The 121,896-nt window shown below is 39.8% G+C and overlaps 2 protein-coding genes across 11 annotated transcripts; one reads left to right on the forward strand and one right to left on the reverse strand.

Annotated features, from left to right (window-relative positions):
• Nucleotides 1-5,149: 5,149 nt before the first annotated feature.
• ID2 (inhibitor of DNA binding 2) lies at nucleotides 5,150-7,557 on the forward strand. Its single transcript, XM_065928548.1, has 3 exons — nucleotides 5,150-5,639; nucleotides 5,945-6,008; nucleotides 6,792-7,557. The coding sequence occupies exons 1-2, from the start codon at nucleotides 5,292-5,294 to the stop codon at nucleotides 5,999-6,001; spliced, it is 405 nt and encodes a 134-aa protein (XP_065784620.1). The 5' UTR covers nucleotides 5,150-5,291; the 3' UTR covers nucleotides 6,002-6,008; nucleotides 6,792-7,557.
• A 23,854-nt stretch (nucleotides 7,558-31,411) lies between these two features.
• On the reverse strand, nucleotides 31,412-121,127 carry KIDINS220 (kinase D interacting substrate 220). Of its 10 annotated transcripts, none has more exons than XM_065928550.1 (32): nucleotides 120,975-121,127; nucleotides 120,214-120,309; nucleotides 115,480-115,623; nucleotides 106,720-106,818; nucleotides 105,469-105,567; nucleotides 102,248-102,346; nucleotides 101,250-101,351; nucleotides 98,553-98,651; nucleotides 96,670-96,867; nucleotides 94,905-95,003; nucleotides 92,909-93,007; nucleotides 91,699-91,797; nucleotides 90,399-90,576; nucleotides 87,091-87,255; nucleotides 85,973-86,152; nucleotides 84,751-84,916; nucleotides 82,997-83,148; nucleotides 82,551-82,840; nucleotides 81,276-81,416; nucleotides 80,219-80,462; nucleotides 79,961-80,049; nucleotides 78,344-78,488; nucleotides 77,486-77,648; nucleotides 58,291-58,469; nucleotides 56,671-56,897; nucleotides 54,360-54,473; nucleotides 53,567-53,623; nucleotides 46,953-46,985; nucleotides 42,726-42,854; nucleotides 38,191-38,289; nucleotides 36,453-36,686; nucleotides 31,412-34,106 (listed from the first exon to the last, which is right to left on the reverse strand). In XM_065928550.1, exons 3-32 carry the CDS (start codon nucleotides 115,585-115,587, stop codon nucleotides 32,844-32,846), a joined length of 5,349 nt encoding a protein of 1,782 aa, XP_065784622.1. In that variant the 5' UTR covers nucleotides 115,588-115,623; nucleotides 120,214-120,309; nucleotides 120,975-121,127; the 3' UTR covers nucleotides 31,412-32,843. The 10 variants fall into 10 exon arrangements, with proteins under 10 accessions (XP_065784622.1, XP_065784623.1, XP_065784621.1 ...); XM_065928558.1 differs by lacking the exon at nucleotides 120,214-120,309 and adding an exon at nucleotides 34,529-34,581 and having other exon boundaries at nucleotides 33,972-34,106; XM_065928551.1 differs by lacking the exon at nucleotides 120,214-120,309 and having other exon boundaries at nucleotides 101,250-101,348.
• Nucleotides 121,128-121,896: the final 769 nt, after the last annotated feature.

A 121,896-nucleotide genomic window follows, 5' to 3' on the forward strand; every position in this document is an offset into this window, starting at 1 on the left:
GAAAAGGCGCACAATGTGTTTCTTGTTAGAGACTCGCAAGCGGGGCCTCGAGTTTTGCTTTGGGGGCCGTATTATATTAAGATACAGCCTGATTCCGGACAAGCCCGCCCCTGTCGCTGGCTGGAGAAGGTTACCGCGGTTTCCCACGGACGCCGGCGGGCAGCCCGGCGACCGGGGCGCTGCGTGCCGCGAGGGGGGCGCACGGTGGGCGGCGGTCCGGGGTCAGAGCGATGACCCGGGCTCCCCGCGGGGGCCGGACCCCCGCAACGCGCGCCTCTGGGCGGCGCAGACTCGGCGACGCCAGCCCCGCGCCCGCCAGCGCGCGGGCGGCCGAGGGTTGTTTTCCAAGCTCTTATCTCTCGCTCAAGTTAATTTTCTTTTTTAATTTGGTGACCGGAACAAAAGTCACAGGAAAATCCTTTGTGAAAGCCAAACGCGGCCACAAATCGGGGCACTTCACAGCGTTTGTAACTAAATATTTGCCGTGCTGGTAGTTAAATCGGCCCCTCCGCCAAACTTTCCAAACTTTGCTTTCTTTGAACGGGGCTGAAAGGTGATCTCCCTACAAGGAGATCAGACGGTTGAAGGCAATTGGATTTAGCACGCCGTTTTTCCTGGTGCTCTTGAGATCTCTGGGCAAACAGGACCGCGCGCGAATCCTAGAAGGAATTAGGGCCGGGGTGGGGGCGGCGCGGGGGAGGGATGCCCGCTAAGCCACGGTAGTAGCTGAAGCGCTTTGTTAATGCAATTTATTAGCTGTGAGCGACGAGAAATAAGAGGTTAGGCAGGTCTTCAAAACTACCCAAAGGGAGAAAAATAAACATCCCCTTGTTTGCTTTTTGTGGTTTGGTTCATTTTCTTCCCCTCTCGTTGCCCCTCATCTAAGGCTGTTTTAAACCCAAATTCGGTTATCTGGTTTCAGAGTAAGGGTTCCCTCTTGCCAAGGTATTAAATAAACAAGCAAAGCAAAAACTTGAATCCTTATGTAACCCAGATGCTGTTTCCTCGAAAACCACAACAAACTTTGCTTAAAACAGATAACTGGATCGGCGGGAACAGTCGTGTGTCCCCACCCCACCCCCACCCCCAGGGTCCGCCGAGGACAGCCGTGTTCAGGACCTCCTCTCCAGGGCAGACGATAAATAATTGCTGCTAACACTCTAAGCCGCGGATGCGCACCCCGAGGGATCCGGATACCATAAACTGTCCGGGAATGTTGGCATCTGGTTCTTAAAATGGAACTTTCCCTAGAGATAAAGCCAGGACCGAGGCGGCGTCTGCGTCCTCAGGCCCACTTGGAACTTTTCTGGTCTCTTGATGTTCGCAGCTGAAAGCGCAGCTCTGGAAAGAGGCGACGTCTGCCCGGCTTTGTAGTGGTAATGAGGACGCAGACGCGGGTCGGCGGCGCGCAGAGGCTGGGAGCCGCGAGACCCGGCTGCCCAAACTCCAGCCTCCCGGAGGGCGAGGGGAGGAGGCCGTTTAGGGCAACTTCCCAAGGTTCCGAGGAGGGGCAGTATGGGGGGGGGGGGGCGGGAAGGAGGGGGCCCTGCAAAGGTATTTTGGGGAGTCCAGAATCAAAGTCCTCTTCTCGAGGATCCCAAGGAATAAATCACTCTCGCCCTCCACGGAGACACTTTCTCCCCATCGGCCCTCCCCTCGCGCCGGCCCCACCCTGGGCGCCTCGGTTGCAAAAACAAAATAAAATAAAGCAAAACCTTTTGCTTTGGCAACCTCTAAGCCACATGACGCCTCCTCTGCACAAGGAAGATTTCTTTCTTCTCCCTCTCCTGGCTTTTCGTGTGTGTGTGTGTTTTTGTTTTTGTTTTCTTCTCTCCCAACCAGCCCCCCTTTTCTTTTCTTCTCGGTCCTCCTTCCTTGCCCCAAATCGCTGGAAACTTAAGACGCGCGGCGGCTGCAGGTGCGCGCGGGCCGGGCGGCGGGGCCGGGGCGCGCCGGGGCCGGCCGGGCCTCACAGGCATTGATCAGCTGGGCGCGCGCGCTGAGTGACGGCGCGGTTGCCATGGCAGCCGCCTGAGCGGCGCCGCGAGGACAAGGCGGCCGGGCGGCGTGAATGGGCGGCGTCACGCGCCTGGCGCCAGAGAGTCTGCTCCCGGGCTCCGGCCCCGGCCCCGCCGCGGCCCGGCCCGCGCGCCGCCGCCGCCGCCGCCGCGCATTCATCACCTGTCAGGGCTCACTCGGGGGGTCACGGGCGGGATGGACGCAGCTGGGAGAACAAAACCGGGGGGAAGAGAGGCAAGCGCTCCCCAGCGCGCCAGATGTGCCAGGAGGACCTTGAGACCCCCCCTCCTCCGCACCCCACCCCACCCCCGCCTTCCCGCAGGCTCCTCCCGCCCCCAGTTGCATCACGCGGGGCGGGGGGTGGGGGGAGGAATTGCAAAGGCTGTCCGGCCAGCCTGGCGCGCCCGGCCCGGAGCTGCTTCTCATTACCGCGAGGGGCCAGTCGCCCTGGGAGCCGGCGACCGGGCCCAGATTGGAGACCGAGGGAGTGAAGCCCTAGAACCAGGTTAGGCGACCTTCTCGGGCCGGCGTGTGACTTTAAGTAGAGAGGTGGGGGGGCATGCATCTCCACCCTCCCCCCCCCACCGGAAACCATTCACACCTTCCCACCACCCACGGATCTAGCAGATCCAGGGCCCATCTGCAGCTTTAGAGGCCTCAAATTCAAGCCCACGGAGACGCCAATGGACAGATTTTTTTTTTGTAACCCACCTCGAAAATGCTCCAACACCGTTTTCCCGATGAAAACAATTTTAGAGGTAATGTCGTATTGGGCTTGCTGAGACAACGTACTAGGAACTCAAGCCTTTAAAAAAGAAAAATCATGAACTTAGCCTCATAGTCCCCTTAAGTTGACCTTTAAATTAATATAGAACTGGTTGGCCTGCCAGTCGAATCGAATTCCACTCATCCAGGCTGAGTGGACTCTGACATGGCCGATAGAGGAAGAAACACCAGAAAACTTTAACCATATTTAGCAACTTTACTGCATCAGGGTACACAGATGAGCCTGGGAGAAGGCAGTGCCTTAATCAACTTTACGAGTGTGTAAAGTAATCCCGCACAACGCTCATTAGGAAGCAGCCCGGAGCCCGGCTGGAGGGATAATGAGGCTGGCACGGATGTTAACATACGGTGTCCTTGGAAAAAGCTAGGAATGCGTCAGTATCTCAGAGCTGCAATGTCCAAGAATCACAAGTAATAATTTGAGAATCCCAAAGATGTTTGTTTACATTGGCTATTATTGTAAAATAGTCAAAGTATAACATCATGAACCAAAATAGTGTCAAAACAAAATCTGTTCCACTGTGGCACGTATGTGACAGAAACACATGCACACAAAGTACATCAAAAGGTTCGAACTGTGGGGGCTCGGGGATGAAATCATTTCCAGACTTAATATCAGAGGAGAGGTGGGGACTCCACTGCTGTTCGCAAAGAAGTCGCAGACAGCATTTGCTGGGCAGGCCCTGAGCAGATGTCCCTGCTGGTCAGGAAACCATCAGCTCCATCCTCCCACCTGAGATGGCTGGATTTTTGGAAGGTGATATCTACCCTAGCGCCACCAACTTTTCCTCCCTTGAGAGCAGCTGTAGTGCAGGCACATGGCTGTAGCTGGTGTCCAGGACCAGACCGGCTGGCCCACCAGCTGAGGAATTAATCATTAGTTGAAAGAAAATACACTGTTTCCCCATTATTAAGCTTTACTTTTTCTCCAGTTCTGCCCTCTTTCTCCTTCTTAAAGGCCGAGGAGATGCAGATTGAGATAAAAAAGTAAACAAGATACTTAAAAATAGAATGCTTTTTCAGACCTTCTAGTTTATTGTATTCTAGAAAAATGATTTTCAAAACACACAAGTAATTTACTGTAGTCTTCCCTTAAGCTAGAATTACGTGTAAATTCACTGAAAAGGATTTGAGTAAATAACTGCAAACCGTTTTGTATTTAGACCTCAGGAATGAGTTCTTAAAAGATTTATAGAAAGAAAACAAAAGGTGGGGGCGGGAGACACAACCTGAAGCTGCCTCCAGTACTAGTGCTGAGAAGATTCCCAACCTGGTACCTGATTTTCTTTTTAACAGTGTGAAGATAGTGACCGTGGCTGGGGCCACCTACCTGTACAAAACTTTAAAAATACAGCAGGCGCTGAAATGTGACACCAGAAATCACTCTGTGCATAGCTAGTCACTTTCCTTTGCCACCTACACTGCAGAGCGGACCGGCAGCCTCTCAAGGGTAGTGTATGTAAATACAGCTTCAATATGCAAATACTCCTAATGATTTCCGATTGATAGCTTTACTACAATAGCTCTTCCCAGTGCTAGAGAGGTAACCCAGGAAGGGTCCCGCGTCTCGAGCTCCTTAGCGATCAGCACGGTTATTCAGTAAGTACTCATTTCACAGAGTTTACAATACTGCCTCCTGCGTTGCTCCGGGTTGCACGATCCCACACTTAGACCTGTCGTTGAAATGCGCGCGCGTGGGTGTTTTGGGGTTTGTTTTTGTTTTTACAAAGCTTTTCCTGATCTTAAGAGGCCGATCTCACTCTACAAACAGCTGTTGTCGATGGCAAACTTATTTGCGTTTTCCCCTTTTTCGGAAATGCTTTCTATAACGTCTTGATGACTTTCCGGGAGGCGCGGGGAACCGTGGTGGCTTTCCCCCTCTGCCGTGCAGACTCCGCCGGTGGTGCTGTGATATTAGTGATGCTGATGAAAGCTTGGGGGTGTAGCAGCCTCCATCGGGGGGCACCTTTAGGAAGAGGGTCCCGCCTAGTGATCGGGATTGGAATTGGGGTGCACGCTTACGTTCCCGGGGTGTCCCCGCCCCCACCGCGTCCGCGTCCCCCTGCTCCCGGTGCTCGGCCTTCAACCGGCCCCTGCCCACCCCCAAGTCCCCCTGGGCCCCGCGCTCACTGTACTCTATTTACCACCGCAGCTGGTCTGGCGCCCGTCCCGCCCACCCCCACGGCGATTGGCTGCGAACGCGGAAGGACCGAGCGCTCCCCTCGCGCCTGCTCCTGCCAATGGGCGCGCCCGCCTGGCCTGATGGACGCGCCGCCTTCCACCAATGGGAGCTCGGGGAAGCCAGGTCGTGTGGCCCCGGCGAGCGCGTATAAAAGCCGCCGGGCCGGGCTCCCCGCTTCATTCTGAGCCGAGCGCGGTGCCGAGCGCAGCGAGCTCTGTAGGCGGCGGCGGCAGCGGCGGCCTGAGCTTCGGGGCAACCCGCTTCCCTCCTCCCAATCGCTTCGCTTCCCTTCCCCGCGGTCAGTATGAAAGCCTTCAGTCCAGTGAGGTCCGTTAGGAAAAACAGCCTTTCGGACCACGGCCTGGGCATCTCCCGGAGCAAAACCCCGGTGGACGACCCGATGAGCCTGCTGTACAACATGAACGACTGCTACTCCAAGCTCAAGGAGCTGGTGCCCAGCATCCCGCAAAATAAGAAGGTGAGCAAGATGGAAATCCTGCAGCATGTCATCGACTACATCTTGGACTTGCAGATCGCGCTGGATTCGCACCCCACCATCGTCAGCCTGCACCACCAGCGACCCGGACAGAGCCAGGCGTCCAGGACGCCGCTCACCACCCTCAACACCGACATCAGCATCCTGTCCTTGCAGGTAAGACCCGCTCCCCCCAGCGATGCTCTGGGAGAGCCGTTGTCAGGCGGCGGGCCCTAGTCGCGGACTTACAGATGGGCTAATAACTTTATCATCACTATCCCCGTTACTGTCATTTAAAAAAAAAAATCTGCTGTGGAAGGAGTCGTGTTCGTGAAATTGTTAAGTTATGACATGTTAATGCCTCAGAGTCTGAATTCAGCATAAACGTGGGTTATTGGAACTTGCTGTTCAAAATAAAACTATTTTTTTTAAAGGTTCTTTCTCCTTAAGGTTGTCTAACGTCTCGTGCCTTTCTCTCGCAGGCTTCTGAATTCCCTTCTGAGTTAATGTCAAATGACAGCAAAGCGCTCTGTGGCTGAATAAATGGTGAGTGTCTGCTTCTGTCCCCCGCTGATGAACTGGCGCTTGGAGTGTGTGTGCGCGCGCGTGGGTACTTGCGTGTCTGTAAAATTTGGGGGGTTGGTAAGTGAACGTGTACTTCGTTGTGTTGCATGCAGTACATTGTTTACACGTACTAGACATGAAGGGCCATGTAATTCTGTTACTCAAAATCCCAGAACGTTTTTCTTTAAAAAAAAAAAAAATCAATGCCTGTAACTTACTCCCAAGGTGGTGAAGGAGAATACGTACTGGCTTCTTGTGCGCCTGTAACATGCCCCGGCTGTTTTCTGCTATTGCTCTGGTACTATGAAGTACTAACCTCCATATAATTAATCTTATCACCGCAAATTCCATAGGGTTCCTCCTTCCCCAAAACTCCAGCCCCCTGGGATTCGGCTAGCTGAGCATTGCTACCCTGTGTCTCAGACCCTGTGATGTGGGATTCCGACTTCCCTATCTGTTAACTAAAGGGCTGTTTTCAATCAAATAATTGTTACAAGAAGCAGACTGGCGCCTGTAAGCACTGCCGTTGGAGATCCAAATAGGAGATTGCGTTGGGAAGTTTTCCCCTGAGCCTCTGCTATTTTAATGTTTAATTTGCGCTGTCCAGGCCGAGTGTGTGAGCTGCATCTGGACGCCAGGGTTTGCCCAATGTTTGAGTGTTTGGTTAAATGTTCAAACTGCGGCTTCCTCCAGGCGCCAGTCTGCCTGCCTCTGCCCTTAGGTTAAAACCTCCTAAACAGTCCTTTCTCTCCCGATCTCTTGCAGGTGTTCATGACTTTTTTTTTTCCCCTTTGCACAACAACAACAACAACAAATCCACAGGCTCTTTTAAGGCGCTGAACTTATTTTTCAACCATTTCACAAGGAGGACAACAAGTCAAATGGACCTTTAAAAAAAAAATGGAAGGAAAACTTAAGAATGATCAACTTCCCCAGGGTGTTTTCTGACCTGGACTGTGATATTAGTTATTTATGAAAAAGACTTTTAAATGCCCTTTCTGCAGTTGGAAGGTTTTCTTTATATACTATTCCCACCATGGGGAGCGAAAACGTTAAAATCACAAGGAATTGCCCAATTTAAGCAGACTTTGCCTTTTTTCAAAGGTGGAGCGTGAATACCAGAAGGATCCAGTATTCAGTTACTTAAATGAAGTCTTTTGGTCAGAAGTTACCTTTTTGACGCAAGCCTACTGAATGCTGTGTATATATTTATATATAAATATATATATATTGAGTGAAACCTTGTGAACTCTTTAATTAGAGTTTTCTTGTATAGTGGCAGAAATGTACATTTCTGCATATAAAGTGTAATGATGTACTTATTCATGCTAAACTTTTTATAAAAGTTTAGTTGTAAACTTAACCCTTTTATACAAAATAAATCAAGTGTGTTTATTGAATGGTGATTGCCTGCTTTATTTCAGAGGACCAGTGCTTTGATTTTTATTATGCTATGTTATAACTGAACCCAAATACAAGTTCAAATTTATGTAGACTGTATAAGATTATAATAAAACATGTCTGAAGTCAATGCCTGAATTCTGAATGATTTTTAAGATTCTGTCTCTATCTCGCCATTTTATTTAATCCCTCCTCCTTCATCGCTTCTACCACCCCTAAGTCTTGGAATCTGCAGTGCGGAGAAGGCCCTTATCAAATAGATGTGTAGTCAGGGCTAGCACTCTGGGGCAAAGGGCTGTTGCTGCTTTTCAGGGGAGCTGATCATGCTGGGGAATCTGTAAACCCAGAAGTTTCTCTTAGTCTGTCAAGGAAAAAGTACTTCTGTGCCTTAGGGTGGGGTTTCCAACCCAAGAGTTACTGTGGTGGGGACTCCTAGCACTTTAGATGACCGTTCAAATAAATGACGACTTGCCTGAGTGGATAAGACACTTCTGCAGCAGATGAAACTGCTGTTAATCAGGAAAGAAAAGAATCTACAGAATTTCCGAACCTGATTTTAAGATTTAGAGGGGGGACAAAAAAAAAAAAAACCCTCCATGCTACTGGTTGCTCCTAAGGCCCCTTTGCCCTGGGGATGAAGCTGTAACATGGCCGCGAGCTCCCTCCTGCACCTGTAGCTCACCCAGCCTGGGGAGGAGGCTTGGGCCCTGCCCGGGCTCCGAGACAGGTTTCTGTTTAAATCTTTAAATCGCCCTTCATCCTTGGCTGCGCTTGGACTGCGCAGGGAAGGAGAGAGAGAGAACCACAGGGAAGGATCTGAGTGCTGCGTCCACCGCATCCCTCACGTGGCAACGTTGGGACCTGGCTTTAAAATGCAGAGCTAGTGTAGGTACGTGTTTACAATTCATCTCTATCCCCGTATATTGATACTATCTTCTCATGTTGGAAGACACTTCCGCCGGGGCGTGTGGCTTGAGGGTGGGGGTGGGATGCTCGGAAGGCCGGTTCGGGGTGGAAGGGACCTGGAGAAGGAGCTGGGAGGATGGGCCGGTGAGGATGGGGCGCGGGGCTGGGGGTGGTCTCACCTGGGGCCACCGTCTCAGGCCCAGCCAAACAGGTGTTCGGGTGGCGCCGGCGAGTCTGCCCCGGGCGACTGCGGCGTTTCCGGGCCCGACACGAAATCCATCGCGGCCAGAGCGCGGGGCGGGGGCGGGGCCCCCGGCAGTCCCAGCTTCGCCGGACTCCTGCACCCGTCCAGGGCGGGGGGGTTGGGGTGGGCGTGCAGCCGCCCGGGTCAGCTCTGCTCCTCACCCGCGCTCTGCGCATCGTCCCCGCCCCCGGACCGCATCCTCGTCCGCAGGTGGGCAGGTCCTTGGATCCGGGGGCCGTCGCCGTTGTCGTGGATCCTCACAGCCCCGGGCTCCGGTGGCGGGCCCCTTGCGGAGCCGGTCATCCCCACCGTGGCCGCCTTTCAGGACTGGACCCGGCTGTCGGTCCACCCGTCCTCTGCCCCTCCAGCGCCCGGCACGACGGGCCACCCCGCGTGAGGCTGCACCCGGGAGCGGCGAGGGGGGGAAGCGCCAGGCCAGGTTGCTGCTCACCCGCGTCCTTTCCTTCTGGGGGGCCGAGTAGCGCAGACCCCAGGTTCGGTACCCCGCCCGCGGTCGGCTCGGACCGAGACCGTGTCTGACCCGGACGGAGGGGTCCCCCGCGCGAGGACTCCCTGGTCTTGCGGGGGAAGCGTGTGGTGGGCCGGGCCCGCACCGTCGGTAGGAGTTGCGGGCCGTTCGCGCCTTTCGATCGACGACCTAAGGGAGCAGCCGCGTCCGGGAAACGGGCGCCCTTCCGAGGGGACTTGGGGCGCCGGAGCCCGGCGGGCCTTTCCGGGTCCGGCCGGTGGAGGCCGGGCGCCACCTGCTGGCCACCGCGAGGAGGGCAGTTCGCGAGCGGTGGCTCCTCTCGGGCAAGGGGTTTTGAGGCTTAGATGCGGAGTTAGCATCAGGGAGATGTAGCCTTTTGAAAATGAAGGATGGTGTCCTGCAAGCTTACTTCTTTAGCACATGTACAGTGGTTTCCACATGCGACTCATTTCATCTTTACTACTTCATAATTTGGATAAGATCCCTTTTGCAAACTAGTATCTACCACCAACTCGACACCAGGATTTTTTTTTAAAGTATCAGATGTGATCCTTGGCCTCAAGTAGATGATAAGGGGATTGTGGAGAAAAATGAATTGTGAAGTCCAACGAAAGCCCGAACATTCTCCCTTCTCTTACCTTAAGCTTCTGTTTAACTGATTTTTTTTTTTTTCCTTTCTTTCTGAATTATTTAAGCACTTTAGCCAGAATCTTCAATGCTGTGTTAAAGGAATAGGGCTAAGTGGAAGTGGGTATTCTGTCATATCCTGGCCCTTGGAGCACAGGTCACCCTCCATCCCTTATGGATGACCTGGCTCTATGTTGTAATACATAATCTTTATCCATTTTAGGAAGAACCCTTCCATTGTTATGGATTTCTTGAGAATTTTAAATCATAATTTGGGGGTTGAATTTGGTAAAAATACTTTTACCATATTTATTGATATTATTTCTCTAGTACATGATACCGATTTTTCTGATGCAAACTACCCTTTCATTTCTGCAATTAATCTTACCTGAACATGTATTGTTCTTTTTATAGACACTATTGCATTCTAACAGCCAATATTTTGCTTGGAATTTTTGAGAATGAAATAGAGCTGTGGTATCTTGTGCAGACCTTATCTAATTTTGGAATCAAGGTCACACTAACCTCAAACAATAAATGTCAGTTTACATTTACTCTTAGTCCTCAAAGCCATGGATAAATCCTCAGAGGTTGGCAGACATAAATCCTCCATCCTGTGGAAACTGGGTTCAGAGAGGTGACTTGAGTGAGGTAGGACACACAGCTGTTCGCAGACAGGGTGACTTGGCCCCGTGTCCTACTGGAGTGGAGAAGGGGCTTCTAAATTTAAAAGGAAACAGCATTCTTGTCCATAAAAAGTTGTACCATGGAGCTTTTCTTTAAAAAAATATTTCAGTGTTAATTATTTATGGGGCTTGCTCTCCAGTGTGGGCACGCGGCTCCAGGACCACTTGGGGAGTCAGTAGCCTGACTCACCACCCACCCTCCCCTTCTGTCCTGGTGGGAAGGCGCCTCCAGGCTCTGAGTGTCTTTGTTCTGGTTGATGACGCTGCCGAGACTTTGGATGTCTTTCCAGTTCATCATAAAGATCATCTGAGACAGAGGCCGTGAGATGGGTTGAGAAGCTCAGGGGCAGGTACTGAGTTCAGTGCCAACCGCGAATACAGGCACTCTGAGTGGCACCAGCCCAAGGTCACAAGAAAGCCTTCACAGGGAAGGCTGCAGAGGACACGTGCAGACAGAGCTGAAGCGGAGTAGGGGCAGGAGGGGCGTGCCCACCACTGGGCCCTCCTGGCTGGGAGTGCCGGACTCGGCAACGTAGGGGCACTGGCCCGATAGGGATGGGGGTCAAGGTTTGGAAACCATGTGGGAGCAGGACACTGCAGCTGAGACCACTATGCAGAACCCTTGAAGGCCCCCAATCTCAGCTGAAGTATAGACTAAAAAAATATATTGCTCACTAGATCATAAGAAAGTCCATCTGTCAGCCTGAGCTCAGGCTGGGAAAGAAATAGCTCCCTTGAAAATTCATATCAGTAGATCTGCCCTCATGAGGAATGGAGGTTCAAATATATACCACTCAGTTAGTTTCAGACATTCTAATGCCTGTGTGTGTGCTCAGTCATTCAGCTGTGTCTGACTCTTGGCGAACCCGTGGACTGTAGCCCTCCAGGCTCCTCTGTCTATGGGATTCTTCAGGTAAGAATACTGGAGCGAGTTGCCCTCCTCCAGGGGATCTTCCCGACCCAGGGATCAAACCTGTGTCTCTTGCACCTCCTGCGTTGGCAGGCAGTTTCTTTACCACTGCACTAATGCCAATAAATTAATATAAAGTGGGGTCCCGGCTAGTGATGCTTCTGGGGTGTTTGGCAATAGCAAGTGCAAAGCTTCTCTGGATAGAAAAGCCCTCCATACAGACCGCATAAAATTCTCATATTCAATGGCTTGCTGAAAGTAAGTTTAAAGTAAAAATTTTCAAAAACCACTGGAAAACAATTTACTATGAGAGAAAGAGTCAATAGATACAATGAAGAGAAAGATTAGGAACCAAAGAACTATAAAGAATGAGAATGACTAAAATGATTAAAGAAATCAAAGAACTAATTGAAAACATAAGACAATCCCAAGATATAGTTATTGAAATTGAAAACTTGATGCAAAAGTTAAAAGCCAGATGAAAAACCACTAGAGCGTTTCTACACACTAACAACAGACAATCTGAAAAGGAAATTAAGAAAACAATTCCATTTACAATAACATCAAAAAAGAATAAAATACTTAGGAATTAACCAAGGAGGCAAAAGCCATGTACAATTAAAAATATAAAACATTGTTGAAAAAATTAAAGAAGACATTTAGAAACGGAAAGATTTCCCATGCTCATGAATTAGAGAACTTAATATTGTTAAAATGACAATGCCATCTAAAGCAGTCTATTAGATTCAAGGCAATCCATGTCAAATCAAAATGATGTTTTTTGCAGAAATAGAAAAATCCATCCTAAAGTTCATACAGGCTCTCAAGGGATCCTTAAGCTAAAACAATCTTGAAAAAGAACAAAATTGGAGAGTTAATGGTTCCTGATTTCAAAACTTACTATAAAGCTCCAGTCATCAAAGCAGTGTGCTGTTGGCATGCCCACAGGCATGGTGATCAGTGGAACAGACTAGAGAACCCAGAAATAAACCCTCACATATGTGGTCAAATGATCAACAAGAATACCAAGACCATTCGATAGGAAAGGACAGGCTTTACAACAAAAGGTACTTGAGAAATTGGATAGTCACGTGCAAAAGAATGACATTGGACCCTTACCTAATACCATATACAAAAATTAACTCAAAATGCACTAAAGGCAATAAACATAAGACCTAAAACTATAAGACTCATATGGCACAAGCTTCACAACCCTTGATGTAGCAATGACTTCTCAGACATGACACCAAAGGCACAGGCAAAATAGACAAATAAATAAAAATAGACAAATTGGACTTCATGAACACTTAAAACTTTGTGCATTCATTGATGCATTATCAACAGAGTGAAAAAGCAAGCTATGGAATGGGAGGAAATATTTGCAAGTCATATAACTGATATAGGATTAATATCCAAAATATGTAAAGGACTTTTAAAACTCAACAACAGCCACCAAAAAAGTAAAAACCCAGCCCAATTCAAAACTGGGCAAAGGCAGATTTTCTTCACACTTAGATAATGGGCTTAGGGCTGCCAGGGAAGGAAAGGGGGGAGAGTGGGATAGATAGGGAATTTAGGATTGGCACGTTCACACTGCTGTGTTTAAAATTAGATGACCAACAAGGACCTCCTGTATAGTACCAGGAATAGTGCTTAATATTCTGCAATAACCTAAGTAGAAAAAGAGTTTGAAAAAGGATACCGTCATGTATATGTAGAACTGAATCATTTTGCTGCATACCTGAAATTCACTCAACATTATTAATCAACTATATTCCAATATAAAATAAAACTAAATAAATAGCAAAACAGCAAAATAGAATTTTACTGCTATACTGACCTGATATTGCTGGGTGAGTGAGCTTTCTGAAACCTAGCAGCTTGGACGTCCCTGGTGGTCCAGTGGCTAACAATCCACCTGGCAATGCAGGAGACATGGGTTCAGTGCCCGGTCAGGGAACATTCCTCATGTCAAGGGGCAACGAAGCCTTGCCCCACAACTCCTGAGACCGGGCTCTACAGCTGGTGCTCCGCAACAAGAGAAGCCACCGAAGTGAGAACCTGCCCAGCACAACCAGGAAAAGCCACAGTGAAGGACCCAGTGCTGCCGAAAATAGCTAAATAAAACTTAGCAGCTTGAAAACCATAGCTTTGACTAGACAGACCTTTGTTGGCAAAATAATGCCTCTGCTTTTTAATATGCTGTCTAAATGGGTCATAGCTTTTCTTCCAAGGAGCAAGCATCTTTTAATTTCATGGCTGCAGTCACCATCTGCGGTGATTTATGTGGATGTGAGAGTTGAACTATATAGAAAGCTGAGCACCAAAGAATTGATACTTTTGAACTGTGGTGTTGGAGAAGATTCTTGAGAGTCCCTTGGACTGCAAGGAGATCCACCCAGTCCATCCTACAGGAAATCAGTCCTGAATATTCATTGGAAGGGCTGATGCTGAAGCTGAAGTTCCAATCCTTTGGCCACCTGATGCGAAGAGCTGACTCATTGGAAAGGACCCTGATGCTGGGAAAGACTGACGGCGGGAGGAGAAGGGGACGACAGAGGATGAGATGGTTGGATGGCATCACCGACTCAACAGACGTGAGTTTAAGCAAACTCCAGGAGTTGGTGAAGGACACGGAGGCCTGGCGTGCTGCAGTCCATGGGGTTGGACACAACTGAGCGACTGAACTGAACTAGCAGCTTAAGGCAGTGAATATTTCTTACTTTGCTCGGTTTCTGAGGGTTGGGAAGCTGGAGTGGCTTTGTTGGGTGACTCTGGATCAAGTCTCTGTTCTCTCACCTCAAGCCTGATGACTTTGGAGAATCAGCTTCCAGATTCCATCTTGTGGTCACCTCTGTTTGTCCCCAGCTGTCGGCCAGAGACCCCGGGGCCTCTCTTACGGGCCACTCACAGCAGGGCAGGGCAGCTGGTGTCCCCCGGAGCGAGGCAGGGAGAGAATGTACAGGACAGAAGCTGCAGCCTCGACTCACCAGATCTCGGGGATGACAGACCTCCACCATCGGCCACGCAGACCAACCTGCGTACAAGGCGGGGGTCACCAGGGTGCGGGTGCACACGGCAGGGACAGGTCTCTGGGGCCACCTTGGAGGGTGGCTACACCCGGTCTTTTTATTAAGAATCTCGACTGAGGGGATCGGGGCCTGCCTGGGGGTCTTGATGCCTTTGCTGCTGGTGACAGTGGAAGGACCCCACAGTCTGAGCAGGGACCCAGAGGGCCTGCAAGGAGGAAAGGGCCAACTTTCTACCGTAGGCACCATTTTAGAAGCTCCTTGGGAACATTTGGTGGAAATGGCAGTGATAAATTTGGCTGTGTGACTCCTCCAGGCGTGTCTTGCTGTATCACTAAACTCTCAGTTTAGGAGTTCTGCCGGCATTTCCTCCAGCTGATACGATGTCTAGATGTCACAGGTTTACATGTGTCTTTTTTTAGTCGTAGCCAGTGCATTTTAAACTTATTAATAAGACCACAGTTAATTTAGCTTTTTGAACTCAAGAAAAAGTACCATAGTTAGTAACCTCAGATCATAGAACATCATCACTCATTCAACCATTTTACCTTTACTTTTTACATTTTACTTTTTCTAAATATTACTTTCACCTTAGATATTAATTAGATATTAATTCAATATCTAGTTCTGGCTCTACGCAGAGCCTCAAACTGGCGTAAATAATATTTTCACTTCTACAATGTGAGGGATAATTTTGGCATATCCCAAAGACTAGATAGATAGATAGATATGAAATCATACTATTAAATAATTTGGACTTGAAATGATCATTCTATTAAAGAATGGAATGGCAAAGTATAATAACCAAGGGTAAAATTCATTTATTTTTCCTTACTCAGCTATCATATGTATGCAGCTTGTCTGGGGGGAAATATTTTAATTACTGGAAACATACTATACAGCATTGATAGTGTTCTTCAATCTCACTATTGAAAATGACATCCTTCAAGTTCAAGTGATCCACTGAAGTAGATAAAAGGACCAAAGTTCTGGAAATGTTGGGCTATTTCTATGCCTTTACTCACAAGAAAGGGATCGCTTTTGCGTAGCATCTACTAATAGATAAAGACAAGGGACTTGAATTCTAACTCTTATGTTGATATGCAATCTAAAAATAGTAAGTATCGATTTCTATACACTTCAACATTTTCTGTATCAGGACTTTGCTTTCTTAGTTATAGGCAAGAGCCCAAGTTTTCTGAGATTCCATAGCCAAACCATCAGTGAAGTAGGAGAAGAAGAAAAAAAAAAAAACTCTTACTGGAAGCCATATGCAAGAGAGAGATAGTGACAGTGTCTGAAAAGAAAGCCATTTCTATTTTTTACATCTTTTTCACTACAGTAAGGGTGTAAATTTTAACTGACATTTCCCAATGAAGAAAATCATCCTGCAGGGGAAAAAATGGAGGCAATCACATACCAGAAGTATGTGGAAGGCTTCAGCGTTGAGGGAAAAGATCTGCTTGACTTCAAATGTTTTCAGCCAAGACAGAGCTTCTGTGCAGCCCCTGGAAGGAGGGAGGTCGCAAGCATTTGCCCTCGGGAGGTGTGGACAAGCACGTGCCCCAGCCAGCTCTCAATCTCACTAGAAGCTCAGCAAGAGATCCTTTGAGCTCCATCATGCTGTCTGTGATTCTGCCCTGGAGATGAACAGCTCTCTAAAATCAGTCTGGGTGCATCTAGCATGTAGCAGAGCTACGTTTTCATCCATTTTTCTGCCATGATAGCATCCTAGGAGACTGTTTATTTGTCTTCCTTACCCTGTAGATCCTAAAGGAAATCAACTCTGAATATTCATTGGAAGGACTGAGGCTTGAAGTTGAAGCTCCAATACTTTGGCCACCTAATGCAAAGAGCCGACTCATTGGAAGAGACCCTGATGCTGGGAAAGATTGAGGGCAGGAGGAGAAGGGGACGACAGAGGATGAGATGGTTGGATGGCATCACTGACTCAATGAACACCAGCTTGAGCAAACTCCGGGAGGTAGTAAAGGACAGGGAAGCCTAGCATGCTGAGTCCATGGGGTTCCAAAGGGTCGGACACAACTCAGTCACTCAACAACAATGGCAACAATCCCTGTAGTGATCTGTGACAGTTTGTATGTTCCAAAAATAACTGCAAAAATATTTCTGGTCTCACATAGTTTTCTAGAACCTAGCTGCTCCAGCAACAAGAGCTGAAGGCTGTCCCCTGCCCTTGAGACAGGGCTGAACCTTGTGAATGCGATGGAGAGGGTGCTCTGTGAATTCCACGGCTAGGTCATAAGAGGCGATTTAATGACTGCCTGGTTCTCGCTCTCCATCTCAGGACATTCACCCTGGGAATGTAACTGCCATTTTGTTAGGAAGCCTAAGCTGCAGAGAGAAAACATGTGTGGGCGTCGACACCTACAGCCGCCACCAGGTCACACATCAAATGCTTGAGAGGCCTCCAGCCCCGCCACTGTCTGACCGACCACTCCTGCATGGAGACCCTAAGTGGGAACACCTGGCTGAGCCAGGTCAACCCCGAGACTGTTGGAATAATACCTATAAGCCAGGACTCTAAGATAAATATAAGAATATTTATGAAATATTTAATAAAATATTTTAAAAATCTTTATAAATAACAACTTATAAAATTGTTTTGCCAGTCAGTTTTGGGGGACTCCTTACATAGTTAAAGCATCTGCCCGCAATGTGGGAGACCTGGGTTTGATCCTTGGGTTGGGAAGATCCCCTGGAGAAGGAAATGGCAACCCACTCTAGTATTCTTGGCTGGAGAATACGGTGGACGGAGGAGACTGGTGGGCTACAGTCCACGGGGTCGCAAAGAGTCAGACACAACTGAGCGACTTCACTTTCACTTTCACTTCCACTTCACACAGTATTTGATAACCTGAACATCATCAGAAAAGCTAAGACATCACATCATTTAAGAGTTATAACCTTTTATTTGGCTCATGGCATGTTATGATCATGTACCTTTGAAATAAGGGGAAATAGTATCTTTAAAATTAATGTCTAGCCAAGAGTTTGGTTAACAAAGAATTAAACTGCACTGTTGATTGGTTCTTTGTATAAATACATCTTAACATTTGGGTTAAGAGGGACCTTACGAAGGACAGTTTGTTGTAGGAAAGCAATTCTGTACATGAGTTTAAGCATACTTGTTGCATTGTCTCTACAGATTCTATTTTTTTTTACAATCTTAAAACGTATGTTAGCAAAAATGGGTGGATTTTCAAATAAAATGCAGCTTCCACACACAAAAAAAGAATTATAATCTCCAAATACTTTTTGGTGTAACTTCCTTAAAGGATTTTGAAAAACCATCTATCTACTCACATAGTTTTCAGTTGCCATCTAAAATTTTTGTTATAAGTTTAAATGTCTGCAAAATACATTTGCACACAAACTCATTACATTATTCTCTTTAGTGTATCAGCACAATTTGATAGCAGTGATCACCCATATTTAAAGTACAGGAGCCTTCTTTAGAAGTCAAGAATTTCATATGGTTTCTTTTTCTCCCTTAACTACTGTTACTATCCCACTTCAACCCCAAAATTTTATTCTACTGTAATGTGTGTTTGCATTCGAAAATCATTTACTTAGTATCCTACTATGCCTTTCTGCAAAAGAACAGATATATATATATATACATATATATATATATATATACGCACATATGTATATTGAAGTTATAAACACTTTTGTTTCCAGTTATCACAAATCATTCAACATTTAAACATTTTTATAAGCATTAAGATAATATTTTATAGGAAACACTTTTATTCCATTTATTTTTATTAGTTGGAGGGTAATTACTTTACAATATTGTAGTGGTTTTTGCCATACATTGACATGAATCAGCCATGGGTTTACATGTGTTCCCCATCCCGATCCCCCCTCCCGCCTCCCTCTCCATCCCATCCCTCTGGGTCTTCCCAGTGCACCAGCCCCAAGCACTTGTCTCGTGCATCCAACCTGGGCTGGTGATCTGTTTCACCCTTGATAATATACATGTTTCGATGCTGTTCTCTCAGATCACCCCACCCTCGCCTTCTTCTATAGAGTCCAAAAGTCTGTTATATACATCTGTGTCTCTTTTTCTGTCTTGCATATAGGGTTATTGTTACCATCTTTCTAAATTCCATATATATGCGTTAGTATACTGTATTGGTGTTTATCTTTCTGGCTTACTTCACTCTGTATAATGGGCTCCAGTTTTATCCATCTCATTAGAACTGATTCAAATGTATTCTTTTTAATGGCTGAGTAATATTCCATTGTGTATATGTACCACAGCTTTCTTATCCATTCATCTGCTGATGGGCATCTAGGTTGCTTCCATGTCTTGGCTATTATAAACAGTGCTGCGATGAACATTGGGGTACACGTGTCTCTTTCAGACCTGGAGGAAACACTTTTTTTTTTTTTTGGAAACACATTTTTTAATGATACAGGTAAGACTGTTTTTCAGTTATTTTGAGACTCCATGGATGAAAGTTACTTTTGTATAGAATGAACCAGAGTTCAGCATGAATTTTAATACTGGTGTTTTTACTGGAATAGATTTAAGTGCCAAGAAACCTCACATAAAGAAGCGATGAAATTGGGTGCTCTTTTGATAGAACATCAACTTCTTCCAAGTTATATGCTAGAAATTATGTAGCAATTCACTCTCAAACCTTATTTTTAGCGTTCTATCCCATGACAATTCGATTACATCTAGCTTCCATCCTATTGGTAGAAAAGAACTGGAAATCACCAGCTACATACGGTCCATTTTTCTTCCCATTTCAGCTTGGCCTCTAGGGGGCGACCCCGTGCCCCCAGAGCCTTCAAGGGCCTTTTCGAGCCCCGCACAAGTCTCTTCTCTTTAGGGGCCTGTTGGCAGGCACCCGGGATGTAACTCACTTCTCTAAGTCACTTCACGCCTCCCCAGGTTTTCTAGATAACAGTGTCTCCCTTCCTGAGCTCTCTGACCTTGCAGGTCGATTCATCAGGATGGAGAAGAGAGATGCATGTGTTCATTCTTCGTGACCTGATGGGTATGAAGTCGGTAACTAGTTAACAGAAGGCCTGAGGACTTAGACTTGGCCACATGAGCATCCTACACTCTGAGGACCAGCCTCAGATGGCTCTCCTCCTGGGATCATTTAAACAGGAACATCATTGCTTTTTGAGTGTGCTCAGTGGCCGTTTTGCTTTACTGATATTTCCAGAAGTCCTCTGGAGGAAAGGCTTTAATGAAGCATGGCCCTTTACAGGCTGTTGCATGGAATAGTGTCCTACATATTGCTCAGGGGACAAGAGGCCGGGTGGGATATATTTGGAAGGGTCTTCCCTGGTGGCTCAGCAGCAAAGAATCTGCCTGTCAACGCAGGAGACACAAGAGATGTGGGTTCGATCCCTGGATCGGGAAGATCCCCTGGAGAAGGAATGGCAACCCACTCCAGTATTTTAGCCTGGAGAATCCCATAGACAGAAGAGCCTGGCAGGCTACAGTCTGTGGGGAAGTGAAGAGTCAGACATGACTGAGCAACTAAATGACAATATTTGGAAGCGACTGTACATCATTTTCGATCTTGGAGTTTCAGAACACACATTGAAAGGTCTAAGACATTATGTAACAAAAACCTGTTTAATTGGACTTTCAAGACTAATGAGACCACAAATCCAATTTTTTGTGTAACACCTGCTAGGGCCCTCACCTAAAGAGCCTCCCACAGAACCTCCTCAGAGAAAGGCTGAACTAACTGATAAATCTGGTAATAGCTTTTGGGGAGAAGCTGTTTCTCTGAAAGCCCCTTTCAGCTGGTCCTGATGTGGTGAGGCCTCAGGCTCTGTGCAGCTCTGCTGAGCATCCTGTGGGCCGTCAGCACGTGTGTGTGTGTGTGTGTGTGTGTGTGTGTGAGATGAGCTGGATGGGCTTGACCGTGACACTCTGCTGAGCATCCTGTGGGCCATCAGCACGTGTGTGTGTGTGTGTGTGTGTGTGTGTGTGTGTGTGTGTGTGTGTGTATGCGCTGAGCTGGATGGGCTTGACCGTGACACTCTGCTAAGCATCCTCAACTCTGCTGAGCATCCTGTGGGCCATCAGCACGTGTGTGTGTGTGGTGTGTGTGTGTGTGTGTGCGCGCTGAGCTGGATGGGCTCAACTGTGCAACTCTGCTGAGCATCCTGTGGACCATCAGCACGTGTGTGTGTATGTGTGTGTGTGTGTGTGTGTGTGTGCGCGCGCACACTGAGCTGGATGGGCTCAACTGTGCAACTCTGCTGAGCATCCTGTGGGCCATCAGCACGTGTGTGTGTATGCATGTGCGTGGATGCATGTGATGAGCTGGATGGACTCTTGACCTCCACATCTGAACGTCCTGCAGATGGCAGACAGGCAAAGCAACAGGCCTGCTATTTGCGATTTTGACATGTGTGCTTTGGGGGATGTTGGTAATGTTGTAATTTTCCAGTGCAAAGTTTGACGCTTTGTTTTTGGGTCACGGAGAAAACACCACCTTTCATCTCCAATTACTGTTTTCCTCAAATCCACGCTATTTTCATCCAGTTTCCTTTGAAAGACCAGAACAAATGCTAAGCCTTTGATTTCTCCACTTGTCATTCAGAGTCGTGGTACAGATTTTAAAGTCTTACCTTGTGTTCAGTTTGTCCTTCAGGACACGTGACTTGCTCCCAGTGTTACCTCTTTTCCCAGCCCTTGTCACAATGTTGGAGTCACAGCACTCACCTTTATCATGATCATGTAAATGACCAACACTAATCATCAATATCATCTGTACCTTGTTTAATTTTCAAGGCCACATGCTCACTTTTGATGTCACTTCATTCCAATCAAATCACTCTTTATATATTTATATTTCACATGAAAAATTGACTTCACATAACCTTTGCTATTCTTTGCTCTGAATAATGATAATTCCTTTTAAGTCAATGCATAATAATACATTCTTCTATTTTTCAAGGCTGCTAGAACAAGATTAATTTAGACAATGTCGAGATTAATGCTGCTGCAAGTCAAAACAAGTTGCAACATGTTGGAAAACATTCCGAATCTCATTTTTAATTTACAAATTAAGGGCACTTGAATCTTTCAAGGTCTCTCTGGAGACCTTTATGCTCTGAATGTTGTTAAGCACCAAACTCTTGTGCTCCCATAAGTTATACAATAACCATCTTAATCACTTATCACTCATTAAATTTTTCTAAAATATTTGAGAGCCAGTTATTTTTCAACTTATGGCAACTCACAGTCATAAATTCCGTTAACTTGCTACACAACAAGTTCAAGTTTGACCTTTGGCCCATTGCCTTGCATATGGCAGTGACAAATGGGCACTCCCTTGGGTTGTGATAAGCTTTAATGGATACCCCAGACAATTACATTTCAGGAGAAGATGTTGTGCCAAGAAGGAACAGCAAGCATGTGAGGAAGAAAAGAGCACGCACCTGGGCATGGGAGAAAATAAGAATAAACTCACAAAAATTAGGACCATCTATGAATTTAGTTTCCTGAAGACATTTGTAATTTTCAGGAAAAACTAGGGAAATGAACAACTTTAGCTTAGAAATCAATTTGCACAGGAATAAACTCCAAATGACTCAAATTGGGTATGCTGAGTGACAGGGGGGTCATCACCACCAAGGAGCAGGAAATGAACTCTGTGGTTTAGGAGGCTCCATCAGCAGTGTGTGCAGTCTGGAGTGAAGGGGGGAGAGGGAGAGGCAGGTGATGGAGGTGGCTGGATTCAAGGTGGAGGGACCCTAGTGGGGTGGTCTGGAGAGACACTGCAGAGACCTGAGAGCCTGGTGATGGATGCGATAAGGGGGTGGCAGAGAGCGGAGGCAAAGACAACTCCAGTTCTGAGCCTGAGTAGCAGAGATAATTACGGCACCCATGACAAGGAGGAAAACCCAGTGGGGAGAGTTGGTCTGGCGGATGGTCTTGAGCTTTGTGTTAGACAAGCGGCACGTGAAGTGATGGCTGACATCTGAGGGGATACATTCACCTGGTGAGAGAGGAACGGGAGGTCGGAATTCTAGGGCGTGCTGGGCACACACACGTTCTCTCCATCACACCACAGCGTCAAGGCCTCCATCACAGCTGTCTTCTCCTTACATCATCTCAAAATACAAGGCCCCTTGTATTCATTATCAGTCTCTTGTGTTCACTCACTCCCAGCCCCTGAGACCTCAGTTAAGGCCTCATGATTGTCACAGCAATCCCGATTAGACCTGTGTCTGGGGAGGTTTAGCGACTCAGTAAACCAAGAGAGTCTTTTCTTCCTGTGATTTTCTTGTGATCACAAAAGTACAAGTTTTAAAAAATAACTCAAATCCAGAAATCTGTCAGAAAAAGTCCCAACTCTTGCACAAGTTCAACAGGAGACATATAATGCACAGTCATACAAACCTTGCAATGAAAATTGGGAACAACCCAATATCCAATAAGGTAAATAGATAAGTTATACATATTCATATAATAGAATACTATTCTGCAATGAAAAGTAATGACTTATAGCTGTGTACATTACCAGGGACAGACTTCACAGATAGTGTTTCCATCAGCTGTCACTGTCTTATTACTTTTAGAAAACACTGAAGGAAAAATACTTCCGTTGATACTATGGGGTTTCAGTGATGGGCTTAATCAAGTCAGCTGTCTGGCAAGGTCACATCTAAATACACAATTGCACAGGCACACTCTGACACACTCCCCACCCCGCCCCCCAGCACCAGTTTAGGAGATCCGGTCAATGAGGACAGTGGAACCAGACAGAGGGTTCGTTTCGAGATATGCAAGGATTTAAAGGCCCAGGTATCCTACAGAGGTGGGCTCCTTTACTGCTGGCTATGAGGCTACCGGGCTCAGGGGGAGAGGACCGAGAAAGGAAAAGAGCTTCCTGGGAAAACCAGGACTCGTCCTGCAAAAGTGTAAAGATGGGCGTGTTTAATACTCTCCACTAACATTTTCTGCAGCAATGGAATATGGGAAACAGAAGCACCACAGATCCATGGAGGTCAGAGTGATGGCTACTGGCGGAAATGGAGTGGGCTGGAAGAATCATCAGATTTGAAGTCAGAAAACCAGGGCTGGTGTCTTTGTCCTGTTTACTAGCTGAGTGACCTTGGGGGCAGGGGCATGGAAGGATCTCAAACTGCCAAGGCTTTGGTTTTCTCAAAGTTAAGATAATGATGTCAGTAGCTTAGGAAACAGCTATAAAAATCTAATGCATTGTTGTCATGTAAAAGTTAAACATCTGTGTTTCAGTCTCCTTATCTCTATACTGAGGACAATGACAGCATATACTTGTTAGGATTTAATGAGTTAATCCATGTGAAATGCCTATAACAGTATCTGGCTTGAATAAGCACTCAAATTATTAGGCAAGTAATTATATAAAACTAAATTGTCACCCACCACCACCTCAACCCACAATTATTGATGTGTCTATTGGTTTCTTGCCTTTAGTGACTGACATTAAGAAGGACAGAAAGTCTCATTTTGCCTATTTTCTTTTCTTCTTAGGAGACAGTGACCAGAATCATTTAAAAAAAAAAAAAACTGCTGCAGTAATGATTTTTTAGATAGGCAATATATACATTATTTATCTATTAACATTTATTAGGTATTAGTACTTTTAGTAATAGAATATAAAGAAAAATACATATAGTGGTATTTAAGATTGCAATCTAACACAGAATACTGACAATAGGCATATAGAAGGGCAACTATATGAAAGTCATATAACAAGACTGAAAATAAAGTTAATATATCCAGCACTACGTACAACTTTAATGTGATGGTCTAATCCATGAATAATGGGATAAAGCATGTTAAAAAAGAAAAGTTAAAGATTTTTAAACCAAAAATTAAACATTTTCCAAAATAACTAGTAGGAATAAAGATGTTTGATGTTAAAAAAAAAAATTCTCCCTATATATGTAATTTACATGGCTATAGATTTTTTTTTAAAGACTTTCTTAAACCTCAAACCCTATTTTAAAACAAGTAGACAATGGTAATGGTACAGCAAATTAAGTTATAGTTGAAGTGTTATCTTGAAAGAAGTATAAAAATTGACTCATCCCCGATTAGCTAAAGAACAATGCAGATAAATGTAATATAAGAATGGGCCTTCTGAAGTCCACTGCCTGGGCTTGAACCCTAGTTCTGCCACTTAGAAGCTGTATGACCTTGGGAAATTACTCAGTTTTTCAATTTGTCAATTGAGGATAATAGTAATTAATTCATGAAGTTATGGAGATTAGTTAATATATAGAGAGATTATAGAGCAATATGAGGCATATGTGTTCAATAAATGTAAACTTTTAAATTATAATAAATGTATAACATTATCCAAAATGAATACAGAACTAATAACTTATAAAACAAATATTCAACATCAAATGTTCAATTTGGGGGATCAGTTGACTATAAACCATCACTAGTCCATTACTATTGCTAAAGATACAATTCACCGTGACCATAGCATAAAATAATATCATGTCTCATCAATCCAAACAAGACCCCATCAACTGTGGGATGTGTCACTAGTTTAGGAAACACTGAAGGCAAATGGGAACATTAATGGAGAAGGAAATGGCAACCCACTCCAGTATTCTTGCCTGGAAAATTCCATAGGTAGAGGAGCCTGGAAGGCTACAGTCCATGGGGTCACAAAAGAGTCAGACACAACTGAGCGACTAAACAGCAATAGCAGCAAGCATTCCCAGATATTTTACAAGAACAGTGTTACCCTGGTACCAAAGCCAGACAAGGATGCTACAAGAGAAGAAAACTACAGTCAACTATCCCTGATGATCATAGATGCAAAAATCCTTAACAAAATACTAGCAAACCTAATCAGTAGCACATTAAAGGGGTCATACACCATGATCAAGTGGGATTTATCCCTGAGATGCAGGGGTGATTCAACATATGCAAATCAATAAATGTGATGCACCACATTAACAGAATGAAGGATAAAAATCATATAATCATCTCAATAGAGGCAGGCAAAGCATTTGATAAAATTCAACATCTTTTGATGATAAAAATCTCGATAAATTAGGTATAAAGGAGTGTATCTGAACAAAATAAAGGCTATACAGGCTTGTCATATATACAATCCAACAGCTAACATCATACTTAGCTGAAAGCTTTTCCTCTAAAATTAGGAAGAGAAGGACGCTCACTCTCATCACTTCTATTTAACATGGTACTGGAAGTCCTGGTCAGAGCAGTTAAACAAGAAAAAGAAGTAAAAACCATCCAAATCAGATGGGAAGAAGTAAAATTATCTCTTTGAAGATGACATGATCTATTATATAGAAAACTCTAAAGACTAATAAGAAGCAAATTCAGTAAAGTTTCAGGGTACAAAATCAACATACAAAAATCAGTTTCATTTTTATACACTAGCAATATGCTATCTAAAAAAGAATTAAGAAAGCAATCCTATTTATAATAGTATCAAAAAAAATAAAATAAAATACTTAGGAATAAGTGTAACCAACAAGGAGAAAGATCTGTACATTGAAAACTATAAAATGTTGATGAAAGAAATTGAAGAAGGCACAAATAAATGGGAAGACATTAAAAAAAAAACTGGAACACTAATGTTCCCATTGGTGTTATGGAAGATATTTCAGAAAAGTCAAGGTGTGAAAAACTGCACCTTGAAATTGATGAAATACCAATAGGAAAAAAAAAAAAAAACTGGAAAGTGGTCAACAGAGTTAGATTGCAGATCATTTTTTTAAAAAACAAAATGGTAAACATAAAGTCTTATTTTCGCACCGCTTTCTGAGTGTGGGAGCTGCATTTCCCAGATGGGAGTGCCCACTAACAGAAGTTCAGCTTCTGTTTAACTCCCAGTCCCTGTGCTGAGAGCAGGGGCCTCCCAGGACCACGTCCTGCCACGTCTGCCTGGTACAAGAAGCAGACCAGGTCCAGCTGCCGCTCTTCCAGGAGGAAGCATGTTGAAAGGATAGATTCTTGCAACAGAGTCTTGCTCTGTAATCAAATTTTAAGAATCAGGAAGATTATGAATGGTCTGAGTCTTTGGATAAAAAAGGATTCTAGAGAAATTGTGAAACTTGATTCTTTTAGTTCTTAACCTTGCTTATTTCTCCTTGCAGCCTGCTCAATATTAGAAACTTGCAAAGTTCCTCAGATGTATGGAAATAACCAGCTGAAAATTACCTTAAAATCCTAAAATCTTCCAGGTTAGGTGTTACAATTTTAATAGACTTCCTTACCAGCATGAAAACTGCATACAAAGCAAAAATTAAGAGATGCCTTAAAAAAAAAAAAATACTGTGACTAAAGTTGAGAACAAGATGCAACACAGTGTTGAATCCGGAACATCCATGTCAGGAATCTACGTGGGAAGATGCCCATGAGCTACCAAAACACTCGCTCCTCCTCCAGGGCATACAGTTCACCTAATTCCGCAGCCACCCTTGCAGCTCAGCACAACCAGGGGCCTAGGAAGGCCAGTGAAATGGGCAAACACTATTTCCATACCTGGATGATATAAACGTCCCTTGTATGGGCCTCGCCCCTCTCTCCTCCCCTTGTATCAACAGAACACAGAAGATGGGGCAAAGGACCCTGGATTCAGCCTTGGAAGCTGGTGGAGCCACAAAGTGAAGAAGCCTGGGCTCCTGAATCTTTGTCAACTTAAGGTTAACACTGATAACACTGAACTGTTACAGGAACAATTAACAAACCTCAAATGTATTAAGTCCACGAGATTTTGAGGTGGTTGCAACAGTGGTTAGCCTACCTTAATAAAGAAATTTTCAATCCACACAAAATGGCCCACTCAAATATAAAACATTCAGCACAGAATCCCAGTATAATTTATGTATTCTAGTTCAAATTTATCAGAGTGGTGAGCCTGAGATAAGGAATGAGAGACAGCAATGAGCAGTAGTCAATGAAAATAATAACTGTCCCTACCAGGGGGAAACAAAAGCATTGAAAATTTGAGCTGGAGGAAAGGGTAAACCTAGGTATCAGATTTGGTGGGGGGGATGGTCTTGATGTTATCTACCCCCACTGTAATAACAACATGGGCAACTTGGGCTCAGGGAAAACATGCTCATTGTTGCAAAGATATACGTAAAAATATCTTCAGTATCCTGAAGTAAAATGTCAAACTGAACCATTTTGATTCTGTAATTAATTTATAAGACGGGCATCTCCACAAAGGACTAGACAAAAGGCTAAGGCACACGGAGGCTAAAATACATCCACACAGAGCAGACAGCCTGGCACTTTACCATGACAGCATTCATCAAGATGGGCCGTGGGTCTTCTTCCCTGAGAGTTTCTAGCAATGCATGATATCATGTCCTGAAAAATTCCCAGTCATAAACAGAAAAGTTTATACAGTCAGACAGGTAGCAGGTGGGTATAAGGGGATAGGGAAGTGGGGGAGAACTTAATATTAAAATAATACCATTCATTGTATTGAATGGAGGGGAGGGCAAGATCTGTAAGGAACTACAGCATAAACATACTGTCTGAAGGCATTCAAATTCAGTCTTTTTAGGATTTGTGGGCAAACTCTCCTAGTTCAGGTATTTCTTATTCACTCCCTTATGAAGTACTGTGTGTCCCCTGGCCACCTGAAATCCAGGCATTCTTGAGGTTCTTTCCCATTCTAATACTCTAAGGAGTGTTTTATGGTAAAATGGATGAACACATGACAACCAAAAAAAAAAAAAAAAAAACTTAAGACACAAAAAGTGAACTCAGGTAAAACGGGAAAAACACAAAGAACTCAAAAAGAAAATAAATTCTTTAAAAATAAAAAGTTTAATTTGCATTAAGTATAACAATATATAGTCTATAAATTCTCTGAAGCACAACTAAAGAGTGCAAGTGTCAGGAACTATGGTAATTTTGAAAGTAACAGTCTAACTTTTTATTAGACACTTGACCAAGAAGATGACATAAGAAATGCAAAGTTATATAGGAGTTTATTTACATGCATTTTGCTATACATTCAGGCTTTTACCTAAAATTTTCTAAAAGAAACACTTCATTAAAATGAATTCAAATTTTACAACTATGTAGAACAAAGAAAACTGGCAGAAGTGACAAATCTCTCTTCTCCAACCAACCGGAAGCAGGATCACTGAGTAGTAGGTGGTCTCTTCTTTACCCCCTTGTATTTGGTGAGGAGCCAACAACTGTGAGAAGGTAACCGAATTGTCAGAAGGAATGGTCTATGAGCAGGGTACTAAGATCTAGAGCCCCTGTTGCCTTGAAAGAAAACGAGGTAAATAAGTATAAAACACATGTTAAAATTAAGAGAACGATGGTGGGTAATCAAGATGATCTTATTTCAAGCAACTCAATTTGAATAACAGGGAGCATGGAGTTCAATGTTTTTTTTTTAAGTAAAATTTTATTCAAGTTCTAATAATCATTTGATAAGATTGCTTTGTGTTTTGTTAAATCTGGGCAAAACTAAGAAAGGGCTCATATTATATGTCACTGGTGTAAAGAACACTGTACATGCTAAATCACTTCAGTCATGTCCAACTCTTTGCAACCCTATGGGCTGTAGCCCACCAGGCTCCTCTGTCATTGGGATTCTCCAGGCAAGAATACTGGAATGGTTGCCTTGCCCTTCTCCAGAAGATCTTCCTGACCTAGGGGTCAAACCCGCATCTCTTACATCTCCTGCATAGGCAGGCGGGAAGTAACATTACACAAAGCATATTAACCTCAGGAAACTAAGGACCTAACCGTAGTCTCTATAAACAAGCTGATCACCATGTATAAACATTGTCAGAACATTCTGTGGACCTCAAGACAGTCCCACTGCTTTTCTTATACAGTATCATTGTAATTCACAGTTCTGGCCAGTTTGGGTTGGTTCTCACTTCAGGGACGTCAAACCACAGTTTTACTGACTTTGAGTTGCTGTTCTACTAATAGTCTGGAAATCATTGTTTGCCTTTCTTGATGGATCCACTTATGCCTATAAATTCCTTCTTTTCTAATGCCTCACTAACTGGAGAGTCAGAGCTCACCACAGAGTCAGCCAGACCTGGTCAAAGAGCTCTTGCTCTTTTAAGACCTCTCACCCCCAGAGCAGGGCACAGCAGCATGGCGTTAACCAAGGCTGTGCTTTACCATTCTACTTAAAAGTCTCTGACCATGTCGGTGACAGTGGTTGTTGATTTCTACCAACTGTTTTAGCTATTTCTTACTTTTAACCCTAATTCTTTTTAAAGTGGTAAGAATATTAATTCTCTTCTTGGTAAGAACTGTTTCAGTGGTGGTTTAAAACTGATGACCTTGAAAACTAATTTTTTACATACCTTAGCTTAAACCGGATCCCTCGGAAGATCTATCTATCTCAAAGGCAGCATTTTCTTCCTAGGCATGAAAGGGTTTAAGATATGTAAGATTTTAAATTCGCCTTCTAGTTAATCAGTCTCAACCAAGGATTCTCAACCTCTCTGAAGTGATGAGCCATTAAAAGACCATCCAAGGGGAGGCTCTCAATTTAGAGTAATTTATGTTTCCCAATTCATTTACAAAATTATGGCCTATGCTTAGAATTCTGAGTTAGGGAAGGATTAGGGGCACCAGAAACTGGAAATCAAAAATGCAATCATTTCAGGTAGCCCACCCAGGCTGGTCAACCCCCCCACCCCTACCCCAAGCAAAAAAGTCCCATCGGCTGTTCCTTCCCTTCTGCCAGGTGTCAGTATAATTCCAGAAGGGCAAGCAGTGACGGAGCCTAGATATATTCAGTCTCAAGTATAAAGAAGTTAATTTCATTGCTCCTTTCTTTTACCAGCTTATTTTCTCAATGTCACTCCATAAAGTTGAGGGGACAGTGCCCTCTGGTTCTCCTTTCCTGGTAGCTGTGTTGATTTTACTCAAGTTAACCAGGAATTCAGGGATTTTTAACCTAGGATACTTCTAAACAGGCTGAGAATTCCTGGTATAGCCAAAAATTATGTAATCTTAAAACCTTTTAAATTTAGTATTTTAGCCAGAAGGATAAGGGATTTAATTTCATTCACAAATATTTTCTAATACTTAGTATTTGTAAGGGAAAAAAAATTCATGATTACAAATATATTTCACTCAGAACTATAGCATGCAGGTGATCTAAAGAGTTCTCAATTTAAGAATTTTAACAAATAAGTTTCTAAAATTATTTGACTAGGCAATTAAACTTATTCTGACTGCTGTGAAAAACTTGCATAAATAAAATACAAGACAAAAACAAGTTTTCATGTTAATATTGACAATGGTTGTTAGGAATTTTAAGTTTCCCCAAATTTGAGAGCTGATCCTTAAACACCCAGCATCATGGAAGCTGTATCAACTGAGAGAATATCAGTTCTTTTCCAGTCTCTCCGACAGAAAGGCCATTCTCACAGGTACCACCCCACACGTCTGTGGTCAATGAATCTGCCTTAACATTAGCTATGTGAACAAAACTATCTGTGGCTTAAAGTAAAGGTAAAACAATTTACAAAACATGGCAAGACGCTAACTGAGGCAGACTCTTAAGGGACTGGCAAATTTAGAGCACTGATTCTTTTCTGTCATTTTTCACCCAGTTTACAGCAAAGTTTTGCATATGTGAGAGTCAGGCTGGGCTACAGGTTATAAATAGATACACACACACACACACACACTCGAAGAGATGATGGTGCAACTCAATAACACATCTGGTTTGTCAATTTCCCAAAGCACTGTGAAAAAGCAAATTTTTCCAGGATGCTCATGCAACAAATTAAACTGACATCCTCCCAGGATCTGGAAAACCCACTTCTTGTGGTTACAGAAACGCACAGTACAGAGCTGAGCTTGGGCGCTATGCTTCACAAAAGCACCATTCAGACGCTGGACCTAACAGCCATGCACTCCAAAAGACCAGGGAGAGTCACTCAGGACACTCCTGCCAGCTGCGTGACTGCTACGTGAACCTGAACGTCTTCAACGAACTTTAGACCTCTGACAAAACAAACACACAAATTACTTTTTTATTTTTAATCAAAATGTGAATCATCACTGCAGTGAATAAAAATTCATGACTCAGAATAGCATGCAATTTTTTTATTGTGTTCTAAATCTATTTGTACACTTAATACTCTTGTATTAACTTCACAAACAGAATAAAGAATACACTACAATGATATTAAGCTGTATCTACTCACCTGAAAAGGAACAAAATATTGCCCCTGAAGTAACTGCTGATTACACAATATTGCAAACTAATAAACACTATAAATACTAAAATGTTAACATTTCAACACAGAACGTCAACAACATTCTGCCTTCTTTTTTAATTGATTAAAACATTTGTTAAGGTCATGCAAAATAAACGCTTCATGGAAATGTTAGATTACACTCAAACAGCAATGCAACGAAACCCACAAGAGGCAACTTTTTAATGCAACAACTGGTGAAATAAACCATTCAGCATGTCAATAAAAATCCGGTTAAGTGGAAAATGTCAAAAATGTAACACCACATTTAGGTAACTGCTCATCTAGGATCTCAACATCTACAATCCTATTTGTGACAGAAGATTACTGTGCTACATGGATACGTTATGTTAAAAAGGCCAAAAAGATGTCAACACATGATGGCAGGGGGCATCTCCAGTCCACACCACACTTCAATAGGACCATTCTCTTAACTCCACTATCAGTAAATGAAAAGTCACACGAGAGTCATCTTTTTACCCTTGCTTTGTTACATGTCTTTAAACTTTTTTCTAGAAGTATTTCTTATGATCCTCCCCCAGAATTCACATGCTGATTTAAATACAGGTCTGCTGATTTAGAAAGAAGGGCATCTAGGTCATAGGGAGGTGATGCCCCCCGCCCCACGGCCAACCTACTAGCAGCTCACAAGGGCCCAGTTTCTGGGGCTCTACTCTGGACACTGTTGACTCACTCTTTTATCAACTTTTAAAGCCCTCTTTATATTTTCTACTTACAATTTTTAAACTCTTTGATAAGCAATCTGTTATACAGAACACAGTTCTCAACTTACAGAGCATTAACTTTTAGTCTCTAGAGGCTATTCCATGACTTATCACCCCTTAAGAGCAAAATGTGCTTCTGGTTCACTCAGCATCATGTCTTCCCTCAAATATTTAGTGAATGAATGTTCCTCAAAAGGAATCTCCAGCTTGTTACTTCTGTTGGCAAATTCAGTTTATATTTAATAAACTCTCTGACCTATCTGTACACTCAGATCTTGTCTTGCAGCTGTATGCCGATGAAAGGTGTCATAACAATAGTGGGATTTTATACTTCTAAGTACAAAGACAATGGGGCTGATGGATGAGCCAGGCTTTCTCATACTTCCCTCTGCTTTGTCTCTTTTACCCAAGATCGTCTCATCCGTGAAGGTTTTGTGAGTGAAATGGACAAAAATAACATGCACAGATGGAGTCACTAAAAACTCAGGTCAGTCCTGTCACAGTGGCACAGTAATACTATTCTACTTGTGCTTGTTCTTCTTAAAGAATGCTCTCTCTTTCTTCTCCAAAGCCTGTGCTATCAGAGGAGGCTACTGCATGGAGCTCTGAAGAGTCCTTTGAGAGCCTCGTGTAGCTCGAACGCTGGCCTCGCTTGTGCGCCATGCTCTTCAGGTTCTCATTCTGCAGAGCGGTGGAGTGGGAACTGGAGCCTGACCTCAGGAGGACTTGGGGCATCTCCCTCAGCCCCTCCGTCTCATCGGAATTCTGGTTGGCTCTGTTAGCTGGGGCACTGTTGTTGTTTAGGGTCATGGTGCTGGGGGTGCGATTCAGGTTGTAGGCTTTGTGGCATGCTGGCCAGTTTTCCTCGGGGCTGCTGGCTATCAAGCTGCATTCGGAAGGGCTCTTCTTGTCCTCAGAGCAAATGGACATCCGGGCTACGAGGGGATCTGGCAGGCCACTCAGGCTGTGCGGGACTCCCCGTCTTCCGCTGTGGGGGTCATCTTCAAGCTCTATGAGGTTGGCCTTTTCAAGCTGGGAGTCATCCGCCGCCTCGTTGTGAAGGGAGTGGTTGGGCGAGCTCTCACTGGACCTCACTCCCGAGTCAGAGGAGTCCTTTTTGTCAAGGAGGGCATCTGACAAGTACTCTTTGGCCTTGATGAAGGTTCGAATGGGCTCTGCACTATGCTCTGGAGACTTCAACGCTCTCTCTGATTTCCCTTCAGCTTTCTTGTCTTTGTCGTCTTTGAGCAGCGGAGTGTTGTCTGACTCTTCTGTCCCGGACTCGTCTTCATCACTCGGGAGTTTCTGATAGCGCAGTCCACCTCCCTTCAGCTTCAGGTCTGTCTGGAAGAGACTTGACCTTTCTGAGGACTTCTTGCCTGGGAGAAGCTTACTGCCTGACTGATCGGATTTTTCATCTTCTTCAGTAATAGGATCCAGGGGTGAGGCATCATTGGTGGAAACTCCTGATGAGGAATAATCTATAACATCTCCCCTCTTCATCAGAAATGACTTCCGTGTATCATCTTGCTTTGGTTCACTATCCTTCCCTTTCTCGGGTTCTAGACTAGAGTGAATGGAACCCCCGGATGAACTCTGACCCATGTAATACGTGCTGTGTGGAGAAGACCTGCCACTCATGGTTGTGGAACCTGTACCCCCTTCTAACTGAGACATCTGAGCAATGTACTCTCTATAAGCGTCTCTATACTCAGCCTGCACCTTATCAGTAAGCTTTGAAATTTCAATACTGGAATCCTGGGAAGTGAGACTGGAAAGACTTGGGGTTCTGCGAGTTTGTGACTGTGAAGACAAAAAAAAATAATAATAATAATTTAAGAATTCAAACAAACCAAAAAAAGGCAAAATAAACATGAGCTTAGGAAATATATATATATGGACAGTAAGAATTGTTAAAGTCGTTAAAAATACGAAATTCTTTTAAAAGAATTCTGTATAACACAGTTTAACAAAGCTGTGAACTTATGAGTAATTTTAGTGTTATTAGAAAGCTTTATATAAATTTTAATAAAATTAGTTTACTGTTAATATTTAAAAGTATAACTTAAGGTTATATTAACCACCTTAGGACTTGTTTTTATAATTTCAAACTTTTAAATTTATTTAAGGCAAAAGTCACCTTCATTGATAAAATATAAAAGTGCCTCTTAGAAAAGAGAAAGAAAATGACAGTTAAGATAGGATCTCAAAAACAAAATACTCACATCTTCAACGTATGTTAAAAAGAACCTTTCTCAACTTGCACAACATGAAGTTTCTGTCAAATTCCAATTCAGAGAGAGTAAATGTACTCAAAATGCAAAAAAAAAAAACAAAAACAAAAAATTTTAGAGCAAAAGTATAGAGTGCAATGGAGAAGATGAATATTGGATCCAAATGAATAGAAATGGAAGCCATGAGGTCAACAGTCAAGTCCAAGTAAACAGAGAAATAAAATAGTTTTAGACGTTTGATCTCCAATGTGAAGTTTTAGGATGAGAATTGCTTTATATCCCAGAGAAGGTAATACATAAGGAGTAAGAGGTAAAGATTGGGGGAAAAAGGAAGGAAATGGAGAGAAAAGAATCAAGGAAGTTTGAGAAAGGAAAGAGCCAAGGCTGAAACAAAGCAGAAATAAGGCAGAGTCTTCCTTGCATAGGTGGGAACTAACCCAGCTCCAAGAAGCTTCCCTGAGACACAGCGAGCACTGAGCGGACAAGGCCGCTCCCTCACGCCGAGTACAGTTCTGTACCCCTCCCCGGGATCCACAAGGGCCAAACTGTTTTCGTAAGCATATGAAGATGACCTTTGCCTTTCCACTTGCATTCTAACAATAATGCACAGTGGAGTCCCCAGAGGTTCCCTCATGTATGACCTCCCAAGAGACTGAATGCCAAAGCAGCTAAGGGAATCTAGCTGACTACTATTAAGCCAGGCATGAAAGATTGGTAACACAATTATCATTTTCAGTAAATATGCTTTGTTCTAAAAAAATAGTCATTTTTCATAAAAGTATCATCTATGTTGGTTTACATTAGTTTAAAAGATACTTGGTTTACTTTTAAGTTTCTCAGTTTTTATTTCTAATATGGCAAATACTGAAAGATAAAACTTACATAAACAAAAGCTCTTTAGGGGTCCTTCAATAATTTTTAAGAGTGTAAAAGGGTTCTAAGATTTGAAATAAGTTTGAGAGTGGCAGTACTGAAGGGAGGCTGGGAGAGCTGCCAGGGCATGGCAGGAACACCAAGTATGGAGGATGAGGATTTCTCAGGAAATGTTCAAAGAAATTCCAGGGAAAATAAAGGGATCGCTGTTGTTCAAACAGAGACATAAAAGGGTCAAGTGTGGACTTAATTTACTGAAAAATATAGAAATTTTTATCTTAGTTAATGCACAGTAATAAAATGCTTTCCCAACTTAAAGAAATAAGATTTATAGTAGGTAAGAAAAGGTAACAACAACAAAATATTTTTACAACCAAACCAAACACAACATCCTTACAAACAGCAGGCCTAATAAGGCACTGCTTTTTCTAAATACAGTTCCCTTTCCATAGAGTTCCTTGTAACTACTTCCTGTTTTTCCTCCCTTGCTTGTCTTCCCTCTGTTCTGTGCCCTGCTCTGATCTTTTCCTAGTGTTTTTTCTTCTTGTCCTCCCCTTTCTCCTTCTCACGTTCTCTCAGTTTTGTTTTTAATCCTGATCCTTGCCTGTCCTCCCTCTTCTAAGAACATCCAAAGAAAGAGCCCCTCCATGTCTAACATCAGATAATAAAAAGGAAATGAATATCTGTGAAGATGTATCTTAAGCCAGTGCTTACTGAATTGAACAAGAAAATAGCAAGTGAAGGATGAATTCAGCTAACCACCTAGAGAGCCCAGTTCCTATCTACCTCAATGCCATTACTCTGTTTTACTGTTTTCACAATTCTTATCTTCAGAAATAATGTTATTGTCTCTGTTTTGTTGACTGTCCTCTCCAGAAGAACACAGCTCCTGGAGAACAGGGCCGCCTCCCTCTACCCTGTTCACCTGGGGACTCACTGAAGAGTTTCTAAATGACTATCTGAATGCACCAACAGATTCCCGGCTAATTCAACCCCGTCCTTCCTCTTTGGCTCATGTAAATAATGGCATCCCAGTAAATACCTGCCAACTTAGGTTGCTGTGGCGAGGAGCCCCTTCGTCCAGGCCAAGCGTGTTCAGCTCTTCAAAACTGAAGTTCAGGGTGTAGGGAGCCTGACTGGAGAGCTCGGTGTGGGGCAGCTCGCTATGTGCAGAGCGACGAGCAGGTTCACCGTGAGGAACAGAGCTGCTGTTTTCACTCAGTAAACGCGGGTCTTCAGGGACCACCTGGTTTTCGGCATTTCGCATTTCTAATATCTTAACAGTAAACAAAGTCATCAATATCCACGCGGACAAATCACATTTTAGAAGCTTTAGAAATTATTTTAAAAATTAAACACAAAGTTACTATGATGGAAATGAGAAAGCAAACTTCCTGTAAGTGAATTTCAAATAAATTTGTCCTATATCTGCTTATCTTTCATATTAACAATACAACTGACCCTTGAATGACACAGGTGTGAACTGTGCAGGTCCGCGTACTTGCAGATGTTTTTTGATAGTGGAGATGGCAGTTTTTACTACGTGGTCCAAGGCTGCCTGAATCCACGGATGTGGAGAAGCCCTGGATATAAACGGCTGACTCCAAGTTGTCAGTGGATTAACCTCCAAATTGTTCAAGGATCATCTGTACTAAAGGTAGTACAACTGGCCCTCGGAATCCAGTGGTTTTGCATTTGCAGAATCAACCAATCACAGATTGAAAATATTCAGAAAAAAAGATTTCATAAAGTTCCAAAAATCAACACTTGAATTTGCCATGCACTGAAAACTATTTGCACAGCATTTACACTGTATGAGGTATTGTAAGTAATCTGTAGTTTATTTAAAGTATACAAGAGGATGTGTGTAGTGTGAAAATACCATGCCATTTTATAGAAAAGACTTGTGCATACAAAGACTTTGGAATCACAGGGACCCCAGAACCACTCCCCCACCAGATACTAAAGGATGACTAGAATGACAACAATCATCATACGTGCAGTACACTCTAATTTGGCCACTGCGTTACTAGTGTGACATAACATTAAGATGAAGCACGACTGGAGCGTGTCAGTGCAGCAGAGCTGAACGGCAGCTAAAGCAGTAGGAGCTACTGCAGTGGGACAAGGAGACCTCAGGACAGAACTGGGCTCAATTCCAAAAGCAGCATGAACACATGGGCATTTATAGCCCACGAGTGAGGGGGTCAGTGGATGGGAAGATACAAAGAGAAAGCCTCAGGAGTACCGGGCAGGGAGGGGTGTTTTCTGGCCGAACCATCTTGACAGGATTTACACTGGAGGCAGGCCAGGGCTCTAGCACATCACCAGGGGTGGGGGGCAGGGGGGATAAGGAATTTGATCAGATATCGAAGGTGATCAGACATTAAGGGTGAGGTTCTTTCTAAACTGACTTAACAGAATTCTGGCTACAACTCGGCAACGTAGACCCAACGAGAACAGATACCAAGGTCAAGGCCTAGAGGGTTACAGAAGCCTGACTGAATGAGGTCAAGGAGAGTGTCTTGGTCAATGAAAGCATGGAGAATTGGCAAGTGGCCCCTCTCCCATATTTCCAAGTGAAATGACCAAAAGTAAATATTGCTAAGTGCTGCTGTATATACTCTACATAACAGGACACACAAGAGCCCTACACACAACTGTAAAATGTCATTCTTAAATGTTTTTTAAAAATATAGGAAAATAGCAGTTTAGACCAGTACTTACTGGCACTTCTTTTATAAAATGTGGTAAATCTACAAGTATTAAATATATCTTACTGTGCTTCTAAAAAGATGCCAGTCTCCAAAATTCATATTCATTTCCTTCTTCAGTTCATCAATGTTACACTGAGCCAACACACGGCCATTTATGTTCGCCTGAATAAAAACAAACACAAGATAAACAAAATGTGAGAAATTCTGAATTTCCGGTGATTAAAAAGCACATTTATATTAGAGACTAGAATTCACTGACCTAAAGAAGGTTATCATCCCACGTAATAATTAGTAAACAAGCAGAATTTGAACAACATAAGTCACTCCATACTTTCCCAAGCGTTTCAGGCGCTCAAGTAAAATAAATCACAAGGATCAACCTCAGAGCTAACCCCAATTATTTCCGAAACTACCTTCCCTGCCATGTGCAATAACAAAACTGCTAACTTTTCTCCTCTGATCCTATAAAATCTGAGCACAAAGGCAAGCTGCTGGGAGGGGACACAGATGTCCGTCAGCATGCTGGTCGCTCACTGACAAAGTTCTAAATGAAGTAAAAGTGAAAGTCACTCAGTTGTGTCCGACTCTTTGCGACCCCATGGACTATAGTCTATGGACTATACCAAGGAATTCCATGGACCCCATGTAATTCTCTAGGCCAGAATACTGGAGTGGGTAGCCTTTCTCTTCTCCAGGGGACCTTCTCAACCCAGGGATTGAACCCAGGTCTCCCGCATTACAGGTGGATTCTTTACCAGCTGAGCCACCAGGGAAGCCCAAGAACACTGGAATAGGTAACCTATCCCTTCTCCAGTGGATCTTCCCAACCCAGCAATCGAACTGGGGTCTCCTGCATTGCAGATGGATTCTTTACCAGCTGACCTACCAGGGAAGCCCTGGTAAGCCTTCATTTACTTCTAAATAAAGTAAGCACTGACAAACATGTTCATCAACTACACCAGATAACCTCAGCCACCATAAATGTCCACCACAAGTTTCCCAGTCTACTAAATGCACAAAAAACGATCTTATCACCACTGGGTCTCTGATGAGGAATGACATAATTTTCTTGATTAATAAACAGTTTACTTATTTTACAAAAATACAAAACCTGACTTTATTAACTGTGGTAAAAGTATGAGTTACCTGTGTTTAAAGTCAATAGAATGCCCAGTTTCCAAATTAATTCTGAAGAAAAGACTGTACAGAGCAAGCCTATGGCAGGGGTCCTCTGTGAAAGTGCAAGGAGGTTAGCAGTTCTTAAGAAACCAATGATGGCCTGGTAGCAAAAAGCTGAGCAGGGAGAAAACCACTGTCCTGAGGGAAATAAAATCCCCACAAAGGATTTGTGGAGGCCTCACCCTTTCCTGACTCTAATCAAGCTGCCTAGAGGAGAGAGTGAGGTTTGTAGCTTGGAAAGGCAGTGCTGGACACTTTCGCAAATGGGAAATAACTAGATTTGTGAGAAAACCAGTGCTATCTGAGCATTTCTGACCAAATGTAGGCTATGATTAGTAAGATAGTATCAGTCAGTTCAATCGCTCCGTTGTCTCCAACTCTTTGGGACCTCATGGACTGCAGCACTCCAGGCTTCCCTGTCCATCACCAACTCCCAGAGCTTGCTCAAACTCATGTCCATCAAGTCAGTGATGCCACCTAACCATTTCATCCTCTGTTGTCCCCTTCTTCTCCTGCCTTCAATCTTTTCCAGCATCAGGGTTTTTTCCAATGAGTCAGTTCTTTGCATCAGGTGGCCAAAGCATTGGAGCTTCAGCTTCAACATCAGTCCTCCCAATGACTATTCAGGACTGATCTCCTTAGGATGGACTGGTTCGATCTCTTTGCTGTCCAAGGGACTCTCAAGAGTCTTCTCCAACACCACAGTTCAAAAGTGTCAATTCTTTAGCCCTCAGCTTTCTTTCTCTCACATCCATACATGACTCTCACATCATACGTGACTACTAGAAAAACCACAGCTTTGACTAGATGGACCTTTGTCCTCAAAGTAATGTCTCTGCTTTTTAACATGCTGTCTAGGTTGATCATAGCTTTTCTTCCAAGGAGCAAGTGTCTTTTAATTTCATGGCTGCAATCACCGTCTGCAGTGATTTTGGAGGCCAAGGAAAGAAAGTCTCTCGCTGTTTCCATTGTTTCCCCATTTATTTGCGAGGAAGAGATGGGACCAGATGCCATAATCTTCATTTTTAAATGTTGAGTTTTAAGCCAGCTTTTTTTACTCTCCTCTTTCACTTTCATCAAGGCTCTTTAGTTCCTCTTTGCCTTCTGCCACAAGGGTGGTATCATCTGTGTATCTAAGGTTACTGATATTTCTCCCAGTAATCTTGATTCCAACTTGTGCTTCATCCAGCCTGGCATTTCACATAATGTACTCTGCATGTAAGTTAAATAAGCAGGGTGACAATATACAGCCTTGACGCACTCCTTTCCCAATTTGCAACCAGTTTTTTGTTCCATGTCTAGTTCTAACTGTTGCTGCTTGACCTGTATACAGGTTTCACAGGAGACAGGTAAGGTGGTCTGGTATTCCCATCTCTTTAAGAATTTTCCACAGTTTGTTCAAGTCCACACAGTCACAGGCTGGCATAGTCAATAAAGCAGAAATAGATGTTTTTCTGGAACTCTCTTGCTTTTTCAATGATCCAACAGATGTTGGTAACTTGATTTCTGGTTCTCTGCCTTTTCTAAATCCAGCTTGAGCATATAGAAGTTCACGGTTCACGTACTGTTGAAGCCTGGCTTGGAAAATTTTGAGCATTACTTTGCTAGTGTTGTGAGATGATGGCAATTGAGTGGTAGTTTGAGCATTCTTTGCCATTGCCTTTCTTTGGGATTGGGATAAAAGCTGACCTTTTCCAGACCTGTGGCCACTGCTGAGTTTTCCAAATTTGCTGGCATATTGAGTGCAGCACTTTCACAGCATCATCTTTTAGGATCTGAAATAGCTCGGCTGGAATTCCATCACCTCCACTAGCTTTGTTCGTAGTGATGCTTCCTAAGGCCCACTTGACTTCACATTCCAGGATGTCTGGCTCTAGGTGAGTGATCACACCATCGTGGTTATCTGGGTCATAAAGATGTTTCTTGTGTAGTTCTTCTGTGTATTCTTGCCACCTCTTCTTAGCATCTTCTGCTTCTGTTAGGTCTATACCATTTCTGTCCTTTATTGTGCCCATTATTTGTATGAAATGTTCCCTTGTTGTCTCTCATTTTCTTGAAGAGATCTCGTCTTTCCAATTCTATAGTTTTCCTCTATTTCTTTGCATTGATCACTGAGGAAGGCTTTCTTATCTCTCCTTGCTATTCTTTGGAACACTGTATTCAGATGGATATATCTTTCCTTTTATCCTTTGCCTTTAGCGCCTCTTCTTTTGTCAGCTATTTGTAAGGCCTCCTCAGACAACCATTTTGGCTTTTTGCATTTGTTTTTGAGGATGGTCTTGATCACTGCCTCCTGTACAATGTCACGAACCTCCATCCATAGTTCCTCAGGCACTCTATCAGATCTAATCCCTTAAATCTATTTCTCACTTCTACTGTATAATTGTAAGGGATTTGATTTAGGTCGTACCTGAATGGTCTAGTGGTTTTCCCTACTTCCTTCAATTTAATTAAATCTGAATTTTATAATAAGGAGTTCATTATCTGAGCCACAGTCAGCTCCTGGTCTTGTTTCTTCTGACTGTATAGAGCTTCTCCATCTTTGGTTGCAAAGAATATAATCAATCTGATTCAGTGTTGACCATCTGGTGATGTCCATGTGTAGAGTCATCACTCGTTTTGTTAGAAGAGGGTGTTTGCCATGACCAGTGCATTCTCTTGGGGCAGTAAGATAGTATATATGTTCATAATTAACTTTTTAGATGCTATTCTTTAAAGTATATAAATACTAGAGGCTGTTGTTAATGTCCTACGTCACTGAATCTCTGATAGAAAAAGCATAACTTAGTGGAAATACCTATTAAAACTGGGGCTCAGTTAGCCCTGTACATGGGAAGACACCTTGAAATCTCAGGTTCATGGTAGTTACTGGAACTGCAAGAAAAGATCTAGGAAGAAAAGAACCTCAAGTGTGTCAGCCTTGCAAACCCAAAACTCAGAGGTAGTATCAAATGGGACATGATCAGAGTCCTCTAAGACAAGAAAGTGAGAATTAGAGGGAAATGAAGCAAGCATGGTTTACTTGGATAATTGTTAAATCACAAATATTACAATGAAAGAAAGTGTAACATAAAAGAAAAGGCTTTCAAATGTTCTATGCTGCCTACTAGAAATATAAGTAGTTGTCAACCTTAATGTGAAATCCTATAGAGCTTTCAATCAATAGTTCTCATCAAAGCACTTTTGACTTACATGAGATTATTGTGAAGTAGCACTGTAACACAGCACTTTCTTTTATCTATCTCTAAACTAAGGCATGAAAGGGCAATTTTAAGATACAAATAGTAAGAAACCTATTTCCACCTGAGCTTTCCCATCTCAGCAGAGAACTCATCTTTGATAGCCTAAATAGAAAATGCTCCCTGTCCACAGAGCCCGCCTCCCGCGCCCTCGAGTGAGCAGGTAAAAGTGCAGGTCACCTTTTTGATGGTTGCACAGTACTGAGGCAGCATGCTCTGGTCCAGCCCTTCGATTTGTTTCAGTTTCTCACAAACCGCATCCACGTTCATTGAATTCAGTGGCACTGTACCTGAGGCTGGGCCTGATCCCTAGGTAAGTCGTGGGAAAACACATGTATAAACAGCATTTAATGTCATGTGACAGAGAAACACTTATGAAGTTACACTATAAAGTACTTCAATTAAAGATACATTTTCAAACTTAAGTAAAAATAGTGAATGTGTGCAGCATGGGACATGACATTACAGAACAGATTTAGCTACTGTTTACCTTAAAGAGTATCTTTTATTATAGCAGATATAGCCTGATCGAAACCACTTTTCTAAGAAGACAGAAGTTCCATGAGCCAACCCAAGGCCAACTTCAAGAAAGCCTAACCTCAAATCTCAAGAGAGAAAGGTGTAGCCCTTAATAACAGAAAGACAGGGGCTTAAAAAAAAGGAATGGGGGAATTACTGATGCCTATAACATACAAAAAAATACAAAAGGTAAACCTATGAGACAATTTTAAAAGTGCTGACACTCAGCAGCTTTAAATGTCTTCACAGATTACCTTAACAGTCTACAACAGCTGAAGTTTTCAGATCTTGATCGTATTTTATATCCAAGGGATCTAAAACCTCCCCTTAAGAACCTATACAATAATCGTGTAAATATAAAACAACAGTACTACTTCTTAACACATGTGGAAGCAAATAAAATCCATCAAAATTCAGTCTCATTTAAAAGAAAAATCAAAATAATAAACCTAGTGTTTACTAAGAAGAAAAATATTTTCTGAATACAGAGACATACTAAAGAAGTATTTGCCTGTGGCTAATTACATACAAATCTCCTCAATTACAGATGTGGTCACTGGGGTCCAAAGAGGCAAGTTTTGGCTTCAAACTCACAGAATAAACAGCTAGTTAGTGGTAGGTTCAGATCGGAACCCTAGCTTAACAGGTCTTACAACTTCTTATTTTCTTTGTTGCCACTGTCTATCTTTAAAGAGTTTACAGAAACTATAACCAAAATAAAGAGAAGACAAGCCAACTAGTATAGAGGATAATGTTACAAATGATCTGTCTTGTTTACCAGTCAATTTAGTCTTAAAACAATAAATATCATTTATCCTATCCACAAGGATGTGTCAATTTAAATTTTCTACTGCCTCTTTTGTCATCATCAAGACAAAAGTAGACTATGACAGCCAAAACTGCCTGGGAGCTACTTGTTAAACATTATTTGCAACATGAAAGCATAATATAATTCTCTATTATGAACTGATAAATAAATATACACACACAGTATATAAGCAAAATATACCTAATTACATATAAATATAGTTAGTAGATGAGACCATACTGAACAGACAGTAAGGTAGTCATTTTATAAGAGGGAGTCTCAGCAAGTTTACAAGTGCAAGACAGTCCCATAAAAATTTATAAATTAATGATTTGGAATATACTATTTATAGCTTGTTTTTAATTAAATATAAATTTAAAATATGCCATGTATTATATGGTCTGAGGTTCTCAATTACTTCAAAAATACTAAGTACAGCACAACACTAGTATTTCCATGATTTAGTTTTCATATTTCTATACATAGTTCTATTTTCTGCCTGGATGAGAACAGCCAATATTTAAGTGTTAATTACCCATTATCTGCTATGGAAACTTTAAATGCTTTCTATGAATTTTTAATAACCATATTTGTTTTTTTCTTTCTTTTTAAACAGGTTTATGTGAAATATAATTCACAAACAATTCTCTGATTTAAAGTACACAATTCAGTGATGTTGAGTATCTTCTCATAGCTGTGACACCATCACTACACTTAACTTTAGGACATTATCAGAGCCCTAAAAAGCAATTCTACACTATTAGCAGTCAACCTTCATCCCTCCCAACACCCAGTCCTAACCCCTAGCAACCACTGACCTACTTTCTGTTTCTGGATTTGCCTATTTGGGATACCTAAACAGAACCACACAATCTGTGACCTTTTGTAACTCGCTTCTTCCACTTAGTATATTCTCAACGTTCATCTATGCTATAGCATGGATTCATACTTCATTCTTTCTTATCGCTGAACAGTATTTATCTTTTAAATGATCTTTAACAGTTTTTCAAATGTTTTCATTCCTCAACCTATCTCTTCTTTCTGGGTACATTTAAACTTGTCTACATTTCTGTGATTACAAAAATCACAAATGCATAGTTTTATCATACTGGATTATAACTGGATTATAATGATCATACTGGATTATAATTCACAGAATTAAATGCCATGAATCCACACTGATATAAATAAAAAGTTGAGTAAGTAAATGAGGAAGAAGAGACAGCTTTTACTTATAGAATTCCAATTAGTAAATGTAGAACAGAAAATTACCACCCGGAAAACACAACAAAAGTGGCAGTACACAAGACACCACTAAAATTCATGAGAAAAGTGTAAGGAGGAACAGGATTATCTGCAGTTTCAAAGTATCTCCCCCTAAATATTCATTCATTACAAAGGGAAAGACATAACCTCACAGTGTTGAAACCTGGCAGATGCTGCCCTAACCACATGACTGAGGTCCCTATGACCACTGGGAAGATGCAGGCCCTCACAGACCCTCAAATGTGATACATGGAGGACACGCAGCACGTTTCTGTGGGTCTCTTGCAAAGATGTATAATCTCCTTCTAATCATTAGGAAATGGTAAACAAGCCCAAACAGGAGGGCAGTCTACAAAGTACCTGATCAGTATTCTTCAAAAGTTTTACGATCATAAGAGACAAGGCAAGACTGAGGAATTATCACAGATTAGGGAACTGTAAGGAGAAATAACAAAATACGACTGGACTGGATCTTGGACCAGAAAAATGACATTAGTGGAAAAACTGGCAAGATTCAAATAAAGCCTGTATTAAGAGTATTGTACAAATTTTCATTTCTGTTCTGGAGAAATACACTACAATCAGGAAAGATATTAATAATAGGGGGATACTATTTTTGTACCTTTGAAGTCTAAAATTATTTTAAAGTAAAAAAAGTTTTTAACCACAAAAAACTCTATTTTTAATTGTGCTAAAAAGAACAAGTGTAACAGACATGGAACTGATTAACTCTGTCTGTGTAGGGGCTGGGGAAATGTAAAATGTTAGAGAGTAACATTTCCATTAAGAAGGGACTCAGAGAATTCCGCAAGAAGGACATGTTAATAAAGACACTACTCTTTCCTCTAAAACAGGAAACTCCACATTGTTTTACTTTCATGATCCTTCAAGACTTCTACATTTTATCACTTGAAAACATATTTTGTCCCTCACTGGGGATTATGTAGAAGATATATATTATCTTTGAATGACTTTTAGGAGTTTTCTAAGAAAAAGACATACAGGGTACCCTGTAACTCCATCAAAGCTATTGTCAGACTATTTATTATTTGTGAGTTGGATCTTATCAAAATAAAGAGTAGATTATCAATATATTAAAATACAATATACTTCTTTGAATAAAAGAGAAATGGTAACTACTCGCCCAGTTTTTTCTAAAGTAATCATATACAATAACTCTTGGTATCGAAACAAAGATCTTTGGATGGAAACCTCACAAAAGAAAAAGTACAATAGTTGACAAGGAAAAGGTATAGTCAATAATTCAATATGTTAAGTCCCTAATGGAAAACATTACTTAATACATAGAATGGTAATACTTAAAGAGTTTATCATGCAAATTCTTACTTGAAATTTACCTGTTACAAGTCAAGGAAAGATCATTTCAGTATATATCACAATCTACTAAAAAACTTTTTCTAACACAGAAAACTGAATGCAGAAGATGTTAGTTTGCTTAAGACTGTTAAATACTTACAAACTTCAAAATATAGACAAATCAGAATTCCTCCAGGTCAAAGTAAAACTAACAAAACAGATTTAAATTACTTTGATGTAACTATATTATTTTATATTGTAAGTAGATTAAAACTACACTCTGAAACATCATCATCTTCAGTAAATTATCAAACAAGCTTAGAATTGATCAGCCAGAAATGAGAGCCATGCAGAGGCTGAAAGCAGCTATTAAAAATAAACCCAAGGCACTGAAATGAGCACAGGTTTATAAACAGCCCAGCGGGAAGTTGCCAATGATTGCTTCTAACAGCCTAAAATAAGAAAAATGAGTAAGATTTCACTGAAAGTTTCTGTACCTGTCTCTGTTTGTTAAACCCAGAGTCACACGGCTTTAAGGAAGGAATAAAACAGAATGAAGGACACGAGCTTAAAGGAAAACATCAAATACACTTCTGTAATAAACACAGGCAGCACTTCAGTCACTCTGTTTGCCCACGACTCTGAACACACCATCTCTACAGCAATATAAAGGAACATCCGTGCACACACACACACACACACACACACACACACACACACACCACACACACACAGACAGTTTAATCTCATTAACATGTGCTTGGTAATTTTAAAATTGTACTCTCAAATTTAATATTCTTCCTGTTAGAAGAATAAGCCATGGGCCATACATTCAACAAGAAAACCAGATAAATAAAATTTGCTATGAAAAGTCAATATTCCTACTATATACAATTACTTTAAAATTAATTTTTAACATTCTAACTAAAAAAACTGCAACTATTAATTGCAGGTCAATTTAATAGCAAGGTTTAAATACTTGGAATTCACATGATCTCTTCATAAAACATTTTCTAGTCACACTAATAGTTAATGTTCAGAAATATACTTTTAAGATTTAGGTTTTGTTTCACTGGGCATGCACTGACCTATCATTTGAAAACAAAGACCATAAGAGCCGAGCAACTCAAAAAATCATAAATGTAACAGTGAAAAAATATTGGCACACTATCAGTAAGGTAACTATTTTACTGATGCAGTTTTCTTTTTTTATCTTTTTTTGTTTTGGCACAGCACGGCTTGTGGGATCTTAGTTCCCCAACCAGAGATCGAACCTGGTCCCTGTCAGTGAAAGTCCAGAATCCTAACCACTGGGCTAGTAGGAAATTCCCGATGTAGCTCTTTAAATCCCTAATTCAAAGCTGACACACTGCTATCAGTTATTGTTCTGCACAGATTAGGCTGGCGGTAAATATTCTCAAACTAGTTCAAATAATCTAGAAGTAACTAACAATGCTGAATCAATTTACAATGTTCTTTTAACATGTTCACTATCTGGAGCACTTCATGGGAACTCTGCTTTCTGGTTTACATGTTAAACTTACTATAGGTACTTCTGAATATCTGTAGAAACTTGGTGTATAATCTCACCAATGCTCAAAAAGGAGCATTGGTGAGATTATAGTCTACTACAAGATACCAAAACACAAAAGAAAGCTATTGTTATCAAGCTGGAAAATATAACTTTCTCTTCAAACTGCATGAGAAATAATATGTAGGTTAAAGCTGACAGATGAGGTTTGACACCACATGCAAAGGGCAATCTTTTTAAAAAACTCAAGTTCAAAATATGATTTTGTTATGGTTTTTTAACTTTTAACTGTACTCTAGGATTTCAATGGTATCAATATTACAATATCCTATTTCTTCGATAGTGTCTCAACCAATTTAGTTGTAGTTTATTGTTTAGGAAAAATGTTTTCTTGAGCTGATGTCTGGCACAAAGACTTTGAAGCTGGAAGTGTACACAATTTTTCACTATATTATGAAAAGAAAAAAATGTTAATAACTTTCCAAACTAAAGAAGTTAATAAAAATGCACTACTAAATTTAGACAGTGTGAGTGAACCTCCAGAGAGAAGGTCCTGGGGGCTGTCAGAGAGCACCCACCCTAAGACTACAGCCCAGGGAAACCTGAAACGTTGGTGCCTTACCATGCCTTACCCATGGCATCTTTAGCTTTCTCGTCCAAGTCTGCTCTGAATGATGACAGACGGCATGATCTGAACATCCATTTGTTTGAAAACAGGCTATTAGTTCCAAACCAGTGGTGGAAATAAAATGATCTACAGTGGAGTCCCATCTTTTTTTCACTTGGTCACACCACCAACTGGATCCAGTTTAATGAAAACCAAGACTTTCATTTCTAGGACTTCCATTCAGTAATTTTCACCCATCTCTAAAAGGAAAAGTAACAGCACACCGGAAGGCAGGGTACTGCTCCTAACAATGCCACTGAAGTTCTTTACCATCCAACGTCATGCTAATCAGTTTTGTGCCTTTTCAGTGCAGCAGCTGATCTAAAGATACCGAGAAAATCCTGCACCAGAGAAGGTCGAGAAAGAGCTGACTTGGTAGCACTGATCATTCCCCCTTTTGGCAGCCCTCCAGCCCATCAGCTCCAGGAAGCCAGGGTTTCCATCAGTTTTGTTCACTGCCCATCCCACTGAGATAGTGAAACAGTGGATGATCACACAGGCATGTGAAAGACTTGATGGTAAGTAATCCAAGGAAGGATACAAGGATAAGGAAAGCCTCCATTACACTTTCCTTTGAAAACATCCTCTTCAAGAAAACACTCCCTCCTCTCAAAAATGAGCAGCCACACCTTAAATAAAAATAGACTGAATATGACTCTTTCAAAGAGCAACTCTCTTAAAGACCACAACAAAATGCCACTGAGGAGACCTGACTCATGAAAGGCCCTCCTTGGTGGGTTCATCCCTTCATGGTCACTGAGTGATCTGAATGCTGCTACTTTCTAGAGGGGCCTGGACTGAAAGAAGGTAAAGGCACCAAGTAAAACTCTCCTGGAAAGTTTTCAAAAGTGTAAAGTATCTGGAGCATTCAGACAACCTGGAAATTCTTCTCAATTCTAAGAAAACAAACTGATTCGAGAAAATCAAACCACCTTTTGGGGCCATAAAAGCACCAACAGATAAAGGGTCAAGTTAATCTAAAATGCCTGGAGTGTGTATGCACCACTCCTACCACTGAGAAAATGTTATTTAACACGGTTTTAGTTTCTGAGTCTTTAAAGTTTCATGGAATTTGGCCTCTGGGACGGTAGTAATAGTAATGATTATTAAGTACTTAAAGTATGCGAAGACTGCTGCTGCTGCTGCTAAGTCACTTCAGTGTGACTCTGTGTGACCCCACAGACGGCAGCCCACCAGGCTCCGCCGTCCCTGGGATCCTCCAGGCAAGAACACTGGAGTGGGTTGCCATTGCCTTCTCCAATGCATGAAAGTGAAAAGTGAAAGTGAAGTTGCTCAGTCGTGTCCGACTCTTCACAACCCCATGGACTGCAGCCTACCAGGCTCCTCCATCCATGGGATTTTCCAGGCAAGAGTACTGGAGTGGGTTGCCATTGCCTTCTCCAATGCGAAGGCTGAATAATCCTTAAATCAGACCTATGAGGTAAGGCCTGCTTTTTCCAGATGAGGGAGTATCAGAGAGCTAAGTAAATTCTCCAAGGTAGAGAGCTAATCACCAGGGCCTATTCACCTTGAACACCAAGATCCTGACCAAGTCAGGCTTAGTATTAATGGAGGCAAAGGGGGCAGCACAGTGGTGAGGAACGCTTCCAGGTACTGGCCATGCGGATTCCAGTTCTGCACCGAGGGCTCCCTCCTGTGAGCCTCAGTTCAGGTACACCTGCAGCATGGTGCTGGACTAGACCATGGGTACTGGTGTTCTCTGGGCTTCCCAGGTGGCTCAATGGTAAAGAATGCACCTGCCAATGCAGGAGATGTGGGTTCGATCCCTGGGGAGGAGAAGATCCCCTGGAGAAGACCATGGCAACCCACTCCAGTATTCTTCCCTGGAGGCTCCTATGGACAGAGGAGCCCAATGGGCTACGGTCTGTGGGGTCGCAAAGAGTCTGACACAACCGAGCACAGAGCACGAGGATCTCCCAGAGGCAATGCAAGTCCGCCAAGGTGGAGGCTGGAGTTCTTGTTTTTTCTGGTTTCATAAACTGAAATTCTGATTGAGATTTCATTTCTTAAAAAGTCTTTTCTGCTTTGAAAGTCTGAAAAACACGAGTCCTTTCTAGCTCTATTATCCTGGGGATCCTATCTCGGGCCCAACGTTAATGTATTCTTTGTCAGTTTTCTAAGGTTTGGCACTTATTTTCTCTACTATACAATCACAGAAGAAGAAAACCAGCACAGAGGCTTACATTTTGCAAATTCACCTTCATGAAACACCTGGACATATCTGTAATTTACCTGCTAAGTCCTTGGCTGGCCTTCACAAGTCACAGTCATTACAATGTTCCTGAATGTGAGAAAACCCAGTTGTTTTCATAAGGATCCACTTTATAAAGGGTGATGAGAAATTTCTTGAGGTTAAAAAAAAAAAAGATGTGACCATCTATATTGAAAAGATCACAGAGAGCTGGTTAACTCTCTGTGATCAGGCAGGTTTTTTTTTTTAAGTCATTATTCTGTGTCCACATTGACAAGACAATTTGTCCAAAAATGTTTATGTAGCTCCTGACTTATCCATAAGCAGCTCTCATCATCAAGTGCTGCCCATAGGGGGACAGCTGAGTGAGCAGACATGAACTCAATCTACAGTCTTCTTATCTCAGGAATCACAGTCTACTACTACAGCCCTGGGAAGTCATAGGAGCCGTGAAGGGCTAAAAAATTTTACATTAATTACTTCTGTGCTGGTTCAGCTATAAAGATCCCATAAGATGTTCCCCTGGATAGATATTTCTCCACATTTCCACCACTGTTTTTTTTTAACATGGCTTTGAACTAAGTGTCTACTTGGACTAGTCTATTGCAAAATAAATGCTACATGCTACTGTCATTGTTAATTTCTTAAAAGCAAAGAAAGCTTGGGAAGCAACTACTATTCACTAAGGAGATAACAAAACTATCATTTAATATTAAAAGAACAGCAAATCCTACAGTTATTTTACTAAACAAAGGCACTAATATTTTCAGAGCATGTTTACTCTTTGTTATTGGGCTTATACACACAACTTAAGAATTGCATTATTTCCCCTTCCCCAAAAACTCATTTTAAAATTTGCCTAATGCTCCTTCACTGGTCCCTGAAATTACAGACACCTTTTACTCACAAGTGTTTGCCCTTAAGGACGGGAACAGCTATTTCAGCATGTCTCTGTCATTAAGACCATCAAATTCTTCACAGGACCTAACTTTCATCAAAAGTTTGCTGAGGAATTTTAGCTCGGACAATTGCATTGCATGCATGAATCTATGTATTAAAGGCTCTCTGACTAAACTAAAACTCATTCTTGCATATGGTAGCAATGATCCATGGACTAAAGATTCCCCTAACACCCAAATGAAATTACCATGGTTTATTGTGTCTATCATTTGTGGATAATGAAGTCTCTCAAACACTTCAGCTAAAATGTTAATGACTTAAAAAAGAATCATCAGCCCCTCAATGAAAACACCAAAATGGTTCTCTATCTCACTAATATTAACTCAAAGAAAATTAAAGTTACAAAACCACTGCCTATTCAAGCGCATGTTTTAAGTTAAAAATTATGCATAAATTTAGGATGCACTACTTCACTAAATTAATTCCAACTGCTATGCCACGTTTCTTTATATTAAATTGAACATGTTTACATGGGCATAACATTCTGCAAATAAATCAACAGAACTGAGAATACAAACCGGGTTCTTAAAATTCCTCATCGACTGAATGAAGATTCTAAATCTCATGATATTAAATGCACTTATTAAGTACAAAGACTTAAATAATAAATATACAAAGTGATTTTCTACAAAAGTTGTTTTTTTTAAAGAAACCCATCCTAAAGTGTTGAAGGGACAGTTTTAAATAATTCCCTTTACATGCTGGACTAGTTTTAGCTGCAAATTTTATTTTAATAAATACAGTTGAACCTTGAACAACACAGGTTTGAACTGTGCAGGTCCACTTACATGCAGATTTTTTTCAATGGTAAATATAACAGCACTAACAGCAAAGAATCTGTCTGCGATGCAGGGGACCCAGGTTCAATCGATCCCTGGGTTGGGAAGATCCCCTGAAGAAGGGCATGGCAAACCACGGCCATATTCTCGCCTGGAGAATTCCATGGACAGAGGAGCCTGGTGGGCTACAGTCCGTGGGATGGCAAAGAGTCAGACATGACTGAGCAACTGACACACAAACACACACAATCTGAGGTTGTCTGAATCCAGAGACACAGAACCACAGATCAGGAGGAAAGACTACACTGCAGGGCTGACTATAAGTTCTAGTTTCTAATTCAGACTCTTAGGATTTTAGGCTGTTAGGAGGGTCAGTGCCCCAATTCCTGCTCTGTTTAAGGATCAACTGTATATAGGTAAAGAAAAGTAGCACTGTAGCGGCACTGAATTTATACTAAGTGTGGGCGCTGAGATGAAGCATGAGTCACTGAGGATCCATTCCTGGTCTACATCAAACTAGCTCACAAATGTCTTTTTTGTAGTCTCAAGGTCAAATATGAATATTTTCAAAAATATTCTACACATGCAGTACCAATTTCAGGGAAAAAACAGGCAAGTGTGAAAATAAGGCCCAACATTAAGGAACAAAAACCACCAAGTGGATGCTCCTGATGGTTGCTGGAAGAACCCCTTCCTTACTGGACGACCAAAAAGTTAAAAACACAAAACCCATCCCACGTCATTGAAAAAGGGGAAAAGCAGGAGGAAATGAAGGGTAAAGTTAAACATTAGCTTTTTAATTAATCTGTGAGCTATAATTATTAGTACTCAGCTACTCTACACTAGCAGCCCATCACACCACAGATGCAGAGTTAGTGAACTGCTGTCATCACGGTTAAGAGTCGTTACTGCTGCAGAAGCAGGAGAGGCTCGCGGTCCACACCACAAGACTACTCCATTACCCTTGAGGAGTCTGTGGGTGAAGAAAGGCCCTCAGCAGCATCCTCCTTGATAACTTCCTAGCAACACAAAACAAGAGTGTGGGTGAAAGGTGACGGGCTGAGCCAAACAAGGACAATGAATGAACAGGATGCTAAAATATGTGACAGTGACACCTGGATGTGATCAGACTTTTTTCTTCAGTGATATTATTTTTAAATTTAAATAACAGTTTAAGTTCTAAAGCTTTTACCTCCTAATTAAAAAAAAAAAACAAACATTAACAGGGAATTTCTTTCTTTAAATTGGTAAACTAAGTTTACCATCAGGAACACCTAGAATTTTAGGCCCAAATGTATTTTGCTTTGGATTAGAGTTAATCGTACATCTGGATAATTTCCTTGCCCTATTTAATTCCTGCTATTCAATCAAAGTGTTCCTTCAATATATAAGCTAATTTTTATACATAGGGCTAGCATATGTTTAGATAGATAAAGATACCATATATGAATGTCCTTTAAAAAGAAATCAGATATTAGCAGATGTAAAAGTTTAGTTATAAAAGCTTGATAACAAACAATACATTCTAGGCCAGAAACTCTGGTTGTAAACAACTCGTCACTCATTCCCTGAGGCTGCTAGTCATTTTCCTTCCATAGATCCTGACCAAAATAAAAACAAAATACATTTTGTGTTAGTAATAGGTTATGTTTCTTGAAACTATTTATAAAATAAGTTGTGCTTTTACTACAATAAGGAAATAAGCAAACTTCTAATGCTGACTGTAATACTTTAGTTACCCTTTTTTATACTTACTAGGCCATTGCTCTGATCTCTGGGCAAATTCGTTTTTACTGATGGACGTGAGATGAGATGGTGGGAGCCGCCAGGGCAGTACCTTGGCGTGTAAAGGTAGGGGGCAAAGAATGGCTATGGAGAAAACACGTGACAAAACAATTACCGAAATCAAAGTATAATGAGCTTTATCAAATGAAACTAACCAACAAAATACAACTCCAAATTTTTTAATGCAAGTGACAAAACAGAAGAAAAAATGCCTCACTCACATTCTATAAGATATCAAACCCAAACTTAAGTCATACTATTTAAATTTTTATATTGTTGATTTAATACAATCTTTTTATATAGCAACTAAAGTTTTGTACTTTATAAGTTGACACCAGAGTTTCTCTTTACATTTAACACTTTTATGGGCAGTTTACCATGTGTCAGGTTCTAAGTGATTTACAAATACAAATATTAACTCACAAACTCACCAAAAAAAGCAGAATAGACTCTCAATTGAGTATTATTCTTTACCAAAAAAAGACTAGCCTTAAGTAAGACCAAAAAAACAGTCTGAATTATTTAAGAAACTCCTAGCATGGATTTCAGGAATATTGTTACTCCAAGTTACTAGGTTTTACTTTATATTTTATACCCTGGAGTTTACTGTATCTACTAAATAAGCAAGGATATTATTTAAATGGGGAATCCACTGTTTAGAGGAAATCTGTAACTATAGGATTTATCTGTAGCCAGCTTCATATAAACAGGAGCTATCAGATTATATGGGCTAAATATAAAGATTAAAACATATTAAACTTCATTATACTGATGTAACATCTTCCCTTACCTTTTTCACTCCTGCCATTTTAAGAAAATTGTTCTGCTTTTAACTTTCAGACAAAAAATAACTAAATCTAAAAGCATAAAATTTTTTTTAATGTTTTAAAAATAATAAAACGCTACTAAAGCATTATATATCAGTGTTATTCACATGAAATCAGCGAACACAAAGTCTCCACCTAGACGGTATGGTAATTACAAAAAAAACTTCTTGGTCTCAAAACATCAATTGTCATCTAATTATCAGTTGAGACATTTATGTAAAATTACAGCAGATTTCAAGACTGCTAAATAAAAACCTGAATCTCACATTGCCTAGCACTCAGTTAGTTTACAGAGATGAAGTACGTTATCAAATGCTATCGTTCCACCTTTTCACCTTATTTGAGTAAAAGGATGAAATAACATTCGTAAGACCTCTATAGATGGTATACCTAATTACTTATATGGCTACCATTTCTCAAAAACTGAAAAATTTAAACTCTAGAATTTCTTCTTTGTCACGTTTATTCAAATTTCTCTGTCTTCCTAGCTTACTGGAAGTTTATTTAGGCATGCATTGGCTTCTGTGAATGCTAGCCCCTATGTTTTCTCACTTCAGACTAAAGAGGGAGACATATAAAATAAAGAAAAATAAAGAAACAATGGACTTTAGAGTTCAATTCCAGAAAATATCGGGTTGGTCAAAAAGCTCATTCAGGCCTTTCCATACCATCTCATGGCAAAGCTTGAACGAACTTTTTGACCAATCCAATATCATACTAGGGCTGTTGTTTTGTTTTCCTACAGAAAATATTAGTGTTTTAAATTAAACACTATTTTTAAACACTAAAATTAATTTAATTTTAAATTAAAATGAGGGTAGCTTGGACCTACTAAACTCCACAGGGTCTGAATATTGCTGATAATGAATTGTGCTCTCATCATTTGAAGTAGAAGATTATCATATTTATGGTATGAAAATAATTATACATGACTGAAGGTAGTGTGAAATAAAGCTCTCGAAATAGACTACATGCTATCTGGCCAATAGCATTCGAGTCCTTCAAGCATGAGGACCCACCATTATCTCACATTTAAAAGCTGTATCACACTGAATATAGGTTTACTGAAGTAAGATAAAAATTATCATTGTTTTAAATGCCAATATAAATTACTATACAAGATACAACAAATGGAACATCTGTTTAGAAACCAAGAGAAAAACAGATCACCTTGAAGCTCAGGACAGTCACTGCTGACCCTGCAGAGTTCACTTTCTTACCAGGACAACAAATCAAAGCAAAAAGCATCTCTACTATTCAGGCTCAACTGAGATGTAGAACCTACTAAGATTAAAAAGTCTTCGGATTTTTAACAAGTATTACATTCAACCTTAACATTTTTTGTCTTTACAGCTAAAATACAGTTTCAAATGGTAACAGACTCCATTAGCAAAACACTTCTAGCCTTTTCCTGGAAGAAATTCTTCAATTTAAGATGCCGGGCACTTGCTTACCCTGTTGTAGAAGGGGTGCTGGGGCCCCGTCATACCGCTGTAGTAGCTGCTGTGAGGCTGTGGCGACACAACCCCTCCCCCAAACGGCCCATTGAAGGAGGTGGACGAAGAGCAGACGGACGCCGGCTGACTGTAGCCGGACGGCGGTCGAGGGGGAGGCTCATGCAGAGGTAGCGGAGGATACGCAAGTCCTCCAATATTAATCTGGTCTCTTGCAGCACGAACGTCTAAGAGATTAAATGATACCCCAGAAGACAAAAGAAAATAGAACGCTAGTAACCAAAGAAAATAGAACATTAGTAACTAGTCCAATTACCACTTCCTCCTTTAGTTACTGGACAGAAACGTGATTGATTATATCGCTCTTGCCAAAGATTCCAACTGGCTTTAGAGAAGCAGACAGGGAACTCTGAATACTCCACAGACATTCTTAGTAAGAGGCACTCAACTACTTCACATAAAAGTTTTTTTCACCATGTGAAGAGTCACCAATGTCTGTATTCTTCTCTTCAGTTACCAGAATTCTGAACTTTTTTTTGACTTTTCAAGGTATTTGTGCTATTATAACAATTCTTCTGATACAGTTTTGCTAAATATTAGCAATTCATCCTTGTGTAGTAAGTACAATGTTAGCTAAGGCTGTGGGTTTGCAAACCATATAACACATCCACCTCTGAACAACCACCAATACTTCCACAGACAGAAAATACACCTCAGACAATAGCCTTATAACAGGTATTTTAAAAAACAACATATGAAAGTACAGTCTCTCTCCCTCTCAATTCATGGAAAACGCAAAGGTGGGTCAGCAGTACTGTATCACACAAAAGAGTGTGTGTTTCAACAAAAGCTGAGTGCATGTTTTCGTGAGCATACAGCAGGGCCTCAAGAGCAACTTCGGAGAAGGCAATGGCACCCCACTCCAGTACTCTTGCCAGGAAAATCTCATGGACAGAGGAGCCTGGTGGACTGCAGTCCATGGGGTCACAAAGAGTCTGACACGACTGAGCGACTTGACTTTCACTTTTCACTTTCACGCACTGAAGAAGGAAATGGCAACCCACTCCAGTGTTCTTGCCTGGAGAATCCCAGGGAGGGGAGAGCCTGGCAGGCTGCTGTCTGTGGGGTCACACAGAGTCAGACACGACTGAAGCGACTTAGCAGCAGCAGCAGCAAGAGCAACTTTAACTTATCTAAAACCTTCACATCATTATCGTCAAGTTCTAGTCCACAGATTTAACCTTTGAAAGGAATATAAACTTTCCTACAGCTCTGGATACAGATCCCTATTAAAGACAGAAGACTGGTGACAGAAAAATCACAGTGCGTTGACAGCTTAAAGTGGTGACTGTGTGGTAAAAGGAATTTGATTCCAGTGACACTTCAGGTGTGTAGGCTGGGAAACATATTAAGGTCAATTTAACAGCATTTTCCCAGCGTTCCCAGAGGATGCTGAGACCCTCCACCTTCAGTTTCGTTAACTCTCCTGGGTGATGCTTGGTTCAATATTTCCCTTTTTTTTTTTTCATGGAGCAGGAGAAACTTATAAAGCAAAGTTAGAAATGGGCAAATTTTTTAGCACTTCAGAGAGGGCAAATTAAATTTACTGCTGATACCCACCTGCAATAATCTCCCGCAGTTTGGGGTCTAGATTTACAGTGCATGGCAAAAAGGTTTTCACATCTCGAGCCACAAGAACTGGGGTCCTTGAAGACAAAAACACTTCAAAATTTCTTATATCTCCATCTATTTCAAGCAGTGGCTCAACATCTTTAGTTGTCGGAATATTCTTTGATATTCTTCAAATAAGAAACAAATGAAAATTGTCATTAAAGTCATTATTAGACAGGCACATTCTGCATGAAACTTAAAATGTGTTACTTATAAAAGTAAGTAACACATTACTCAGTTTGCTCTCATTAATTTTTTTAAAGAAAAAGGAACAAAATAAATGGTACAGTTTCAAAATTACTAAGGTGACAAGTGTGACATTAGAATTATACTGCCTTAACCAAATGAGAAGGGAATGGCAACACGTGTACTCTTAATATTCTTGCCTGGAGAATTCCAAGGACAGAGGAGCCTGGTGGACTACAGTCCATGGGGTCACAAAGAGTCGGACACAACTGAGTGACTTTCACAACCAAAGGCAGAATTTGGGCAGGGAAAACAGAAAAAGGACAGTAACATACAGTCTAGGTATGTCGCATGTTAATGATTACCTCACAGTGAAGACTGAGTTACCATTTTACACACATGAACAGTGGCCTCAGACAAACTCGACAGTCTGCCTAAGTCACATGACATGAAAAAGAACCTGACTGACTCTAAATGTCATGTTTATTACAAAATGCCATGGCTCTTTCTTTTTTCTAAATTTTACTGTTTGGCTGCACCACATGGCATGTGAGATTTCAGTTCCCTGACCAGGGGTCTTTTCATGTCTCCTGCAGCAGAAACATGAGATCTTAACTATTGGACCACCAGAGAAGTCCCTAAAATGCCATGATTCTTGCAAAGAAAACAAAAATAAAAAATAATCTCTAAACAAATTATGCAAACTAGAAAAATGCATAGATTCTTCCATTTTTAAAAAAGATTTTATTTTCTATTAGAAAATAGAAAGTAATCTGTGTTTACTATATAAGCATATATATAAGACAAAGAAGTACAAAAGAACAGAGGGGGTTAAAAAAACCACATAATTTTACCAACCAGACACAATAACTACTAATATAGTACTATTTTTCATTATGCATAACTTTTTACATAGCTAAATTTATAAGTAAATAACTGTATCAGGCAGAGGTCTTAAACATAAAAAAAGGTGACACTCACTAAAAACTGCTTTAAAAATTACAAATGCTTCTATGATGAACTATATGAAACTGTCAATTTTGTAGGTCGAAATGGTAAACTACTGACAATTCCATAGGTTTCAACCCACTACATGCAAGATCATGGGCTAATTTGAGGCAGTAAGTAAAAATACAGCATAGAGAGAGAAAAGAATGGAAAATGTGAAGGAGCTTAAAAGACGAGGAGGTGGATGGAAAACCTGGATATAACCCAATGTCTGTTAACAATGAAGAGATAAATAATTTGTGGTACATCCATATAATGGAATACTACTTAGCAATAAAAAGGAATGGACTTATTTATATATATACAACATCGATAAACCTCATAGTAAATTATGTTGAGTGAAAGAATATAGCAAATAACGAACAGCTGTAGTTTTTTCATTTATACAAGACTAGAAAATAAAAACTAATCTGTAGTGACAGAAAGAGGATAAGGGTTTACTGTGAAGTCAGGAATGGGGGGAGAGAGGCAACAGGAGAGATTTCATAAGAATGGGAGGAGACTTTTGGAAGTCACGTGTCTTCTCTCCTGGTGGTGGTGAAGATTTGGTAGCTATAGATATATATATTGAAACTTCAGGAATTGGACAATCTAAATATGGCCATTTCTTATATGTTGATTACACCTCAAAAGCTCTTTTAAAATCACTGTAAATTTGAAGATATCATCAAAACACTCAATTCCCAACTAGCTAATAATATTAACTGTGAGGTTATAATAAGTCTAATTTCAAAGAAACAGTAAGATTTTCCTGCCCTTCAAAAAAAGTAAAATGGGATCTGACTCTAATACTGGTTACAGCAACATGATTTCTCTGGGACCAGCATTTTACTCCTCAGGCTCACCACCTGACTAGCAGTCATTTATTAAAAGCCATCTAAGGGGAAATTCAGAGACCACAATCAGCAAACAAGAACACAACAGGGTGCTGGTGAGGAAACAGGGATGGCAATTGCATCTTAATGAATTTCAGGAAGTCCCTTTTATGGGGCCATGCACATGGGCACAAAAAGAAAAGCCCTCTGAAATAGGACTGTGTGTGTGCTAAGTTGCTTCAGTCGTGTCCAACTCTTTGCAACCCCAGGACTATAACCCAGCAGGCTCTGCTGTTCATGGGATTACCCAGGCAAGAACACTGGAGTGGGTTGTCATTTTCTTCTCCAGGGGATCTTCCTGACCCAGAGATTGAACCTGTGTCTCTTACGCCTCCTGCATTGGCAAGCGGGTTCTTTACCAGTAGCACCACCTGGGAGGCCAATAAATTAAGCTGACTTTCAAACCAATTATTAAGTATATTTAAAATGAAATGGAAAACTTAGAGAATGGTTTCATGGAATCCCCAGATTTCTGCAAATCACTTTGCAGAAGTGGCCAAAGTATCAGAGCTTAAACAGTTAAAAAAGGTAGTTTGTCTATTTCAGGAGTTCAACATAAAATGTTAAGAAGAGAAGCTAGAAAGATTTAGATAAAAACACACAGCTGACAAGTCACATGAAACAAATTAACTGAATTTTAATGCCAGCTCTGCTTAAGCTTGAATGTGAACAGTGTTCTCAATACGATGAACAATACTGCTGTTCACAAGCCAACAGTCTACTGCTGGTTTCCAGATTGAAGTCTCTATTCTAACCTTTTGAGCTCAATACATTAAACTCTTCTACTGAAAGAGATATTTATGTAAATGATAATCTTTTGGCAGTAGGCCACCAAAATCATATGTGCTTTTATTTTTCAGATATTTTCCCCAAAGGTTAGTATTTAAAGAATTTAAGTAACTTCACTTTTCAATTAACAGTGAATTTAAATTTCCAGTATTATGAATCATGTGAATTAAAGTTGCCAGCAGTTAAATGGCCCACAGAAAGCATTATAAAGCCTCAGGCATCAACGATCTCCCAGTAAGTTTAAATGCATTTTCTTTCTATGCTACCAATCTAGCAGAACTTGTTAATGCCAACGTCAATGTAAGTTAAAAGCATTTTGATTATAAATGACAGTGGTTTCTAGGAAATCCATATTAATTCCTTGGCAGAAAAATTCTATTTTAAATCAAAATATAAATAGGTTCTAAGATCATCATTATGAAGAAGGTGTTATTTACCATATCTTGTCTAAAAGTAGCTGCCTGATAATGTCATTATTTAATCATAAGAGGTTAAAAATTAAGATACATTTTCTTTAAAAATTTAAAAAGGGAAAACTCTTCATTGCCTCAGAATTTTATTACTTTGACACAACTTAACTTCCAGTAGATTCTCAAATACTTTCTATGAGTGAGTGCACATTTGCTAAATACTCTCTGTGCACAGAGCACTCTGGGGATCCTGGAAGACAGATGAAACACAGAGACAGAAAACCGCCACTCAACACTGTAGCCAAAGGGTCAGAAACAAAAGATAAAATGATAAAATGAAGCCCATTACTATCTGCAGACAATCAAAACCACCAGAACATGTCAGGAGCTAGCCACGCTCTCTCCTTCCTGGTCTTAACCAGGTTAATTTCTACTCATCCTCTGTCTCTCCGCTCAGCTCCCCCTCTTCAGGGAGTCCTCCGGGAAACTACATTGCATTCCTCTTTACAAACCTCAAACCACATATGCTTCCTTGCATATACATGTCACAATCAGAATGTTGTTATTCACGAGTAAAATCATTTTATTAATGCCTATCTACCCTGCTAGAAGATAAACTCCATTAAAGCTAAAGACGAGTTTGGTTGTGTATTTCGAATGGTTAGCACAGAGAGCCATCATATCACTTTTGCTTAATAAATAACTTGTAGAGTGAATAAACTACACAAAAAGAAGTACTGCTCCCGAAGAACTCTATTCTTTTAAAATAATTTTCACTTTAATTATCCTTTCTGATTGGAAAAAACGTTGTGCTTGGGAAAGAGTACATTGACCCATTCCTGTTAACTTTTGTACATGATGTGAAATAAGGGTCCAACTCCATTCTTTCACATGTGGAAATCTAGTTGTTCCAGCACTGCTTCTTGTAGACTATTCTTCCTCCCAATGAATGGACTTGGCAACCTTTTTACAGCTTAACTGTCTGTAGATGTGTCAATTTATTTTACGTCTGGACTCTCAATTCTATTCCATTATGTCTATCCTTATGTCAGTGCCACAGTATTCTGATGACTACAGCTTTGTAGTAAGTTGGTTTTTTTTTTTTTTTTTATTTCTTGGCTGTACCCTTCAGAATTTGGGACCTTAGCCCCCCAACCAGGGTTCAAACCCACTTCCCATGCATTGGAAGGCAGAATCTTAAACACTGGGCCACTAAGGAAGTCCCTGTAGTAAATTTTAAAATCAATAAAGAGTTCTCCAACTTTATTCCTTTTCAAGATTGTTTTAGCTATTTGGGATTCCTTCCAATTTCATATAGGTCATCCCTGATAGCTCAACTGCTAAAGAATCCACCTGCAATGTGGGAGACCTGGGTTCGATCCCTGGGTTGGGAAGATCCCCTGGAGAAGAGAACGGTTACCCACTCCAGTATTATGAATCTAAGGATGAGGTTTCAGCTAAAAAAAAAAAGGGGGGGGGGTTACTGGAATTTTGAAAGGGATTCATTGAATCTGTAGATCACTTTGGGTAATACTGACAATGTTTAGTCTTTCTATCCATGAACGTGGGACATCTTTTCATTTCTTAAGTACTTTAATTAACCAATGTTTTGTAGTTTTCAGTGTACAAGTCTTTACCTCAATGGGCAAACTTTTTCCTGGATATTTCATTCTTTCAGGCACTATAGTAAATACAATTGTTTTCTTAATTTCCTTTCAGATTGTTCATTTCAGGTGTAAAAAAACTCTCAGCTAATTTTTGTGCTGATCTGTATCCTGAAACACTGCCAAATTTATCGGCTTTATTAGCTTTCTTGTGAAATTCTTTGGGATTTTCTACATAGCATCACATCATTTGTGACCAGAGGTATTTTCACTTCCTCATTTCCAAATGGATCCACTTATCTCTGTTTCTTGTCTAACTGTGCTTGCCAGAACTTCCAGGATAATGTCGATCAGCAGTGGTGAGAGCAGGTAACTTAAGTCTACTGAGATTTCTCTAACAGGATCTCACAGACTGTGGGCTTAAACAACATTTATTCCTGATGTGGTCTGAGAGCAGGATCAGGTTCTGATGAGAACCCTCTCTCTGATTTGCAGCTAGCTCTCTGATTCTTTTGATAATGACACCAATTCCATCATAAGGACTTGCCCCTCATGACCTCACTAAACCTCCCAAAGGTTTCACCTCCAAGTACCATCACACTGAGGGGTAAGGTTTCAACACATGAATTTTGTGGGGGACACATTCTGCCCATAGCAGGAGGCGCCCTTGTCTTATTCCTGTCTTTAGGGGGAAGCTTGCAATTTGTCATCACTGAGACCGTTAGCAGTGGGTTTTTCCCTACATGCCCTTTACCATGCTGAGTAAACTCCCTTCTACTCCTAGTTTTCTGCTTTTATCCAAAAAGGGTGTTGTATTTCATCGGATGCCTTTTGTGCCTCCCTTGAGTATTCTGCAATCTTTTTTATTTCTGTAGAATGAGTGGTAACATCCACAATTTCTGATTTTAGTTAATTCTGTCTTCTCTTATTTTTTCCTGTCAATCTAGTGAAAGACTTGTAAATTTTGTTGATCTTTGCAAAGAACTTTCGTTTTCACCAATTATTACTACTGCTATTTTATTCTCTATTTTATTTATTTCCACTCTAACCATTATTATTTCCTTTCTTTGGCTAACTTTGAAATTTTTAAAATTTGCTCCTTTTTTTCTAGTTTCTCAATGTGTAAAGTTGGACTATTCATATAAGATTTTTCTCCTTTTTAAATATAAGCATTTATAGCTATAAATTTTCCTGAGTGCTGCCTTTGCTGTATCCCATAAATTTAATCACCCCTAAAATTCTCTGAATACTCCACAGACATTCTTAGTAAGAGGCACTCAACTACTTCACATAAAAGTATCTTGAGGGACTTCTCTGGTGGTCCAGTGCTTAAGATGCTGCACTTTTACTGCTGAGGGCACAGCTTCAATCCTTGGTCAGGGGAGCTAAGATCCCACAAGTCGCTCCAAGGCACCAAAAATCCTGATAAGGCACTGACTTCATGCATGGGCACTATGTAAAGTGTACTGAGTAAGGTATCCCTTTCTTATATAAAATCTAACAGAAAAGATATTTAAATGCTATAATGAAAGGGAGTTTTAAAAAACTAGTATTTCAATCTAATTTCTATCTCCCAACATCCTGTGACGTATTATTTCAGTTTTTAAAATGAGGAACTTGAGGCTCAGAGAGGTGAAGCAACTGGCCTGACATGGCCTGGCTATAAGCACAAGAGCTGGTGGGTGTGTTTGCAGATTCACAACCCTGTACCCTGCTCCTTGCACTGGCTCATGATTCTTTAATTATTTACATGTTTTTAACTCCTTAAAAATATAAAATAGAATGCTGTTACATATTAAATTATAACACACTGAAGAAGACCAACACATAAGCCTACGTTGGCAGGTTATACTGGCTTTTTGTTTCAGTTTTTTGCAGGCTTTTGAAATAAAGTTTCTCCTCCATCTTCATGGATGTATTTAAATTCCTTCACTGTTTTAAAATACAGGCTAGCACTTTTCTGCTAACAAAATTATGCGAACAAGACACTACTACTACTCCACTCGACATGCCTGAGCATGGAATGCAAAAGCCAGTTAAAAAATCGCAATAATAATGATGTGCCTCAAGTGACAGGACCTCGTCAGAGAAGCAGCACCCAACACTTCATCTATTATTAAAAAAAAAAATGTGAGCAACTGTTAGATTATATTACTGAGTCACTTAAGAAGTAAAATTCCCAATTAAACTTTCACATTTCTGAATTACATTAATTGAAAATATCCTACCATTGCAAAGCAAGTTTAAAAACTGGTTACCATCTGCATCAACTCATGATTGAGAATTTTCTTGATATTACATTGCCAAAACTGAGTACAGAAACAAATAGATGCATAAACCAATGCAGAACTGCAACCATTGTCCATACACTTCGATTTTAATAATCTTCCAAACAGCTCATTTTCCCAACTGAATTTATCAGGAAATGTTATAATTTCAATTAATTTCTATTCATTCTGCTTTATTTATTGGGATGCAGTGTGAGACAGAATCTGCAGAAAGGTTTCCACTAGCAGGGGGATAGCCTGAATCATGTAAGTGATCAGATGACAAGAAAATGGTGATTTCAAGCTAGAGTAAAGAGAAAACTTCAGTTGAGAGGTTAAGAGAGAGGCAACATATTTCACAACAGGCTCAATGAAAATAGTTATCACTCATAAAAAAGCAAAGTTCATTGTTCTATTATCAAAATTTTATATGATATTTTAAAATATTCCAACAAAAGTAAATAAGATCCAACTTTCATAACCTTTTAAGGAACACTAGTAACACTGTGAGGTACTAGAAAGCAATGAGAAAATGTTCATGCTATTGTTGCCTTTAAGAAATCTTAAAAAGTGTAACACTAATCACAAAGTGATTTACTGCAAAAATCTGCAATAAAACTTTCAATAACAAGCAGAGAATGGAGGCTCTGCACTCAAAAAGTCTGCCTATAAATATGTCTAAGGTTAAACCAAAACTTCTATTATATAAGTTATCTTAAAAGTTTAATGTTTATTTAGCATGGAACCCAAGATCTATATTAGTATTTTAATATATAAACACAAATTTGTAACAAGATTAATTTATAATATTCTTCATATCTACCCTTTTCTCAATCAACTTAATGAAAACTACCACCATTCAATCAGATAGTCATTCATTTGTTTATGATCATAATTCTCAGTGCTTACAAGTGTCCTGTAAAGCCATTATTTAAATAATAGGAATGAAAGCTGAACTTCAGAGACTAAAATACTCATTAAACTCAGGGTCTTTCTTGTTTTCCTGCTATGAAAAAGGGAAAGCAAAATGCATTAGCTCCTATTTCTCGGTCAACCACGTTGACCATGTTTCTGATGAAATACTGCCCCCTCGTGGACTTTCCAGACATTGCAAACAGAGGCCACATGCTTCAAGGTCTTACATCAGCATACCTTAGTATTTCCATTAGTGAGCATCTTCTAACATTAGAAGGCCCCCTGGAGGAGGGCATGGCAACGCACTCCAGTACTCTTGCCTGGAGAACCCCATGGAGAGAGGAGCCTGGCAGGCTGCAGTCCATAGGGTCACAAAGAGTCAGACATGACTGAAGAGGCTTAGCATAGCACAGCAATTTTATTATACATTACTTTTGTTTATTCTTACATTTTGAAGTGTCTTAAAAGAATTTCACTTTGAAATTCCAAAATTACAAACCTCTAGTGAAGAAATAATTTCAGGAAAAAATTGATCTCTACCTGATCTCTAATGGTATATTTAATCTTTTTGACAAATCTGAATCCTTCAACAGTATGTTTTTTAATATAAATATGCATAATATTCTTGCTGTACTATAAAATAAATTATAAGCCTGCAGAAGTAATAAAATTTTTATTTTACATATTAAAACATTTTAGAAAAACTGATTTTTAAATAGTTTTCAAATATTTAAATATTTTCAAATATCAAAGCCTTAGTTAACATATTTTGGTTTTTCATGTTAAAGTTAGAAACACACAACTTTGAAACATTTAAAATTCTCTGTTCTACATTTGTATAAAATACCGAAAACAGCATTATGAGTTTAAATGAGAAAATATTTTTAAAATCAATTTTATCCTATTGAGAGCAAAAGAAAAATTATTTAAAAAGCTACCAAGGAAAAAATTACAGCCACTTAGTGTACATAAAAATGGTCTGAAGGCTTAAACACACAGATGTACCAGCTGTTTAAGTGACAAATACCACAACTGATTTTTCTTAAGCTTTCCATACAAAACCTACTGCAGTTAGCAGACACAATCAGAACTGAATAAAGCATTGATTTGGGGTTTTACATAAGTTGGTAAGAAGTCTGCCTTTTTTAAATGGAATTAAGACAAATTCCATCCTCTTAAAAAATGTCTGCTATAACATTCCCATTGATACACAATAAATGATTCTAAATATTCATTTGAAAATGTATAAATTATATCTGAAAATAAAATTAGTTCACTTCTTTCTAATATCTCAGACCGGTTGTCTAGCTCTGTAGTCGCAGACAGCCTGCTGGCTTCTAGAAATAGGCCTGGGGAAACTCCAGCAGCTACAGCTGTGTAGTCTTAGGTAACTCCCACTCCCTGCCTCCCAGAGTTAGGGATATTAAATGAAATAATCTAGGTAAATCCATATATTAAGGGCTCAAGTAATAGCACTAGCTAGTGCTTTTATTAGCATGTGCCCAGTATGTAATAAACTCTATAAATATTTAATGAATGAACACAATCAAAATGTTCAGTATAACAAAAACAGAGTCCAGCTAAGTCAAAGGGCCTTTCTGAACAATACTGAAAACAGCCAGTAAACAGAAACAGAAGTGAGAGGAACTTGTCTAAAAGCGTGCTGATATGAAGCAATTCCAAACTGTGGCATTCATAAAACGATCATGAGTGTAAGAAACCTTATAAATGCAGCTGAACTTACCTACAGGGAAATGCCTATGAAAACACTGCTTTGATTTTACTATCACCTGACAAAAGGCAGAATCTACTAGGTGTTAGCTGAAATATGTCATCATTCAATCTTTGTGTTCTGAAAACTTTCTGTGTGCCTCACCCAGGGATCCCCTGTTGTAATAACAAAGGAAAGTGTTCACCTACATTTAGAACCAAAGAAGGACTAGTCTGTATGGATAGTATTCTTTTCAAGATAAAATGTGCCTTCTCACTTACCACGTTCCCCCACACCATGCTTTCCCCAAAGCAAATGTCATCATCATATTTCTTTATTCTTTCAGAAATACCCACACCGCCTACTTTATGTCAAGAATGTCTAAAAACAAGGAATTCAGCAAGGTTTAAGGAAGTTACACTTCATGGAGTTATCAGTCTAATTCAGGAAACAAATATTAAAGAAACTGCAATGCAAGTATCTATTAAGGATACTGAATGTTGCTAGGAGCCTGGTAGCAATGATAAAACAAAGAAGTTGCAAAATATATAAATAGATAAACTCAAACACTCAAACATGTCTCATTCTGTTTCATTTTTTTTTCTCCAAACAAAACTAGAGATATTTTTCAGGCCTATCAAAATAAACCAAAAAAGTCTGCCCTTCACCTTTACTTATCTTTAGGAACCTGAGTTCTCCAAGTAATTTCCACAAAGACAATGAATAAAAATAAACAACACACAACAAGAAATGCATGTTTAACTGTCAACACTACATCTGTTTACAGGCATCTTTGTTCATGGTTCTTTGAAGGCTCAATCTTCAGGTGAAATCTTGCAAATATACCGTTATTTATTTTATCCTGTTAAAATGTGATTTCTATTTTAGATTTTAATCTTTTTTTTTCAACACAAACCTACTTAGGTTCCTTTTTTATACAGAGAATTATTTCATGAGCTTGCAAAGAATTTGATGAGTTTTTTTTTTTAAAGATAAAAAAGAAAGTAGAAAAGAAAAAGTGAAGTTGCTCAGTCATGTCCGACTCTTTATGACCGCATGGACTGTAGCCTACCAGGCTCCTCCGTCCATGGAATTTTCAAGAGTACTGGAGGGGGTTGCCATTTCCTTCTCCAGGGGATCTTCCTAACCCAGGGATCAAACCCCAGTCTCCCACATTGCAGGCAGATGCTTTACCGTCTGAGCCAATAAAGATATGATAAAGTACTGAAATTCTGAAAAAAGTGTTCACATTGTATATACATTAAGGGCAAGAATGTTCTGGGAATAAAAATGGAAGTAACAATTACACACAAGATAATAAATTATTAACTGTGGAATGATGACAACACCAACACCTATCAAGAATACAGAATTTCATTAGGATTCTCAACTACCTACAAAAAACCATAAAAGGGCATGCATGCAACAGTATTGGGAATAAATATTTATAGTATCTCAAACCTAAATTGAAGAAAAAATCATCAGTACAAGAATGAACTGCGTACCACCAAGAAGATAAGACAATTTCCTTACAAATCTAAACTATCTAGCATCCAATTTTTTATGTTATTCAAATTCATAACTTCCATCCACATTCAAAGGAAACAAGCCTGTGCATAGTCTGGGCCACGTGATGGGGTGGGGAGAGTATCAGAAATAACCCAGAACTTGAAGGAAAGAGGAAGGTAGTCAGTGAGAGCGAAGAGAGGTGTGAGGTAACTAGAAGTGATAAAACTAAGCTTATGAAAAGTTTGGCTGAGTATCAGGAAGGAGTATCATCCAACATGATGTTTCATTATGAAAAATGTTGTAAGCACAGAAACACTACTCCTTGAATAGTTTAAATATACTGAACTTTGGATCAATTTTACAAATTAGATGTCTATAGTGTCTACTCAGCAAATAGCTATTTCAGGGAAATGGAAATGGCTACCATTCTGAAGCTCTCTCAAAACTTACTCAACTGCTCTAAAAAAATCAAGTACCAAAACAAAGGACAACATTATCCTTACCTAACAAGCCTAATTCTGACCACATCATTCTAAGTAAAAGACTGGCTGACATTAAAAAGAATACATTTGAATCAGTTCTAATGAGATGGATAAAACTGGAGCCCATTATACACAGTGAAGTAAACCAGAAAGATAAACACCAATACAGTATACTAACGCATATATGTGGAATTTAGAAAGATGGTAACGATAACCCTATATGCAAGACAGAAAGAGAGACACAGATGTATATAACAGACTTTTGGACTCTATGGGAGAAGGCGAGGGTGGGATGATCTGAGAGAACAGCATCGAAACATGTATACTATCAAGTGTGAAACAGATCACCAGTCCAGGTTGGATGCATGAGACAAGTGCTTGGGGCTGGTGCACTGGGATGACCCAGAGGGATGGGATGGGGAGGGAGGTGGGAGGGGGGTTCAGGATGGGGAACACATGTAAATCCATGGCTGATTCATGTCAATGTATGGCAAAAACCACTACAATATTGTAAAGTAATTAGCGTCCAACTAATAAAAATAAATGGAAAAAAAAAAAAGACTTGCTGAGTGTCAAAACAGACATTTGAAGCAGTACTTTCATGGAAGCTATTTATTTTATATTTTTTCATGGAAGCTATTTAAATTGATCTTTCAAAAACCTCTATCATTGCTTAAAATGCTTAATACTAAAAAATATCAGAAATAAAGTTTTATACTAAAATATCTCAATGGGGTCTAAAACTCTGCAATAAAAGTAGACAGAAAATCTTTATCTAGTTTTTATTTTACTCCTTTTCTTCTTACTAAATGTATGTTAACAAAAAAAACCCTCAAATGATCTAGACAAAAGCTTTTAGCTCAACACATAATTGCAAGAAAATTACAATAATTGTACCAATTAAAATAATCTTGAATGAACAGTATGTCATCTTAATGTTCCAATGGTTTATAGAGGGATCTACTTAATTAGCTGAAATTGCTTTCCAGTGTTAGTATCAAATGTCATTTGTTAAAAGTTGAACAATTTAGAAAATAATTTAACAAAGCAATTTTACCAAACACCAAGAACCAACATTTTCTTTTTCAGCTGAATAAAGCAAGCAGATGTATCATCAAATTGCTATAAAAATAAATGAGGCTTTTTATGGATTAAAAAAATTTTACTACTAGTGTTAAAAATACTATTTTCTGATTGTTTTTACCAAATCAGATTTCTTTAATAAAATAAATGAATATCAATTATATACTGCTGCTTTCTGTCTGCCATAAATAAAACTTTTTATTATTCAAATGACAAGCAATAGCATCAAAGAACTCAACTATGGTTAACTAGAACAGTCATCTGAGTTATTCTAATATATTCCAATATGATTTTTTGATATACTGATCAAACTGTCTCCCTATAGTTTTTCATTCAAGATCACATTAAATTAAATCAATTCCTTAATGAACTCTCAAAGATTCTTACTAAATTATCTTTTTCTTTCCCTTAGAATAGATACAAAACAGTATTTCTAAGTATCTGCGGGCATAAAGGACACAGTCGTTTCTTTTAAAAAAAAAGACACATCTCAAAGTCACTCTGCATTCTACCCAATCATGGATGGCAGGCCCACCAAGAGCTAAAGTATAAAATAATAGATTAACTTAATTGCAAAGTTCTCATTACCTCATTATACCTCCAATATAAAATAGTCTATATTTATAGGCATAGAATATTCTCACTGCAAAAATTCACTCCACGCTATTTTTCCTATGATTAAAAATAAAAAATATACTTTCCCCCAAAACTTTTGACAAATGTTTTATTTAACAAACAGGGCGAATTTTTACCATTATCTTTAAACTACAGGTGATAATATATTTTCTTTTGTTTGTATGATATAACTAATTAAAATGTAAATTTCTGAGAATTTCCTTGAACATTAGGAAGTCGTGTAAGCTTGAGGCTCAAATGCTGGAAATTGGCGTGAAAAGTTTTAAAAGGGCAAGTAATTAGACCTTTTAAAAGGTCTATTAGAAAAGAACATTAGTTTTAGCCTGAAAAGCTTTCTATCATCCAGAAAGGAGTGTTTCGGCCCATTATTGATAAAACTTGTTAACTGGCTAATTGTTTGAGCCATCACATTTTTACTTTATTCCAGTTGTTTCAAATGTGTACATTTTACTTTCAATCAGAATATATATTCCTTATATACTTAAGTGATGAGGGACAGAAGATAACGTTGCATATAATTTACCCTCTAATGGTTTAGGAAATAAATAAAGAGAGAGAGAGAGAGAGAGAGAGAGAGAGAGAGAGAGAGAGTGTGTGTGTGTGTGTGTGTGTGTGTGTGTGTGTGTGGCAATGATGTCTGTGAGAGAGAGAGAGAGAGTGTGTGTGTGTGTGTGTGTGTGTGTGTGTGTGTGTGTGTGTGTGTGGCAATGATGTCTTTGGGAATCCTGAAGTATTTAGGTGTGAATACACTTTCAGATGGTTTGGCAAAAGAAAAGGGTATGTATGTGTGTAGATATATATCTGTAAGTTCTTCAAGAGCATTAGATGCTTTGCATATTTGTCCCTCTACCCTACGTCCTCAGGCAGCTGGAACACATAAAAGCACAAAGGACACAATCTGAGCCCTAACTGACAGTAAAGACCCACACTAAACATATATCACATGAAGAAAATTAACTAGAATGGGTACAGTAATGAGAAGTGCACCTTCCATACCCACATGCTCCATACCTTTAGAGGTACTGGCTGATTCTGACATTAGAATCAACCAGTGAATAACATGTGGTTTGTGATTCATTCTGCCACCATGGAGCAAAATAGTAGTTTTTTTTTAGAACTTTCAGAAGAGCCATGTATAGATACATAATGATTTTCAATTTGGCATGTGTGAAAAGGTTATTAAAATCACAGGAATGCACTAAGGAGTACAGCTCTTAGATTCATTTAATTCAAATTATGTCCCTAAGTAAAAATGTTAACAAAGGATTTACTGAACAGTCACTGTGGAGAATAAAAGGCATGGAAAGAGGAAAATTTTTTAATAAGAACCAGGTACTTCATCTACACACACATACATACTTTCCTTTTGCCAAACCATCTGAAAGTGTATTTCACACCTAAATACTTCAGCATGAATGTCCCCCAAAAACCCTTAGCATACCAAAGGATATTAACATTACCGAAGGATATTAACATTAACTCAAAAACTCAAATTCCCCAACTGCCCACAAAATGCCCTTCAGTGCTCTATTCTTCTGATAGATTCCAATCACTGCTCACACGCTGCATTTGGGCTGTGGGATCTCTTCAGTCTTCCTCAGTGGCCAATATGGAACCTAAGCCAGTTGCCTTGCAGAGTGTTTCACATCTCAGATTTATCTGGCTGTTTCCTCACAATTAAGACACAGTAAAACATGGCTGGCAACAAGAGCACATAGGTGATGTGGTACATTCTATTGCATTTTATCTAGAGTCACACGAGCCTGATGCTGGGAAAGACTGAAGGCAGACAAGAAGAGGGTGGCAAAGAATGGGATGGTTAGATAGCATCACTGACTCAATGAACATGAATCTGCGCAAATTCCAGGAGATGGTGAAGGACAGGGAAGCCTGGCGTACCACAGTCCATGGGGTTGCGAAGAGTCAAACACAACTTAGCGACTAAACAACACAATGCTATGCCTCCCATTACTGATGTCAGACTTGACTATTTGATTAAAACTGGCGACAAGTCTCTCCCAGCAAGGGCATTTCTTCTGTGGTTGCACATAACCTGGAGAGTGACACTTTGAGATCATGTGTGCCTCGTATTCCCCAACAACTTCCCCCCAGTGGTTTTTGCAGCCACTGTTGATCCTTGCTTGAATCAATGATTATATTGGGGATTAAAAATGATAATTTTTTTAATTTCACTCATTCCTTCTACATTTATTAGCTGGCATTCTAAAACAAAGAATTATTCCTTGTTTGCTCTCTTCTAAGCATTACTATGGACTCGTGGATTTTTTTTTTTTTTTGGTTGATATGTTATAACCCATTACTATCATTTTTCTTTGTGAAAATGGGCCCAAGTTTGAAAGCTTCTCCTTCAGACTACGTCTGTGGCTATCTGTGCAAACTCTGCTGTCCTCGAACACATCCCTCCTTGGTTCCTGGCACAAAAATGCAGACTCCCCTTGAGCTTTCCCTGCCTCAGACCTGGAATTAACCATTTCTCCAAGGAGTCCAGCTCCAGGTGGGCTCACAGTTTGGGGATATTTTTGCTCCCTTTCGCTGGGCAAAGCAAGGGAAAACCTCATTTTAAATTATGAGTTAATAATTTAACATTTCCAAATCCAATCTGCTTTCCAGATGGCTCAGCAGGTAAAGAATCTGCCTGCAATGCAGAAGACACAGGCAACCTGGGTTAAATCCCTGGGTCAGGGAAGATCCCCTGGAGGAAGGAAATGGCAACCCATTCTAGTATTCTTTCTTGGGAAATCTCATGGACAGTGGTGCTGGAGAAGACTCTTGAGTCTTCAAGTCCCCTTGAACTGCAAGATCAAACCAGTCAATCCTAAAGGAAATCAACCCTAAATATTCATTGGAAGGACTGATACTGAAGCTGAAGTTCCAATACTCTGGCTAACTCATGTGAAGAGCCGACTCACTGGAAAAAAACCTTGATGCTGGGAAAGACTGAAGGCTAAAAGAGAAGGGGGAAACAGAGGGTGAGATGGTTGGATAGCATCACCAACTCAATGGACATGAATCTGTGCAAACTCCAGGAGATAGTGAAGGACAGGGAAGCCTGGTGCACTGCAGTCCATGGCATCACAGAGTCAGACATGACTTAGTGACCTAACAACAACAAAATTCAATCTAATACCACAGTGCTCTTCCTAATTTTTTTCCATTCAATATTGGTATTCCCTTCTCCCACAAAAAAAATACTGGCTTCCAAGAATATCAATTTATTCATTCATTTACTCTATCTTACAATACACATAAAAAGACTTCAGGAGTATAGTAATACCATTAGCAACAATAAACCTACTAAGTTCAACATTTCATTGCAGCTAATTTTGTCCTCAGTATATTCTATTAAGAATAAAGAGTCAAGAGAAAACTGAGTTCCAAGGTGTTTGAATTAATATTTTTCTGTGTGGTTATACTATCAGTTTCATGTATCATTAGCATCAATTCTTCCTGTTTGTATTCAATATTAGGGTTTGCTTTTTTCTATCCTTTTTGAATTAGTTTTTTTAATATATGAAAGGCAAACCATATAAAAATACACATTCAGAGTACATCTCATTCCCCATCTAAGCATCATCTTCAGGTAAACATTTTTATTAGTTTGTTCTTTCCTTCCTGTGGGTTGTTTTATATTTTCACAAAAAATAATACATATTTACATCTTTATATGTAGATGTCCTTACTCCCCCTTCTTTCTTACACAAATAGAGCATGTTATATACTCTCACACTTTGCAGTTTTCACTTACTAATGTATCCTTACAATTTCTCCATATCAAACCATAGTTTTTTTCTCATTTTCTATAGTTACAAAATACTCTATTGTGGTAGATGTGCCATAATTTATTCAACTGATGTTTCTAAAAACATGCAGTTAAGTTATGGTGCTACAGATAAGGTCACAATAAATAACCTTGTATAAGTGTTGTTTTATCACTGTGGAGGTGTGTGTTCAGAGTAAATTTCCACAGTGGGATTGCTGGGTGAAAAAGTAAATACATATTTACTTGTTCACCATTGTTATCTCCAGTATTGGCAGCAGGGCCTAGTAGACACTTAGTAAACTTTTTCTGATTGAACTGAATCATGAATTTTTCTGAGAGTTATAAAAACCTTTTGATATTTTTACATCTCTCCTGCTTCTATTTCCTGAGGACACAGACTCTCTCACCAAGTCTCACTCTCTTCACAGAGCACGCATGGGGCCGAGGGCTGAACTCTAAGCATACAGCCCTTAAAGCATGAACACTGGTCAATGTTTTTGCACTCCTGAGACACACGAAACTTCTAGGCATCACGTTCAATTACATGAAGGTAAAGAGACTGACTTGAGTCCTATTCTGCACCAAAACCTAAAACTGTGCTCATCCAGCAAACATTCACCATGTAGCACCTGTTACAATGCAAATGTTTATTCATGAAACAAAACAACAGTCTACTACACAACCAAGGAAAAAACCAATCATGCATCTCATAATAAAAAGAGGATTTCTAAGATATCAAAGAGCAGATGTATTCAGTAACACTGCTCTGCAGGCCCCCGGCAGCTGTGGATCACTGCCATCTACTGGAACACCTACTTCACACAGCTCACACAGTTTACACTGATTAATGTAACATAAATTGAACATACAACCTCAAGAGCTCAAGTGTGTAGACAAATATTACAACCATCCTCTATATTCTAAAATCAGTTACTTACCTAGAAAATATTAGATAAAATATGTACATGAAAAATGGGGGTTGGAAAATAATGAAAACCATATGCTGATAATACTCAAGGAGAAACTATTTGGAATTTTAAAAGTTTAGTACAGAAACTCTACACTGAATGGTTGGTCAGGTTTACTATGTCATTTACATGTTCAAAATAATGCTTCAATTATACTAAGTTTTATACAATTACATAGCTCCCTTGAATTGCATTTTTTCCTAAGAGATACCTTTTATTTAGAGTTGTAATTGAAAGCTATGAAGGTATTAAGTATTCTGGTAAACAAAGAGGATTATAATTTTGTTTGTGAATTTGACAAGAAAGTGGTACTCTCAAAACTTGACACTACACTGAGCCTTGACTGCGTGTTTTCCCAGAAAAAACTTAAATCAATTTCTTTATCAGTAGATTTAAAAGTACTTCCAATGACTATAAAAGAACAATAAATTCCTCTACTGTTTAGTGCAAAGCATGTTTACCAGCCTGTATTCACAGTTCCCCAGGTCTTCCATATACAAAGCTGTGAAAACACCTGCACTAATGATTTGGAAAATGAGACCTCCTCAACATTCTATCAAGACACTTAGAATAAAAAATAAAATGGACATTAAACAATGTTTCAAGGTTTGTCTTTTGTATATTTAAATACATAAATCTAATAGGACTATTAATTAAACATCTTTTATCATATAGGTTACACTGAGAAAGAAAGAATCTATCCAAATAAAGCTGCAAATTTTACGTAATGGGATATATACCTGTGCTAATACAACTCTGAAATTATAATGGAAAAATTACTAATGAGAATGATTAAACTCAGAACTCTACATTTTATACATATTATTTTGCATTCATTTTGCTTTGTATACATTAACTTTTTTCTTAAGAGTCAACTCAATTTAAAACAAATTTAAATATAAAGAGGTAAGATAAAGTACCTTTCATAGATGGTTTTTAATGTCATTTGATCTGGGATACCTTCAGTCTCTTCCAAATACAGTATGAGCCATGAAGTTCTGTACGGCCACTGCTCAGTTAGATTGATCCAGCTAGCAAGCCTATCCCAGTTGAAGCTTATCTGATTGGCTCTCAGTAATCGTCCTTTAAAGAACACAAAAACATTTTAGAATTAATAGGTGTGTAATGTTATGTTAAGCCAACCATTCTGTATATCCACAAATAACCAACTTTCAGTGATTTTGAATTTGCCACTTAACTTACACTACAAATTCATACCTTATATTTATATGGCTGCTGGGAGAGGACCAGGGGGATGAGTATAGAGTTTCAGTTTAATGGAATGAAATGCATTATGGAGATGGATGGTGGTGAAAGTTACACAAATAGTGAAAGTATTTAATACCACCCAAATGGACGCTGGTTAAGATGGTAAATTTTATGTGCATATCATTTAACACATTAAAAAAAGAAAAAATATGTAATTTGAAAATTAAAGCAGAATAGCAGCATGTAAAAATCTGAACTTCAACATTTTAAAGAATAAATTAATTATAGTCATACAAATGAGCATAAAATTATTTTTATACAAAGAGAAAAATTAAACCTGAGGTGAAATTTTTAAATCATCACATTTTAAAATAATAGTAGACAACTGACTGTCAATTTTCACTATCGAAACTAACACTGGTTTTATTAGACACACAATGCAAAATAAAACTGGTGTTCCGCAGTGTAAACCTATAAACACAGTCCATCCTTTTGTTTCTGGAAGTGAATTGCTCTGTTAATGTTGCACCTTACTGTCTACCACACAACACTAAGACAATGAAACCCACCTGTAACAGAAACAATGTTGAGCAGTCTTCTCATGGTCTGTGGACTTATGTCACTGAACCAGTCCTCCGTAACCAGCAGTTTTGTGAGGTCGAAGGACATCTGCCGGGTTATTGTGCGCTGCATCTGCCTTCTTCGGTAAGTGTCCTGAAAACAGGGTACCGTCAGTGAGAACAAATCCTCACTTCAACCCTGAGAACTTGAGGCTTTTTGGAGAAGTTAATACATGTTTATGTCAACAACAAAAACAATTCAAAATTTCAGTCAAAGAGGAAGATGAAATAGAAACAAAAAGTATTATTATTCCTCCCTGAAGTAGAATATGTACTGAACTCTATAAAGTAAGTATTTCCAGCAAATGCATCAGAGACTATGGTTTAGCTTTGGGTGTACCTGATTTATAGTTATATAATCAGAGAAAGCCCAATGCCTTGAAAACTACAAATAAGCTGAATTGTATAAAGAAAATTCAATTCAAACTCTTAAGGCAGCTCAGTATCTATAGGAACCCTGATAATAAAGCAAGTAACCCCTTGCCCAGATTTAAGGATTCAGCATTTTGATTTTTAGGTTATTTTCAAACGTGACAATTACTGAAAGGGCACAGCTGCTGTATCCTCATGTCTAGTAAGAATGAAAGGCTCTCTACTGGGCGGGATGGGTGGGGGTCCCATCCAATCAGGAGAAGCAGGCACAACGAGGGTGGTTCTCATCTAAGGTCATGAGATAAGGGAACCCAACAGTCCAGGCTCTCAGGACAGAAATTCTAAATGGCAACTCATACCCCACTCTTAATTTAGAGCTGTCAATTATCCTTCATAATATTATTTCTGCATCCATACTTGAACATGGTAAAGGCATAAGATCAAAATACCTGAAAATAGTTTTTAAAATGTAAAATGTCCCAATTAAAGATTCGCAAACCGGGGTGGGGGGCAGGGGCAGGGCGGGTAGTGGGAAATATCACTGATGCTAGACCAAGTTCGCCACCCATAAGCAGCACTGTTACCATCACTTAGCTGCAAAGGTACATCTCCTGTCTTATAATAGCCCCAGTTCTTTACAAAAGGCTCCTAGGATAGGGCAGGGCAGGGAAACTACAGTGTCTCCCAGGAGACAACCAACAGACTGGGAAAGGCACACAAGGTCACTTTGTGGGGGATAGGAAAAAAGAGCGCACACCTCACAAACATTAGGGCAGGAGGTCAGCCAACGGGACAACACAGCAAAGACTGGTTCTCACACCACAAGCCTCTCCCCTTTACAGTTGTGGTGACAATGGGCCCTGGGACAAGCACAACCTGTCCTGGGATGAACCCAGTGGTTCTCTGCCCCCAGTGACATCATTTGGGAAGCTTTCAAATCTCACTCTCAGAGGTTCTGATTCAACTGGTCTGGAGTGGGACCTGGGCTGAGAGCATGCTGGGAGAGGCTGGGCACTCCCTATATAATTTACAGTTATTATGGCTCTAGATTCAGACATTCCCTGAAAAACCACCAATGATAAAATGTACTTTATGAGCTCAATGTAGTATTTATAAAATATTAAGTGGCCTCACCTTGGTTTTACTTAAACAGCAGCAATATAAACAAATGGCTCAAAACATACACCATCTTACCCGTCTATTAAGGGCGGTCTTGCTACCAAGTTTTGTCATCTCTCCAAGGCTGTTTTGTGAAACTCTTCTGTCAGCATCTTCCTGCATCCCTAAAAGAGTTTATCAAGAAAGCACCATTTGTCCTGAAACTCTGCTGTAAATGATACTTAAAGAGTCATGAGAAATTCAAACAATACTTTTCAAGGTTAAGAGGAGATGCAAAATGAAAAACTACAGAACCACTTCAAACCCAAAGTACCCAAGGAACTTGATCTTTACCTGGATTATCTGAGCATGGAACATCTCCATTAGTTGTTGAAGTCACAAGAAATTTTCTTGCACTGCTTAGTCCCCGACTGTTGAGGAAAACGGGCAGATGAACTATATTGCGCATATAGTCATGCCCATTGATATTTGAGTCACGAAGCACACTATTGAGGTTCTGATTAATTGCCTTTATGATAATATGTGGATCACTTGCAAAAATGGCAATGAATGGGCCTTTTGAAAACAGAACTCGAACCTGTGGTAGAAGAAATGTATAATCACAGTAAAAAACTTAAATTATTCAAAGTAACAAAACCTCTCTTCAAAGAGGTTAGCCTTTGTGACTACCTCTGTGTTAGCCTTTGTGACTACATTTTAAAAATAGCATTTCCTTCTCATTCAAATGTTATTCTATGTGAAAACAAATTTTCTTGAAGTCTCAATCTGGTTTTTCACCACCTGACAATTTTTCAACATTTGACAGTGATAGAATCTCCGAAGGAAACAATTGGTCCTGTCCTACTTTGAGACCCTCAGGATCTACATTAAGAAGTAAGATCCACAAACATGAGAAACACTCATGAAGTACTCATGAGCAGACACGGTACACTGCACACACTCGTCTAGTAAGATCCACACGCATGAGAAATACAAGCAGACACGGTGAACTGCACACACTGGTCTCTGATCACAGGCACACACCGCTGCTTATACCAGACCTTACAGAAAGCCACTGACCTTTCTTACTTTTTAACAAAAACTCCACAAATTCTGTGGTCTCCCCACCCCTATCTATATTCTAACCATAACCATCTGTACAGAAACGCTGGAATCACAACCTGGACTTTAGAGACCCCCCACCCCATTCATGTTTCCCCTCACACTGCCATTAACCTAAAATTGATTAAATGTGCTTGGAATAAAACTTATGCTGTTTCTGCATAAAATACACAGTTGTTTTTATAAAAGAAAAAATAGTATTCAAATTCCACTTAAGATATTCATGAAGCTGTTCCTCTCAGCTGCCACATATGTGACAGTTACAAGTTTCAAGAGGGTTAAGACGTACAGTGTCCAGCATCTGGAGTACTTTGTCCTGCTCACAGGCATCTAATCCGTCGATGATAACCACCAGCCTTGTCTGATTCTGAGTGAAGCTGTCAATGGTTTTTGCCATCCTGGCCATCAATTCCACTTCACACTTAAGAACCTGTGCAAAAGAAAGGATACACTGTGCTGAAGATACGAGAAACTTAAGTACCTCTCTTAAAGAGCCTGAAAGTCACCTACTAGAAGAAAAGAAACCTAAAGTGCTTGCTGCCAGCTGTGGTTCCATTTAGTGGAACTGTAGTGAATGTGTCACCATTTATAAAGTGCCTTCATCTAAATTAGAGCATTTCTTACAAAGAGGTAGACAATGTCATATACATTTTAAAAGGACAAACTCGGCTGAAGTGACTTATATGCCAAGATCACATGCTCTGAAGGTCAGAATACAGATCAGAATGCAAATCCAAATGATCTACATGCCTCACCACAACTGGCTTCCAGACGGCATGTGACCTTGAACAAAGGAAGGGGCTGTGGATAAATGTATAAAGTCCTTTTTTACTCTAAAAAATGCATTCCTATCTTCTATGTTTTGGTGGTTCAATCTGTCTCCTCTACCAGGCTGCAGAGCAATTCTACACTACTAGGTAATAACTACCTCCTGAGGGGTATCTGCTAACTCTGCTGTTGCTGTTTAGCTGCTAAGTTGTGTTTGACTCTGCGACCCCACGGACTGCAGCACATCAGGCTCCTCTGTCTTCCACTATTTCCTCAGGTTTGCTCAAATTCATGTGCATAGAGTCGGTGATGCCATCTAACCATCTCATCCTCTGCCGTCTCCTTCTCCTTTGCCTTCAATCTTTCCCAGCACCAGGCTATTTGCCAATGAATTGGTTCTTCGCATCAGGGAGCCAAAGTACTGAAGCTATAGTTAACTCTATAAGGATCTGGTAAAAGTCGGTTTTATAAAAAGATGTTCCTGTTATAACTTTTTCCACACTATACATGCATTTTTCATAGGAAAAATCTGGATTAAAACTAAAAACAAGTGCAATTCTCTAAAAGTTAGAAAATAGACTCCCTAAAGCCCCAGGGATCATGGTCATGGGAGCATGTTTACATTAGGACTATTTTCTTTTTTTTTTTTATTTTGGCCACACCACATGGTTTATATGGGATCTTAGTTCCCTGACCAGGGATCAAACCTGGGCCCTTGGCAGTGAAAGCAGAGTCCTAACCACTGGACCACCAGAGAATTCCAAGAATTATTTTCTAACAAGCAAGGAGTGTTTACTTTCATGAATCCTTCACTCTTCAGTTTGTGCAGTTTGGAGGCAGCATTATGGAGGCGTTTCCTTTGAGAATTCAGAAGTGAATCCAGCACCTGCCACCATGTTCGACAGTTGAGCACAAACGCCAACCCCACTATGGACGCAATTGATATGAGGACAGCATTCACTGTCATATGCTTGGGGTCAACTCTGAATATAGCCAGAAGAGTAATCCCAGCAATAATGCAGCCAAAGATGAAAAGGAAGATGACAAAAGATGGGAGACAACACGTTTTTTTCCATTTCTTTTTACCTGTAAAATACAACAAATGGTTTTAACATCTCAAGCATCCAGAAAGTCCCAATCATTACAGTGACAGCATATGATGAACCTGATGTTCATGTTTCCATGCATTTTGTCCATACCATCCTCAACCCTTCCATATACAGAAAGAAGAAAAGGTCCTACCCTGCGTATCTTCAGTCTTGAACACTCGGAAAAGCCTGGTTGCCAAAAAGCCAAACTCTCTTTCACAAGCATCCGAGAGGGTGGCGATCATTTCAGCCATTGAAGTTTCCCCACCTACGCTGGACAGTCTATTATAATCTGTAAACAAAAACCTTGGGGAAAGGGGAAAGAAAATGTTATGCCACTACCTAAAGAAACAGTTTCAACATACATTATGTCTGTCATGTAGCTCGGTGTTTCCTTCATGTCTCTGTCAAGACATTGTTTTTAAAATTCTATTTGTAATTAGGTATCTCCCATTTCTAACAGCTTATATTCTTTTCTTAGGAAATGACAGTAACAAATGTTAAATTAGGAGAGTTATATGAAGCAATTCTGACTAAAAGCAGAAAAGGGAAAAGGTTATGACAGAACTTAGACAAAGAAGCCAGACATCTCCCAGATCTCATGACAACAATTCAACGGTGGTGCCCCACATTAGTCAGAAAGAGCCGCACAAAGAACATTTTGTAAACACCAACTGAAGAGATTAGAACCTTGAGAAAATAGTATAGTAATTAAGAACTTGATGCCATTTAAAAACTCAAGCTTCAGAATGTCCTATTTATAGCTTACTCATCTACCAGGGGTTGAGAAAGAAGTTATATTCTTTACCTAGTTGTTCTGTGAAATAACTGAATTATTTGCATTTTGAGCCTCTGAATGGGTATTACTTCTGCATTAGTTCCTTTATTCCTTTCTACTGCTAAACTCTCAACTCAATCCTGTAGACAGGCATTGTTATCAAAATACAATCCAGGATCATAGTGTACTCTATATATACTTGGTCTTAATTAAATTAATGCTATTTTAGTTGCTCTAACTTTTTTAAAGATAATGATCTCATTAACTTTAAATGCTTTTATGTAAAAATATCTTCCCCAACTTTTTTTTATTCTACTCTGTATGTTTTCTTTTTATGTTTTTAACTTCTCATTTTAAATCCTTTTCTTAACACTTAATCCTATATACCATTTATTTACCTGTAAGATTTTATTTTTATCTTCCTCTCATAGTTCTGATGTCTTACCAGGTTTGGGCCATTCACTTTCAGCTTAACTTACACATATTTTATCTTACAATAATTTCTAAATTCTTAATCTTTGCATATTTAATTATTTTACTAATTTCTGTTGAATTTTGTTTTCAGTTCTTTAACCTTTTTTTCCATTTTACTTCCTCTGGGGCCCTCCAGATTTCCTTTACTCTTTGACTTACAAGTTTCTCATCTTTTCTGAACTATTTGCTCATACCTTCCCTATTTGATATGATGATAACTTTAGAGGAGTGGGTACATACATATCCACAGATGACGAAAGAACAGCTTGGAGCACATGCTGAGTTGCCAAGACCACACCCTGATGTCAAAAGGTTCCAGGACTCCAACCTAGACCCAGTACTCTTTACTGATTTGTCCAAAGGATGGCAACAGGTATCATAAGGGGGGAATGTGGGGCTTCACTCTTAATAAAATTTGGCAAATCAAAGTTAAATATGATTTTTTATGAAAAGGTGTCTCTGATCCTGTAATGTACAAGAGGGAGATATAATATGAAGAGTTTTCCAAGTGATTTGACCAGGGCATGTTTATTTCTCACATTAAAAAAGTTTAAGGGACCAATGTTTTTCTTAAGAAAACATGAGAAAAGATGCATTATCAACTTTCATTTGCTTCATTTTATTAAAAGTTACTTCTGTCTAAGGGACCAACTCACCTCACAGGCAGAGCTTTAGTGGTTTGCTCTGGCAGCTCAGGTGGGTTCACAAACATCAATTTGAGGAGGAGCTCCAAGTAGCCGATATGTCTTGCCAATCTAGTACTGAGGACCCAGGCCCAATTCCAACTCTCTCCTTCCCTCCGTCCACCAAAGTAAATGACAACTAAAAGTCAAGGTTTTAAAAAAAATTATCCAGAATAATCATTAGTCAAGCAGCCTCTTTTCTGCAAACAGTCAAGTATCAAGTAGTGACAGGTAGGTTTACATAATTTTCAAGGTCCCTTGTTCTTTCCTAACTAGTTCTCAAAGAATTCCTCAACTAATTAACCTTCCCCAACATACATCAGGAGCTTCCCAGGTGGAGCTTCCCAGGTGGAGCTAGTGGTAAAGAATCCACCTGCCAATGCAGGAGACGTAAGAGATCTGGGTTCAATCCCTGGGTCAGGAAGATGCCCTGGAGTAGGAAATGGCAACCCACTCCAGTATTCTTGCTGGGAAAATCCCATGGACAGAGGAGTCTGGTGGGCTAAAGTCTATGGGGTCACAAAGAGTCGGACACGACTGAGCATCTGAGCAATAGCAAAAGCAAAAACATATTATCAGGTATGTGAAAAACAGAAAGTAAGGTGACTAAAATATGACATAATAGACACAATCAGAAGGATAATGCCTTAAACCAAAGCATATCCTTTAGTTCAGATTCAATGTAAGAATGACTGGTTTTATCTCTACTTGTGACTGCTGAAGTTACCAACAGTAAACCTATTTCCTTTCTTGCAACTGAAGACACTCCTAAAAACAGGGATTATATATATTTATTACCTTACTTTTAGATAAAATAAAAATCACAGTCATGATCAAAATGATCAAGAGCATGCCATGATGTCTATGAAGATTTTCAAAAAAGATTCAAATGCAAATTATTAACATAAAAAAGGAAAAGTAATTTAAAGTTCTGCTTCAATATTAACAAGTAATGCACTAGCTTTTAAAGTTTTGCCAGAAAAAAATAAGTAAATAAATAAATAAAGTTTTGCCAGGCAGGCTGGGGACAATGCTCCTCTAAGCCAACTTACAAAATAGCAAAAAATCAATCTTCTCACCACAATAGGAAAACCACTTATAGACTTTAGAAGACAGACACAAATACAATTCTAAATAAAACAATGAGTTTTGGCATTCTCTACATTTTTGAAAAAGATAAAAGGCAAAGACTTACTAAAAAATATATACAAGACAGCCAAGAAGCTCAATGACACTGCAATTCCAAGATTTGGGTCTACTGTAAAAGCAAACAATAAACCAAGCCCTCCACAAAGCAGCAGGGTCAGAAACACCACAAGCCATGAAAACTGAAACAGAGGTTCAATCTGTTGTCCTGCAAAAGTTTTCATTTCATCTGAAAGAGAAATTAATAAGAAAACATTATTTGTTTAAAAAATAAAACATTTTGAAAATTTCACATTTTCACTATAAACAATTACCTAGCTAGAATGTTGCTACTTAACCATGCTAACCAACGTTAGCTTTTGCTAAGAATCTCATTCCTTGGGGGCACATTTACCCTCGACCCTTGCCCTACCCACTCTCTTGCTTCCTACTGAAAATGCACAAAATCCTCTCTCATATATTCCCATCTGTAAGGGTTTTGTTGATATTTTGAGATTTGTATTAATGCAACCAACAAAGTATTGTTTCCATATATAAAACTAAAAATTATTACTTTGCTATGTGTCTTCAGAAAACATAGCACCACCATTCCTCTGCAAATCCTCATCCCTTCTCCCTCCAGTTACATTTGAGGATCACTGCTCTTAAAGGTGAGTCCAAATGAGCCAGAAACAAGTCATTCATTACTACTACAAAACTTAGTTAAAAAAAGAAAATTTACAGGTGATATTGAAACCTGTCCTTGAAGAAATGAGTAAGATTTTGCCAAGCAAAAGGAGTGGGGTCTCAGGTCAGAGGTGGAGGGAGATGTAGAGGAGCCACTCAGTAAGTGTGTCTGCGCCTACAAGAGCAAACAGCCATCTGTAACTACACCACTGAACGTGCACAAGAGGTAGTGCTGGCAGGTGGGAGCACACAAGCTGACATGTCTGCAAAGGGCCCTGATTTAAGATATCTATAGGTTTAAGATATCTATAAACAGTGCAGGCAGGAAATCTGCTAGAGAGGGGTTCTAACGCAGCTAGACCTTTGTTTTAGAAAGAGAACTCAAATGATTGGGTGGAGGCTCAACCACATACCCATACATAAAACTCTATTTGTACTCAAAAAACACACAAGAGAAAACCTTGTTATATATGCAGACACTTTTATAAACAAGCCCTTTACCTTCTAGTTTCTTGAGTAAGAAGGATTTACCACTTCCCCACTGTGCATAAAGGCCCACACAAATGGGCGGCTGCATGGTAGGCTCACTGAGAATATCTGCCAGGGCACTGCTGTACAGATCGTAACCAAGCATGTCACCATCTGTCTCGGTAGGAGACAAGTGTCCTGTAATTATAAACACATGATACCCTAACATTAAAAAGAGACATTATTATTATAAAGGAGTATCAATTCTCATGTTTTAATTGTTTACTCAAGTAAAGGAAAAAAAAGGTTGAAAGTGTTAGTTGCTCAGTCGTGTCTGACTCTCTGCAACCCCATGGACTATAGCCCATCAGGCTCCTCTGTCCATGGGATTCTCCAGGCAAGAATATGGAGTGGGTTGCCATTCCCTTCTCCAGGGGATCTTCCTGATTCAGGGATTGAACCCCAGTCTCCTGCTTTGCATGCAGATTCTTTACTGTCTAAGCCACCAGGGTTAGAACTGTGTAAAAATAGTTCAGAGATTAATAAGTTAACATCATATTTCACAGAACTTAAATACCTACTAATTACAAAGGCATCATTATTATGTTCAACTGAGGGAAGAAGAAACATTGCCAAATTATGACACAATGCTTTCTCACCCATCAATTATAAGTCAAAGTCCAACTTCAAGGATACTAAAATGTGGAGCAAAGTATATTATAAAATCAATAAAAAGATTAAAACAGAAACTAGTCAATAGGAATCAATTTAATATGTACAGTATGAATAAAAATAAGGCTATAAAATGTTAGTTAGAAACACAAGAGATAAGCAGAGAAAAAAATTATTTTATGGTTCCAAACAGAAAGGGTCAATGACTAAACAATAGCAATTCTCCCCAAATTAATCAATCACTTTAAGGCAATCTCAATAAAAATCAATGAGAATATTCTGAAAAATTAAAAAGCAAGAATAGGTATGAAAAAAATTTAAAGACTACCAACAATTAGCTCTCTTTGGAGAAGAATCGAAATACACTCTAAAATGACAATAATTACAATACCATAGAACTCACGCAGGATATTAATGTAAGTGGCATGTCTAATCAGTGGGGAAAGGATGAATTAGTAGGTGGTGTTGGGAGAAGTAAGCCATTCTTTTTTTTTTTCCCCCTTCTTTTTAATGAAATTAAAACTCTACATCTCATACTTCACCAAAAATATGTTTCTGAAACAAAAAATTAAATGTAAAGAGTAAAACTATAAAAGTACAAGAAAATATTAAGACAAAAACTTTTAAAAATCTTTGTGTGGAAAAAGACCTTTCCTTCTCAATATAATATTAAAGCCAGAGCTGCAAGAAAAGGTTAACAAACTACAGATTTATATACTTTTCTAATGGGGAATAAAAAAACTCCCATCACCATAAACAAAGAATAATCCGGGGAGAGAGATACACTATATAGCTGAATTCAGGATCAATATCCTTAAAAACACAAAAGTCAATTTTATTAAATAATTTTTTAAAAAAGAGGACAAAGGAATCAAAGAGGAAATGAGCAAAAATGCAAATAGGCTATGAATGTTATTAAAATCTCACTAATAATTTTACAATGGAAATTAAAACGAAACTTTTTTCTTATCAATCTGATTAGCAAAGGTTAGTAAGAAAGCTGGAAATAGCCTCCAACTAATAAAAATAAATGGAAAAAAAAAAAAGGAAGCTGGAAATATCCAGTGTTAGCAAGGTTATAGGGAATTGCACAATCGCAGCCTAAGGAAGAAGAGATTGTTACAACCATTTTGGAAAGTCTATCAAAACTGAATACCCAGCGACTTGCCAGTTCTACGTCTGGAAGTTTATTCCAAGAAAATAATCCTAAAAATAAGAGTTAATGAATATTTGTACAAATATGTTCACTGAAGCACTAGTTTTTAATTGCAAAACAAACCAAGTATTTATCAATAAAGAACTGACCATACTATTAAAACTGATTGAAAGATTATGCAACAATCATTTAAAACTTTTATAATACAGTATCCCAAGTGTTTTTTAAGGCTATATATATATAGTATAAAACATTTTTAGAAATGTAAAGAATTTATAATTTGTACAAACAATGACAAATTAGGAAATAAGGGACAACGGGAAGATTGCACTTTTTTCCTACTATATTTGTGTTTTCATCCTTAAAATTTAATGTATGCATTACAAAACTTAATACAATAGAATCATACTTAAAATTTAAAAACAAGATGTAAATAAACAGCTAAACTGGAAGGTGGCAGGATTTTACTCTCTCCTGTTGGTTTCGAGGACTAACATGTCTCTTTTTAATTTGAGTAGAAAATTGCTCCATATTTCAAAAGATCACATGAATGATTAGAATTCTCATGTGCATCCTCTATAAGCAAAAACTACTTTAGTACAATATTCAAGGCATTATAAGAGGTGTTATGGAGGATACAAGATAAGAAGAAAGAATGCCTGCCCTGAATAACTTGGAATCTGGGAGAAAATTCTAAAAGAAACAAAAGGCCATATGTAATAGGTATTTAAAAAGGATTATTAACACAGTGCTTAAGTACTCAAATGGTGCAAAAATTTCATCTGGTTAGGCAGATCAGTCCGGAGAAGGTAATGGCACCTCACTCCAGTACTCTTGCCTGGATAATCCCATGGATGGAGGAGCCTGGTGGGCTGCAGTTCATGGGGTCACTAAGAGTTGGACACAACTGAGCGACTTCACTTTCACTTTTACGCATTGGAGAAGGAAATGGCAACCCACTCCAGTATTCTTGCCTGGAGAATCCCAGGGATAGGGGAGCCTGGTGGGCTGCCATCTATGGGGTCACACAGGGTTGGACACAACTGAAGCGACTTAGCAGCAGCAGGCAGATGAGTCAAAAGGTCACTGAGAAGGAGACGGATGACCCCAACCTTGGAGAGACAGGATTTTAATAAGAACATTCATGGGAATGGAGCAGGCACAACACAAGCAGAGGTTGAGAGCCACTCATTGAAAACAGAGCATGTTTGACAAAAGAACAAAGTCTACCTGAGAGAATAACAGAGGGAAGAGATTTTCAGAAAAGTAGGCTAGATTTTTGAAGGTTTTAAAAGCTACCGTTGACTCTGAATGTACTTAATTTAGAATGCTCCAATGTAATGCAAAGGAACTCTAGAGAGGAAGAAGTTACTTTTCTACAGCAAAGTAATAACATTTTCAACTTTTATAATCTCTGGTTAAGTAATAAACACAAAACTACTGTCATTCTCTTAATTTTTTCATAGATGTTCATTTCTTAAAACCTCAGGCAGATACAAAACCCAATACTTACTGGCTCCAAATATTTGAGTTAAAATACTTTTCTGATGGCTACAGTCAATATTGTAGGGAGTCTCGCCTGCTTTGTTGGGTCTATATAGTAACCGTCCATCTTTGGGGTTTCTTAAAAGGAGTTCTGCCAGTTTCCGACTCCTCCCACGAATAGCAATGTGCAGAGGGGTGTCTCCTTTCTGTAAACAGTGAAGGGACACTTGAACTTCCCCATTTCTCATGTACGTATATACAGAATAACATTTTCCATATTTCTACAAAATAAGAGAATATCCAAACTCTCCATATTTTTCATATGAGTTTTTATTTCTATCTTCCTTGCAATTTTCTTTCTCTAGTTCCCTCCCTAGCTTTTCTTGGGTATTCTTTCTCCCAGAGCCTCCAGAATGAAAGAGCACAAGGAACAGGTTTCCCATGTGGCTTCCCACAGGCCCTGGATCCACTTCCATCATAGGTTAATGGTACTTCCATCTACCATTCAGATACTAACCTTCCACTGATGTCAACCGTCTTCCTCAACTAATTTATATTCTATTTCACAATGCTCTCGTCATTGGTCTACATAGCATCTCAGTCCATGTTGGTATTTCACTACTACGAGTGAACTTGTCTTTCTTCATGCTCTTGGTCACCATCAGCGTCTTTCTCTACATTCCCTCCCTCAGAGTCCTCTCTATTGTATCCACCATTCTCTGCCTACTTACCACCTCTTTATTCCCTCAGCTTTAACTTCTCTCAAACATCAACCTGCCTTCTTCCCTTAGAATCTCCATCACTTTACTCTTCACATCCAGCACTAATGAAAACTATCATGTAAAAAAAATTTAGTCTGCAAAGTATTCTCCACATTTTACTTTACAAACATCTCTTAAAGACAATGACCCAAAAGCTAACAAAAGAAATTCTCAGTTCCTGCCCACTCTGGTCGCTCTAGAACCTTAAATGAAAATGATGTGCCACGTTCTTCCTGTGGCTTATCTTGATTCTTTCCTCTTGTTTCTCTGCAACAAGATCCACCCTAATGACATCATCCTTGCATGGTGCTCAATGCAGCTCAGCTCCCCATAACTGATCTGAGCCACAGAGGGCACCCAGGAAGCAACTTCTTTAACTGAGCCTGCCCACTCCTTAGCACACTCTCAGAACAGCCAAGACCTCACAGCATCCAAATCCCACACAGATACCCCCAGTCAGTAATCTCTCCCTCCACAAAATAACATGAGACCCCCCTAAGTCCACCAGGTATACAGGTTGGTCTTACCAACTGCCCTATGCTCTCTGCACAAATGTTTTATTACTACCTTATCGACGGCAGACACTTTGGCTCCTTTATCCAGCAGCAGCTCTACCACTTCTATGTTTCTCATCTTGGTAGCCTTTATAAGGGGTGTTTCGCCATCCTGTGGGTACACATAAAAAGGTTTGCCAAATTAATACGTTTAGTCTTTAAAGTCACATAAACACACGTCAAGAAGTCAAATATCTGCCCAGTCTACATCGAAATGTTCTCAAGAAAACACAGTTGCAAAAACTAACAAGAAAGTGCTTTTCCTTCCACAACCAACCATTTGTATCAAAATACTTGCATGTCACTCAGCCAAGCAAGGGTTGTACCCACTACTTACTTATTAAATGATCTAACTGCTTTCAAAACCAAATTAAGAGAAAAAAGAAGAGACCACAGTTCAGCACTGTATTAGGAAAAAGCAAAATGTGGTCAGAGCAGCTGACACACAGTTCCAAAAGAAAAAAGATTCCAAGGAGCCACGGCCTGCAAACCAGAAGGTATCCCAGGGCACTGCAGTCACCATCACTGGTTCAGACAACACTGCTCCAAATCTCTGGTAGATGAAACGGAGATGTATTACGGGTGCTTCCATAAGTCTGCTTTATTCATGAAGATCTCCTGCCATTTCACTTCAGAATTCCAAATATACTTTCCTTATGAACTACTACTACACAGAAGGCCAAATATAATCACTGAGGTCTTACACAGTTTTATACTTTTCACATGGAGTAAAACAGACTAAAGTGGTTGGTTTGAGGAACCAATAACCACACGAAATGATCTTTTAAAAAGAAACATGTTTGGCATTCCAAACAACGGGAACATAAAATAATTCTGGGGAAATGACCCGGCCCAGTTTATGAATGGCCGATATTGTACTTTCTGAAAGTATCTAATTAAAATAACAAATTACACAGTGTATTCTGCTGTGAATACACAACTCCTAAAAGGATATAAAGCTACTCCTCAACTTAATACAGAACACTACCAGTAAAATTCTAATATCCAACAGTTGTAAAAACTGAAAAAAGAATAACCAGTACTAACATTCAGCACTGCTGCTGCTAAGTCGCATCCAACTCTATGCGACCCCATAGACGGCAGCCTGCCAGGCTCCCCCGTCCCTGGGATTCTCCAGGCAAGAACACTGGAGTGGACTGCCATTTCCTTCTCCAAACATTCAGCACTAGGTATTGCTAAAAGGATGGAAATGTCATTTATACCTTTGTGCATATTTCAGTGTCAGGATTGCACTGTAAGATGTCTCTCACCATTGTTGCATTTCCTTTCTCAACAGCCCAATACAAAGCAGTTTTATTGTCCTGTATTAATTAGAAAAATCAACAGTCACTTCATATAAGACAGAATATTAAAAATTCATCAGTATTAACATTTCTGTCAGAAAGCATTAATATATCTTACCAAGAAGCAGCATGAAAAAAATAATAATCCTTACTGTACCTTGCATTTACTTGTGGGAAATTCTTTACAAAAGAAGTGGAGAAAAACTTAACATTTCTTGACTAGGAAGCAGCATCCCCACACAGCTGATAGGGTAAACTATGCTTCTGGAATACAATTGGGTTTCAGGACCCCACACTGTGTTGGAGGTCTTCAGGACTTGAGCTGTGTCCTTTGAGAAGTCATGTAAATATTCTGACCTTAGCTTGTGGCTTTTCATCTGCCCAATCTTTTCAAAAGATAATGCACGAGAATGTACTACACAAACATAAGCTGAATTGTTTCTAACAATCTCAGCTTTCTTAACCTCCACCCACACCCATAAACTGATTTTCATCAGATCCTTTAAAATCCTATCTGGTTCATACACCAAAAATAGATTCAAATGGATTTTGAAAGTAGAGCTAAAGAAGAAAAACAAAAACTAATTAAAATGTTGGAAAACAGAATTGACAGACACAAAGGAGTTAGATAAAAGCCTAAATAGGTGATCAAGGCATCTACTTTTAGTGAAAATATGATTTTTTCCTCAATGAATGACTTTCGGCCACTATCACACTACTTGCTACACCAAGGTTTTCTCAACACAGTTCCCTTCTCAAAACTGCACACTAGCTTCTGAACCTTCTGAGTTTGACACTGTAGCCTCTCTGGTCTTACATCCCTTTGTACTTTACTATCTCCCATCCCACCCTCCTTAACAACTTGATTTATTCACTAGCTAAGGACTACAGTCTTTCACTTTCCCACTTTCCTAAACTTTCTCATCCCATTATTCTACTATCCTTGCCTGAATTACTCAGCCTTTCTTTATCCAAACTCGACCCATTTTTCAAACTTAGTTCAAATTCTACCTTCCCTCAAAAGTTCTCCCTAATGCCTTCTTTAACTACCTCAAGACTCTCACATTTGAATCTTCAGGAGGCAATCAACCATACACTATCTGATATCAAAAGTGGCATCACTTTTTATGTTTAGATAAAAACGTAAGTTTAAATATAAACTAAATGAACTAAAACCTTCCCAACTAAAATACATGTTTCTTACAGGCAAGGGATCCATGTTAAAAGACTCTCATGGCATTTGGCATAATATTTATTAGTTTGATTCAAAAATGGATTTGTATACAAGGAAAAACTGAGCAGAAATGCAGACTGTGCAACAGCAAAATGGGTTGTAAAGTATAGCTTTTTCTTTTTTAATCAAAAGCTTTTGATATACTGAATAAATTTACAACTTTAGGAGTGCTTTTACCTAAAATGAATAACCTTTATAGCTCTGTGAGCTGTGACTGCCTTAAACGAAGTCCACAGGCACTACCAAATGGTCCTGAGAAAGGCAAGCAAATGGGGGAAAGGAGATGAAAGATTTAAAAAAAACAAAAAGGAATAGAAGAACAATACATGGCTGAAGAAGACAAACAGAACGAGAACGCGAAAGAAAACAAGTGACACACTCAAAGTGCTGCCATGTCTCACTATCATAAACTATTAATTTCAGGATTGAATATATTTAGACATTAATAAGGGAGGTGTACTTGAAAAACATGAGCTTCTTTATGGTTCATTTCTATCTAAACCTAACTTGACATTAATACAGAAATTTCATAATAATGGCAGTGAAAATAATACAGGCATCCATTAAATATATTAGTGTTTATAAGTTTAACTTCATAGGAAAACCTAAAGAATGACATTATGATCAACCAACATATATTACCAATTACAGTCACAGATAATAGTCTGTAATCACACATACCTGTCCTCTAATGTCGATATCAGCATATTTTTGGAGAAGTGCTCGAACAATTTCCACATGACCACCTCTGACAGCACCAATTAAGACAGTATCTCCACTCTAAAAAGACAAAAAAAAAAATAGATAATTGATGAGGAAAACAAAAAATACTGTTTTGAAGTTAAGATCAACCATATATTAATACAATAAAAAAATTTTTTTTAATGTATTGGGGAAAAAAGTTATCTCAGATATTTTCTGTAAACAACAAAGTTTTTAGGTAACTAGTATTAATACCTGATATTAATAGCCTGTAGAGTAAGGGACAGAACACTATACATCAAAATGAGGACATTTATACCTGAAATTCCAGGACAAAACTTTAGAAAGGTAAGTCACACAGAACAATAAGCCATTCTATTTTGAAGGCACCCTCTCATTACAAATGTAAATTAAATAAAATGATGCCATGACTGTCAATGAACCAGACGAACCTTTGGAAATTACGTAACACAAATCCCTTGGAATCACGTTATCTGACAAACGCCACTGACTCTAAAGGGCGCTGCCAAGCTAGAGCCATCTGTGGGTTCATCACCACGTTTAACTAAGGGGAAGGCTGGTTCCCAGAACAGAAGCTACATTCCACTCGGCAGTTCAGGCCAAGACTGCCCAGGACTGACTCTCCTCAGCACAAGGGTTAGATGAAGTTCATTACCTCATAAGGATAGCTCTGCCCTGAAATTATATTCACCAAGCAATAATCATTATTAATTATATCTTTCCCTACTTCAAATACTGCAAATGGCCTTTTTTTTTTTAAACTGCTAAATTACAAATCAGTTACACGGGTTTGAGTTGGATTATTCCATGAGCTATGGCTCATCTCAATCTTAGTGGGCCCCGGTGGGCTATAATTCAAGATGCAGGCCCTTGAGAACTGAGTCTAATGCCACAATGTAGTATCTTAACTACTACATTAAAAGTATAAACCCATGGCAGAAACATTTTGAGAATATTAGCATTAATGTGGGTTCAAACTAGGAAATTAACACAAGATTCTAAATATTTCATCGTTTACTATGTGCCATGCACTATTCTAGGCTCTAGGAAATAAGTTAGACAAGGTCCCAGCTCTGGGAGAATGTATAGTCTAGAGGAGACTAACCAACAACATACAATAAACAAAAATAAAAAATAAGATAAATGTAATGCAAATAAAAGAGAGTGATGTGATAGAAAGTGACTGGGGAGTGACTCTGGTCACTGAGAAATCAAAACTATTGTATACAGTATGGGTCTTTAACACAGGGTAGATGGTGGGACCACTTACTGAGATGGAGAAGTCTGAAGGGAAAGCAGGTTTGGGATCAAACAAACAAAACATCTGTTTTGCTGAAAATAAAGAGGCCCATTAGACACTCAGGTGGAGAGTTTAAGTGGAAATGAACACACAAGTGTATACTTCTGAGAAGAGGTCAGAGCAAGAGATACAAACTTGAAAATTCTATTAAGTGTAAGAGTGGTACCTAAAGTCTTAGAACAATGACCATGAACAAGACCTACAGTAAGGATGATTTTAAGATCACATTTTCAATATTATTTTTAAAAAACTGAAAAGAACACCCTTCACAAAGATTAAATAGGTTTTAACTTATTAGTTTTAAAGGTAGAAATAAAACATCTTAAATATGTTATGCAGGAAGAATGTTGAAAGGTGTTGAGAAGTTAAGGTACCTTCCATCAACATCACCACTGGAAGACAAGTTCTAAACAGACAACCTACCCTATCAGGTATGTTCACATATGTCCCAGCGTCAAGGAGATCCTGTACAATTTCTGTATGTCCCTCCTTCGATGCAATCATCAAAGCTGTATTTCCATCCTTATCTGTTAAATTTACATTTGGATTTCGCTTCAAAATTTCTTTCACTGACTGTGTGTAGCCTCCTTTTACTGCCACAATAAGTGCAGTCATTGAATTCTAAAACACAAACAAAAAAGTCCAATAAATTAGTCATTTCAGACAACTTAATTTATGCCATAGCCAAAAAATTGATGTTTTCAAATAGGTGATCTATAATTAACAATTATTTCTGATAATAAAATGCCAACATAAATAACCAGAAACATACCAAAAGTGGTCAGGAAGCATATTTTCCATTCTTGAAGATGCGTTAGTTCTCTTCAGTCAGGAGGACTGACAATAAAATCTTTAAATGATAACCTAAATTTGGACTCATTTACAATGAACAAATCCTCTCACTAAAGTATTGAATGGTAAAATAGCTGACAGAATGATTCAAAATTAAACACATTTTAAATGAAATAATTCAAAGTAAGGTTAACAGACTTCAAACAAGTAACAGTCTACAATAAAATCTATACAAAAAATGTAAGTGAAACAATGAATTAAAAAGTATAGAATATTTCAATAACAGTGTAATATATTCTTCTTTCTTACAGTGACCTGGAAACCACATTTTAAAAACTGTCTTATTTTTAGTGGTTCTTCTAAAAACTTCACATTTAATTTATTAACAATAAATCACCTAATACAAGAATCTGGCTCACTGCAAAACAAATATTAAAATTTATTCTTGAGATTTTTATGTAGTTTGAGATAGCATGCAATTTCCTTATAGAAATATTTTAGTTGTTATATCAGCCCCTGGAACTAAGCCATAACTCTCAATATTAAATAACATAGCCTTTTCAGATTCTTCAGCAGTCAATATAGAGACAGGTCACTCATCCACTTGATAAACTGCCCAGAAAAGAGGCAGGTGAACAGTATGGCTTCCAGGGTTGGCTAAGAATCATGCTCTGTCTCCACACAGCACTAACATATTCCACACCCTTTGAAGTTCGGCAGTGAGCAGCTCTGCCACCACGGAAAATAGGAGGAGCTGGTTGATATTATGCCAAGAAGTCAAGTATGACTTAGAGCCTACTCTTGTTACACTGCAGCCACAGGTTTGCTAGCAACTCTTCTCAGAATCCTTTATGACCTACCTCACATAATCTAATAATTATGGTAACAGAAGACTATATTGTTTCCTGTGCATAAACATCATCTCCTTTAACTATATTCTTAGAAGTTCAAGAGAAAAGTGATGTGATAGTCTCCTCCACCCCCAGCAACTCTGGCACAGGTCAGGTGCAAACAGGGACTCAATAATGAATCCATAACTCCTAGTTGCTAAGATAAACTGAACCAATTTTTAAACTATCTAGGTTTTGACCACTGATTTCCGATATTTTAAAATCAGAGAAGTAAAACAAGTTACAGCTTAAAATATCAAAAAAGTATGGCATTATTTTAAAATTTTAAAGAAAAGGCATTTTGAAAGAACAGAAATTCTTTCCACATTAGTAATTCAAATCATTTGATGAGGGAAGTACTTTAATTTATACTAAATTACTAAAAGATATTCCTTAGAGCTTTAGCCTCCTAAAATTGATGTGCACTGACAAAAACTCCTTAAGAGCACATGTTTGTAATATATAATATCTAAATTTACCAGGATAATAGATGTTTGTTTTTCTAAGTATCACTTAGACACTGTAGGGAAATTTTTCTAGACATATGCTAAGGAAAAAATATTCTCTCTCTCAAAACTAAAAATATCTCTCTACTACCAGCAGTTAAGTAGAAAAGATACTTACAGCTCCTTCTTGATCAACATCAGCTCCCATGGCCAATAAATGTTTTACACATTCCAAATGACCTTTTCGTGCAGCCCAAACCAAAGGGGTGGTTCCATACTATTAAAAGAAATAACACATTTAAAATTATTATTGAAGATATATTAAAAGAAACTAAGCTCTCAACATTAATTTTGATAAAAATCACATTGAGTATTTTAGATTACAGTTTACACCAATCATAATTTTAAGCCTAGATGAATCATATTTTTCTCATTTTATTTCTCCCAAATAGATGGTTAACCACTGGATGAAATGTATTTTAACCAACTTTAACTTTTATAATCAGTGACAATTTTTCACCATAAAGTCATATAGCCTTTAATTTCCAACACACTTTCTTTGCTTCCCGTATCTTGTGACATATGAAGTCGAACAATCTGACTATAGTTAAAAATAGTGACAGCTACGTGCCAAATACGGTTCTAACTAGTTGACATAGGTTAACTCTTGTAATCCTCATCACAAGATTAAATACAAATCACAATATTACATTTTAACAGATGAGCAAACAAGACCCCAAGAAGCTAATTACAGGCTCGATGTCAAAAAGTTACTAAGAGGTGGAGCAAAATCCATGAACCCAACAAGCCTGGCTTCAGCCTGTGCTCTTCACCACCACCCTAGATTCACCTCTATGCTTGATAAAATAAACATCAGCTGAGAAATGGCACTCAAAAGCACCTTCTGCTGCAACATGACTCAAAAGGCATCAGAGAATATAAATCATGCATAAAAGCAATGCTTTACCTTTGGGGAAATTCACATGGCAATGAAAAGACACAAGAACACCTGCAGTGACATTTGACTACATAGGAGACTGCAGATTGACATGAACGCTTAATGAATGCCTACTTTTTATAACAGCCTTGACTAAGAGAACTTCTGTGCACTAATGGAGGTATGGGCAGTGAATACTGACAGTACAGAAGAAGAGGCATCCACATTGACTGGGTAAGTTAAGGAGACTTAACAGAGAAGATAACATTTCAACTGAGCCTTGAGAAAATAAATAGGAGTTCATCAGGCAGAGGAGGTAGTAACATTTTTAACAGAGGGAAAAGAATAAACAAAGAGACACACTTCACAGAAACTCATAAAAGTTCACAGAGTGGTAGACCATCTTCTGCATCCAAAAGTGCAGTGTATTTGGAGAGCAATGGCAAGAAGTGAACCTGGGAAGAAAGACTCGAGTCAAATTGAAAAATCTGGGCTTTGAAGCCAAAGATGCTAGAAAAGTTCCCCCAAAGCAATAAAGAATGATATAATCAAACATTTCTCAAATATGTGGGTTGTGCTCAGTCGTGTTCAACTCTTTTGCCGACTCCATGCACTGTAACCCACCAGGCTCTTCTGTTCGTAGAATTTTCCAAACGAGAAAACAAAATAAGGTTGCGAACTCCTCCTCCAGGAGATCTCCCCAACCTAGGGACCGAATCCACATCTCTTGTGTCCCCTGTACTGGCACGTAGATTCTTTACCACTATTGCCATGTGAGAAGCCCTATTTGGGGTATTAAGGATTTTTTAAAAAGTGAATAGAACAAAATCCTGGGGAGCTTTCTGGAACTGATGGCACATGAGCTCAGAGTGAAGGATGAATAGAAGTCCAAGAAAAGAAAGAGGAGAGGGCACTCCACATTGTGAAAGAGCACCTGCCTGGAACTCAGGAACCTGCATCATCTGACAGCCGAGCAAAGGTAGTCTGGGGTAGAGACAGAGGGAGAAAGGGAGGCAAAGACTATCTTTATGCATCATAACAGGGACTGACATCCTTAGGATTTTAAGTATGAGAGAGAAAGAACAAAACTTAAATTTTAAAGACCATCTCAGGTTTCCCTGATGAGATGACTCGGTGGTGAAGAATCCACCTGCCAGTGCAGGAGACATGGGTTCAATCCCAGGTCCAGGAAAATAACACATGCTGTGCAGCGCCTACACCCGCGCACCACAACTACCGAGTCCGTGCTCCACAACAAGAGAAGCCAACACAATGAGAAGTCCACGCGTCACAACACAGAGCAGCCCGCGCTCACCACAGCTAGAGAAAGCTCACAAACATCAGTAAAGGCCCAGCACAGCCATAAATTAATTAATTTAAATGATTTTTAAAAACATAATTTGGCAATAATACAGAAAGGGTGATAGGACTCAAGATAGAAAGGAGAGCAACAACAGAAAATTTCAAATAATGAAGCTGGGGAATCAACTCTACTTTCCTGAGAATGATGAATGTGATATAAAAGACAATGGAAAGATACTGAGTACCAATTTGGGCTTCCCTGGTGGCTCAGATGGTAAAGAATCTGCCTGCAATGCAGGAGACCCAGGTTCCATCCCTGGGTCAGGAAGTTCCCCTGGAGAAGGGAATGACAACCCACTCCAGTATTCTTGTCTGGAGAATCTCATGAACAGAGGAGCCTGACAGGATACAGTCCATGGGGTCACAAAGAATCAGACACAACTGAGTGACTAACACTTTCAATTTTAACACCTATAGGGACCCATCTATGAGATGCATGCCTTTATAAGATATATTAATAAATACAAACATAAGATACATCAGTGCAGCCTCATAAGATCATATAAAAATCCTTGTAAGTCAGACACACTGAGTGGACACAACGTGAACTGACCCTGGAAGACCCTGCTGACCCACCTTGTCGGAGCAGTTGACCTTGGCACCATTCTGCAGTAAAAGCTGCACTATATCAGCATGGCCCCTGCCTGCTGCCCAGATGATCGGGTAGACACTGTACTGCTGGGAGGCGGGCGGGCGGGCGGGGAGGCAGACGGCGGCGGGGGGGGGAGAGAAAAGTCTTTTAGGCTGGTATCCATAGCACACATTTGCTAAGAAGAGTAAATAACACAGGGAGCAATACAAGGTAATATTTTTTAAAAAGTCAAGTCACAGACCATTAAAAACACACATAAATCTCAGAATATGTAACTGGGAACTGAGACGTACTCAACCTTAAATAAATATATATTACGAACATGTTTATTTTTATAGATTCAACACACTTAAGGTAATTATCTAGCCAACAGGTAACACTAAGAAGAAGAATGTGAAACCTTTCTTTATAATCCTTCTATCAACTTGAATAAAACTTATTTTTTTCCCAGCTGTATTACGGCATAACTGACAAATAAAACTGTAAGGTATTTGAAGTGTACATGATAAACTGACATACATATGCACTGTGAAAGGAGTCCCCCATCAATAAAATTATTACTTAACCTGCAGTCAGAACAAGCTTCAAGCAAAGCAGTAATGCATGTATTACAACCAATAAGAATACACAGAAAACTGACATGAGTATTTGGTAAATGTCTCTCTTCTTTAAAAGAGCTTAAGTTAAGAATGCATACCCATAGAACACAGGCAAGATGACAAAAGGATTTCAAAATCTCCTTTTGAAACGTTATATAGCTGTAATTAACATTTAAGTTGCTTTTTTGTTGATAAAAATTGAGGAAAAAAGCTTAGCTTGAGAAAAAAATTCCCTTGTGTTTTGAAATCACATTCTGAATTATTATCTTTAGTAAGATTGAGATCATCTTATCCATTATAAAGTCCAAAGTACAACCAATCCTAAGTATTTCCTAAAAGAACTTACCACTTGTATTACAGATGAATTTTTTGTTAACGCTTACCAGACCAGTAACACTTGGATTGGCACCATGAGAAAGCAGCAGCTCAACCACTTCAGTACGGCCTTTATAACATGCCCACATAAGAGCCGTCCATCCTCCCTTCAGCGAAAAAGAAAGGGAGAGAGGAGGGAAGTAAAACACTGGACTGTCTCCAAGCACAAAAATGTCATTAATGAAGCTTCTTTTATGAACATTCTCTATAAAACCACTGTTTTAAGAAATCACTACTATGTAGTTCTAAATACCCAAGCTCCCCAGGGAAATACACAATCGTATCTGGACAAAGTTCAATCTCTTAAGTCCAGTAATGATTACTCCAAAGTTTGTATTATATTTTTGGAAATTGATATAGAGAACATTCATATTGGACTCTTCTAAATTTCCAAGATTTATTTTGGCTGTTTAAGTGTTTTCCTTCAGCAAACATGCTATGTCCCTAGATACTCTCCTCCTGGTGTGAGTCTAGATTTTTTTCCATAGATGGATTCCAGCCATCCCATTCAACTCCTGCATCTAAACCCACCCTATAAATTCCAGATCAGTATCATACCTCTTGCTAAGAAAGAGAGGATACAAAGGCAATGATCTATAGATCATGATTTCCAGGGGTGAGCAAAGTCATTAAGTATGAATTAATGGCATGGTAACTTTCTATCTTCTAAGCTACAAAGCAACATTCTTTGTTTTAGCAGTGTTCTCTTTAGCTATCATGCAATTCAATAAAAGTGACAAATGTAATCAAATTATACTAAGAAGTGAATGTTTTGTTTGCTTAAAAAAAAAAAGTCAGTATTTGGACCAATCCAAATTTGGATGCAAGAATATAAACCACTTAATCCTTTTGATTCTGTTTCATCATCACAATAGAGGTAAAATAAAATAAGCTGCTATAATCTGAAAAAGGCAAAACTACGGAAAGGGGAAAACAGACAGTGGCAGCCACGGACTGGGGAGTGGGTGGAGGGGGTGGTTACAACGAGCAGCATGGGGGTACAGGTGAGGCCATGGAACCGCTCTGCACAGAGCTACGGTGGATGAACGGCATCACAACCTGCCAAAACCCACAGAACGGAACGCCAAAGAGTGAATTTTACTGGATGTAAATCTTTAAAAAATCAACTAGAATGCAGGAAAGACAGAATACAGATCAGGATGAATTAATTATATTACAAGTATATCACACAATTACTTAGAACCTGATCCAGGTAATGTCAAAAAGCAGTATTTTGAATTCTGTAATGCTACAGACAAAAAGAACTGTACACAAACACTGTATTTAGTAGCAAATCTGTTTCTCTCAGGGTATGGGTTAGAAATTCTGAAACTATTTGTTTACTAGAGTTGAACAAATAAGTAAATATTCTGTGTTGATAGTGAGAGCCAGATTTCTCACAGTCAGAAGAGTGTTACGAATTAAGAAAATGGGAAAGGCTTACTGTAGACTGGGTTCACAGTTATCAACTAAGTCTTTTCATTAAAAAAAAAAATACACCCACACACATCAACTGAGTCTCTTTATTTATATACATATATATATATATACACACACACACACAGAGATATACAGAATAGATGTATGTGACATGCATGCAAAAGTTAATATACCCATATGTATTTTCTACATCTATCCACTGAGGAAGACAAGAAGCAGAGACATTCCAGTAGCAATAAGTACACCCAACACCTAGATTATTGGTTTCTAAATATCACTTTAGAATATCAAGAACTAGGGCCCCTTGGGAAACTGATTGATTCCAAAAGGGAGGATCACGGAAATAAGGCAGGGAAAACATAAGATGAACCACAACCTGAAGCATTTTGTAATGCAAGAAAGTGAAAGTGAAAGTCGCTTGGTCGTGTCTGATTCTTTGTGACACCAGACACTACAGTCCTTGGAATTCTTCAGGCCAGAATACTGGAGCGAGTAGCCTTTCCCTTCTCCAGGGGATCTTCCCAACCTAGGGATTGAACCCAGGTTTCCCACATTGCAGGTGGATTCTTTATCACTGAGCCACAAGGGAAGTCCAAGAATACTGGAGTGGGTAACCTATCCCTTCTCCAGCAGATCTTCCCAACCCAGGAATCTAAACAGTGTCTCCTGCATTGCAGGCAGATTCTTTTACCAACTGAGCTATCAGGGAAAGGAAATGCTAAAATATATATCTACACATAGATATTTATTAAGAGAGACAGAACTCTTCTTTAATTTCAATTACTAAATGTAATGGAATTATGAAAATAGAAAAATCACCTAATATTAATTCACCTGATAAACTGATATGGTGCTTTTAATAAAATACTGGGAACTAGGTAATTCCATGAATTTCTCTTCTACTTTACATGCCAATAAGATAAGAACACTACATTTTCCTCCTGCCTGTCAGGTATCCATCCTTTGCCTAGGTTACTGACATCATCACCTTCTCTCCCTAAACTTTTATAGCAATGTACTTCCATTTCTTTTCAGCAAAAGGAAGGATACAAATAGTTCTGTATCTTTCTATAAAAATAAGTATACCATTACTTCACTGAGTTTTGAGAGTAAGTATAATACTGTAGAAAAACACTGTATAAATTATATTGTACAATATAATATTAAGTGAAAGTTTGATGCTGAAGTTTCTTAAAAATTCAGACCACCTGTACTTCATAAAGCATCATCAGCAAAGTAATACATGTTTTATCAAGGCAGTTCAACTTCAACATTTTGTAGAATAAGAAGCCTTCATGATCCTTTTCTTCACCTTTATGCTTTAGGCACATGCCAAGATCAAATAAGAGCTAAGATGATTAAGAGTCAGATCTTGAGAAACTTGTAATGTGTACAGAGGGCATATCTGAACAGTTACATTTTTAAAATAAACTTATAAATATTATTCTGAATATCACAACCGTAAGCACTGAAAATATTTTCAAAACTATACTATGTCCCTCTTAAAGTTCTCCTTAAAGAAAACAATTCTCTCATTGATACATTATAAAGAGTAATGTGTTGTCTTAACAATATTTCAGAATTTTAAACTCTAAAATAAACAGAAAATGTGATTAAGAGTATTCTAAGGAGGTACATTATCTCAACAGGGTTTTAAAGCATTCTTGATGGTCATTTCAATGCCTAACCCTAAAAACGTCATCTGACACACAAAAAGACAAGACTTCACAAATATCTATTACTGTTAATAAGACTCCAGCTGATTAACAACTGTAAAGAGTATCCATACCATATCCCGGTGCTCCAAATTAGCCCCACACTTGAGCAGTTCTTCCACAATGTGCAGGTGCCCTTCTTTTGAGGCTGATATAAGCGCTGTCCAATTATCCTTGAATATACAGACACAAATGTTATCATTTCAAAACAAAAAATAACATCCCAAAGTTAGGTAAATTTGAATTTACATACCAGAAGATCATACCAAATTGACATGATCTGACACACTCTAAGCTACTCTGAAATAACACTGAAGCATAAGCTCTGTTAAGAATTTATCTCGCTACCTATATGACTATAATGATGTAGAAATGGCTTCACAACTCTTGTGCAGTCTTTTCACTGGACTTTTAATCACTGTGTTTTTTAAAAAGGAGAAAAAATGAGTATTAAAACCTCAGAGCTAATCTGTGTCTACAACCATTATTATAAATTGAAATTCAAAAGCCTGCAATCAAATAAAAAAGCATATTTACAAACTATTAAACTAGAGCCATCCCATGTGATGTGCTCAGAAACAATGGGATAAAGGACTGTTCTCCTTTATTTTCTAAAGGCTGCAAGTATCCTATCCTTTTATTCACGTGTACTGTCATTTAATTCAAATGATCATTCAATTACAATCATCAATTTAGTATCATCAATTTGAATTATAAAGACAAACAGAAAAACAGATGTGGCTATGGGACCCTGAAAAATAATTCCTCAGAAACAGAGAAGCAAGCCTCTCAAATAGTGATTTATCCTTTACAAATGGTATCAGAAGGGACCACATCTTCCTGACTTATCCTAGGTAATGATGTTTCTAATAAGAAGATACCATTATGGGGAGTTACTTAGCAGTATGACTCTTACATGGATATGTTCTAGGCAGGCATTTAATTTTGAGTGTGTGTATATGTGTGCATGCTTAGTCACTCAGTCGCGTCCAACTTCTTGCAACCCTATGGACTGCAGCCCACCTGGTTCCTCTGTCCATGGTATTTTTCAGGCAAGAATACTGGAGTGGCTACATGTGCTCCTTATTCAGTGAGTGCTATTTATACATAAAAAAATACACAAAGAGCTGAGACTGCTCAATGAAGGTAAAAATTTCTCTCCTGTAATAAATGCCCTTTTTAAAAAATCGAGTTAGCATACTACTGAGCAATGTTGATACACAGCAGAATTACAATCTGTAATTTATTGCTTCTGAAATCACTTCTTAAAACCAAGCAGCAAAGTTAAAGAAAAGAAAAAGGCAAATGAGTAAATCAATATATACCAAATCTTCCAGATTGCAATTAGCGCCATTCTTAATTAATTCTTTCACTATTTCCAGATTGCCTTGTTCAGCAGCTATCATCAATGGAGTCTGGCCACACTAGAGACAGAAGAGACACAGAGAACATCCAGGATGCTGCATGTTAGGTGACACACCAGTTAAATATACCACCCATACATTTCCATGACATTCAGCTCTATTTACAGCACTTAATTTAGAAACACCTCTAAATTCAAGTTTTCAGTTTACTAATAATATGAAAGTCCAAGAGAAAATGCTCTTTTTTTTTTTTTTACAATAGCATTCATAATCTGTTTTGGGCACTGCAATTTTATTCAAAATAAGCAACATGTATAATACTAGGCACTGAAAAGCAAATTCCACAATTTATACAATAATCTCAGAATATCTATGGCAACCAAATCCTCTAACAATACAGCTAGAATTTGATACACAATGTGGTTTTGCTGTGTGTATAAGATGTTTTTATCAGGACCAGAGGAAGAAAACTAAAACAGTAAAAACAATACAGGTGCTGCAATATCATGGAGTTATTTGAAGCCTTCCCTTATAACCTTAACTCATTACACTAAAGTTCCTACTAGCTACAGCAGTGCTGTCCAGCCTGTCCCCAGAATGAGTCACGGCAGTAAGACATGGGCTCCAGCAGCCCTGAGACCATGGGGCAGGGCCTGGGCAGCTGGATCCTGGGACAGGTTCCCTCCAGCTGTCAGCTTCGTCTATCCCAAGTCAGAGATGCATACGATCGTTTTCTGTACATGCCATGACATGAAACAGACCAGAAGCTAACAGTGACAGTACTAAAGGTGCCAAAACATACCAAGGTATAAAGAAAAAAATTACACCAAAACCTGAGTTCCATTTGATACATTAAGCACCTATTTACTGAATGTATATCAATGTGCAGGAAAAATCAGTTATTTTTATTTTGTTTTGTTGTTTTTTTTTTCAGTTTTTTTTTTTCAGTTATTTTTTTTAAATGCTAATTTGACAATATCCCACTGCTTAAAATCCTTAATGGTTTCCTAGGCTCTTCTGGATAAGAAGCGAAGTCCTTACATGGCCTGTGGTCCATGAAAATCTACCTTGAAACCTGTGCCAGGCCATTTCCTCCTCACACTTGTGCCCTCAAACTGTACGCAAGCTCTTTCCCATCTCTATATCCCTCTATCTCACCCAAATCTCTATATCCCTCTATCTCACCCAATTAACTATCTCCCACCTGGCATCTCTTGGGTCAAACACCAACTCCACAGGGAAGACTTGCTAACCCGCTCTAATGTCGTGTACCATGCTAATCCTTGTTTGTACTTACACTTTTCTTTGCATGATGAACAACTGTTATTGAGTTTCCTCTAAAGGCCCTAAATTCCCCAAGGGTGGGAAGCATGTCTGTTTTGTTGAATACTGAAACTCCCCCGTAAGGTGCAGTGACTGCCACACAGGTGTTCACATATTTATTGAGTAAGAGAGTGAGCAAAGTCCAGAAGAATTTACAAATCTACTAATGGCAACACACAAACAAGCGAATAATCCTAGTAACAACACATGCTACTGTAAGATATAAGTAAACAGAAACACAAAGACTGAGTTAAGGTACACAAGTAAATCGAGTTACATACAGACACTTATATAATGATGGATGCTAAATTACACGTGGTAGTCACATGTCATTCAACCAGAGTCATTAGAGAATGAGACATTATGCATAAGTAGATTTTCCAGGTGAAAAGTTTATCCTTTAAATATATTTGATTACAACTTTATGATAACTGTTTTTTCTTAACGTAACGTGCACAGTGCTACTTGTTAAACAGATTAACTTAACCATTATGTTTATGATTCTGAGTCATAACTACAGACATCAATCATTATACAAGGCTTGCCTCTGTCAGCGCTAATGTCTCTGACTTCCTTTCTACAGCATGTTTCTGCCTTCTAATCAACTGGGATAAAAAAATGAAATATCAAAGTCACTGGTATAATATATATATTAAAGCCAACTAGGTGAATCTATGTCCCTAAGGATATAGAATGACCTCTGTTCGTTTCCAAGGCAAACCATTCAATGTCACAGTAATCCAAGTCTATGGCCCGACCCGTAACACTGAAGAAGCTGAAGTTGAACGGTTCTAAGAAGACCTACAAGACCTTTTAGAACCATCACCCAAAAAAGATATCCTTTTCATTAGAGGGGACTGGAATGCAAAAGTAGGAAATCAAGAAACACCTGGCATAACAGGCAAATTTGGCCTCAGAGTACAGAATGAAGCAGGGCAAAGGCTAAAAGAGTTTTGCCAAGAGAATGCACTGGTCATAGCAAACACCCTCTTCCGACAACACAAGAGAAGACTCTACACGTGGACATCACCAGATGGTCAACACTGAAATCAGATTGATTATATTAGCAGCCAAAGTTGGAGAAGCTCTGTACAGTCAGCAAAAACAAGACCGGGAGCTGACTATGGCTCAGATCATGAACTCCTTATTGCCAAATTCAGACAATGAAGGTGGGGAAAACCACTAGACCATTCAGGTATGACCTAAATCAAAACTACCTTATGATTATACAGCGGAAGTGAGAAATATATTTAGGGGACTAGATCTGATAGACAGAGTTCCTGATGAACTACAGACGGAGGTTCGTGACACTGTACAGGAGACAGTGATCATGGCCATCCCCAAGAAAAAGAAATGCAAAAAGGCAAAATGGCTGTCTGAGAAGGCCTTACAAATAGCTGTGGAAAGAAGAGATGTGAAAAGCAAAAGAGAAAAGGAAAGATATTCCCATTTGAATGCAAAGTTCCAAAGAACAGCCAGGAGAGATAAGAAAGCTTTCCTCAGATCAATGCAAAGAAATAGAGAAAAACAATAGAATGGGAAAGACTAGAGATCTTTTCAAGAAAATTAGAGATACCAAGGGAACAATTCATACAAAGATGGGCTCAATAAAGGACAGATATGGGATGGATCTAACAGAAGCAGAAGATATTAAGAAGAGGTGGCAAGAATACACAGAAGAACTACACAAAAAAGATCTTCACGATCCAGATAATCACGATGGTGTGATCAACTCACCTAGAGCCAGACATCCTGGAATGTGAAGTCAAGTGGGCCTTAAAGAAGCATCACTACACACAAAGCTAGTGGATGTGATGGAATTCCAGTTGAGCTGTTTCAAATCCTAAAAGATGATGCTGTGAAAGTACTGCATTAAATATGCCAACAAATTTGGATATCTCAGCAGTGGCCACAAGACTAGAAAAGGTCAGTTTTCATTCCAATCCCAAAGAAAGGCAATCCCAAAGAATGCTCAAACTACCACACAATTGCACTCATCTCAAACACTAGTAAAGTAATGCTCAAAATTTTCCGAGCCAGGCTTCAGCAATATGTGAACCGTGAACTTTCAGATACTCAAGCTGGTTTTAGAAAAGGCAGAGGAACCAGAGATTAAATTGCTAACATCCACTGCATCATCGAAAAGGCAAGAGAGTTCCAGAAAAACATCTATTTCTGTTTTGTTGACTATGCCAAAGACTTTGACTGTGTGGATCACAATAAACTGTGGAAAATTCTGAGAGAGATGGGAATACCAGACCACCTGACCTGCCTCTTGAGAAATCTGTATGAGGGTCAGGAAGCAACAGTTCGAACTGGATATGGAACAACAGACTAGTTCCAAATAGGAAAAGGAGTATGTCAAGGCTGTACATTGTCACCCTGCTTATTTAACTTATATGCAGAGTACATCATGAGAAACGCTGGGCTGGAGGAAGCACAAGCTGGAATCAAGATTGCAGGGAGAAATATCAATACCCTCAGATATGCAGATGACACCACCCTTATGGCATAAAGTGAAGAAGAACTAAAGAGCCTCTTGATGAAAGTGAAAGAGGAGAGTGAAAAAGTTGGCTTAAAGCTTAACATTCAGAAAACTAAGATCATGGCATCTGGTCCCATCACCTCATGGGAAATAGATGGGGAAACAGTGGAAACAGAGGCTGACTTTTTATTTTTCTGGGCTCCAAAATCACTGCAGATGGTGACTGCAGCCATGAAATTAAAAGACACTTACTCCTTGGAAGGAAAGTTATGACCAACCTAGACAGCATGTTAAAAAGCAGAGACATTACTTTGTCAACAAAGGTCTGTCTAGTCAAGGCTATGGTTTTTCCAGTGGTCATGTATGGAATTGAGAGTTGGACTACAAACAAAGCTGAGCACCGAAGAATTGATGCTTCTGAACCGTGGTGTTGAAGACGACTCTTGAGAGTCCCTTGGACTGCAAGGAGATCCAACCAGTCCATCCTAAAGGAGATCAGTCCTGGGTGTTCATTGGAAGGACTGATGCTGAAGCTGAAACTCCCGTACTTTGGCCACCTGATGCGAAAAGGTGACTCTTTTGAAAAGACCCTGATGGGAAAGATTGAGGGCGAGAGGAAAAGGGGATGACAGAGGATTATGGTTGGTTGGCATCACCAACTCAATGGACATGAGTCTGGGTAAACTCCAGGAGTTGGTGATAGTCAGGGAGGCCTGGTGTGCTGCAGTTCATGGGGCCGCAAAGAGTCAGACACAACTGAGTGACTGAACTGAAGGATATAGGACTTGCACATCAGTTTTCAAAACTGCAATTCCAAAGACTCGGGCGTTTTCTGTTCACCTTCTGTGGTCACAGGCACATTTCAGATAGTTTGCAAAGAAAGGTGCTTTTAGAGTATGAGGGAAAAAATTAATTAGACGTGTATTAAAAAACCATAATACAAAAAGAAAGTGGGTATAAATGTGATTAACTAGAAACAAGCTAAATAAGACTTAAACAGTCATAAATTTCTCTTGCAGAAACTACCATTTGTCTACCCAGTATCTAGAGCAACAGGATTTTGTTCGGGGTGGCAGTCTGCTCAGCAAAAAAAACCTACATTGTTCAGCCTTACTTGCAGTTGGAAACCATCCACGCTAACACTCTAGTGAGCTCTCCTGGGAAAGCTTGGTAATTAGACCAACTCAGCTGGCCTGTGCCCTTTTCCTTCTTGCCTGATAAGTGGACACAATGCTGCAGTTATATCAAGACTGCTGATGGGAATAACTGCCATGCATAGCAGTGGCCAGAAGGGCAGAAGGAGCCTGGGAAGATATCCTGAGACCATTATACCAACTTCGGAATGACTCCTCCAGCTTGTCATTACATGAGAAAAGTAAGACCTTAATTTGATTAAGCCACTATTTGGGGAGTTGTTATATGCACTCAAAAGTAATCCTTAGCCTTTTGTAGCTTCAATATCCAAATAAATAAGTGATTCTCAGGAAAGGCTGCCATAAGTTTTGTTAATCTGAAAAGACAGAATGATATTTACCTTGTAAGTTATGCCTTATCACAAAACATATCTATTCTATTAGTTCTGGTTTAACCCATCTAGTAACTACAGTTGTAGAGACAGTGACTCAGAAACAAACAGTCATGACAACTTGATTCTTTTACTTCAATGTGAATCACTAAAGGCCCCTTCCCTACCTAACCCGCCACACACATCTCAGCAAATCTCAAGTCCATTTCTTTCCCAAAAAATTCAGGATCACATAACTCATAGAACCCCTACTCTACTGGTTAAGAACCTCAAACCAAAATACACCAAAACAGAACACCGCCATGCCAACTGAGGTTCCCCACAGCAGGTACCATGCTTTATCTTACCTTCCCAGAAGCTACAATGCAAAAACATCTCCTATTCAGCATCTTTTTGGTCTTCCCAGTTCCTGGGTCGTCCCACTTGTATTCAGGTGTGCTGTGCTGTGCTGAGCCACTCAGTCATGTCCAGCTCTCTGCGACCCCATGGACTATATGTAGCCCGCCAGGCTCCTCTGTCCATGGGGATTCTCCAGGCAAGAATGCTGGAGTGGGTTGCCATGCCCTCCTCTACGGCATCTTCCCAATCCAGGGATCGAACCCAGGTCTCCCACATTGCAGGGAGATTCTTTACTGTCTGAGCCACCTTACTGGACCTAAGTAACTACTGCCTTTTAAAGCAGTGGCATTCTGAGGATAGCTACTTCTTCCAGTAATTATAGTGAAAGTAAAACATTTTTAAATTTTCCTTTGAACTTTACTTCAGGGTCTCTACTTGTAAGAACATGACAAAATTCATCTCTTGAACTTAAGAGTCCCATTTCACTTTCTTCAACAGGAGAATAATGTTCAACCTCAACACTATACCCCTGTATCAAGAAGAGCTGATAGTGACTTTTTGCTCTTTTCAAAAAACACATTAAATTAAAGCCCTTCACTACTCTACAAAAGGCAAAGACCTGCCATCATAGAGAATATTCATACAAAGGGCAAAGACCTGCCATCATTAACAATATTCAGAGGCCAAGAATTTTATCTAGTTTACAAATAACGCAGAAAGGAAAGAAGGGAGAAAACTGGTATTTACTAATTGCAACTGATTATATGCTAAGGACGGCAAGAGGCAATTTCCCCCACATTATTTTCTTTTATTGATAACATTTAAGAAACCTTTAGAAAACTGAAAACCAAATACATTAAATGAGGTAATTAAGTACTTCACTTTTTAAAGGTGAGAAATAAGGAAAGAAAGCCTAAGCAACTCTTCAGAATTCAATAAAAATTAAACTTTATCAGAAGCAGTAGAAGCAAAACGTTAAAAAAAAAAAAAAGGCCTTGAAAAAGTTACTCTCTCTATAACCTTCACAGTGAGCCATAATTTAACAATGCCAGATTGTTTCAAAGTACTATTTTAAAACTCCAATTTTAACTGACATAATACTAAACTAGAGGTAAATATCATTAATACTCCTTGAATGCCACTGCATGCCTGATAACATGTTAAGTTTTTTATCAAATACACTTCATTCTTTGTGTGAATAAGATCAATATAATTTTGTGCTTATTGTGTATTATTTTTCTCCTTCCAAGTGAAGCTATTTTCTCAATATTCTCAAAGAAAGTATCTAAGAAGTAAAGCTTAATCTTTTTAAACTATCATTTTATTATTCCAAATATACTAATGCCAATAGAATGACTACTTCAATAAGCAGCTCTTTTAAAACACTGAACAATCTCCAATTATAAATTTTATCTCATTTATGTGTAACAACTGTTAACTATTCATAATCATAGAAAGGAATAATGATGTAAACTAACAAAATACAGTTTGTGCAATATATAAACATTGAAAATACAGACATCATCATCAGATGGACTTATTCTGAAGACTCAAAGGAAGACAAAAGGGCATAAACAAATCATAGCCTGTTTGATGTTAAGACAGAACAACATTCAATGTGGATTTCACCAGGAAGTATCTTCAGGCGGAATCTGAGAGATTAAGTCATTTATTTGTAAGTTGAGATAAATAAGTATAATTCTTTACAGAACTGCTATGCAAATTAAATGAGCTAAGTATACAGAACCATTACCATATTTATATAAATACTGAATAAAACATGAGTTATCATAATTGTATTGTTCTAATAAAATTTTTATACCATTTTTCAATGACAGCTAATATTTAAAAAAAATTAAGTACTCTGTCAATAATAATAATAATGTAATAACTGTTGATTCAGTAGCTTTGAAAACATAATATTTGCATACCCATGTTAATGCAGCACTATCCACAATAGCCAAGAAAAGGAAACAACCTGAATGTCTCTCAGTGGATAAATGTATAAACACAACATGGTATCTACATATGAAAGTGAAAGTCGCTCAGTCATGTCCAACTCGTTGCAACCCCACAGACTATACAGTTCATGGAATTCTCCAGGCCAGACTATTGGAATGGGTAGCCCTTCCCTTCTCCAGAGGATCTTCCCAACCAAGGGACTGAACCCAGGTCTTGCACACTGCAGGCAGATTCTTTACAAAATGAGCTATCAGGGAAGCCCTTCTACATATAATGGAATACTATTCAGCTTTAATATGGAAGGAAATCATGTCACACGCTCCAACATGAATGAACCAACATGTCATTTAGGATGCTATACTAAATGAAATAAGTGAAAGTCACTCAGTTGTGTCCAACTCTTTGCGACCCCATGAGGCACACCAGGCCTCCCTAGTTTATTAGTCCCTAAAATGTTGCAGCTCAGCTGTTCATGATAAAATTACCATTTATCTGCTAGGATTGTTGAACAGAAATATCTAATACAAGTTAATGAAAACAATAAATATTTACTCCCCAATCTTAGTAAACAGAACACACAACCTATTTAGCTGTCTCTTAAAGATGCAGGCCTTTAAAATCCCAAGGTGTGTATAATAAACAACTAAGGAAAACAGCTGAGGCTCCAATAAAGAAAATATTTCAAAAAGCCCTAATAGTGTCTGGTTAATCTGTTTTTTCTCATTCATCTTTTATAAAAAGATTGGGATCAGAAGCCCCTCTAAAGTTTTCTAGAAATACTTTTGATTTCGGTAATAATTCTTGAATCATTCTTGAATAGTGATTATTCTATCTGGAAAAAAAGTCAACCACAATTCTCAATCATAAATCTAAATCATTAATTCAATGTTCAGTCATTTATAGACATTCAGGTATATTTCAAAGGTACAGAATTCAAAGTACTTTTAACTGTGAGAAGTTATGTCAATATTACTGAGGGTGAGAACTATATATTTCTTACTTACCTTTACACAGTGCCTTACACTTACTTAGTAGGTAGTCCACAAACATTTGTAAAAAGAATTAAACTTTAGAAACTTGGTCTTACCTCATTTCTCTCATCGACATCTTTGCATTTCTCAAGAAGAGCTTTCAAAGCAGGAATGTTTTCTTCTTCTACATAATTTATTACACTCTGTGATATTAGAACTGACATTTTCACAGAAAGCTATAGTTTTCTTTACTCCAATACCTGTTAAAGCAGATTAGACAAAATACATGTAATTTTGGACTGGGGAAAAAAAGATACTACTAACTATACCTTTCCTAACCTTAGGCTTGTACAAATACACCTCCACGGCAGGAGTGAAAACAAAGCCCCGAAGTTCAGCTGTCAAAATGTCCAAGCCCTCTTCCCAAGACTCAAACTCATCTCACTCTTAACTCACTATTGTTCTTCAGTCACTAAGCTGTGTCCAACTCTGCCGCTCTATGAACTGCAGCACACCAGGCTTCCCTGCCTTAACTCATCCACACCCCCAAACTCCAGATCCATCCCCCAAACCCACCCCTCATCACCCACAAACAAGATAAAGCACTCCACTGTTCCCCCTGCTATATAATCCCAATCAGTCAATGGCCACTCCAGCTCCATACTTCTAAGGCCAAAACCTTGGAATTATGAATGACTCATCACCTCCTCTTATACTCTACATTCAATCTATGAGCAAACTTTTCGGTTCTACTTATAAAATATATTTCACATCTGATTCCTACTCACCACCTCCATCACAACCACCCTGGCCCAGCCACTGTGACCTCTCACCTAGATCCCAACTGCTTTCCCTACCTCCCTTTTGCCTTTCTGATGGTCTGTCCTCCACAAGGCAACCACAGATATCTTTTGAAAATGTAAGCTGGGCCAGAGCTTCTTAAATTATTATATTCATCAGAATCACCTGAAGAGCTTGTGAAGCAGATGCCTGGGCCCTTCCCTGGGAAATTCTGACACGTAGGTCCAGGTACAGCCCTGGCACCTTCAACAAGCTCCCACTGTGGTTGCTGACTGAAGAACCACACCTTGAGTACTGAGTCAGATTGCATCCTTCCTTGCTCAAAGTCCTCCAGTGGCTTCCCAGAGTCCTCAAGGTAAAAATCGAATGTTTGACCTTGGCCTAGATGACTGTAAGTGACGGTGTTAACACTGCTGACCTCATCTCCTAACCCTCTCCCTCACCACATCATTGCTTGAACATGCCAAGCACTGTGCCATGTCCAGGCCTCTGGCGAGCTTTTCTGTCTAAATTCCTCCTCCAAAAGACCTGCACACATAGGCCTCTCCCACATGAAATTAATATGAATATAATTACAGAGACCATGTGCACCCTAACTTTTAATTTTACACCTGGTGAATCTGGTTAATGCATAGAAGAGAGTTCTTCGTACTTTTTGCAATTACTTTGTAAACACATACACATATATGTCTGACAAAGGCCTTATTTGGATCAAATATTTTTTTTCAGCACAAAATCCCACAAGACTAGAATGAGTAAAGAAAAGTAGTAACAGACATTAACCAATTATTTAAAAAATTGAAAATCTTAGATTTTCAAATCTTGTTACCTCTCTCCCCAATCCATTATGTGGATTATATGTATATCACCTTAAGACATATAAAACTTAACAGTCATCAATCACTTAGATTAAGACATAGATTCCTTCAGACTAAGATTAAGTAGAAAATGGTAATAAAATTTTTTATAAAACCAACTTAGAAATTGAAGCTGCACACCTTAAGCTACCAGAAAGATACTCTTTACACAAATCTAGTATGGAAAAATGATCTTTGTTATATAATTCTGAGAAAATGCATGCAATTCTACACTGCTGTAATTGAGTAACAGTCCGATCTAACAGTAGTCTGCTGAAAGGGTATGATCTGCAATGCACTGGGCTTCAGGTTATCACTGGTAAGTTGAACAATACACTATTCCTGCCCTGCAGAGTCTCGGCGCTCTTTAAAGTACTGGAGGAGAAAAGGGGTACTGGGGTAAGAAACAGCCAAAATAAAATTGGTCAAATATTGGTAACTGTTGGCTGGACTTGGGGGATGGGTACATGAGGGTTCATTAGGTCAGGGGTCCCTCACACCCATACTGGGGCCTGTTGGGAACCAGGCCGCACAGCAGGAGGTGAGCAAAGGAAGCTTCATCTGTACTTGAGGCCACTCCCTAGCACTGGCATTACCACTTGAACTCCACCTCCTGTCAGATCAGGGGCAGCATCAGATCCTCACAGGAGCATGAACCCTATTGTGAACCGTGCTCACGAGGGATCTAGGTTGTGGGCTCCCTATGAGAGTCATCCCCAAACCCGTCCCCCACCCCACAGGTCTGTGGAAAATCTGTCTTCCATGAAACTGGTCCCTGGTGCCAAAAAGGTTAGGGAGCACTGCATTAGATGCTGTTCTGCTTTGTGTATGGGCGGGGGGGGGCGGATACTAGGGCAGACCTTACAGATCGTTGAACATCACATGCCTGAAATCTGGCAATCTCTGCATTCATCCACCTGTCGCTTCTTTACTGTTAAATTTCTTAATGGAAGCAACTTCACAAGTCTCACCTTCACAAATTCAGAAGTACCTAAAACAGTTTCTTGTGCATATTAAAAGAACTGATAAATGTTGTCTGAACTGAATTTGATCAAATCACATCACATTTTATTAACTGAACAGGACAAGACCATCTGCCACAGCTGACAATTATAAAATGACTCCCATCAGCCAGACTTCTAACAAATCAAGAGTTTGATCGCAAGTGTGCCCATAAATCAGATGATGTTCTTGGAAGGGCCCAATCCCTCCCTCAGAGGTTTCTTTCAGCTCTGCTTTCCCTCTTAAATGAATCCTTTAAACAGGTTCTATTCTCACCTATCTCAAAACACACACACACACACACACACACACACACACACACGAATCCTTTAAACAGGTTCTAGTCTCACCCATCTCAAATACACACTATTCTCACCTATCTCAAAACAGACACACACACTCCCATTCTTCACATGAGCGCGCATGTGCACGCACACACGCACACACACACGCTCACACACGCATGCACACATACACACACCCCCACCCATTTTCCATATGAGAGCATCCTCAGCTCTTGTCACTCAGAGATGACCTGTCAGCTTCAAACCATTCTCCCCTTCACCTTCACCTTCAGAAGACCAGGATCTTCCCCTCATCCAAACTCATCCCACCACCCCCACCCCAACCGCCCAGAGACAGCCTAGAGGTCTCAATTTCAAAGTCCCTTCCCCCAGGGAGGTCTCCCTGACCACCCACCCTCCTCCCAGACCAGCTTAGGGCCTGCTCGCTCCTTCCTTTCTCTACTACCATCAGCCATATCCAGGAATGAGCATATGAGGACATGTGACAGTTCAAAAAGATAAGCTTAGCCAATCAGACTCCTCTCTCTAAACCTGGAAATTAGAAACCAGATACCCAGTAGTTACAGGCCAAGAACAAAATGTTACAGTTTTGAGACAGCCAGGCAGCAGAGAGAGGACTCAACAGATATGAAGGGAGAAAAAAGACTTCTCCAGAGAAAACAAATGAGGCCCCTGAGAGAGCTACAGAAGGTGGGAGCTGCTTTAGATCCCAATTTCTTGCTGATTCTCAGTCAGTCCTATAAACTACCTTTTACCTGAGGTAAAAGGGTAAATCACTGTTCCCTGCCTTCTAAACAGCCCTAACACAGTAACAGAGAAGGTGACAAAGAACTTGAGCAAAAGCAGGGAAGAAGGGGATGGACACTCACATGATCCCAGGAAAAGCTTCCCCAGTACTGTGTGCAGTCCAGAATCAGAACCCTAGAGACAGACAGTCAGGGAACCACCAAAACAGCCTATAGGAGAGGGGAAAGGCGCTAGGATGGAGAAGAAATGAGAGGCAGGAACTTGATCAGGATAAAATCCCCCATACTGGACCCTTCGACCTACTAAAATATCTAGAACAAAGATTCTGGATGTAGAAATTTTAAAAATTATGTGATTTGAAATGAAAGACCAGGTCAAAGATGACTAGATACCAAACACCGGTGATGGGAAGATGGCGGTCCCATTAAAAAATAAAGCAAAGTCAGGAGAAAGTTTCAGGACTTTCCTCTGCGTGGTTACTGCCCCCTCCTTCCCCACCACCCTTGCTAGGTGAACAAGACCAGGCTGAATGTGAGGTGCTCCAAAAAACCTCAGTTGGAGAATCCACCCAGGATTAGGAAAAACAAATCCGGAAATCACTCAGAGTGTAAAACAAAGGTTCTCAAACTTGTATGCAAAGTTGCTGGGGAAGCTTGCCAATATACATATTCCTTCGGCTTTTCCCCCAGTAGATCTGGGGCCCAGAAAGTGACATTTTAACAAGCACCGCAAAATGATTCTGATGAAGGTTTCCATCCTGGTAAAGCTAGAGAACAAAGAACACAACCTTGCCGCCGCATTTCTCAACCTTGGCTCTGCATCAGATCTCCTCGGGCGCTTTAAAAAAAAATTTAGACGTCTCAACCTCAGTGTTGTCCAAGTCGAGGGAGTAACAAAACGCATTAGAATTACCCGTCAGAAGGTGGAGATGGGGGGTGGGAATCCTGAGCCACACCCCAGGTCTGCTGAATGGGAATTCTGGGGGTAAGGCTGAGAAAGCCACATTTTTACCCGGTGCCCCTAGCGGCTACCAAAGACAACTCCATAGTTTTTTTTTTGTTTTTTTTTTTTAAATAGGTTTAAATAATAATAGGTTTAAACTTTTCTATGTGTCAAAACAATCTGAAAGAAAACTAACCGAACGTCAATGGCTGACAAAGAAGTCGCTTCGCTGTAAAGAAATCATGGAAGCATCGTAATCAATGGCTCGCTGATACTTAGCTGAAATAACGGCCTGCAGTGGACAATGGAGTAATGGAGCCTGGTGAGAAAACAAAAAGCGAGAAAACCCAACCACCACGCCCTTGGAAAGCCCAGGGAAAAGAACCTGGGACGCCTGCCTACGCGCGACCGGCCAAGGTGGTTCTGGAGGTGGTGGTGGGTGTGCCTGCGGCTGCCCCGTAAAAAACAAACGAACCAAAAACAAAAACAAAAACAAAAAAACAACCCACCGGTGTCACACACATCCCCCATTGCAGCCCCAGAAGAAGCTGACCACCTGGGACAGCAGGTCCGAGACCGTCCTAGGGCCCCCGGCAGCCGCGGACCCGCCCCAAGAGCCAGGCCCCGCGTCCTCGCCCGCCCCCTACCTTCCCGAACCCAGCCTGCGTCGCCCCCTCCTCACCCGCCCACGCTTCCTTCCCCACACCCGGCCTCACCCTTCCTCAGCAGGCCTTCGCCCCGCTCGACGACGTCCCCCTACAAACGAGGCTCACCACACACACACACACACACACACACACACACACACACACACACACACACACACACACACACACACACACACACACACACACACACACACACACACACACACACACACACACACACACACACACACACACACACACACACACACACACACACACACACACCCTCCCCGCGGACCACCACACTGACCGTCTCACAACCTGGCCCCAAAACAGCGCCCACCGCTGAGGCGGAAAAGAGCAGCTTTGCCGCAGGTGCTGTCAGAAGACTAGAAAGGGGGTGACGGCGGCTCTCGGCGCGTCCCCTTCACCACACCCGGCAGCCATTTTCAAGCTATCGCCCAGAACTGACAGATCACGTGACGCTGGGCTGCGGGGCGGGGTGACGGGTGGCCACGCCCCCTGCCGGCCGACCCGGGAGCCCGAAGGAGGCGGGGTTGCGGGCGCGGGAGAGGCTAGCGGCTCTCTGCACCTTCCCTCCAACCTCGAAATAGATGTATTTTGGCAAGCTCCCCAGACAGTATATAACGCATCGTCACCGTCATTCTTCATATTCTGGCGAGTTTATTATCCCTGCTCACCATTATCATCAAAGCTTATGCAGAGAAATAAACCGCAATCTTTAACTTCAAAACATATTGCCGGTGGAGGCCGGCTGAAATCCCTCCCAAACCCAGAGCCGCTGCGGGGTCTGTAATCCTGGCGCCCAGAGTCACCGCCTGCTGGCTTTCTCATTTCCCCCCTCTACAGTACCGCAGCCCAGCCTCGCCCCGGCCTCCCCACAAGGGACCTCTCTGAACTGCCTGCGGCCAAATGAGATTGACAGCGTTTCCACTCACAGTTTCCTTGACCGCTGCCTCCTGGAATGTTCCCTTCCCTGGGCTTCTGTGACTCTGATTCTCCTAATTTCTCTCGCATTTCGCCTCCCTCAAATTGGTTGATTGTTTCCAGAGTTTAAAGCTCAGCGCTGGAAGCGTCAGCCTCCGACCTGGTGTAATTCTCTGGTGTGATCACACCTGGTGTGCCCCCCCCCCCCCCCACCGCTGGCCGGGGACCTGGACAGGAATTGGGAAGATACACACTCCCTCCTCTGCCCATCCCTGATGTCACCC

This window comes from Muntiacus reevesi, chromosome 3 (genome assembly GCF_963930625.1).
Source record: "Muntiacus reevesi chromosome 3, mMunRee1.1, whole genome shotgun sequence".
NCBI lineage: Eukaryota > Metazoa > Chordata > Mammalia > Artiodactyla > Cervidae > Muntiacus > Muntiacus reevesi.

Bases quoted from the DNA above. Each gene is read 5' to 3' on its own strand.
- ID2 (XM_065928548.1), top strand. From the start codon at position 5,292: ATGAAAGCCTTCAGTCCAGTGAGGTCCGTTAGGAAAAACAGCCTTTCG. The intron at 5,640-5,944 runs GTAAGACCCGCT...TTTCTCTCGCAG, and splicing joins TCAGCATCCTGTCCTTGCAG to GCTTCTGAATTCCCTTCTGA.
- KIDINS220 (XM_065928549.1), bottom strand. From the start codon at position 115,587: ATGTCAGTTCTAATATCACAGAGTGTAATAAATTATGTAGAAGAAGAA. The intron at 84,917-85,972 runs GTAAGTCTTTGC...CTTGACTTTTAG, and splicing joins TGTCTTGTATATATTTTTTA to TTGTCATTTACTTTGGTGGA. The intron at 42,855-46,952 runs GTACAGAAACTT...CGACTTACCTAG, and splicing joins GGTTTAACAAACAGAGACAG to GGATCAGGCCCAGCCTCAGG.